This window comes from Styela clava, chromosome 5, assembly GCF_964204865.1.
Source record: "Styela clava chromosome 5, kaStyClav1.hap1.2, whole genome shotgun sequence".
Classification (NCBI taxonomy): Eukaryota; Metazoa; Chordata; class Ascidiacea; order Stolidobranchia; family Styelidae; genus Styela; species Styela clava.
The window spans coordinates 7087245-7217298 of NC_135254.1; the positions used below are offsets into that span (position 1 = coordinate 7087245).

The following is a 130054-nucleotide window of genomic DNA, read 5'->3' on the forward strand; positions in this document are numbered from 1 at the left end:
AGATGCGCGGATGATAACCCAATATCGAGCAATTCCTGAATTCTCTTGTTTTCTCGTCGCAACGATCCCGATATGAAAAGATCGCTGACGTTAGTGAAGTTTTAATCTTCTGCACCGATGCCATTTCGGGTGATTGTAGGTATACTTTGGCAAGCTCTATGACGTGATGTTGTAGTGACGTCATTTTTGGATGGCGTAGTAAGGTGGGGTTAAGATTGATATGTGCAAAAATTGTTATGCTACGCCCACTACTGCACTAGGCTAGAAGTAGGTACTTATTAAGGTACAGAGGTAAGAAATTAGAGAGGCGGACAACTCAACTACACAGACAACTCACCAGAGACAACTCGACTACAGAGAAATTACACGAGACGCTATTCGTCAATCCTAACCCCAATCTGACTGCGTCATCGAAAAAATTACATCGGTCCAGGCTTGTCTCAATAATACTCTAAATCAGAGGTCTCAAACTCAATTTATCTGGGGGCCGCCGAGACGGAGCCTTGGTGAGTCCGGGCCGCATCCGGTTTTTTATAATTAAAGCATTAAACTTATAAAGTTAAATTTTTTTCACTGTTTTTCTATATGCAAAACATGTCAAAAACATAAATGTAATTCCGCGATGGACCTTTCCCCGAGCATCTACTTCCTTGTTTATTCCGTAACATGGGCTAATCAGCAAGATGCAAAAAGTGACGTAACAGTAGACTTTTTTGCAAACGCTCAGACACTTGTCACTCAGAAAGATTTTCAGGCATGTTTGTAAACATTACCTCGTTTTTGCATGCTATTTGTTAGTTTTGGGTTGTGTTTCAGAAATTAGAGTATGGAGCAAAGAACTCAATGATCATTCTGACTGATTGGGCGTCGTAGCTCAATTGCTGTAATCAAAAGTTAGTCTAGAAATAGCTGTGATAGACTAGGCTAAACTTCTCCACCTGTACTGTTGAAAAACAGTTTGTTGAAACAAAATGATGATGTGAAACATATACCCCAGTTTATAGGCTTCAACTCGCGAAGCCAACTCTAAAATAAGCACCAAGAATTTGCAACGGTGGAGTATAAGAAAATTTTCTTCGAGGTCAAAGGTCCATCGAATACCGTATCATGCCTACAGGTACAGTACTAGTAGGTTACAGTACCATACCGCACATTCCTTTCGGGGATAGATTCTAGAATATTTTGTTTTGCTCTACGTGTCCTGATCATATATCAAATACATCAATCATTCTAACTGAGTTGAGTGACTTATGGGCCGCACTAACATCAAACTTTCATACCAAGGTGGGGGCCGCAAACCATTGTCCTGCGGGCTGCAATTGGCCAGCGGGCCGCGAGTTTGAGACCCCTGCTTTAAATTAAATACTACGGTACCGGTAATTAATCAAACATGACCATGTCCATAATTGCCGTTTTTATGCTAAAAAATATTCCCAAAATGAATGAGTTGTAAATTTTGTTTCTTCTTGCATAACACACATACCAGTAGTTCATCTTTTGCAATGTTTCTGATTTCTTTTTCTATATTTTTAAATATTTCTGCTTGCTATACGGTAACAGAGCCTTTCAGTATCACGTTACACCTTTTATTATTTTTTGCCAAATAAATTCGAATGCCAAACGGAATTTTTGTATTAATATTTTGGAATCGAATCATTTTATTTTGAATACGGTACATAGTTTTTTGTTTCCATGTTTTTGTTTTCTCAATTTAAATCCCATTCCCCCAATATATATCAATAGTAGAGTAAAAATCCCAATAAATACAAATTCATACCATTACCAAGATGTCAATAATTTAAGGTAATATAATCCATATATGTCCAAAAAAGTTGAGTTAATCCACATGTAATCCACTCAGCAGTTATATATAATTTTAATTTACTTGAAAATTTAATAATTTTTAGGTAATCAGTATATTTTAGTTAGCATGAAAAATGGAATAAAAATACAAAAATTAGACAGGAAATATGGAAAAAACTAAACTTTTGTATTGGGTTTTACCTATTCGCCACCTATGTTCCATAGCCCATACACCACCTTCTTATAAAAATGATGTACCAATAATACACTTTCAATAATTTTCTCAGTATGGTGTTGCATATAAACTTACATCATGATTTGATGAACTTTTTTATTATTATTGTTGTCACTAGTTTCCTGCTATTGCATGTTCCATCTGTTTATTGCTCCACATTGCCTCCAGTGCTCAATAAACACGTTACACGTATACATACATACAGGATTTCCCCGAAAATAAGACCTGCCATGAATTTAAAAATGATTTTATTAAAAGTCCTCTTCTTAAAACAAGACCTAATCGATAGCGCATTTTTTACTTAGTCGATAGCAAGAAATCTATCCCACACATATGGGAAGTGTTTTAGAAAAAAAATTTAAATAAGACACTGTCTTATTTTCGCGGAAACACAGTAGCACCAAAGCGGGCAAAATCAAATTCTAATTAAAATGTTGTGTTAAAAAGTGTTTATGCTTTTAACTTTCATAAAATATGAATAGAAAAATAAAAATACATGAAAAAATATGAAAATTAGGAAGAAGTAATACTGAACTCGTTTCTAAATGCTTAATCTTTCACCCTGAGAGAGAGAGAGATAGAGATAATGATTTATTTTCCGAATACAGTATATCAAAAAAAGTAAAAATTACAATAAATGAAAAAACCAATCAAAAAATATAATCGGAAGGGGACGGGCAAGACTACAAGGTCAACTATGTCGACCGACCCTGATACACTTTCAATCTAAATTTTATTTTAATTATTCCTACATACATGTTTTATTTAGACTCTTTGAGCCTAAATTTTCATTGTCATCGGAATAAAGGTGCGCACTGCAAAGACTATTGCATTTACCTTGTCTCCTTTGCCCTAATCACATTTACTGTGCGAATATGATGCTTCTCTATTATATACCATATAGTATACCATACGTCCCGCTTTAGGCGGGACAGTCCCGCTTTTCAGCGTTTTGTCCCGCCGTCCCGATAAGTCAGCCAAAAGTCCCGCTTTTCCAGCATAATACACAAACATGTTCTCGTTACTGTTGTTTCTGTGTAGCTCAGCGCTAGCCTACTTACTGAAGGTGAATGCGTTCGTTTCCCGCTGAATCCCATTGATAGCAGACGTATCGCATGTAAAACCAATACTAATTAGTCTAAATTCGAATTATTTGTACCGGTATCGTTAACGTCAATTCCTTCCTATTTTTCGAACTGAACCCGATATTTGGACAGAGAATATGCGCATGAAATTTTGATAACAATATGGTCAATAAAGACAGCCGGGACAGCTTAAAATGTAGGAATGTAGGGCAAAATTGAAAAATGTGAAGTTACAAAATCACAGCTAAGGGGTCGTTGTCTTTTGAGGCGTCCCGATTCGAAGTCACAAAAATATGGTAACCCTAAATATACCATACTGTACAATTTTATTTAGGTGAGGGAACGTACCACTTCTTTTTGGCAATACCTTCCATCTTATATTCTGTATGTTTTAAACCTTATCCAAGGTTTCGTTTACTCTCCTGATTTTATAATCAGTTTTTATTTATTTGTTTTTATTAACCGTTTTATCGCCTTTTTGCTGATTATGGAGTCGAAATAAACTTAAATTATCTTATCTAATGTTTCGTCTTTAAATATATACATTTTTGAAATAAATATGTACATACAGATGGGGGAATGGATGATTGTTTTGCTAAGTACTACCATATTAAAAAAAAATCAGAAATATAATAATCTTTTTTACCAAGAAAAGCGTACAAGGTATGGCAACCTAGAAAGCATGATTATGCAGCACCAATTCAGTTAGTTGGAAAGCGTAAACAAACGATTAAATATACTTCGAGGACACACTCCATCCATTGTCAATAATTAGTCAAACTTAATATCGTTATTAGTTTATAATTCCGCAGTTTTTTTTCAATAGGGACTATGTAACTCACATTTGGGATATGAATTTGAATGTAATATAATAAAACTGAACTTTCAGGTAATACTTAATTAAGGATTGAGGCGATCAGCCCCCACTAGTAAATTTTTGCAAATGTTACATGCCCACAAATGTTACTTTTAGTAAAAGTTTTAACATCAACAGTTCTTCAAATTGGGTCGTTGCTGTGTTGATCCTGGTGGTCGGTATTAAATGATTATTTGCAACTGCTCAATCAGAAGTGTCTCCGCTTTGTTTCGAACAAACTTAGTCGAAGAAATCATTAGTGTGAAACTTTTCAAAAATTTATTCGTGCATGTCTCAAATATTTTATTCGTATATTTTATTTCGTCGTGCATGAAATATTGTAACGACACAAGTAAACAAGAGAGCTGTGCTCAAATATATGGACACGCAGCACCACATAATTTTGATGACGTCATAGCAAAAAATAAAAGTAATGGCTCTCTAGCAAAAAATATAATCTTTACTCACTGAAAATTTCAAAGCAATTGGTCAAGTAATCAAAGAGAAAAGCGATTTCTTCAAAACGTGTCAATGAACAACAACAACATAACATTGAAACGATCGTTATGTCCACTACGTGTCCAACAAATATATTAATAAATTATTAATTTAAATAAACAATATTTTTGTAATTGATGAGGGGCCGTTAAAGACTTCCAAAGTCATCGTATCAGGCTATCAGCGTATATGTTTGCCGAGATCATATGCGTAAACTTACCTGAATGGGGGTACAAATAACGGTTCAGGTACTTTCATAGCTTTTTTAAGTCCTGTGGTAATGAACTATTCTTCTCTATTCACTTTCAGCATGAATTGAAATACCAAGTCATCCGAGTCACTTCTCCATCACCAGGGCAAAATAAAAAAAATATCATATGCGGTACGGTACCTCACCAGTACCTGTGAGGCCAGACGCTCCTCGTTTGTGAGACCGATAGACACAGTACACCGTCTTTACAGGTGCTGTGACGATTTCGTTTCCACGTGAATTGAAATACCAACTGATTCGATTTACTACGGTATCATAGTAGCAGATACCACAGTCTACAAATATACTGACACCAAGCGAAGCAGTACTGCAGTAGTTTATCTTACTTACCTTTAACAATGTTAACAACCTTATTTGAATACCTGTCTGGTTGACAGAAGTGTCTAAGCGACCGCAGAAACTGCAACCTTTCTATCCTCGATCCGTTGCTATATCTGTCTTAATTTTCCTGCCGTCGATCCACTGCCGTATGATCCGCGACCACTCTATCCTCGACCCACTGATCTATCCTTCCTAATCGTCCTCTCTTCGACCCACTGCCCTATCTTCCTCAACATTTCTGTCTCCGACCTTCCCCCGATCCACTGTTCTACCCCTCTCATCCTCACTCCCCCCTGGACCCACTGTCCCATCCCTGACCTACCGTCCTACGCCTCCCACCATTACCCTTCTGTACCCGCTGTTCTATCCCTGACCCACTCTCCTACGCCTCCCATCATTGCTCCCCTGTACCCGCTGTTCTATCCCCGACTCACTGTCTTCTACCTATCCTCGACCCACTGCCCTACTCCTCTAACTCCTTTCGACTCACTGCTCTACCTTTACCATTCTTCCTTTCATGTACTCACTGTTCCCCGCAGCTTTTTTATACTCCACCCATCGCCCTATACTACCTCCTAGCTAAACCGACCGTGCTTCCTTCAATCCAACCGATCGTCCCAACTAACCTTGTTTTATGCAAACTCCCAGGTTTTATACGGCTCGAGTATGCCAATGAGATGATTAAGGCGTACGTCGGCGAAACAAGTTGTTGACGGCATTCGTGAAATATTATATAATATGAAACAAACTTATAGCTTCAGTAAGTGTAAATGATGACAAAAAAGTTTGAAATCGTCGAAAGGCACTCATTTGCCAGGCCATTTAAATGTAGGCAGCGATCCCAAATGATAATCAATCACCATAATTGGTAGCTTAAAAAGCTTAAACACAAGGTAATAAAGAGCTTTATTCGCCGCGGAGACGCGATAGTTTTCTTTTGTCAACAGGTGGGGAGATACAAACGGCTAAAAGTACGATTGTTGGCTCAAAGTGTTCCATGTCATTGAATCGCGGTGTTTTGTTGCATTATCATGTGTGTTATCTCAGTTTTCAGAGAAATATAGAAAGTTCTTTAGTAAATATCATAATCAGGTCCTTGACTGTTATATTCAGAGTCAAATTTGCTTTACATAATGTTATATAGACGGCAAACAAAATATCAATGAAAAAGTTACGTTACCTAACACAACAATAATCACTGGTATTTCTGAATCAACTGTGAGTAATTAATATAAATAATATTTTAACCTGTTCAACTTTTTTTAAAACTTTTTTGACGTGTATGATTTCAGGAAATGAGCGTTTGAAGTTTTTGCCGTTTTAAACTAGCATAACCCTGGCATCAGACACTGCACATTCTAACCATTGCCAACAAATTCAACTAAATATTACTCTCCATTTATTACCGCTCAATCGAAAGGCTTGACCACTGCTTTTGACATCTAAGACATTGACTGAATTGTATTGTTAACTTTCTACCAGTTGAACATGTTTCATTATGATAGGAAATAAAATTCGTTTGAAACGTTGGTTAAAGCTAACAGCAATTGTGCATGTATTACTGGAGACAGTAATTTCCCAACACCGTATCGATAAGTGGTGAATAATCCTCCCCCTGAAATTTATTTCAACAGTAAAGTTTATGTCAAATATTGCAACGCAAAAGGAGCAGCGCTGTGAAGGTTCGCATGACAATATATCAATGACCTGACTTGAATTGAATTACCTGAATGAAATAACTTGGACAAAACTAACCACCGATGTGACTCAACACAGTGATTGACTCGACTTGGACTCGAGGTTTGAGGATTTCCGCCAAGACTGGAAAGTCATTGCTCGGAATATCATTCCTGCCTGAATTCTTCTCATCTGGCAACTATTTCTGGCGACCAAAACGAATCAAATATCCAAATCACTTTGAAACCTTAAATCTCACATCGCATCACATAAAAGGATCTAATTCAATTTACAAAAACTCACTCCCGGACGAAATAAGGTTGCTATCTGTTTGGGCAAAATCTGATTTAGCGCGCTATGTTTTATTAATCGTAAGTATAACAATTTCGACGCTAAAATCGTGATTGCCAATTTCTTACGTATAAAACGTGTCCTTAATCAAAAGTTCAATCACAATGAAAAGCAATTTTTTAAAATTTTCGATGATATGACATATACTCATTGGCTACATGTACAAGGCCGTGCCCAAAGAGAAGTCTGCCATTCCCACTTGAAGTCCCGACTTCGGAGTTGAAATCACTTGGTCAAGTGAACACCGTTTTGAAAAAGGAAAGTTCAGCATGTTTTTGTCTCTGAATCACGGTAATTAGTGTTGTCTCAGTTTTCAGCGAAATGGAGGGAGAAAATTTCGATTGAAATTTCAAGCAGAGCTAAGTTACAGCTTGCTGTTTGTTCGTGTATCACGATATTTAAATGAATTTGTATGTGTAATATATCAGTTTCAAGATAACTGTAGGAAGTACTTTGATCAAAATTGTGATAAGAGTCAGGGCTCAAAGTGTTACATGTCATTGAATCGCGGTATTTTGTTGCATTATCGTGTGTGTTTTCCCAGTTTTGAAAGAAGTCCGGCAATTGCTTCGGTTAATTTCATTATCAGGTCTTTGACTGAAATATTCAGTGTTAAATTTGCTTCACATAATGTTAAATAGACGGAAAACAAAATAGCTATAAGAAAAACAGTCCCAGACATTGAACATTAGCGTGGTAAGGCCACGTTACATTACACAACAATAATCATTGTTCTTCCTGTTTCAACTGTGAGTAATTGATATAAATAATATTTTAACCTGTTCAACTTGTTTTTAAACTTTTTTGACGTGTATGATTTCAGGAAATGAGCGTTTAAAGCTTTTGTCGTTTTAAACTAGTATAACCCTGGCATCAGATTTTCACATTCTATACATTGCCAACGAATTCAACCAAGTATTACTCTCACGGGCGTGGTAGTGACGTCATCGTTTCTTAAAGATAGAACGAGCAGCATTTACCAAACTCTTTTTTTTTGTGACGCAACACAATCCTAAAATTTAAAAAGAGAGAAAACAACTTTTCTTTCTGCTCTAGATTAGTGAGTGAGCTTGCATTGGACATATTCCGATGCAAATAGATTTAAGCTTCATTCTAAACTTTGCTGTTCAAAAATCGAATTACATCGAAGCAAAGTTGACGAAATTTTTGGATTTGAAATGAAGATTCCGATTCATTACATTTTTCTACTGTTTATAGAGGCATTTCCACTGATCAAAGGTCAGTATAACCGTGCATGCTTTGTTGCGTTTCGTGCTAGTCTGTTTTTTTTTTTGCGTGAAAATAATTTTTTCACTCCTCGGATTACATATTTGTATAGGCGGAGTTCGTGGAATATTTGTGTTAATTCCGGCGTAGAAAAGGCCAGTATGACGGAGTAATAATGTAGCAAACCTCGTTTTCTCTTTAAAAGTCGGATTTGGGACGGAGAAAATCTAACTAGACCTTCGTTGCACTTCAAAAGCGAACACCGTCATTAATATAAAAATAAATGATGATTGCTCGTATTCAATGCGTTGAATCAGCCGTACCGTCGTATATCGTGCTAAATGGTTGTTCCTTCATCATAATATAGATATACGTATATATATATATATATATATATATATATGATTGTTATATCTACATTATATAAACTTGTGATAAAATAGAATATGACAGAGATTACATCTTGATATAAAAATATGACATCTTTTACAAATAGGCTTTGTTATATTGAGACTATAATAGATGAGCTTTAGCACGTTCAGAAGCATGATGTTTTTTTTTTAAATATTTTTACTTTTATACTTCCAACAGAAGCGGAATCATTGTCATTAGTTGGACAAATGTACCGGCGATAAAATACAAAAATCCGTTTTTAAACTCGATAGGTCATATCGTTAAAACACTGTTAAACATTAAGTTATTTTCAATCAAGAATTATTTGAATCATTTATAACGACAGTAATTTTAAGCGAAGCTCTTGCAAAATCTGCAATGCTTATTTACGCCAACATATATGATGTTAGTACCCGGAAAGCAGGAGAAAAGTTTGTTGTAAATCTTTATGAATCTGGAGAATTTACCGAAAAAATGGGACAGAGAAGAACTGACGGAAATGTTCGAAGAATATTTGGATGGTCAGAACAAGAATTTCAATGAAGTTTTGTATCATATGAATCGATATCATCCAGTCCTACTGTATGTGAGACGCCACACAGTGGTGGAATTTGTACGTGGGGAAACTGACAAACTGTACGATAGGTATCTGAAGAAAGATAATCAAGATAATTCATTATTTGATAATACGGATGAAAATCAGGATTCTGGGAAGATAATACCAGGACGGAAGCCGATCTATTCGGGCGGTGATATTACTGCATCTCCATTGGCTTTGCACGCGTTTCAAATTTCCATAAGGTAAATATTTTCAAAATATGATGTGGTTAGCCACAGTGTTGAACAAAAAATGAAAGATTTACTGACGGCTCCGTTAGTATTTTCAAAATATCCAGATAAATTTCATTCATTACTTTACATTGAAGAGTTGCAACACGAAGCAGATATGAGGAGGTATGACATGAAATCCACTACTCTGATTCGAGGAAGCAATAACAATAAACTATTTCTGCACGTTCCTGGATTAGCTGAGAAGCGGCCTTCAGTATTGAAGGGAGATCGTCTCTTGGCAAAGACATTGGACATGTATGGCGAACCTGGCAAAGATTGGTACGAAGGTTATGTTCATGGAGTAAGGCAAAATGATGTTGAGATTCAATTTGACAAAAATTTTCACAATGAGTATATCAGTGGAATGAGGATATATATCCAATTTAAACTGAATCGTCACCCATTGAAAATGATGCATAGGACACTCACATTGGTGGAAAAATTGGGAAACATTCTGTTTCCTGTCGATGACAGTTATCTACTGAGAGATGCTGTAAAGCCAAAACTACTTTTAAAGACGGGGTTTATAGAAAATAACCCACATCAAGTAGCAGCAATTCAAAACATCGTGAAAGAAAATTCCTCGAAAATCTATATTATATATGGACCTCCAGGAACTGGAAAAACTGTTACAATGGTGGAATCAGTCTTTCAAACAATGGAAAAATATTCTGATTCCCATATCCTTGTTGCTGCACCATCTAACAGTGCATGTGATTTGTTAGCAAAACGATTATTGAAACTCGTCGACAAGAAAGACATTTGGCGTTTAACAGCGCCCTCGCGTATGAATATTCCAGAATCCATGGTGGAAATATCAAGGATTGGCACTTCGGCTTCAAGAGAAAACCTTAGTAAATACAAGATTATTGTCAGCACTTTGATAACGGCAGGAAGAATAGCATCTGCAAATTTCGAACAGAGGATTTTCGATAGAATTTCTATTGATGAATGTGGTCAATCCATGGAACCAGAATTATTGGTAGCAGTATCAGGAATAATAGGAGATGAAGGAAAAGTTGTTTTAGCAGGTGACCCAAAACAGTTGGGCCCGATAATTCGCTCTCGAATAGCCAAAAAACACGGATTACAAACTTCATTTCTGGAAAGATTGATGGGAAATCCATTGTACGTAAAGCAAAATGGCAAATTCAACGAACATAGAGTGACCAAGCTATTGAAAAATTACCGTTCCCACGAAGCCATTATTGAAATTTCAAACGAAGAATTCTATGATAACGAATTAGAAGTTTGTGCTGACGAATTAATGCGAAATTCTCTGTGTTTGTGGGGAGAGCTTCCACAAAAAAATTTCCCGGTCATTTTTCATGACGTTCGAGGAAAAGATGAACAGGAAGAAAAGAGCCCATCATTTTTCAACAACAAGGAGGTGAAAATAGTACAGCAGTACGTTGAGAACCTTTTGTCAGATCGCAGACATCGTGTTAAACCAGAAGAAATAGGAATAATAGCACCATATCACAGCCAAGTACAGAAAATCAGAAAAGAAATTGGGCAACCTGGAATTAAAATTGGAAGCGTGGAAGAATTCCAGGGTCAAGAACGACGTGTCATTATTATAAGAACCGTCAGAAACAACGAGGAAAATCTTAAAACCGATGCACGTTTTTGGCTTGGCTTCCTCGCCGATCCAAAACGATTCAACGTCGCTGTGACTCGAGCTAAAAGTCTTTTAGTAGTAGTCGGAAATTCCAAAATTTTATGCATGGATAAATACTGGAGAAAACTCTACGATTTCTGTAAAATCAATAACTCTTTCATCGGAACGATGGCTGAAAGTAAAATTCTGGATCTCACTACGTTCATGCCTACGCAAAACGATGACGTTTATGACCTCACAGAGGATGACGTCGAAGATTCCGGAGTTCCGGAATGGAAAATGGACTCATAGTTCTCAATATATATATATATACTGTATGTAAAAAGTAATAAAGTAATTTAGTTTTAATTTATATAAATTATATGTAGCAATTGATATTCTTAAAATTAATAGAAGATTGGACCAAATGCTATTTTTATATTCTCAACGAGGTTGGAACAATGACGCCAACAATTATGTGTCACACCAATCAATCTAAAAACTGCGTGGGCATTTGGTATAAAAATGCAACATATTAGTCATCGGAATAAGTTCAGCTTATTTTCCGATATCCTATAAATTTAATAAATTATTAAGGAATTGATTTTCATACTCAATTAAATTAAAGTAAATATGTGAACCAAAATACCAAAAATTATATAACTTTCAAACTTTTATTATGGCAGAACTTGTTCCGCTTAAGATCTTTTATACTGGCGTCAAACTAATTTATATGACTAATACTTCAATGTGATATATATTCTAATGAGGTCCAAATGGCGCATGGAGCCATATTACCACATCTACTTCATTTTTTAGAAATAGATTGTAATAATTTATCATTTCGTGATTATTTGTTTACTTTAATTATTTAGATGACATAATAGTTTGCATTGTATTGCTATTGTATATAGTAAAAGTAATAACAAATCTACTTTTACTGTTGTTTCAAGAGAAGCCTAATTGTGCGAAGCGCGGATAATCATTGTATTTTTAAAACGTTTTGAGTTGAAGAGAAATTTATTTACTATTTTGGTCTTCATTATTGGTTCGCAATTTACTCTTGTGCTTGCTTAAAGCAATTTATATGTACATCAGTGATTAAAATGTGATTGAATGTAAAATGCAGAAAAATGGCTTTTTTACATTTTAAAAGAGTTTTTCATCAAATTGATTTTTCTGCTTTTGAATTGCATACTTCATTCGTAATCCTATTCTTTTATTTATGTTTTTGACATTTTGGGTTGGTTTTGCTAGTTCGCCGGTCCGTAAAATCACTTTCGAAATTTTAGTGACATGTGATAAAGTTAGTGATTTTAACGAAAAAGCCCTCCTATTTGATGTACACTATATATTGTGCAGCTCCCCCAACGCCAATCCCTCAGCCTGCGTTACATGTGTTATAACGAAACTCCTGACCTATATTCATAACTCAGTCTTGATAGAATATGTATAATCCAATAATCGTACTTTGTTCTTTCTTATTTTAAACTTTTAGTGAGATTTTACAATTTATTCGCGAGTACTAGCAATGTGGAAATACGTCAATAGCATTTTTTTCAGTTCCAATGCGCATAGATCTTCATTGATACACTGTATAATATATTATAAAGCATTGGATGTGATTAAATTCGTAATAAAATTTTGATTTGAATGGTATCTCTAAAATGAAACAACCCGTAGCACAATTTCGAAGTGCCTATACGAACGAGCCACACTATTGGATGCATGTATCGTATGACTATTTTTTCTAAACCGAACTGATTTCTCCAAGCAGTGCAAATTTGATATATACACAAGTGACGCTGGTGTCATTGACCTAAAACGTCCATACAAAGAATTCTTGAAAGTTGTATCCCTATTTGCTATGAATAGAGTACCTTCATACAGACCAAATGACACGAGTCCAAAACAAGTGCAAGATCAATTTAAACTTCACCTGACAAAGGTATCTGTACCGGGGAATTCCGCTGTGTCTAATCATGCGATAAATATCTGAGATTCAACCAGATAAATCTTATAGTATCGTAATATAACATATATGCAGTTATGTCCGCAGGTACTGGGTACTGGCGGTAGTTTGAATTTGACATATTTAGCTCTTGGATTTCACGAATTATCTCTTTATCGTATTCTAAACAGAAATATGAAATATATTGTTTAAAGTAAAGTGATATGCAGCAGGTCTTCAGGCGAATAGAATATTTCGTTGAATGTTGAAGTTAAGGTTTAAACCAGGGGGCGGCAAACCTTTTGTCGCTCGCGGGCCAAAATTAAGGATATCAAGTCATTGGCGGGCCGCACATATTTTTAGAAAGTTGAAAACCGAACGGATGGTACTTTGTATAATAAAAATCAAGCAGTGATACATCTCTCGAATAGAATATAGATTTATTTCCTCATTGCATCTCAAAAAATTTCATTTTTATATTTTCTGGGCCATTATATCCTTCGGATTAAGCATAAACTTTTCTACGTTTGGTTGTCATTTGTCTAATTATAATTAAATTATTGGCTCATTAAACGAGTAATTGTGAACTTTATGCATGTTAGATTATAATGTGATTTAGTCTTACAATAAATTCTGTTACTTAAAGAATATAATCGTCGAAACAACTGTTTTGTTACTATAATTCAGTAAAGCGTCGCGGGCCGGATTATATTGCTCCGCGGGCCGTAGGTTGCCGACCCCTGGTTTAAATGTTATGCAGGAGAAGGGCCACCGCATTAGATGATAAAATTGGTAATTAGTCAGTTCGGTGTAGGGTTAGAAATAGAGATTGCGCTGGAAATTCAAAATGTTAAATCATTCCTAACTCGAACCCTAACTGGAAAATTACTGATTATTTATTTTAAAACATGGCGGGTGATTTCTACATAAGATCCAAAAGGAGTTTTATGAAGGATAAATGAATTTTGTACAAAATTTACATTAAAGTAAGCTGCTAGCGATATCAATTGGCTTTATGGAAAAGAACAACCACAGACTAAGCATATACACATTAAATATAAGATTTTTGTACGTGGAAACAGTCTTTTTACAACATGACGGCAACAAAATACAAATTTCCGTTTTCAAACGTGCTAATTGATATGGTCAAAACATTATATTACTTGTTTTTTTTAGGAATTATTTGAACAACATATAACAACAGTAATTTTAAGAAGGGCTTTTGCAAATTCTTCCATGCCTATTTACGCCAACATATATGATGTTAGTACACGGAAAGCAGGAGAAAAGTTTCTTGTAAATCTATATGAATCTGGGGAATTTACAGAAAAATGGGACAGAGAAGAACTGACGGAAATGTTCGAAGAATATTTGGATGGTCAGAACAAGAATTTCAATGAAGTTTTATATCACATGAATCAATATCACCCAACCCTACTGTATGTAAAACGTAACACAGTTGTGGAATTTGTACGTGAAGAAACTGACAAATTGTACGATAGGTATCTGAGAAGAGATAATCAAGATAATTCATTATTTGATAATACGGATGAAAATCAGGATTATGGGAGAATAATACCAGGACGGAAGCCGAAATATCCGGGCGGTGCTATTCCTGCATCTCCATTGGCTTTGCACGCGTTTCAAATTTCGGATTCCATAAGGAAAATATTTTCAAATTATGATGTAGTTGGCCACAGTGTTGAACAAAAAATGAAAGATTTACTGAAGGCTCCGTTAGTATTTTCAAAATATCCAGATAAATTTCATTCATTACTTTACATTGAAGAGTTGCAACACGAAGCAGATATGAGGAGGTATGACATGAAATCCACTACTCTGATTCGAGGAAGCAATAACAATAAACTATTTCTGCACGTTCCTGGATTAGCTGAGAAGCGGCCTTCAGTATTGAAGGGAGATCGTCTCTTGGCAAAGACATTGGACATGTATGGCGAACCTGGCAAAGATTGGTACGAAGGTTATGTTCATGGAGTAAGGCAAAATGATGTTGAGATTCAATTTGACAAAAATTTTCACAATGAGTATATCAGTGGAATGAGGATATATATCCAATTTAAACTGAATCGTCACCCATTGAAAATGATGCATAGGACACTCACATTGGTGGAAAAATTGGGAAACATTCTGTTTCCTGTCGATGACAGTTATCTACTGAGAGATGCTGAAAAGCCAAAACTGCCTTTAAAGACGGGGTTTATAGAAAATAACCCACATCAAGTAGCAGCAATTCAAAACATCGTGAAAGAAAATTCCTCGAAAATCTATATTATATATGGACCTCCAGGAACTGGAAAAACTGTTACAATGGTGGAATCAGTCTTTCAAACAATGGAAAAATATTCTGATTCCCATATCCTTGTTGCTGCACCATCTAACAGTGCATGTGATTTGTTAGCAAAACGATTATTGAAACACGTCGACAAGAAAGACATTTGGCGTTTAACAGCGCCCTCGCGTATGAATATTCCAGAATCCATGGTGCAAATATCAAGGATTGGCACTTCGGCTTCAAGAGAAAACCTTAGTGAATACAAGATTATTGTCAGTACTTTGATAACGGCAGGAAGAATAGCATCTGCAAATTTCGAACCGAGGATTTTCGATAGAATTTTTATTGATGAATGTGGTCAATCTATGGAACCAGAATTATTGGTAGCAGTATCAGGAATAATAAGAGATGAAGGAAAAGTTGTTTTAGCAGGTGACCCAAAACAGTTGGGCCCGATAATTCGCTCTCGAATAGCCAAAAAACACGGATTACAAACTTCATTTCTGGAAAGATTGATGGGAAATCCATTGTACGAAAAGCAAAATGGCAAATTCAACGAACATAGAGTGACCAAGCTATTGAAAAATTACCGTTCCCACGAAGCCATTATAAAAATTTCAAACGAAGAATTCTATGATAACGAATTAGAAGTTTGTGCTGACGAATTAATGCGAAATTCTCTGTGTTTGTGGGGAGAGCTTCCACAAAAAAATTTCCCGGTCATTTTTCATGACGTTCGAGGAAAAGATGAACAGAAAGTAGGGAGCCCATCATTTTTCAACAACAAGGAGGTGAAAATAGTACAGCAGTACGTTGAGAACCTTTTGTCAGATCGCAGGCATCGTGTTACGCCAGAAGAAATAGGTATAATAGCACCAAATCGCAGCCAGGTACAGGGAATCAGAAAAAAAATTAAGCAACCTGGAATTAAAATTGGAAGCGTGGAAGAATTCCAGGGTCAAGAACGACGTGTCATTATTATCAGTACCGTAAGAAGCAACGAAGAAAATCTCAAAACCGATGCACGTTTTTGGCTTCGACTTGGCCTCCTCGCCGATCCAAAACGATTCAACGTCGCTGTGACTCGAGCTAAAAGTCTTTTAGTAGTAATCGGAAATTCCAAAATTTTATGCATGGATAAATACTGGAGAAAACTCTACGATTTCTGTAAAAACAATAACTCTTTCATCGGAACGACTGTGGCTGGAAGTAAAATTCTGGACCTCACTACATTCATGTAAAGGCAAAACGATGACGTTTATGACATCACAGAGGATGATGTCGAAGATTCCGGAGTTCCAGAATGGAAAATGGACTCATAGTTTTCAATATATATATATATATATTTCTTTATATATATCTAATACGGTAGTTAAGTAGACATACCGCGCTAAAAAAGAGACAGTTATGTAGACGGAAAAATTGGGTAGACATTTTCCTGTCCGCTTAATTATTCCACGTTCCATAATTAAAACGTTTTGCGATATTTTGCTGAAATCTCTTTTTCTCTGATAAAACAGTATCAAAAATAATAGGTTCTTTCAATATTTTTCAAATATCTGCACATTTTCGCCAACTTTAAGGGGACGGTAGTTCTGCTGGTTTATAATCAACGGGTTTAATTTTCGTACATAAAGTGGACATTTTGTTTATGCAAAAGTCTTTTAATTTTTCGGTATATGTTTTTACGATTTTTGGAGAATAGGTTTGAGAATTTTGATACAATAACCAGGCAGAACATGAAGCTCGTCCGTTCTGTTTTTTGCAATATAAGCTCAATAAACTGAAAAGGTCCTCAATTCACAACTTCGTACTAAAGAGGCTTTGTGTCGCAATAGTAAAACTGTCGGGTTCGCCGAGAACTTTACCACGTTTGCCGTTTTGTTCGCCAGTAACCTGGACGCCGTGAGGGGATTGGGATCTTCATGAGTGCGTGATTGCAGAAATTTAGATAAAATAGAACAGTTGTGTTTGGGGAAGAGATCCAAGTCTTTTGTGTCAGGTGTTATTAGTTACCCAGTGAGTTGGAGTCGAGTCATAATAATTGAAACAAGGTTTTCATCGTCACCGAGGAATGCTGCTGGAAATCATCACTCATCGGATAAGGTGATTAGTCATAGCGATTTTTAATATTAGGGTTATCTTTCACGTAATCCAAATTATCAAAATATAGACTACTGATACTGTTATGCTTTTACTGGTCGTAGTTCTGATCTGACCATCAAAATAATGCCACGACTGAGTTTGCGTTTGTAAGAGTGTGTAATTCAGAAGGATTTCTAAATCCAGATGAAAATGCAAACGAAGATTGTGAAAATTCAAGGAATTCAATTTTTTCTCGAAACAGAAGGAGATACGAGAAGCGAGTGGTTGACGCCACTCAGTATAGGTTTGTATAGCTTGGTGTAAATAAAAATATCCAATACACCGCTTCATATTAGATTAGAATATTTTATCTTCGGAAAACAGTTTTGAAGAATTGCATTGCTAGCAATTTTGTTTTGTGATTTGGCACATATCCCTGTGTTATTTTACCATCTTCATCTAGTTATTCACCGGGCTGTATTTTTTGTTCACATGTAGGTGACTCCCCAACGAGATGGCCTACGTTTCAGAACTTGGCAGACGGAAATGCGGGTAGTGATTCTGAGAAAGCTGTGCCAAGAGGTGACTAAATGAGTTTGCTATGCTTGTTTTTTATTAAATACGGTATCTTAAATTGATACCAATGAATGGTAATAAACCAAATCATAATATCGCTTGTAGCCCATCACAAATAGCGCAGCTATCTACGAAAAATTGTAGTGCACCGTTTAGAAACTCTGGTTTATTTGAGTAATAATGCAATTCCCCATTTCAAACATTTCGTTTGTTCGATCAATCAAGAGTAGCGTAATTCTGAATTGGACTAAAACACTGTGATGATGTTTTGCGACTTATGCATGTATTTTTGACCAAAGTTTCAGATAAGTCAACAGACTATACCGCACCATCTTCAGAATCACTTTCAATAAGCAATGTAAGTGATTTCGAAGAAAACCATATATATGGAAAAGAAAAAGGCTGTAAATCAATTAAAAAAAAAGCTTCTAAACAAACGCGAACCAGAAAAGAAACGACGAAAAGAAAAATAATTGCACGGCTTTGTATATCTTGCGAGAAGTTTATTGTAAAGCTTCAAGACATCTCTGTATAATTCATAAAGATGAACCGGCAGTGAGCATAATTTTGTCTCTCCTCAACAACTTAATCTAGTGGGCATATCTACATTCGTATACATACTTAGCATACATTTTTACTATTTAATTATAAATTCAAAATAACAATCATGTTTTTGTATTCCGAGTTGGTGCAAAAATAAATTCTGCAAAGATTCTAAATTGATATTGAGGTTCAATAATTTCATTTTGATCGCCTGTATAGTTGACTGTATAATCACTGCTATACTTAGGCGCCCTGATAGATAGACATTTGAGTTATAATTGGTGTAATATTTCTCATTTTAGTTGACATGGCAAAATTTCGTTTCGCATTTATAGGCCCCACTGAAAACGTCACTTTATTGAACATTTGAGATATGTTGTGTGTAATGTTTCCCGGTATTTTTTTCAGAATTTCGTGTTTTAATTACATACCTTCTGAAATGGTCGGATGGTTGAAATATTTTTTGAATGCTTCTCAATATTATTGCCATTCCAAAATATCATTTTGCATTTACATGACACACTTACGTAGATGATTAGATGACGATTTGCGATTTATTTTCTGTTTTGTTTTTCAATATGGTTTCAAAATTTTGTTTTATAATATTTGTCACTCTCAAGTTATCGGATAGGTGAACATTAGAGATAAATTTTGAGCAATTTCCCACAACATCAAAATAGGATTAGTATTCGAAATTTGTATTTCAGTTAAATTTCACACACTTAAGTGTGTGAGATATATTTTGTGTAAGATTTCTCAATACGATTCCAGAATTTTGTTTCAATAGTTGTATGCCACACTTAGGTGGTCGGATATGCGGACATTTGAGATATATATTTTGTATTATTTCAGAATTTTCATTTCAATTTTTGTATGCCCCACTTAAGTGGTCGGATAGGTGGACATTTGAGATATACTTTGTGTAATGTTTCTCAATATGATTTCAGAGATTTCATTATGATTGTTTTATGCCCCACTTAGGTGGCCGGATAGGTGGACATTTGAGATATACTTTGTGTAATGTTTCTCAATATGATTTCAGAGATTTCATTATGATTGTTTTATGCCCCACTTAGGTGGTCGGATAGGTGGACATTTGAGATATACTTTGTGTAATGTTTCTCAATATGATTTCAGAGATTTCATTATGATTGTTTTATGCCCCACTTAGGTGGCCGGATAGGTGGACATTTGAGATATACTTTGTGTAATGTTTCTCAATATGATTTCAGAGATTTCATTATGATTTTTTTATGCCCCACTTGGGTGGTCGGATAGGTGGACATTTGAGATATACTTTGTGTAATGTTTCTCAATATGATTTCAGTGATTTCATTATGATTGTTTTATGCCCCACTTAGGTGGCCGGATAGGTAGACATTTGAGATATACTTTGTGTAATATTTCTCAATATGATTTCAGAATTTTCATTTCAATTCTTGTATGCCACACTTAGGTGGCCGGATAGGTGGACATTTGAGATATATTCGAAAAACCGGCACTCCCGAAGTATGTACACCAAGATGGCGCACAACCTGAACCCTAACCTTGTGCACATACTATGTTCAGGTTGTGTGCCATCTTGGTGTACATACTTCTAGGGGTCCGAAAAACGAGTGCTTGAGACGCAGTGAATCGGCGACGGTTCGGACTCATTCCCGATTTTATTGAAGCCTTATCTGTCAGCAAGATTTGTACGTTCGTTGATCTGCTCGTCTTAAGCATCATAATTAAGCATCAAATGCTGTGCGTGTAAAAGATATAATTAATAATGATTATTACGTTTACGTCGTTGCCAATATATTTGTCTATGACGAAGTCGAATATTTAATATCTGTGTTATTTGAATATTTATCGAGATGAACCTGATAGCGATAATTACGGATGGGCATTTTGAATCGGTTCAGAGCAAAATTTCGAATCGCCGCCATTTTGTTTTTTGTCTTCCCGCCGATGGTCGAGGTGAATTTCTCATTTTTTTTATGAAGCCATATTTTTTCAACGCAATCCAGACACATGACTATTTTCCTTAGTGAGTTATTGAAAAACGTATTTGTGTGTGTACGCTCAGCAATCTGTCTGAGTGCTATGCCATGTTTTCAGTAATTCATTTGTTGACAGGACCAATTACAATAAAAAAGTCCCATACAATTATATATCTTCCAAGTATTCGAGATTCGATTCGAAAAAAACATTCGATTCTGAAAGCATCAGGTATTCGAAAATTCCCAGCCCTAGTGATAATGAAATAAACGAGACAAGAAATAATATTAAAATAAAGGATAAGCGTGCAACACATTTCCATAACGAGAAAATTAAATACAGGGTGTCTCAAAAGTAAATATACACTTTTAATTTGGATTTACTTTTCAGGTACTCATAGAGCGTTCATTTATTCAGAAAATAAAGTAGGGATTAGTAGTAAATTTAGGTATTATTGGCATTTTTCAACAACCCACAAAATGACGATGAGGTTAACCTAAGTTTACCAGAGAAACAAAACTTTCATGGCGTAATTTATATCAATAACAGGAACGCGAATGTAATAAAATATATAATAACAGGACAGCGCTCCAGTGTGTTCCGGTTACATATCAACTGTTGATATGCCTCGAGGACACACTACATCCATTATCAAAAATTGTTTAAACTTAATATCGTATTTAGTTTATGATTCGTTGTTTTTATGCAATATAGGCTATGTAACTCGCTTTTGGGGTATGAATTCAAAATGTAATGAATAAAACTGAAATTTGAGGTAATATCTAATTAAGGATTGAGGCATTCAGCCACACTAGTAAATTTGTGCAGATGGCTATATGATCACAAACGTTAATTTTAGAAAACAAGAGAGCTATGCTCAAATATATGGACACGTAGCGCCACCTAATGGCAATAATTTTGATGACGTCATAGCAAAAAAAAGTAATAGCCTTTTGAAGAAAATTTTTATCTTTAACCACTGAAAAGCAAAGCAATGGGTCCAGTAATTAAGGAGAAAAGCGACTTTTTGAAAACGTGTCAAAGAACAACAACAACATAATATTGAAACAATCGTTATGGCCACTACGTGTCCAAAAAATGATAACAACAACAGTTCTTTAAATTGGTTCGTCGCTATGTTGATCTTAGTGGTCGACATTAAAAGATTATTTGAAACTGTACATGGTTCAATCAATGACATATAACAACTCCACTTAAGCGTTCGTCACTCTGCTTTGAACAAATGTATTCAAACAAAGTACTAGTGTGAAATATTGAAAAAATTGAATTATGTCTAATATATAGTTTCATATGGGTGCTCCCGAAGCATGCGAACCAAGATGGCGGACATCGGAACGTAACATGGGTAACAGGTTAGGGTTAGGCGATAATTTTTTTCCAGTTTTCCTTTTTTTAGTCCTATTATCAGTTCGAAGACTGGCCAAGAGCCTCCCGTAGTATTTATACCTGAAATTATGGCCTAACCCTAACCTAGTACACATATTACATTCCAATGTCCGCCATCTTGGTTCGCATACTTCGGGAGCCCCTTCATATGTTTTAAAAAACATTATCTTTCCGGATCATTTGAAACTAATTTTTATAGACTCCAAGTATCGGACGCTTGAACAAAACTCCTCCAACGATCCGCGTGACTGCACTCGGTTCGTCGACTTGCAGTTGATCAAAGTCCAGCCCACTGTTTTGTTTATTTTGGTACCAGTTGAACTGTAGCCCAGATTCGTTGAGCTGATTTGGGAGAAAACGAACAAAATGTCAAGTGATGAAAGTTCTGGTGAAAAAACACCATTAATAAGGGCAGGATCAAATGCAAGTGTTAATAATGGAATATTTCCGATTGCACGGTAAGAATTTTTATTATTATTTGTAATGACTAACACCTGCATAATAGAACTACACTGTACACAAGCAAAGTGGTTTTAGTTTCATTTAGTATTGCAGGGTTATTTGGTCAGTTACGGCCTATATATTACGGCTGTAAGGTGTACTGGTGTACATGAGACCCGGAAATTCTGAAAATTGGATTTTCCTTCTATAGTACAATCATTTGGGTATAATGAAGTTAGGGTTGCCAACCGTCTTTTATTTCAAAGGACAATCCTTTTTTTGAGATTTTTGTCCTTGTCCTTTTTAAGATGCTAATTGTCCTTTAATTTTTCCAACATCGTTTTGCCCGATAGTTATAGTACTGTGTTTGATATTGTTTCGTTCTTAAATCGCCTCCGTTTATGTATTTGCAAGCTTTTACTTATTTTTTTTCATTTCGCTTTGATATGGCTCAAATAGCAAAATAAATGCCAATTTTATAAACAATTTCAAATATTTTACACTAATTTTCCGAAGATGGCAAGTGGCAACACTCCAAGATTTGAGTGAATTCTAGTTCAATAACTGAAAATTCTTTGTATAATTGGTCTCTAAGATTTTAGATTATTTCTCAACTCTGCGATAACGTATTTCAGTATTTGGAAAAAAGATTAGACTTTGATGAAAATTCAACATTTGGAAAATTATCTTTTTTGGATAATCTTTCTCCAAAATACCAGACACTTGTAAAAATTGTAGAGCATTTGAAGCTAAAAGACAAACTTAATTTGAATATGTTTGACCTATTTGATGAAGTTGCACTCATTCAAAAAAAATGGGGCACGATTCAAAGCACTAAACTGTTCACAGAATGCAGCTTGATTGGGTCGATGTTAAATAAACATTAAATGAAAAACACATGAAGATTTTTTAATATATCTTTTCTGCTTGTATTAATTTGTATTTCCTTGTTTTATTGTTCTTTCCTGCAAGTTACAAAATAAATGATGACGGTAATCTATGTCCTTTATTGAAACTTTTCATAGTTGGCAACCCTAAGTGAAGTAAACGCTGTAACTGCTTAAATATCACCTAACAATATTGTGATGTGAAATTTTAATATAAAAATATTGAAACTACACCTGTATTGTCTCAAAACGCTTTCGAAAATGCGAAAAAGTGGATGATTCATCTGTCTTCTCGTGAGTCGAGTTGTCCGTCCCGTGAGTAGAGTTGTCTGCTCCCGTTTGTCTCATGCGTTTAGTGTATTGTGTTTCCGCAAGACGGACTTTTTTTTAAAAAAAAAAAATTTGGTTTGTATTTTCACCCCACATTTTAGTTTAGCATTATGTAAGCACTAACAGCATTCATTTTCACACCACATTTGTGTTTAAGGGTATTTGAGCAGTTACGGCGTTTGCTTCACGAGACCCCATCATTTTGTTATGTTTCAGTGTCAAAGCAAACAGCAACAAGAATCTCTATCTATCATGTGCAGCCATGTTGCTTGGTTCGTTATGTCTTGGAATTACGCTCGGTATGTCATCACCCATGATACCTGACATGCAGGATGATGAGTCAGCAAATGCTATTCCTATGACTGATTCTGATTACTCATGGTTTGGAGTGAGTTAGTTTTTAATTTACATTGTTGGAAGAAGTGGATTTGACATAACAAAAAAATAAAATCTAATTATGCACCAGACTGGATTCCATGCTAGCGCTCTGTAAAAATTCATGCGAGCGGAGTTAATTTTGCACGCCGAAAATTTGTTACCCACCAGTAAAAACCGGCTGAAATGGCGTTTAAATCAATAAACCGATTACCACCCAGTCTACTGATGTACAATAAAAAATTCATGTGACTGAATGGGCTTACATCAGGATAGGTTTCCTGAAGGGTCGATTTGCTCTAGTCTACTAAGCTAGTCACTTGGGAGCCAAAAGACACTTATAAGTTGTTGGCATTTATTTGAGCTTTTATTATCACACAAGTCATAATGTAGGATGGAATAACGTTGTTTGTTGGATAGCCCGAATGTTATTTTCATATTATCGTACAAAGCAGATTGCGTAATAGTCCAATTATGTGGCAAACCACATTAATTTGTCAATCAATAATGATTTTGAATATCTGAAATAGATTTATATGGCAGTACAATAATTCAATAAGTACAATATATTTTCCAAGTTTTTGTTTTGTAAAAGCCATTAAGGTGAGAGGAGCAACTATGTTGTTGAAAAGCCTATTATTGTTGCCACGCCTCCGCCACACCCACATCTTTGGAATCATTGTATTGATGTAGGCTTACCATACGTCCCGCTTTAGGCGGGACAGTCCCGCTTTTTAGCGTCTTGTCCCGCCGTCCCGACAAGTCAGCCAAGAGTCCCACTTTTGCGTTCAGCCATCTAGCATAATAAACGAACATGTTCTCGTTACTGTTGTTGCTGTGTAGCGCAACGCTAGCGTACTTACAAGAGATGAATGATGTATTTTGTTTGTTTCATTGTTTCCCGCTAACATTGTTAGCAAGCGTATCACATGTAAAATCAATTCTAATTGGTCCTGTTCGGACGTTCACGTGAATGTAACATTGAACAACGTTTTTTTAAAGGTGTTATCAACAAAAAAGCATGCTTGGGCAAATAAGTAAATTCTCAATGCTTGAAAACGGCAGACTATCTCATTATTCTTTATTCCTTTTGCTGTACATAAAAAAATCTAAATTCGGATATTTGTATCGTTAGCGTCTATTCCTTTCTATTTTTCGAACTGAACCCGATATTTAAACAGAGAATATGCGCATGAACTCTCGATGACAATATGATCAATGAAGACAGCCGGGATGGCTTAAATGTAGCCTATGTAGTAAAATCAGAAACTGTAAAGTTACAGGAGGCGTCCGCTTTGAAGTCAAAAAAATATTGTAACTCTATATTGATGTATTTTTTATTTCTTAGTCTCTGATGACACTTGGAGCAATGGCAGGAGGTATATTAGGTGGAGGTTTTATTGGATTCTTTGGGAGGAAGCTAACTGCAATGTTATGTGGGATTCCGTTTGTTGGTGGCATGTTGGTAAGTTATTTGTTTTATTCAATCACTTAGAAAATTCACTGAGTTGTCATCCACAATAAGAAACATGTATTAGCAATGTATCATCATTGGGAGGAAATAAAATAATATCTCAGAATTGCATTTTAAAAATATGGCTTCAATAATAAAAAATTGAATCACCTCAACCTCTGATGGACAAAGAGAAAACTAGATAGCGATAAAGAGACTGCCGACTTATCGATCTTCCGCATGTTCAATATTTTACTTGACAATTTTGACGAAGTACGATTTCACATGAGTTATTGTCGCAAATTGTGTTTTTTTAGTTGGCCACATTCTGAATAAATTCTCCTGCTGAAACACACAGCAGTATTTCGCCAAAAACAAAATTCATCCAAAATCAATAGGCTTCTGGTCCGAGATATGATGAACGCGCATGCAAAATTTGGAGCAGATTCAACCTCGCTTTCATGAGATTTTGCCTGAACCGATTCAAATAATTTAATATCTGTTTCTAAAAACCCAGCCCTTCTGATTTGTGAATAGTATCTGGTGAAGGCCATTGCTCATGACCCCCAGAAAATCACTCTGTGGCCCTCTCGGACCCCAAGGGCCCAGTTTGAAAAAACAGGATGCACTGCTTTTTATGATAACGTTCAAATTTTTTTTTTCTAGTTGATGGCATATGCAGTGAATGTTCCAATGTTGCTTATCGGCAGAACACTGACTGGATTCTCTGGGGGCGTTGCTTCATTAGTTGTGCCCGTAAGTTTTTTTAGTGATTTATTCTTATCAATGATAGGACTAAGAGGTAAACGAGCATATCGGTCGGAGACCGAAGACTTATCGATCGGAGGTTAGGGGATCCCCCCAAACAGCGCTCTTACTCCATAGTGACATCGTGTGTCCCATCACTAAATAATTAATAACTCGCTAATTATACGGCATAATTGATCGAAAATCAATAGGCTTCTGTTCTGAACTATGATGAATGCACATGCATTTGGAGCAGATTCAACCTCACTTTCGTGAGATATCGCGTGTATCTAACAGACAAACAAACAAAAAAACAGACAAATACCTATCAACATACTTACCGATCTTAAGATCGATAAGTAATGAGGTGTAATTAACAAAACGTAGTTAAAGTGCAGTAAGTTTTTGAGGTCAGTTAAGTAAGTGAAGTTTGAGGTCAGAGATATCCAAAATGGATTTAATATTCAAATTCATTCGAAATTTATTACAGTATATTAGTAGTGAGTTATTTGGTTTATCCAAAAAATTCTGGTGTTATCATAAAGATTGTAGATACCTGCTTTGCTTATCCAGAAACCTTATCTTTCAATCCTCATTTTATATGGAGTTCTGCGACACCCAAGGGTTTCACCAGCCCAGTCGAGGGTTCCATGAGTTTCCATTTAAATCTAACGGTCCATATAAATATATGTGTATTATTCAAATGAAATCAAGTACCTATAGGTTTGCCAATATTTTTCACTTGCTACACATTAAAGACACTTTCGTTCTGCCAGTATCAGCCTCTGGAATTTTTTATTGGAGTTCTGCCCCGCCAAAATAGTTGAAAACCGCAGGATAAATAAAAATGATATATAGATCCATGCAAAGGCTAATATTGACATTTTAAACATCACGCAGCTTCAGCAAATTCTTGGTGTTATTTTAGGTCATTGAACACTGATAGTCAATAGGGTTGCACTTTTAGTTATACAGGGTGTCCATAAAGTCTCTTTACAACTTCAATTTTGTTATGAAGTCAGTTCTCAATGTATCTTAACCAGGTTTGTTGTTTTTTGATCACTAATTGTTTAAGTATTTTTATTTCATTTAATACATCTGTGAGGCCCAAAACAATATAACAATATATGGTATAGAATAAATTCCCTCTGCAATTTCAAAAAATGAAGACTTGCACTAACTTGCAAATAGATGTTTATAAATTTATCCAAGCAGTATATCAGTAAATAAAGTTCCATTTTGTTATTTTAGACTTATATCAGTGAGACATCCACTCCACATCTTAGAGGGTTGCTTGGCTCGGCAAATCAACTCAGTATTACATTTGGAATATTGATAGCATATGCACTTGGTGAGTTGAAAATTTGTTATTTTTTAGAATCAGTAATTTATTTTCCCACCATACTAATCGAGATGTTATGTTCTTTTAAATCACTTATGATGCATATTTGGTAATTTTTTGTCTTCTGAAAGTGTTCTCTTTTCAATAAAATATTCATTGAAGTGGTTTTGGTGTTTTATTAACTTTTTAAACTACTAACCTGAATCAAGCGTTGTAGGTGTCACTGCCTGAAGACCATTCGATGTCCATGTCCCCTCGCCACTCCTGTCACACAATTAATGTTAGTTTTCCTTATTATTTATAATATTTTTCTTATAATACGTTTAAATTGTGTTGGCAAATAATTGAGGATTGTTTGATTGATACTAAAATACACTTTATGAATAAACAATACAAAAAGTAGTAAAATGGTCCTTCAGGATGAAGGGAGGCGAGACACCATTACTGGTTATCAAGCAGCGTCACCTGTGATTTAAGTCTAACAGTAATAGATAAATCAAACAATAATTATTAAAGAAGATTACGTCGAAGTAAGTTTATGCGACCTGCTAGAATACTCCCGATCCAAAGAAAAAGCGGTTAACGAACGGATAATAGCCCTTTTCTAACTTATATAAGAAATATTTGTAGTGCTAGTAAGAATATTAATATTTAATACAGTGGCGTGTGAGTTGTGTCGATTACAATACCATATGGTAGTGTTCTCAACATTTTTGCTTGAGCGGAACCACAATGAAACATTATAAAGGCTATGCAATAGTCTAAACCAGGGATTCCAGTGTTGCAAAGCGAAGCCCCGCAATAATTTATAAAATTAAAAACAATAAAGCACATTGTTATTTACTGAATAATGTCCCTGACCTGAGTAAACTAAAATTACTTTATTTAATGACTCAGATGTATTTGCTGTTTCGTATTTAAAAATATTTAGTATTTTAATAAGTAAAGGAATAGCTTGTGAAACTTCCGAAGTTTCTCTCACAAAGCCCGGGGGCAATGGTTTATGCTGACCTACGGTGTAAATGTCTTTTATAGTCTTTTATTGTATCAACTCTAAATATTTATAAGAGCAAACTTAAATACGGAGAAAATAAACTGATATCTAAAGTGTAGTAAATACAATAATGTGACAAACCTAGTATGTTTTTGATTATATTCAACAATATACATATTAATAACAATTTGAATGGAAATTTGTGGAAAACTTGGTTGTACTGGTGGCCAAATTGGCTTAGTTTAGACCAGTGGTTCACAACCTTTTATGGCTCATGGCTCCCTTCCGGATGATTTTAGTTTTCATGGCTCCCAGATTATCATTCCAGTCATATTAATAGTGTTATTTCGATTGGTAGATTCCTAATTCCATTATATTCAAACAATTCATGCTAATAAAAAAAAACTCCTAAAATAACCTTATCTAGCAATGAAACTAAAGAACTGTCAGTTTGTCTGTCCAAGGAAAGGTAAAATCAGTTTCCAAGTAGCATTGTGGCCTCCTGGTTACTGCTATGTTGCCCCCTTGTGAACCGCTGGTTCAGACACATATTTCAGTACAGTTATTTAATGTATATGTAACGTGGACGGATATTCCATATTGAACCTGTCAAATTAGAGCAGCTCCGCAAGGAGTGATTTCTGGTTTAAAGGCTTGTTCATTTGATACAATTCTCGTTTTAACAACAGGTATATTCCTGACATGGCGATGGCTTGCTATAGCATCTGCAGTACCTTGTGCGATGTTGACACTATTCACTGCATTTGTTCCCGAGACGCCAAGGTTTCTACTCATGCAAGAAATTGAAGAACAACAAGCAGTTCCCCCTCAGCATCAACATAGAAGACAATCTAGGCATTCTCTTGTGTTTTTGAGAGGTCAAAGTGTAAGTTTGCCCATTGAATTTGTAGGCGCTCCGTAGTATGTGTGCCAAGATGACGCACAACCTGATAACCCTAACCCGGTACACATGCTATGTTCAGGTTGTGCGCCATCTTGGTACACATACTACATGAGCACCGATTTGTAATTGTAACTCACTTAGTCAAGCGTTCAGATCATTATAGAATTTTGCGTACCCTACACTGGACTCGTAGTTGACTGGCTGACTACCAGGGCAGTCCAAAACGACTTGATATCTAAATGTTATATTTGATATTTTGCAAATTTTTGATTTGGGAGAATAGTTTAGGATAGTTTAATTTGAAAACATATAAATTTGAGAAATTGAAGTCTAACTAAAAAGACCAAATAGGCTTTCATTTGATCTGTGAATACAGTGGAATATCATTAAATCCGGAACTATCAGTAACTGTATCTGGAGCTGACATGTGGAAGCTATGGCCCGCGGGACAAATTCGGCATGTTGGGTAATTTATTCTGGCCCGTCTGATGCTGTCACAACCAAACTAAAACCAAATTTTGATGTTTTAACTGAAAAATAGCTCGAGGAATTTTTTGAGATTGAGGTTAAATTGAGGTTTAGCACGATCCGCTCATTGTTTTCAACTTTTGCTTTTGTAACACTGTATAACATTCGAATGTAACTTTTTACGTCACACTTACACGGCCCGCCACTTTAGGTGGGCAAAATTTTTGGCCCCTGGTCTGAAAACCTTGTCCTCCTCTGATCTAGAGACTTGTTCATAGTGTAAATGCCTTTCAAAGATCTCAGTTGTATGCTTGAAGGGATTGTATTTAACTGGGTGCTTGTTCTTTAAAATTGTGTATTTGGTCAACCTACCCCACAATATTCGAAAAGAAAACTAGCTGTTCTGTTTGTCAATTCTCTTAGCTTAGCTGTTTCTAAAGTTGAATGACTGGGGCTCTAATTAGAAGCGGAAGGATATTTGCAGGTAGGTAGAGAGTAGCAACGCAAGAGGCCTATACGGATATGTATATTCAAAATACCGGTATAATTAAATTGGGGTGCTCCCGGAGTATGCGAACCAAGATGGCGGACATCGGAACGTAACATGGGTAACAGGTTAGGGTTAGGCGATAATTTTTTTCCAATTTTCCTTCTTTTAGTCCTATTATCAGTTCGAAGACTAGCCAAGAGCCTCCCGTAGTATTTATACCTAAAATTATGGCCTAACCCTAACCTAGTACACATATTACATTCCGATGTCCGCCATCCCTAAATTGGTAATAATATATACGTCCTTAAACTACGATAATATTGTAGCACTTGGTGATATCTAGAACACAAATAGGTGAAAACATAAAATGTTGAACTATTTCACCCGGGTGAGTTCGGCGGGCCATATTAAATCGTCATGTGGGCCATGGTTTGGGAACCACTGTTTTTGCTTGTATTATCCAGCTTATATTTTATTCGTCCTATAATCTCAATTTTTAGGCGGATATTGAATCTGAACTTAAAGCATTAGAAGACAATTTAGGAAAAGCAACAGAGACTGTATCATGGCTTGATTTGCTGAGAAAGAAATCAATTAGAACACCTTTGCTGCTAAGTCTTGGTGTAATGTTTTTTCAGCAAGGAAGTGGGGTTAATTGTGTTATGTTTTATTCAAAGAATATTTTCAGGGTGAGTGTACTTTTTGTAGCCTACCGGTGGGTACTCCTGTAGTGTGTGTACCAGGTTGGGGCATAATTTTATTCCGATTTTTTTTTTTCAGTTCTATTACGAGTTCGGAGACTGTCTGTTTTAGCAAAGTAAATATACCCCCTGCCCATGGCCATAGGCTTTCGTCCCTTTACACAACTTGATATAAAGTAGGGGAATAGAATTAGTTACCCCCACATTGATACACACACACTTCTGTAGCACCTACCGGTGTCTGCCTTAAGGGGCTGATTTGGGGCCATTACTGTTTATTTATATAGAATGTTTTATTAAGCACAAGTTTTTAATATAGCACTAACTCCACCCGAAGAGATAATGCCACCCAAACTTACCTGAAGGGCGTAACTTGGCTGCATCTCAATCAGGTCTCTTTCAATCAAGTATACATGGTTTTATATAATAATTTGTTTTGGCCTACTCCATGTTGCAAAAAAAATTACTCAAAATATGTTGAATTATTATATTTTATGGAGAAATCTCTGGTAAAGCATTTTTGTTCAAAACAATCAGCTTGATTATCTTAAAATATCATTATTAAACTTTATCAATTTCGAATTTAAATTTTAACTGAATCTCACAGGAATAACAAGGAATAGCAATCCCACAATTTTTAAACATCACTTAATATTTTTGTTACAGAACGCAGGATTCACCTCAGAGACTATGCAAAATGTTGCCTTGATCCTCGTTGCTTTTATTCAAGTTCTTTTCACATTTATTGCATGTGTTATCATGGATAAAGCAGGTACCGAACATATTCCAATTCCGTGTATAGGCTGTTCATAACGTCTTAAAATTTTCAAATTACAAAGGGAATTTATCGATACCAAATATGTTTTCGGCCATCACAAATGTATTAAATGAAGTAAAAATACTTGAACAATTACTGATCAAAAACAACAAACCTGATTAAGATATATTAAGAACTGACTCCATATCAAAAATCAACTCGTAAGATCATGCAAGCCGGCCATGTAAAACCAAAAGATTACCAGGGTTTGAAGTGCACCGATCTAGAATATCAAAACAGCGAATTACTCTCAATGAAAACCTGTGCTATCAAGCCAATCACTTGGGCTTTCTTCACATCTTGGATTCAAATACCGCCACCACACTCATGGTGTACTTAATTAGGCAGACTATAGCGGGGCAGAAAAATTTTGTATCTTTCAAATATGGTTACCCCTTACTAATGGTCTGATATCAGTGGCTACCTGTACAGGGACTTGGGTACTTTTGTAGTATGTGTACCAAGTTATGCTTAGGCCATAATTTCAGGTACAAATACTACGGGAGTCACTTGGCCAGTCCCCCAACTTGTATAATTGAACTAAAATAAGGAAAATTGTAATGAAATTATGACCTAACCCTAACCTGGTACACATACTACGTTCCGGTGTCCGCCATCTTTGTTCACATACTACAGGAGCGCCGGAACTTGTTGAGGACAAATAAGCATCACGCAATGAAGTTTTAACAAAATCTTCTTATTTTTAGGTCGAAAAGCATTACTGATTGTATCAGGCAGTTTCATGGCTCTTAGTTCTGGTACTTTTGGACTCTACTTTCAACTTTCTCTATCAGGTGGAAATAACAGTACAGGATTCGATCTTGGAATTGTTTTGGAAGAGTTAGACGCATGTGAGTTATACATTTTGGAAGGGATTTTTCATATTTATTCTGGAAAGAGAAAAGTCGATAAGATGGCGTAATGATGTGGTTAACCATAACCTCTCGTCTGGTTAGATTTTCGTATGCGAATTGTTAACCAATTATTTGCTTCAGATGCATGGTGGTGGACGAAGCCACATCTGACCAGCGGATTTAGGAAAGAATATATATATTTATTTGGGGTAAAAGGAAAGCTAATAAGACGGCCTAATCATATCATGAACCACGGCTTCTTGTCCGATTACCAGTCCATGTGCAGTATAGGAATAGTTAGCCAGTTATTTTCTGAGATGCATGGACTTGGGGGTGGAGAAAACCACATCTTCCCCGCGGTTACGTGAACTAACTTGCGACAGCAAGGAGGTCTAGCAATCAGCTTGGGTATAAAATTATCCCCGTCCCCATGCGATCAGAACCTGCAGAACAAGAGCATTCCTAATGCTTGGCAGTTGGCACGATGCACCAGTTTCTGAGCCAGTTATTAGTGACAGATAATTATATTACAGCAAATTTTGAATATAGCAATATTTCAAATCAAACAAGCATCATTCAACAAGAGTGCCATTTTTGTTTAAATTTTGCGTTATGCGTGTGCGTATAAGCTGATCCCTTAGTTTGGCAACTTTTTTTGAGTTTCAAAGTCGTCTTATATGCGAGGATATACAGTTAACCTCTCTCTGTACTGTGTTTCAGCATCTGGGAACCTGAATTGGTTGGCACTTGCTAGCCTACTAATCTACATGGCCGCTTTTGCAATCGGTCTCGGTCCTGTACCTTGGCTTATTTTATCAGAAATCATTCCAGTCCGGGCGCGAGGTAAAGCAAGTGGATTGTCAACAGGCTTTAATTGGGTTTTAGCTTTTATTTTTACAAAGGAGTTTCACGATATGCAGGTCAGTACTTGAACTTAATTGTATGCCAGTAGCAAGGCCTTAAACCCCCTAGAACAGAAGCTTAATCATAATAGGATTTACATATTTATCCCGGGGGAGAGGAAAACCGATAAGACGGCTTATCCATATGGCGAACCACGGCCTCTCGTCCGGTTACCATTCCAAGTCGGGTATGGGATTAGTTCTATTGTTTGTTTTCGGAAGCATGCACTTGGTGGTGGAGGAAGCCGTAACCGACCAGCGGTTACGTGAACCACCCAACGACGGCGAGGAGTCCAGCAATCCTCTCGCACATAACCATCTCTGCCTGGGATTATAATAATATAAAATGATGAACCACGGCCTCCCGTCTGTTTACCAGTCTATGTCAGGTATGTTATCAGTTAGCCAGCTGTTTGTTTTTGGAAGCATGGAGTTGATGATGGAGGAAACCGTAACCTACCAGTGGTTATGTGAACCACCCTACGGCGTAGAGAAGTCCAGCAATCTTCTCGTCTTCAACTATCTCCGCATGGGATTCGAACATGCGAACGCGAGCGTATTTCTAACGATTAGTGTGATGCACCACATCGCAGAGCCGAGTTTAATATTATAAACCTGTTACATATCTAATGAATAATCTTCTATTTCAGGTCGCATTCACAACACAAGGTACGTTCTGGATATTCGCTGGTATTTGTTTGATAGGCATCTTCTATCATGGCATCTTGCTTCCGGAGACCAAAGGAAAAACACTAGAAGAAATTACAGCTTATTTTGATCCCCGCCCGAATATTCACACCATAGAAGAAGAACCAGAAGCTTAGTGGGCTGTAAATGTTTTGAAAATCTTTTAATGAAGTAATCTTTTAATCTGTTATCTAATGTGCTCCAGGCCAAAAGTTGTTGATGAAGCAGAGAAAAATGAAAAAGTTTTATTGCAACAAGGCCCTTTTAAAATTTACTCTGGGCTTCTTTGTATTACATCAAATTTTGGGAAAATCTTCAGTTTCTCAACGATGGCATGTCGGTAGAATTGTGTCAATATATTTGATATTGGTCGATATCCTACCTCATGCCAGCCTTCAAAGGTTTAGCCAGGGGTGTTTGAGGGTCAGATCGCCCATGCACCCCCCCCCCCCCCTCCCCTGAAATATAAAATATCTTTTTTTACTACTTTTTGCTTTTTAAACCCTAAAGCAGCGGTTCTCAACCGGGGGCCTCCTAGTGGGGCCACAGAGGAGTTGGAGGGGTGCCACAAGGATGGGCTGAAATCTGAATTTACTTTTCACTTTAAAAGAAATTTCACAGTTTTTCCTAGTTTGCTGCTCAACAAAGTTATTTCGCAGGGTGTTTTCGCTTTCTTTTGTCCAAGAATCTATCAATGAAAATAACCCAATAAATACCTCTGGAATATTAATTAAAGTGGGGGCCATGAGTGCTAAAAGCCTCCGAAAGGGGGCCACGAGTCATAAAAGGTTGAGAACCACTGCCCTAAAGACTCTTGGAAACTCAACATTTTCAGGTCTGGCGATCCCGCTGGTCGTTACAGTCTAACTTGGCAATCAGAAATTTCAGAATCCTCCCTTTCAAAATTCCTACCTACACCCTGCCTACCTTGATGACACTCAAAATATATTTTATGATTATCATTTATACTATTATCAATATATTTATATATAATATGATCACCAGTATATATAACATCTCGTAGTGAAAAAAAATCGAAGAACTCAATATAAACCGAGATCTACTTCTGTACTACTATGCCCTGATTGCAATCTAAACTAAACAATATCTTTGTACATAACAGCGGCTGCTTCCTTGAAGCCTACTTCAGAGCGAATTATACCTTGTATATTCATTTCAAGAAGTGTTCCATTACTTCTGTAATACCTCCAATTCATGACTATAAAAAACAACTTTTTACTTGTTAGTCTCGTTAAGAGTTAAAACATGAAAACGTACTAAAACAAAGTGCAATACCACATCTTATTTTGTTATATTTCATTTTCGTTTTACCTACCTCAAAACTTTTTTTGATTGAAAGAGAATTTGGGGCTCCAGAAGTATGCGAACCAAGATGGCGGACATCGGAATGTAATATGTGTACTAGGTTAGGGTTAGGCCATAATTTTTAGGTATAAATACTACGGGAGGCTCTTGGCTAGTCTTCGAACTGATAATAGGACTAAAATAAGGAAAATTGGAAAGAAATTATGGCCTAACCCTAACCTGTTACCCATGTTACGTTCCGATGTCCGCCATCTTGGTTCGCATACTTCGGGAGCACCGAGAATTTTTGGGCTCTTATATTGTGTATGAGTGGGGTGTAAAAACTTATTGTTCGCTATTTGATGTTTGAATTTACAAAACCTGAACACAACTATCATTAATTCAATCTAGTATGCCCATTTAGGGCAATCATATCGAAATCTTGCTCATGAAAGAGGTTAATTTAACAGCATAGAACAGTGCTAGCGCAAGTCAAAAATGAAAATCTTTCATCCCTATTAAATTTATTGTTGTCTAATCGTACCGACACCCTTATCAAATCACAATAAATTTTGAAAACTAAGATCAAAGCTTATTAATAGTGCTGTAATTGCGACCCTAACTTTAATGTGAATGCAATTTATTTCCCTCTTTTTTTCCAATCACATGCAATAATTTTCATACAGTTGCCATAAAAATGGATTTTTCCGGCTAAAATCCCTGGAAGTTGCACTTTGGTGGTGGTTCTTCGGCAAAGTTTAATCCCAATAGTATTATTGGTTAAGTTCTAATCAAAACACTCAATTTTATGATAATCACAATTCATTCGATTGTAAACCACATTAAAATGATTGTGATGATGGCAAACTGTCGGTAAACTTTGCAATTTTAATATCTGTGTATTCTCTATTTTATTGAATATTGCCTGTTATTGTATTTACCATATGCATTTATTAATAATAAGTATAATATATATTTCATATCTGCTTCTTGATTTTACGGTACTCCCGAAGTATGTGAACCAAGATGGCGGACACCGGAACGTAGTATGTGTACCAGGTTAGGGTTAGGCCATAATTTTATTTCAATTTTCCTTGTTTTGGTTCTATTACGAGTTCGGGGATTAGCCAAGTGACTCCCGTAGTATTTGTACCTGAAATTATGGCCTAACCTGGTACACGTTCCGGTGTCCGCCATCTTGGTTCACATACTTCAATCAGTATAGTGTAAAATGTTCTTATCAGTGTTATGAATTAATGATTTTATCTTTTAGGTACCGGAAAAATCTTTGTATATATTTGGGCTGATAAGATCGGATTTTTATTTTTATTGCGGGGAGATGGGAGAGAGAGATTTATTGGTTCGTCAACCGGAAAACAAGTATTGTAACAATAGAAAATATACTTGACTGAGGGAGCGATACGACCATACGGACGGTCATCAGTGTCAGCTCCCCCCATATTTATTTGCATGTGGCCGTGCGGTGTGGCACATTAAGCTAAGCGTTGGGAATACGTTTGCCACCGCAACCTTGATTACCCTGCATGGGTTCGTAGGTTAGAATTCAATGTGGGGATAATTATGTGCGACAGGATTGCTAGACTCCCCTCCGACACAGGGCTGTTCACGTAACCGCTGGTCGGTCACGGCTTTCTCCACCAGCAAGTTCATGCTTCCGAAAACTGGCTAACTAATCCCATAACCAACATGGACTGGTAACTAGGGCTGGGCATTTTTATAACGGAATTTTGCCTTCGAAACCAAACGCACGTTTGTCACAAGCAGTAAAACATGGCGGCATTATTGGTGCTCCCGAAGTATTCGTACCAAGATGGCGCACAACCTGAACTTAGTATGTGTACCAGGTTAGGGTTGTTCAGGTGGTGCGTCATCTTGGTACGAATACTTCCGGAGCGCCCCATTATTACCCATCGAATTTAATGTATAATAGAACATAATTACCATGATTAAATCCACAAAATGGAAGTACCGGAGGCTAATTCGAGAGCATGAAACGATAATGATAATTTCACGAAGGTTTCTGCTTAATGACAAAACATTGACCAAATGGCACCAGAATAATACGAATACAGATTGTACAATTGAAATTTCACAAGCTTGTATATGAACCTCAACATTAAATTTTGAAATATTACTCATTTTTAGATTTTAAAAGCTTGTTCCAAATATTTGAATTTATCATTAAAGTGTTGATAAATTCAACTTACTGTCTGGATCTACTTGGATAATTATAGTGTTTATCGTATTTTACGCAATTTAATAAAAAAATATATGTTTGTGGCGTCAGGACACTTTTTTTACACAGCCCGTTATGGCGTCATAATTGCTTCTATAAGCCGAATTACGTCATTGTTGAAGATGGGGCTCACAAGCAGCATAGCATGGGCCCTCTCAGCGTCTAAATCCGACCCTACTCTCATCTCATATAATAATTGGGCTCATTTGTTACTTTATCCGATGCCGCAGAGTCCTGTGATCCAGTGGGGTAATGATACCAGGGAGAGCCATAACCGAATAGTCGACTATTTCGAATACATTCTAAAAAAAAAAAATTTTAAATCTGAATTCCGAATACATTATGAAATACTGGAACATACGAATTGGGGTTTCATGATGTTATTATTGATTAAAATTAGTTATTTTTTGTTCTAAGAAAATAGACTTAATAATGAACATTGCAGTATTTATATCTAGGAATTGTGTCCCATCTTGGCAAGCACAGAAAAAAGAACGACTAGGCGCTCAGTGAAATGTTTTAAATTATACAGTAAAATCAACATTAACTATTTTTTTTGACACGGCTAATTTTCGTTATGAATTCTGACTGTATATCGTCAGCGTGACATCGTTGAGCTAAATTCTGCCACAATTATCCCTCCACACAGGTATTGACTGTTGTTCTACTACAGACGTTTTTACTTTGCTATACGTTAGTTTAGAAAAAGGCAACTGTTATAACGCGATCGTCGTCATAATCAAATGAGTGGACCCAATTTACAAATTTCCATCCGCCAATGACGGAGAATTAAGACTGAAAATCGTGTTTTATTTTTCAAGCCAGATCTGATTTAAATATTTCATGTCGGCAGTTATGCTTTTATTATTGGTTATAAATTAACACCGCCAACTTAATTAAAGTGAACGATATTGTCATCAACGGCGCCAGTCTAACAATAAAATCCGCGATTGATACTAAATAATATTTAAGAGCTATTTCTTACGCGGTAACTTGCAAGAAATTCTCGTTATGTTCGGTCATTATCGAAACCAAGGATGAAATCGTTTAATTACGACAAAATTTCCTTTTAGATTTATTGCCGCGGTAACCCCAGACTATGTTGAAATATACGATAATAATTGTAAAATATTTTCAATCAAAAACATCCTCGCCGTGTTATAAGCACTTAAAGTTGTGGCTGACCTAAATCATCGGTGCTCCCGAAGTATGCGAACCAAGATGGCGGACATCGGAACGTAACATGGGTAACAGGTTAGGGTTAGGCCATAATTTTTTTCCCAATTTTCCTTATTTTAGTCCTATTATCAGTTGAAGACTAGCCAAGAGCCTCCCGTAGTATTTATACCTAAAATTATGGCCTAAGCCTAACCTAGTACACATATTACATTCCGATGTCCGCCATCTTGGTTCGCATACTTCGGGAGCCCCAAATCATTTCATCGCCACTTCGCAAAGGGTGTCTTCGATAAGATCTCCCTAATACCATATTTCTCTTTCCGCGGACCCGCATCTGAGTTAGCAATGTTTGTAAACAATTTTCCCCAGACCACGATGTGAAATACGTCTTTTGTGCATACGTCTCTTTTGTGCAGTTTTAATCACCCGGATGAGATCAATAAAAAATATATATAGTAATATGATACCATTGATATTACCACTGATCTGGCTAAAAATAGGATGTTTTATTTGCAAACAAGAACCATGATGATTTTACCATTGATCTGGCTAAAAATAGGATGTTTTGTTTGCAAACAATAACGTAGGGAACGTCATATTCAAAGGGTCTTGCTGTCATACACAGTCCTATATGATTACATTTTTTATATTGACGACACACAAACAGTTTAGCAACAATTGCCAGTTTGTTTTTATGATCTGACTAAAAGTAAAATGTTTTGTTTGCGATCAAGAACGTAGAAAGCGTCCTATTGAAAAAGTTTCACTGCAAGGCCCAGATCTAGGATTACAATTTCTTTACACCACACATAGCAATAAATATTGTTGATTTGTTTTTACGAACTGCATAAAAGTGAGATGTTTTGTTTGTGTTATTACAGTATTCGCTGCATACAATTTCTTCCGAATTTACTATTCACGCGTTGGTACATGTCTTATTTTTTGTTGGGGCTGTCAGCTTTGGTGATTTTCTCCACCATTTGTCTGTTTCTACTTTTCTTTCTGATCGTGTATTTTCGGCGAGATAATACGAAAACCCTTATCTTCAACTATCTATATTTAGAAGAGTAACACCCTCCACATTGGCCTTGGTCTTGAAAAAATCAATTTATCATTCTGACGTAACCGTTGACTTTTGCTAATTAGCCATTGTTATTAAAGTGGATGAGAAAACGGCATAAACAGAGATAAAATAACGATACGCAGATAAAATGGTATTTGGCGTATCGCGCTAAGAGTTGAGAATACGCTCGCCACCGCGCACCTCTGATCACCCTGCGAGGAGTGCAAACTGCGTCCCGCAGGCCAAATGCGGCCCACAAAAAATGTGCGGCCCGCGGTGAAGTGATAATTTTGAACGGTATGCCCACAAAACGAGTTTTGGGTTGAGTTAGTCTGGTAGGTGAGAACATTTCCAATCTATTTGTGTCGCAAAGCTTATACCAGTACCTGAGTCAAAACTAGATAGCAAAAACCTGTTGCAAAATACACAATGTTATAAAAACGGTTTTCTCATTGAATTCATAAAGTCGGTGTGACAGTAAATTTAAATAGCAGTTTTTAACTCAACAATTCTGCAAGAACTAGGGTTACCATATTTTTGTGACCCCAAAACGGGATTGTCATTAAGAGTTCATGCGCTGTCTGTCTAAATATCGGTTTCAGTTCGAAAAATAGAAAGGTATTTACGTTATCGTTGAGCACCCTTTGGGCGTACAGGGTTTACACGCATAGGCGTAGCCAGAGGGGCCATGGCCCCCCCCAAAATTTTCAAGAATTCCATTCCTAATTCACCAGTTTTGTGGCATCTTGTCTCGTCACGCTTGTTGATTGTCATTGTTACGTCACAAAGACTTGACCGTTCGCTCTTATGAGCAGTATGGTTTCGCAAGCTTTCGGTCAGTTGCTCGGTCTTCATTTGTTCTCGCCGGATTTTTATTCGAAACGCTTGGATTTTGATGACCAAATTACTTCGATGGCTAAATTTAAACAGGCGAAATTAGATAGTTTTTTCCAGCTAAATAAAGACTCGCTTTCCTCAAATACATCAATAAGCGCTTCTCAGGCTGTGGATGCACCGGTTACGTCTATCACTTCTATTCCCGAAGATGAACTAATAATCAACGAAGGGAAAACAAACGATCTTGGATTTATTCTTAAGAAACATACACAGCTTACCGATGCGGAGAGATACAGGCTTCTAACTTCGGATGGTCCGAAAAACGTGACGATTCTGGATACTGTTAGACAAAGTCGTCGTTAATTTCTCAAAAAATGGATTGACGATAACAGATTTTGCAGTTGGTTAGTTTACACCCAACTCTCTGATGGGGGTGGTTTGTGTAAGATATGCATAGTCACGCAAGCACGTTTGAAGCATGGAACTCTCAGGGACACTGCCTTTGTTACAAGACCATGCATTGACTACAAAAAATTTATTGAAAAGGCTGTAGCACATCGAGACACAAATTACCACCGAGAATCAAATATAGCTGCGAAAAATTTTGTCAAAAGCATGGAAACTGGTCAAAATGTGCGTGCAAACATGGAGGCCCAATATGCTACGCAAACAAAAGAAAACAGACGAATAATGACTTCCATTGTCAAGACTGTCATGTTCTGTGCTTCGGGTAACATATCCTTGCGCGGACATTCCGGGGATAGTGGAAATTTTGTGAACCTTCTTCTATTTCGTATCGACGCAGGGGATGAAGATTTGAAAAGGCATTTCGCTCGAATGGCCGGAAACGCTAAGTATACAAGTCCGATGATACAAAATGAAATTCTCAAGGTAGCAAGCAACATGATAGTGCAAGATATCGTTATGGAGGCTAATAAATCGTTTGTGTCCGTAATAGCCGACGAATCATGTGATATTTCTGGGAAAGAACAACTAAGCATCGTTTTGAGGTATGTGAAAGGTGGTGAAGTGTGCGAGCGCTTCACAGGATTAGTGGAAATGGATTCTGTTTCTGCCGAATCAATTTCCTCAAATATTTTGACCCACCTCTCTGGTATAGGAGTGGATTTGCAAAAACTTGTGGGGCAAGGCTATGATGGTGCAACGACAATGACAGGTCACGTCAGCGGTGTGCAAAAACGCATTCGTGATAAATACCCGCGCGCAATATTTGTGCACTGCGCTTCTCATTGTTTGAATTTGGTCATAAATGACCAAAGTAAAGTTGCAATCATCAGAAGCACCTGTGATATCATTCGTGAGACTATTCGTTTTTTCAGGGAGAGCCCTAAAAGGCGCGCGGGTTTAGGAATTAACATCCCTTTGTTCTGCCCCACCAGATGGTCTGAGAAGTACAAGAGCATCCGAATCTTCAAATGCAACTTCAAACGAGTACTTGAGGCTCTTGATTCTTTGGCGAGAGATGCTAACAGTGAGACGCGGGCGAAGGCTTTTTTTCTGAAATCTGCTCTAGAAAAGTCGTCGGTTATCTACGCCGTATGTTTGATTGGTCGATATTCGGCACTAATGGAGCCACTAGCGCGCACTTCAGGCGGTCGGAGTCAGTGTGCCGTCAGTAAAGAACCTCACATCCTCTCTTCAGAGCGTTATCGCTGAAGAACGCAATGACTCTGAAATCGCATTGAATATTTACAAAGAAGCTTGTGAAATAGCTGGCTTGAAAGAGTTGACAATACCCAGAGTAGTCGAAGTACAAGTGTATCGCGACAATGTCTGTGCTGATTCAGCATCCCAGTATCTTAAACGTTCTGTATATCTCCCATACGTCGAAGGCTTGAGCTGCTCTATTCGGGAATGCTTCATTGACAACCCATCATTTTTTTCATTGCTATCAATTCTTCCACCGAACAAACCAGTTCACGTGGATGAGATAGAGCGTCTGTATTTATTGGATAACCTCCAGAATGAAGTGAGAATGTGGAGAACTTCTTTAAGTTCCGACGTTAACGACGAATGTTTGGAGGGGCTTCTTCTGAGCGCTCGAGATTATCCAAGCGTGTACACCGCAATACAGATCGTTATGACGCTACCAGCAACCACCGTTGAGGCTGAGCGGTCTTTCTCCTGCATGAAACGGGTAAAGACGTGGCTGCGCTCATCAATGACGTCCAATCGCCTTTCTGATTTGTGTGTGCTTCACTGTCACCGTGAAATGGTCACCGAGGAGAAAATTAATCGAGCATAGTTAGCGGGAAGCGAAGGATGGACTTTTAATCGGGGCGATGTATTTTACTTATTTAAATTGCGTTGTTAATATTTGTTGTTTCATATAAAAAATTGGTTATTAATGGATTTTGTATTCACAAAAATCCAGCTGAGTAATTGAATCAGTTTGCTTGTTGACCAACTGTTGTTGTTTTGCGCTTGAAGAACGGGTGTTTTAAACCCAATATAAATTCTAAAATTTTCAAATTTGGCCCCCCCCAAAATTTTGGGCTGGCTACGCCACTGTTTACACGTAACAATTGTAGCGATTATCCGCTAACAAAACAACGAAACAAACAAAACCACGCACCCACGAGACATGCTAATTGGTAATATTCGTGTATTATGCTGACTGGCTGAACGCTAAAGCGGGACTTTTGGCTGACCGGTCGGGACGCCGGGACATGCCGTTGAAAAGTGGGACTGCCCCGCCTAAAACGGGACGTACGGTAAGCCCAGTGGCGTAGCATCCACCCCCGCAACCCCCGTGGTCACGGGAGGGCCCACAGCGCAAAGGGGCCCAAGCGATTAGAATTTAGAAATTTAAGCCGCAAAACCAAAAGCTGCATCGCAAATCCAGTAATGCACATCTTATAACGTTGATGTTAGTTCTGCTCAAATCGTTTTGTTACGTAACAATGCCAGGCAGTCGTCGATTTTCGGCGTCTTGTGGTTTGATCGCATCTGCAAAATTACGAAGGCTGTCAGAATGATGTCGAAAGCAAAACCTCTCAGTGGCGCACAGAAACGCAGAAAACGGGCAGAAGAGGAAGTACGTATGAAAAAAATAAAGTAACCAAGATAAACGGCAAATTTTAGATCACCATCGCCTTTTAATAGCGACATGTTATGCTTTTTAACGAAATGGAAAAAGCGTTGTTTTAGCTTATGTCCGAGAGTTTTTAGGGTCATTTCCACGAAATATTTTTGTGGGGGGGCCCACGAGAGTCTTGCTACGCCACTGGGTAAGCCTACCCCTAACAATTCCTTAAAAACAATAACTAAAAGAAACATTTTTTGTTGTGCTTGCAACTACAGTAGAAACTCTACCTACGAAATTAATTCGTCCCGGAAGCCCTTTCGTAGGTAGCAAATTCCGTAAGTAGGGACGTATTGTTGTCAATAACCTAATCCGTTCTAAGCCACCACAAAACTCGGACATTATATCCGTATAAATTATAATATTGGTTAAAACCCGTAACAAATTCATGTTAAAATTAGATTTCGGAGTAATAAATAGAAAGGGTACAAATGGAAAGAAGACAAAACAGAAAAATACCGAATAAAAACTACGAACGAAAACAAATAACTCGCTAACTAATCCTATAACTAGGCTTACCATACGTCCCGCTTTTCAGCGTTTTGTCCCGCGGTCCTGATAAGTCAGCCAAAAGTCCCGCTTTTCCAGCTTGATACACAAACATGTTCTCGTTACTGTTGTTTCTGTGTAGCGCAGCGCTAGCCTGCTTACTGAAGGTTAATGCGTTCGTTTCCCGCTGATTCCCATTGATGGCAGACGTATCGCATGTAAAACCAATACTAATTAGTCTAAATTCGAATTATTTGTACCGATATCGTTAACGTCAAATCCTTCCTATTTTTCGAACTGAACCCGATATTAGGACAGAGAATATGCGCATGGCGCGGCGGTGTGGCTCAACGGGCTAAGCGTTAGGAATACGCTCGCCACCGCACCTCTAATTACTCTGCATGGGTTCGCAGGTTCGAATCCCATGCAGGGATGGTTATGTGCGAGAGAATTGCTGGACTCCTCGCCGTCGATGGGTGGTTCACGTAACCGCTGGTCAGTTACGGCTTCCTCCCCCACCAAGTCCATGCTTCCGAAAATAAACAATATAACTAATCCCATACCCGACTTTGGAATGGTAACCGGACGAGAGGCCGTGGCTCGTTTATCCCCCGGGATAAATATGTAAATCCTATCCTATCCTAAATTTCGATAACAATATGGTCAATAAAGACAGCCGGGACAGCTTTAAATGTAGGAATGCAGGCCTATGTAGTAAAATCGGAAAATGTGAAGTACAAAATCGTTGTCTTTTGGGCCGTCCCGATTTGAAGTCACAAAAATATGGTAACCCTACCTATAACCAACATTGATTAGTAATCGGATGGGAGGCATGGTACACCATATGATTAAACCGTTTTATCGGATTTGCTCTGCTCCGGGATCAATATGTAAATCTTATCCTGAAAAAATTGCGCGACAACGCCGATCTCAACTCTGGTCACCTGATGGTCACGCGGGCATGTTTCACGAGCGGGGATTCCCCATAAATTCCTTGCATTTCGGCTGGACCATGAGTACTATAAGGATTTTCATATTGGGGATTATATTAAATCCTTGTTTAGGTGTCGATCCTATATCAGCTGCGGTAGCGGTTGGAGCGGCTGCGTTTTCAAAAGCTGGGAAACTGTTTTGCTCAACTGGCTTATTAGAATGTTGCAATGAAAGATATATCAAATTGGATGTGCAAGGTAAGAAATGCTGAAATCCAGGTGGTTAACTTATATTTTCCCGGGAAGAGGGAAGACGGCTTATTCATATAGTGAACTATGGCCTCTCCAGTTACCAGTCAATGTCGGGTATGGAGTTAGTCAGTTATCTATTTCTGTATTCAGCATGGACTTTTGAACTTAGAACAGTTCTGAACAGGCCAGTCTGGATTTCATGGCCTTTTTGAACGAGAAATCGGGCGTGCAATCAGAAATTCCCGCGTGCAAATAAGAATTCCTGGCGTGCAATTATAGCTCACGACGTGCAAAACAACTGCGCTCGCGTGCAACTGACTTTGACATCAGATACCTCTCAATACATCCGCGTAAAATTACCGGTATCGGATAAAAAATACGTTGAATCAGAGAAAAAATGGACGTTTGACCTTTGACCCCAAACATTATTTCTACAGTTTGTCGCTAATTTTGAGAGTGTTTGTGCGACTTTGGATACCGGTACTGTTCAGTACATCCGCGTAAAATTATTGGATAAAAAATACGTTGAACCAGAGCAAAATGGACATACTTTGTCATTAATTTTGGTAGTGTTTTTACGTAGAATTAATGGATAAAAAATACGTCAAATTAGAGCAAAATGGACGTTTGACCTTTGACCCCAAACAGCATTTTCATACTTTGTCACTAATTTTGGGAGTGTTTGAGCAACTTTAGATACCGGTACTGTTCAGTACATTCGTGTAAAATTATTGTATGAAAAATACGCTGAATCAGAGCCGTACTTGGCCATTGGTGCGGAGGCGATCTTTTCGTCCATAACTATTCTCACGGGATTCCTATTTCCTATCATTCAACACGATATGGACCTTTCCCCGAGCATCGACTTCCTTGTTTACTTCGTGACATTGGCCAATCAGCAAGATGCAAAAAAGGACGTAACAATGAGAGGAATTTTTCGCGGGTCAAAGGTTGGGGAAAGGTCCATGGTCTTTTTGCTTCGCAATATTTCGATCAGACCAAATCTTGCAAGCTGGTATTTGTCGACAATTGTGGAGGTATAATATTTTGGCATCTTTATATTACTGGATTATTGATTTTAAAACCATTTAAACCGATTTACATTGGTGAGAAATTGCAAATTTTCGACGTGCAAAATTGATTTCGCTCGCGTGCATTTTTGCGGAGCGCTAGCGCCCTCGGGCGTGCACCTACCATGGAATCCAGTCTGGTGAACAGGGATAGCATTCAAAACCGGGCTTAATCTTACAGCATAGAACATGACAAAATTTCGATTTTTATTGTTTATCTCCTGACTCCTTGGATTCTAAGATCTATCTGGTTGAAAACATAAAGTACCATGTGAAGAAGTTACGATATAACTTACATTTGTTGCTTTGTGTGAGGTGCTATGATATACAATCTCGAAAAGTTTTATTCTAGTGAATCACTCATGTATAGACAGCTGCTGTGTTTAGAAATGCCATATTCTTTTTAGCGCAAGTTTACAAGGTACTGTTCCATTTTAAAATAATATGACAGGAACTAGAGAATCCAAATCAAAAGTGCTGTTATGCGAAGTACCACTGCCAAGGGCAGAAGGGAGATGATTTTAATCGAGAAACACTACCACAATTCTTCTTACCTGTTGCTAAGTATGGAACTATCGGTAATAATGATTGACACGAAATGCAGCAGCGGATTACAGGGTTATGATCATGGCCATCCTTTTCTCTCCATGGTGCGATAAATTGTCTTTCCTCTTCACTGGATAAATATAAGAATCCAATACTATTCTTTTGCCTGAATTTTTCTTTTTTTTAAGGTCTTGAAAGAGATTTAAAAGAAAACCTTCATGGTCAACACCTTGTGATCCCGATTATAATAAATGCTGTCAAAGGTCATGTTGCTGATAGAGATCCAAAGAAACCATTGGTTCTTTCATTCCATGGTAAGTTCAGTAGTACCATAAGTCAGCATTTTTTTGGTATTCCCGGAGTATGTGAACCAAGATGGCGCACACTGGAACGTAGTATGTGTACCTGGTTAGGCCATAATTTTAATCCAATTTTTTTTATATTAGTTCTATTACGAGTTCAGGGACTGGCCAAGTGACTCCCGTAGTATATATACCTGAAATTATGGTCTAACTCTAACGTGATACGCATACTACGTTCCGGTGTCTGCCGTCTTGGTTCACATACTTCAGGAATACCGTTTTTTTTTTGCCATGCTGAAAATACCTACAGAATATAACAATATTCGAACAAGGGCTATTTCGGGTGAAGGGTAACACGAAAAAGGAATACTGACTACTGGGGCAGCTGCATAGTGCATGAAGATTCTTATATCTCACGTCAAGAAAGCTGAGAAGACTGCTTAGCCATAGTTCAAACTTCAATCTGTTGTCTGCGTGCTAGTCCAGATTGGGCATAAAAATGTCTATCCTGATAATCTGTCTAGGTGTTTCAGCAAGATGTTATGTGAAACACTGTGTTGCTGTGAATTCCAACAATCGTCCACAAGTGTAATTCAATGATTTATACATTTTCAATTGTAGTGTTGTAATTTTCAATTGTAATGCCTTTTGTCAAACTTCACGCTGATGTATTCTGATTAAAGGAGAACACTTTTTTTATTCACCACACTTCAACGCTAATCTTTTCAGCACACCCAGCACTCTAGGGCCTCACTGAACTCCCCATGAGCTTTGTCTGTCTATATATTTTAACATTGCCGTTTACTTAAGGTTGGACTGGAGGAGGAAAAAGTTTTGTGTCTCAGATGATTGTTAAACATTTGTATGAAAGAGGAGAACAAAGTGATTTTGCACATTTCTTATATTCTGATTTACATTTCAAACATCCTAGCAGAGTGGAAGAATATAAGGTAGGTGGATTTGTTTTGGGTGTCAGAAGAGTTAATAATGGGGTTCAATTTAAGAGTTTTCAAGTCTTTATATTTTAATAGATTTTTTGGTATTCCTGAAGTATGTGAACCAATATAGCGGGCACCGGAACGTAGTATGTGTACCAGGTTAGGGTTAGGCCATAATTTCAGGTTCAAATACTACGGGAGTCACTTGGCTAGTGCCTGAACTCGTGATAGAACTGAAATAAGAAAAATTGGAATAAAATTATGGCCTAACCTAGTACATATACTATGTTCTGGTGTCCACCATCTTGGTCTTATTTGTTTTCATCTATTGTACTATACTATTCCACGATTATTCTATATACAGCATATACACAAGGTTCGCAATACTAGATGACCTTTGTTGGTCTTGCACACCGACACGCACGAAGCAATTGACTTTGTTTTTGTGGCAATAAATCTCTCTCTGACGAAAGATACACTGCAAAAAGCTGTTCCCAGGTCCAAACTCCCAACCATCATCTCACTGAGTTTTAGATTGGTTAGTTAATGCCGATGCAGAATGATTCCACTCTTTCTAAAATAGTAGTACTTGTTAGCACTTGTATTGTTTCAGTCTTTTTAGGAGTGAAGAGAAAGACATGATTAATTGTTTTTACAGGACCAGTTACATTCATGGATATATCACAATGTATCCAACTGTGAGCGTTCAGTATTCATATTTGATGAAATGGATCACATGCCCCAAGGAATGATTGATGTGCTGGTGCCTTTCCTGGGACATAACCTCCGAATTGATGGTGTTAATTTCAGAAAAAGTATATTTATATTTATCAGGTAATTGTGGCCTGAAGGTTAAAATTGTGTACTGTTTATTATTTATCGATCTTTAGATCGGTAAGTATGTTGATAGGTATTTGTCTGTCTGTTTGTCTATTAGATGCACGCGGTATCTCACGAAGGCGTGGTTGAATCTGCTCCGAATTTTGCATGTGCATTCATAATATCTCCGACCAGAAGCCTATTGATTTTGGATGAATTATGTCGTATAATTAGCGAGTTAATGATTAACTAGTGATGGGACACAAGGTGTCACTATGCAGTAAGAGCCCTGTTTTGGGGGATCCCCTAACTTTCGATCGATAAGTTTTCAGTCTCTGACTGATATTCTCGTTATATTGTTTTTGAAATTTATTTTCACATGTGCCAAAATTTGATGTAGGTATGGGAATAATGGTCCCATATAAGTTCACTTAACCGAAGATAAAAGTAATTTTTTGTGTTCTACAACGCATTTTCTTTTGTCAATCTCTCAGCAGTTATACTATATAATTTCATTGACAGCGCTAATTACACATACATTCACTCGTGTTAAATTCCCATAATAAGCGGGATAAGTGTTTTTATTGATAGCTGATTACACATTACACTTCCTAGCTTAAACACTTCAATGTCAAAACAGATAGACCAAATAACGAGTGTTTCTTACATCAGATATTAGAGGCTGCTTGTACAGCGCCTTTTTTGTGTGAAAGTCGTTGATAAGTGTCGTATAAAAAAGACTGTAAATCAGTTTGAATGTAATCAATGTGATTTTTTTATTTCCAGCAATATAGGAGGTGACGTGCTAACACAAAAAGCAAAGGGACAGTGGGATAGTGGTAAATTGAGAGAAGACCTGAAACTTCGAGACTTACAGAAACCTCTTGAAATGTCTGCTTATAATTTATTAAGTGGATTAAAAGGGAGTGACATTATTCAAAAGTAAGTTGCTAGCTTTAAAATTATATATTTCAGTCTTGAATTCTTCATGAAAAGTTCCAGGCTATCTGCTGTCAAACTTTCTTCACAGACTCTCATTATAGGATTTACATATTTATCCTGGGGGAGAGGAATGATAAGACGGCTTAGCCATATGGATAACCACGGCCTCTCGTCCGGTTACCATTCCATGTCGGGTATGGGATTGTTAGTTATTTATTTTCGGTAGCATAGACTTGGTGGAAGAAGACGTAACCTACCAGCGGTTGAACCACCCTACGGCGGCGAGGAGTCCAACAGTCCTCTCACACATAACTATCCCCGCATGGGATTCGAACCTGCGAACCCACGCAGAGTAATCATAGATGCGGTGGCGAGCGTATTCCTAATGCCAAGCACGATGAGCCACACCACTAAACTTAATAAGTGGGAGCACTGCTTTTGTGTGCTGACTAATTTGAAGCATAACATGCTCGTGATAAATATGCTTAATTCTAACAACAAAGAAAAGCCAAAATAGGATAGGATTTACATATTTATCCCGGGGGAGAGGAAAGCCGATAAGACGGCTTATCCATATGGAGAACCACGGCCTCTCGTCCGGTTACCATTCCAAGTCGGGTATGGGATTAGTTATATTGTCTGTTTTCGGAAGCATGGACTTGATGGTCGAGGAAGTCTTAACCGACCAGCGGTTACGTGAACCACCCAACGACAGCGAGGAGTCCAGCAATCCTCTCGCACATAACCATCCCTGCATGGGATTCGAACCTGCGAACCCATGCAGAGTAATTAGAGGTGCGGTGGCGAGCGTATTCCTAACGTTTAGCCCGTTGAGCCACACCGCCGCGCCTAGGACTTAATTGTACAGATTCTCATTTGGTCGGGCTTTGGAAAGTTAATTTCCCCGGATTCATGAAGTTGCAACAACTAGCTGTTATGTCATGTAAACCACCATAAAATGATGAAAAGCCCATCAACACTCTATTGTCATGGTATTGTTGTCAAAGCTTAGCATGATGTAATAAGTCGCAATTGCTTAATGATAGGTCTGCTTGTGCTTGAGTCACTTAACTTTAAATTGTCGACTCATTCACTCATTTCTTTATCTTGTTTATATTTTATTCAATCCCATTTGCATTCACCCATGGTACTATATTATGCCATGATAAGCTTATATACAGCATATACACAAGGGTCGGGAGCCCAAATGACCTTAATCGGTCTTGCACACCGATCCGCACGAAACAATAATTAATCACTGTTTATTACTGATGAAATATTTTCTTTCTTATCTATTATTTTTTATATTAGTGTTGTTTTTGTGGCAATAAATCTCTCTCTCTCTCTTACGCAAAATTTTACGCTGCAATCTTTCTAGTCGCAATAGCTCTTGGTACAGTAGTAGGGGCCTGTTGCTTCGCTTGGAAATCAGTCTGCTTTGTTTCTGTACAAGTGCTAGAGACATGCTTCGAGCAAATTTTTCTAAAAATCTATCTGCCTTATTTTGCAAATTTATTTTACAGGCAGTTGATTGATCATTTTGTTCCATTTCTACCTCTGGAAAAAATACATGTTCGGCGGTGCGTGGAAGATGAATTCAAGCGTGCTGGTGTTTTTAATGTTTCAAATGAAGCATTGGACAGTGTGTTAGATGAATTAGACTGGTGGCCAGAAAAAGATAAACTATATTCTAAATCTGGTTGCACGAAAGTGACTCATAAAACCAGACTTATACATGGGTTATGATAGTAAAAATGAGAAATTAATTAGCCCAAATGTTTGGAAAATGTCAACTTCTTAGTTTTTAATTTTTTTTTCCCTATAAAGCATACTCCAAGAGGCTGCAATAACTTGTACAGTGATTAAAAAGGGACTTCATTGTTACGGCTGCAATTTGCTTCGGTGTTTGGCCAAATCTTTTGAAAGTTTCAGGTTCGTGTGCATTTCGAAAGAGTTGCAATAACTTATGCAGTGGTTACTTACAATAATACTTTATTACTTTGTTACAAGCTGTCAAGAACTGAGCGTAACAATAATTAAATAATGTTCGAGTCAAATTATGACTGGTGTCAACTTCTCGCTGTATTTAATTTCACAGCATATATTGCAAAAATATTCAGTCTGGCTTTTCAGTCAGTCGGTCAGTAGTTTATTTTATCACATACCAACACAATTGACCAAAATAACTACGAAGCACATATAAAACAATACTTTCAGTGTGAAGGAAGGCGCGATAAACCAGTGAAGGTTATCGAGCAGCGTCACCCTGGGGGAGTGAGTCTGAAAATTAAATCGTAATGAGAAAAAGTCAAACAGGATACTAGCAAAAGTCGTGAATAATAAATAAAATAATAAAGTCGAAGACGGCCTTTTAACACATTTAAGTATGCACATTTTGGTATGCCCTACTGCTGTTACTGGACTGTTTTTCCTTCCTAAGCTTGTATATGTTTCGTGAAGGTAATTTGGGAGTAACTTTCGCTATATTAGTGCCTTGCTGTTGTGCGACTATTTTTGTGTTTTTTTGCTATGTCAGTCCTTGTTCTGGATTGAAACCTTCAACTTATGGGCTGAATGTGTTATATTCTTACTATTTTTGTGCATTCTTTTCAGTGTTTTTATTTGTATTTCTTTTGTGCTTGTTATATGAAAAATAGCAAGTGCAAGTTTCTTCTATCTGTATTCTATGCATGATGATAAAAGTTTTACATGCGAAACGTGTTCAATCTGTTTTATACAAGATTTACATATTTATCCCGAGATTTATACCGACTTGACGGCTTAACCATATGGCGAACCACGGCCTCTCGGCCGGTTACCATTCCATGTCGGGTATGGGATTAGTTACGTATTTGTTTTTCCGAAGCATGGACTTGATAGTGGAGGAAGACGTAACCGACCAGCGGTTACGTGAACCACCCAACGGCGGCGAGGAGTCCAGCAATCCCCCCGCACATAACCATCCCGCATAGGATTCGAATCTGCGAACCCACGCAGAGTAAATAGAGGTGCGGTGGCGAGCGTATTCCTAACGCTTAGCACGATGAGCCACACCGCCGCCCCAATGAATTAATCTTCGGATTTTGTAAATAGGGGGTTGGTGGTTTGAATCGACTTCCAAGCTGTCGATTGGGGCATTATTTACATCCAAACATCTAGGACTCACCAGCTATCTCAATGCTTCAACTGAATAAATGTGTACCGGTTTTGGCGGCAATTTAAAGTCTGGTATATCGATTTTCTTCCGGGAGCATAAATATGACTGACAAAATAAACATTTTGGTTGCAATCACAAAATTTACAAATATTGGATCGGCGGTGTGGCGTTAAAAATGCGCTTGACATAGCAACTTTGGTTGCCCTGTGTGGGTTTGCCATCTGAAACAAATAACTGGCTAAATAATCTCATAACCGGACACAGGAGTGTGTATAGAGAGGGGATATGGAGACAGCCGCCCCGGGCAGCACGTTATAAGGATAACTTTGTTGCATTTTTATTGAATTTCACTCCTAATTTAATTATTCTGATGTATAATGACATCTATAATTTGTTTATCCCCCAAATTAGTTTTAAAGTTAGGTATAAGGAGCATCAAATTATCCAAAACTCGCCCTGGGAACCAGAAACTCGCCCCGAGCAGCAAGAAAGTTTGACACGCCCTTAACCGGACAAGGGGCATTGGTTTGCCATGTGATTAGGTCGTTTTATCCGCTCCCCCGCGATATTTTTAGGATAGGATTAACATATTTATATGTTTATAAAGTCAAAAGAGACCTTCAAAAGGAGTTACCGGTAGTTCTTTTGGGGCCTGAATCAACAAAATATTGTTTTGCTAATATAAAAACTTTGAGTAAACTTGAACTAAAATAAAACTAACAAAATCTAATCGATTCCGTTACAATTATTCATTTCGGCGGCCCTTGTTCCCGAAAAAGTGAAACTCATTTTGTGCGGTCCGGTGCGGCCGTAATCATGCGGTGCGACCTCTGACCCTCTTGTTTACAATTACAACGGTGAGTGGCATTAGAGGCAAAGTGTTATAGCCACTTTGATTAGGAGGCGCAGTTCTTACCACTTCATGGCAGCTCCTGCCACGAACGAACCGCGGCAGCTCTTGCCATGGTTTTATAGCGCTATTCTGTAATCAGTATTAACGGTATATTCACAAACTAATGTACCAAATTCTAATTGATCATGCGGAATTATATCTACTTAAACCCTAACCCCAAATCCATCAAGACTGTATCCATAAGAAAAACGTTCCAACTTACCCAATATTTGTCACCATAAGGGACTGCCCTGTCCTTACGACCCACCTGCCGCGGTTACGGCAGCAAAATTTTACCTGCCATTGGTTTTCAATTTGCTGCGCGGTAACGGCAGCTCGACATTGGTTTGTGGCAGCTAAAAAGTCAGTCGCCATAGGTTTGGCCGTAGCGGCCATGGTATGGAAATACCGCCATGGTTTTGCGGCAGCTGCAGACGCCATAGAATACTTAAAACTGCACTTGTTGATTAGAGGGAGGACGAAAGTTCGGAGAAATAGTCAGACGGGTGTTAGTTTTTTATTCAGCAAAATGCGCTTTCCTCGTTTATTATGCATTTTGTTGGGGGTGATTGAGCTTCTTCAAATTACGCACTGCCTTGAACCGTTATCGATGACTATGTTAATAATAGGAGGAGTCACCGCCGGAATCGGTCTCGTTCGTAGAAGTTGCCTGTTTTCAGAATGTTGCAGCGATGGATATATCAAATTAAACAGCACAGGTGGGCTTCACATGGAATTTTTGGATTTTGAGTCTCGAACTAATAAGCAATGCAAATTCCATTTTTTTTTTGCTGTTTCGCCCAACTGCAGAACTGGGGTATGGGTTGATTAAACATGAGTGTCATACCATAATCCAACTATAATCAACTTGGCAATTATTTTTTATAAAAGTTTATCTCTACTGTTCACTCCCATTTATAAAATCAATCAATTCGGCAGTGGCAAACATTATAAATTTTTTAATTATTGATACGGTGTGGCAAGTAATTTTTATTTATTATGTAATTTATCATGTTCTTCTCAACTTCTGTATGGTTGTGGGTGAGTGTGAGCGTGTGTGAAATATTTCACTTATTTTAGGTGAGTGAACACGTACCACTTCTTCTTGGCAAAACCTTCCATCTTGTATACATTCTGTACGTTTTGAACCTTATCTAAAGTTTTGTTTGCTCTCCTGATTTCATAATCAGTTTTTATTTATTTATTGGACACGTTTAGTGGCCATAACGATCGTTTCAAAATTTTGTTGTTATTGTTATTTTCTTTCGTCATTATCATTAAAAAATCGCTTTCTCTTCGAATACTGGACCAATTGCTTTGAAATTTTCAGTGGTTAAAGATAAAATTTTTCTCTGGAAGGCTATTACTTTTTTTTCCGCTATGACGCCATCAAAATTATTGCCATTGGGTGGCGCTACGTGTCCATATATTTGAGCATAGCTCTCTTGTTTTTACCAATCATTTTATTGTTAGGCTGATTATGTAGTCGAAATAAACTTATACTTATTATACTTAATTTTTCAATTTCATAGTTACGATCGCTCGTGTCCGCCGATAACAAACTCGCTAACGTCGAGGATCTTTCGCATATCATGATCGTTGCGACGAAAAAACGAGAGAAAAGGGTTGCTCGATTTCGGGTGATCATCTGCACGTTATGGACGACCACCCGCATACTTCGGGGGGGGGGGTCTTATTACATTACGCCATTGAGACGTCGATATGTCATAACTTTTCGGTGACGTGGTCAGCTGGGGTTTAGAAATGACGTATGCAAAAATTGTTGAGCCAGGCCAACTAGAAGTGCATGTGGTACTAAACCATACCAGACCCCAGAATTCTTTATTTTTAATTTGTGTGTATGAGTGAGCTTTAAAAATAAACTATCGATCTATCTTGATAGAAAAAATATGAATATACTAAACTGGAGCCATTTTGATCATTTCAAATCATTTCCTCAGCCCTGACACAAATTAGATTAGGGTTAAGCCCGGTGTATTTATCCTTTTCACTCTCTACAATAATTACCACTCTAATTCCTGAATGCATTACAAAACCTTCAATTATAAACCTTCATTTTTAGGTTTGAAAAGAGATTTGAACAGTAGATTGCACGGTCAACATCTGGTTATTCCTACTGTATTGAACTCAATATCTGGACATGTAAATAATCAAAACCCTTCAAAGCCACTTGTTCTTTCGTTTCATGGTAAGTTTATATGTTGATTTTATCATTGGTTTAGCCAGAGTCTAAAACGGGGGTGGGCAGGGTTTATGGACCAGGGGAAAAAAATTTTGTCCACCTAGACTGGCGTGATATATAAGTGTGATGTGGAAAGTTACATTTTATGAACAATATTTACAATGTTACAAAAGGAACCGTGGAAAACAATAAGCCACGTGCCAAAACTAAATTTGATCGCAATCTCAACAAATTCTATGAGCTTTTCTCAGCTAAAACATCATAATTTGGCTTCAGCTTGGTTGTGGCAGCATTACCCTGGCCAGATTGAATCGCCCAACGGGCCGGCCGGATTTGGCCTGCGGGCCTGTACTTTGCCTATGTCTGGTCTAGAACATCGGTTCTCTGCGCCCCATTAGTGAAGCTGATTAAAAATAGAAATATTTGTTAGAATTGATCTTGCCCGCCTTATTTTGGATATTTACCTCGTTTTACTATTTAGAGTTTGCAGAAAGCTGTTGTGTTTTTGTCATTTGTATTTTCTGTTATATTACTTTTGATTTACTATCTGTAATTTATAGCTTATTGTTATCTACCGGTAGTTATTTTCGAGGTAGGGCGCGAGACTTGCAAAAAATTTAAAAAGGGAGCGTGGCACGGCTTAAACAGTTTGACAACCACGGGTGTATAATGTATTTATTGATACTGAACACAGAAGCATTGTTTCGCAGAAATTTCAATAGTTATAATGACAGGCTAAAAAGCATTGAGTTTCAATCATAGCTGAAGTCGTTTTTCAGAAGGCTTGGGGGAGGGGGGTTGTAGTCGAGTGCAAAATTTTGCTGCGAAGTTTTCTCGTCTCCTCAGTCCTGGTTTTTATTTGTAATTTGTAATAAAAAGTGTTTTGAGATGAGCAATCATACACTCATTTTGATCCTAGGTTTTGTTTATTTTCTAGTGTTTGTAATTAATTTGTATTCAGGTTTTCTGGTCAGGTTTTCATCACCCATGTGTTGCTCTGCTATTTAATGTGTTAGGGGTTTAGACCTTTTTTACTCACAACTTATGTAGGAACCCCTTTGGCCAGAGTCAATTGTTGAAGATAAAAGTTAAACTCATACCGATCCACTTATTTCAGGTTGGACAGGGGGAGGAAAGAACTATGTATCTAAATTTATAGTGGAAAATCTTTTTTTCAAGAAAGAAAAAAGTCATTTTGTTCATCTTTTCAATTCTGAAATTCATTTCAAAAATAAAGATAGAGTTGAAGAATACAAGGTAAATAATCTTCATAGAGCAGCAGTTTCCAACCAGGGGCCATGTCTCCCAAGGGGGCCACAGCGCGGTTTGAGATGGGCCAATGGGCTAATATAACGATAGAGGTTGCGTTTTTGATTCGTAATCTGTTTCTGAATATCAATAATTATTTTTTCATTGTTTGGTCACAATTAATTTCAAACAAATTTATTTATCGCCATATTTAAACTGCATGATTGCTCTTTTCTTGTCATAGTTGTAAACTGCTTGTCTGAGGAAGTCTGATTTTGGTCAGACGAAACGTTACAAAAATATATTTGTGTTGGTGTGCAGCAGGACTCTTGAATTGCAATATTGTTATGTTTTACTTTTACTAATAACGGTAAGAAGTGTCTTAAAATCCTTGAAATTCATTCTCACTACCACTGTCAAACCCTTTAGTGCGGTCAGAGTTATACATGTATAATCCGATTTTTCAATGCGATCAGAGTTATGCACGTATAAGCCGACCCCTCAGTTTGGCAACTTTTTTAGAGATTCTAACTCGGCTTACAGGCTACACTGCAATATACGGGAGTTAGTTACAATTACAATAGTTCATCATGTGCATAACAAAAACACTAAATGATTGCAGAATATGCATAATACTACACAAAAATACAAATTAAAATTCCTTCATATGGGGTGTACTAGGGTATTGTGTATTGAACTGCAGGTCCTTTCTCCTTGTTTACTTTCTATTCCGGATCCGTATGTGGCTGTTGCCACAAGGATGTGTGACTGAGATAGTATTATGAAGATAAATAAAAATAACATAATCTCTTTCCACGAAATATTAAGTATATATATTTATGAGCTTTCGTTCGATCATAGTCTAACTTCTTCATAGTCTATCTTCTTTATCTGAAGAAGTTAGACTATGATCTAACGAAAGCTCATAAATATACTTGATATTTCGTGGAAAGAGATTATGTTATTTTTATTCAAAATTCCCTCCTCTGAAATAAAAAAAATTCTCCTGGCAGGGAATTCCCCCAAACACTGGAATAATTAAAAGCATCTGACAGTTTTGTTAAATTGTAACTTGCCTTTGAACTTCCAGGATAAACTCCATGGATGGATATATCACAATGTATCAAACTGTGCCCGTTCGATATTTATATTTGATGAAATGGATCATATGCCAGAAGGAATGATTGATGTGTTGGTGCCTTTCCTTGGACATAGCACCCATATAGACGGGGTGGATTTTAGGAAAACAATTTTCATATTTTTGAGGTAATTTATCAAGTTATTCTAGTAAAAACAAACAGAACATAACCAAGTGTTTACTGTTCTGAATAAAGTTAAAATGCTTGTTGACAGGTACAAGATTATAGCACTAGGCCTTCGATATATGGAGACATTTATTCAATTATTTACACGAAAGCATTTTTTGGGGCTCCCGAAGTATGCGAACCAAGATGGCGGACATAGGAATTTAATATGTGTACTAGGTTAGGGTTAGGCCATAATTTTAGGTATAAATACTACGGGAGGCTCTTGGCTAGTCTTCGAACTGATAATAGGACTAAAATAAGGAAAATTCGAAATAAATTATGGCCTAACCCTAATCTGTTACCCATGTTACGTTCCGATGTCCGCCATCTTGGTTCGCATACTTCGGGAGCCCCCATTTTTTTTTAATTCAAGGGACTGATGATGATAGGAATAGATTTCTATGTAACCCACGGAAGGGCAAACACATTTATATGTAGTAGGATTGCTGAACTCCTCACGGCATAGGGTGGTTCACGTAACTGCTGGTCGGTTACGACTTTCTCCACCATGTCCATGCATATGAAACAAACAACTGTCTGACTGCGAACAGATTCCATGATTAACATAGACTGGTAACTGGACGAGACACCGTGTGTCATAGGATTAAGTAGTCTCATCCTCTCTCCGGGGATAAATATCTGAATCCTACCCTATAAGCTACTGCTATGCTGCGATTAATCAGCAACAACTGTCTAACTAATCCCATACCCGACATGGACTGATATTGTCTGGTAACCAGACGAGAGTGTACGGTTCACCACATGATTAAGCCGTCTTATCGATTTTTCTCTCCCCGTGATGATAATGAAAACCTAAAAGCTTCTGCTATTATTTATTTTATCTCAACATCCATAAAGTTCAGCATCGCTCTCTTTTTTCTATGCAGTAACACAGGGGGAGACAAAATAACAGAAGCAGTTTACAAACATTGGCAAAATGGGAAGAAAAGAGAAGATATAAGGTTGCGCGACATGCAGGAACCATTAGAACTTGTTGCTTATAACGCACAGAGTGGCTTGAAGCGAAGCAAGTTGGTTCACAAGTGAGATTCCTTTACTTTTCACTATCTGGCTGGGTTGATATTTTGTATTATTTCCTTTTGTTAATTTCTGGCAACACTGTCTATTTCTTCAGTTTCCGTTCTTCTTATCGACCTTTAATTCACAACATTTTGTTTCTAAGATATTGATCTGGAGAAAAAACGATCACTCTTGTTATCAAGCATAAAAAATCCAATCTGACTGAAATAGAAATAGACACCGTACCCCCCCCCCCCCCGTTTAGAATTTGTCAAGTCTCGCTCCCCACCTCAAAAATAACCGGCAAACAATAAGCTACAAATAACAGATAGAAAGACAAAAGTATGTTTTAATCAAAAAACACGTTCCACATGGGTGGAATCACAATCTCTAAACAATAAAGAAATGTAAATATCCAAAATAAGGCAGGCAAGAATAATTAGCGCCACGCCCTCTCAAAAAAATGTACACGCCCCCTTTGTGTGGATTCAGTTTTAAATCTGCTTGAGTATTTAACTACTCTCACCGTCTCTGGGTGGTCATATAATATCAAGATTTTCTGGTTCAAACCAGTGGTTCACAAGGGAGGGAGGTGGCGTAGAAAATTTTGTTGAAAGGGCGTGAAGCTTATTAAAAATAAAAATATATGTATTTTCTTTGTAGCTTATTGTTACCTAGTTTTTTTGAGGGGGGCGTGAGACTTGAGACAAATTCTGAAATGGGGGCACGGGTTAAAAGAGTTTGAGAACCATTCATTTGAACTAGCATTCAAGTTTATTTGTCTTGAATTATTGGATAATTGTTCACATACATGATCTGGACTATTAACGAAGGGAACTAACCACACTTTTCCCGGATTCTCAGCAACACGAGAAGTCATATTCCACCCAATTAAGCTTTCCTTTCCCATTATGAATATGAAAATTCCATTTTTTCAGAAACTTAGTTGATCATTTCGTACCTTTTCTGCCATTGGAAAGATCGCATGTACGAAATTGCGTAATCGACGAAATCAAGCGACAAAATTTGAGGATGGACGAAAAATTTATAAATGAAGTATTAAAAGAGTTGTCATGGTTTCCGAAGGGCGTTAATTTATACTCGAAATCTGGTTGCAAAAAAGTTGCTCAAAAAGTCTCTATCATAAAAGAAGGGTGATATCTTTGAAGATTCTAATATATGTGAGTGGGTAATGGTTATTTTTCAACTCACGATTTTTAATGAAATAGTACTGAAGTGGGAGTTACGAGCAACTATACAACATTCATGTCATAACATATTGTGGAACAATAAACTTGAAACGCTGAAGTCAATACTGTTGGGGAAAACTAACTTTCCATAGATTTTTAGACATGTAAATGGATAATATCTTGGTATTTATGAAGTGTCACAAATCCCAACCATGTCTTATCCTGGCGTTGGAAATTTTACTTCAGAGTATGGGTAACCATAGAGGGCTTCTACTGACACACAGCAAAACAGGCCGAATTAACTACTGATTACCCAGCGTGGATATTTTCATTCAAATTCCGGAGAGAATAATTATGTGTGAGAGGATTGCTGGTTCGTTACAGCCACTGGTCCTTCATGACTGCCTTCATGAAACAAGTCCAGGCGCTCCAGAAGTGTGTGCACCAAGATGGCGCACAACCTGACAACCCTAACCTGGTACACATACAATGTTCAGGTTGTGCATCATTTTGGTGCACATACTTCGGGAGCACCCAAGTCCATGCATTTAAAAAGCTAGTCCGGTGAACAATTTTTATACACTCGTATCCAGACGAGAGACTGTGGTTCGCCACCTTCTTATGCCCTTTATTCATCTTTTTTATGCTGGTTGGCTGTAAGATTCTTGACTCATAAATAACTTTAAAAAGCTGGTCCATAACCGATAACCAGTTATTACTTCATCCATCATCCAAGTCCGTGTGTCTGTGAACATTTACTGGTCAAATAGTGGTTTCAATAACCATGGCTTGCCATATTGTTTAGCTTTCCTACAAAGCTCTTTTTGTGCCTGTGTGCTTTAAGACTCTTAATTAAAAAAAACGCTTGATAACATCATAAAATATTTGAATTTTTTGTGCAATACGTGACATGAACAGACGAATCTAATTTTTATTCATATTTCAGGATCAAGTAAAGTTCTCCAATCAAGTTCCTTCAACTTTACCCTGATGGTATTGAACAATCCTATGCAATAGTATAATTTCAAATGAAGAGAAAACTTTTTCATACTTTATTGTGGGTTGGACTCTTCAGCAATGCTTTCCATATAGTTAGCTTCAACCTGGTTCCAGCCTTAGTTATGAGATAATTGAAATTCTCGTTCAATTTAGCATAATTTTGGTGCCTTTTAGTGGATTTGCAATATTTCAAGTGAAGTGCAACATAGAATGTTGGAACAATATTTTATGTAAAAAGAGTTCGAAGTTGTTTGAAACTTCGATGAGACTGGCTATTTATGATAATGATGGCTGAGATATTTTATCTCGTGCAATTAATGACTTTGAAATTTATGATATTTGTATTCTATCTAATCTATTTTTCTTGTTGACATCAACTTTTTTGTAGTGCTTGAATTGTAAAGAGGCATATTTCGTTTATCTACTTCGCATGGTATCTCTGAAGCGGTGGAAAAGCACAATGTTCAAATTGATAGCCTAGCCTAGGCTTATATAAGCATGCTTCATATTTACCCACTGTAGTTGCATTGCTATATTGAGAATGATTGAACTGAGAACATTACTTACTGCGCTTTGTATTAAATATTTGTTTACTGGTCTATCATGTATGACAGGGGCGCCAAATATGACGAGGATGATACGAGGATAATTAAAATAATCGGCCCTCGACGTTTCGTTTTAAAATGTTTAAAATTCAATTGAAAAAACTAATCAATTTTATTTACCGTATGTAAGATTTCTTATCCCATAAGCCAATTCCACTGATTGTTTTATGTTTAGTATTGAAGCGTTGCTCAACAGTAAATTTATATGTGAAAAGTATCACTGCGGTAGCACTAGCAAAGTAAAAATTCGGAAACATTCATTTGGTGCTTTCGAAGAATTCGTACCAAGATGGCGCACAACCTGAACATAGTATGCGTACCAGCTTAGGTTGTGCGTCATCTTGGTACGAATTCTTCCCGAGCGCCATTTGTTTTTCTCAAAGCCACGATGGTAAACATGCGCAGTTTTCCCGCTGTGCAGTAATTTCTGGAAAAATAATTTGTCAAAATGATTGTTTTATATCAGTCATTTAGTTTTGCGGTCATGAATGGGCGATACAGAAGTATGTGTATAGTGAGTAGTATGGAGGTAACTAATATTGTTCGCCTACTTTACATCAAGTCGTGTGGAAGGAGGGAAACCTACCGTCGGGGGGTATATTCATTTGGCTAACACAGACGGTCCCCGAACTCGTAATGGAAGTAAAATATTTAAGATCGGAATGAAATTATGGATTAATTAAATTGGCCGCCCTAATTGTGGACATTGAAATGCTTGAATGTATATGATAGTACAATTGGGCTGATCACCTGTCCACGGGAATGCATGTTTTGATGAACGTAGTTTCCTGGCGCCCCCGTAGTATGTGAACCAAGAGGTGACCATACATTTGAACCCATGTGTATATCCGCGGATTCTTGTAGTGCTTGAGGTTCCCGACCCTTGTAGATACACATACTACGTTCCGGTATCCGCCATCTTGGTTCACATACTTCAGGAGTACCGATTTCGATTTCCTGTAAAATTGATCAATCGGACTAATCTAATTCTACTAGACGTAACAATGGCAATTTATGTAGCCGCTCACTAACGTCTTTCGTCAAGACGAGTATGTAAAATTGCCTAGTTTTCGTGGTTTGTGGGGTATTTGTCGTTATGCGTTGTGTTTCTAAAAGTTGCAATTTATTGTCATAATGTCGTTCGAGAAGCTTTAGTTTAATTACAATATTCAAAAATCGTAAACCATTTTGCCATAAGCTAGTATTGGAAGGTTTTTTTCTTGGGTCAGTGATAGGTCCATTATGACGCAACATAGACGTCACATGCCCACGTTTTTCTTGGACCTCAGACTCAGGTTGGTTCGTTTTTAAGGTTGCGCTTCGCATTTAGCGTTGCCTTAGTTCAAGTAGTAGTAGTATTCTATTCCGTCAACAATGTAAGGTAGTGTATATAACATTCAAAATTAATATTAGGCATTGTGAAGAGGCTGTAACGAAGCGACCGCTAGGTCATCGAGTCAGTCACTGTCTTTTGAAAAAAATTATTAAAATCAAGATAAAAGTCGGAGTAGGGAGGGGTTTTCTGTATTTGCTTTACAATAGATGGATGTCTGATTGAGGCTTATCTTCTTAATCAAACTTATTCATTATTCTTAATCAAACATGTTGGTCGTACAGCCATAGACTTATAGTTGGTACCGGTAACTCTTCAAATATGCGGCAAGCAATAGCCTAGCCGAAACCAATCGTGATATTCTATACCGCAGCATACATTAGTATTCTGTAGCTTATTCATCCGTTTGCATTGCCGCATTATCTTCCGTCAATCAAGTATCACATACCCATTTACACTTTGTATCCGACCTTTCGATTCATTACACGGGACTATCGAGAAGGTCAGGGAGTAGCTTGCTGTTGACCGAAAGATCACCGATGTTCACTTATTGAATGGTAGGTAAAGATTTTATTTTTTGGTTAAATTTCAAAATATATTATAGTAAGTTCAAATTAAATCATCTTTCCCGCTTATCTGTGTCACACTGAGCACATTTCCCAAAAAAGCTCACTACTGGTAGGCTGCCGAAGTAGGACTTCGCAAAGTTGGACCACCCTGATCTAATTAGTGTTAAATTTGCCGGAGAGAGCTGTACCTATGCAGCGTTCTTTATTGGACACGTAAGTGGACATAACGATCGTTTCAATATTATGTTGTTCTTCTTGCTGTTCTTTGACACGTTTTTAAAAAGTCGCTTTTCTCTTCAATTACTGGACCAATTGCTTGAAATTTTCAGTGGTTGAAGATGGAATTTTTTCAGAAGGCTATTACTTTTATTTATTTCTAAAATTTCTGTGAACTTTCAAAGATCCGTTTTTTGAGTGAGAAGATGTGATCAGGATAAAAAATAGCACCTTGTGGCGACTCCACGAAGCCATATCAGCTGAGGAGCGAACGTAATTCTCGCTTCGCTAAGATTTGTTTGTGAAGTGAACGGCGCCGTACCGGTACCTAGTGTTATATCATAGTGGTGACTCGGATCGCTTGTGTTACTACATTTGTGAGTCAGACGTGTCCATGTATTTGGGCGTAGCTCTGTTGTTGTTATTGCGGTGTTTCTTGTTATTTGTGTAGGTGTCGCTTGACCTAATGTTGCCAGCTCAGCTTGAATCTTATTATAGAATTATGTGAGCATTGATTGATTGCATATATTTCTGAGTTATGAGCAAAATAAGCAAAGAAAATGACAAGCAATAAGTGAAACACAAATACAACAAAAGCTAAAAAATTCCTTAGGGATCGGAAGAGTTTATTCGAGTTTATTCGCACATCGCAAAATTTAAATATGTATCGGCTCATATTCGATGGGAACCCAGTGGTATGGGTTCTTAGTAATTTGTAGCGATTAGTATATATATACGATGGGTGTACTGGCATATCGGGTATGGGAAAGGCGGTTATTTTTCGGTATTCGTATCGCCATCGGCTAAAAATAGCTGTTTGATCTGATCCAAAATGATTAAGAATAATCTAGTATGCGAATGTTGATAGGTGAAATTATTTTTCGCTGGGGGTGGGGTAATAGACGATACGTTTATTTAGTCGTGCTAGAAATCACAACACAACGTCAAAACAGATAAAAAAAAATTATTCATTACAGTAACGAATTTCATTGCAATTGACAGGAAGGGTCACTAGAAACTGGTATTATGGCGTTATTACGATAACTGGTATAATGAAGTTTTATCACAATTCAGAACTTCGTAATATTCCCCAAGTAAAGGTATTATCAAATATAATGAATAAATTATATTTTATTTTCGCTCGCAAAGTTAATTCTTACATTTTGAATACTATATGGTAAGCTAAATATCATTTCAAAATGCCCAGCAATGATCATTGGTACGGCAAATCCATTTTTCTTTGGTCATTTTTCTTTGGTTACTTGTATCAGAGGCTAGCAACGTCGCAAGTTATCAATACAATACACCTTATATGTATGGTATTGAAAAATAAAGCTAATTACAGGTATCATAACCTCGTATTATCACTTCGACACATCAGCTACCTCCACAAATCATCTTTAAAATATTTTTCAATCGAAATTCAAAACAGCAGAGACAAAAATAAGTAATTGATATTAAGAATGCTCAGTGCTCACATTGTGATGGCAATTGACAACAAAATGATTGAGAAAACTCAATTTGATTTTGCCAGTTTTAGTTTGCGTTTAAATTAACGTCATTTTTATATTCATGATCAAAGCATTTATTCCATAACATTCAGAATATGTCCTGTTGGATTATTTGGCAATTTATGTCACAGCCAAGATTGTATTCAAACGTCCAGCTACTATTACAATTCATCCCTGACAAGTGCAAATTTTTGTTCAACCTTTTTGCAACCAGATGTTGAGTACAACTTTATGTCTTCAGGATACCATAGTAATTCTTCCAAAACTTCTTCTATAAAAGTTCCGCCTCCGTGAAGAAGATTTCGACGTTTCATTTCATCAATGATACAATTCCGGACGTGTGATCCTTCCAGTGGTAGAAAAGGTATAAAGTGGGAAATTGAATTCCTATAAAAAATTTAAATTTTATTAATTAAATACAATGATAAATATCTATATTATTACCTATCGATTTTAATCGGTAAGTATGTTGATAGGTATTTGTCTGTCTGTCAGATGCACGCGATATCTCACGGAAACGAGATTGAATCTGCTCCAGATATTTTTCATGTGCATTCATCATATGTCGGACCAGAAGCCTATTGATTTTGGTCGAATTATGTCGTATAATTAGCGAGTTATTAATTAATTAGTGATGGGACACAAGGTGTCAATATGGAGTAAGAGCGCTGTTTTGGGGGATCCCTTAACTTTTGATCGATAAGTCCTCGGTCTCTGACCGATATTCTCGTAATTATGATTATTTGGTTTTGATTCTTGCTGTATAGTATTTTACTAACAAATCCCAGAATTATATATTTTGTTATAGAATACATTCTCATAACGGGTCGAAGCATTTGGACACCCAACGCATAATATCATTTTTCTGGTGCACAAAACTAATCCAGTTATAAGAACCATTAAAATAAAAACGAGAATATCGTTCGGAGACCAAAAACTTATCTTTCGAAACTGCGGTTTCGATTCATGGCTCTATAGTGACACCGCATGTCCAATCACTAATTAATTAATAACTCGCTAATTTCACGACATAATTTCAATCAATAGGCTTCTGGTCTGAGCTATGATGAATGCACATCCAAAATTTGGAGCAGATTCAACCTCGCTTTCGTGAGATATCGCGTGCATCTAACAGACAAATACCTATCAACATACTTACCGATCTTAAGATCGATAAGTGATAATACAAAACTTTCAGAAGATCGCCTTATGCAGCAAAGACACTCGCACTAAATAAATTAGTAGATTTGTCATACAAACAAGAGTTTCTACATTTCGATAACTCTACAAAACTTTTAAACTTCAATGGGAAATTCAAACAGATAGAATAAAAGCAACAAAAAGAGTATGAGCTAACAATTTTTAATAAAATTACAACCCAAAGAACATTTTCCAAAACTCGTGCTAATTGGAATCCACTACGATATCACTACTTTCGAGATTAATTTTTTTTTCTCATTTATCGCAGACTCCCCATTTATTAATATATGATAGTCGCGTCTTGGCTCGTCAGCAGTCACTTTTTATTCCGTTTGCAATGTGTGTTGTTTCTCTTTTGCATTGTAACTTTGCTCTGAGTGTTTTTTGTAAAGTTCAATTACTAGAGCCGGATGTCCTATGCTAATTAAATACATTATAATAGCTTTGATTTAGTATGCTATTGCGCTGAATAGAAAGTGGTCAACACTTACTTTTTGATCTCGAGACAGACTTTCTATAAGAACCTCGATGAGTAAATGAAGCATGACCAAAAAAGCTTCCTCGACAAATGCGATAATTGATGTCGAGTCAGAGGTCTCAGCTACCTGATTTATTTCAACTCCCGAAAATAAAATTAAAAAAAAACACTCACTTGCTAACCAAGATGCTGTTCTTCAGTCCACTCTGCTCGTTAAAAACGACAAGTTCTAGCATTCTTTGGGTTTCTTTCAGTTTGATTTCTTCTCTCTTTCCACCATGTCTCCGACGTTGAAGAACCATTTCTGTAATTCTGTCACCGCCGGTGTTACTGTTGTTAAAGTGTATCATTATCTTCGCGATAGTTTAGTGCAGGGGTGACGAAGCCATTTTATCAGTCACCGCTGAGTAAGCGGGCCGCACAACTTTTTCGTCATGACATATTGATATGATACCTATTAATTTTTATCAACAAAAACGAACAACTGCATCCATACAAGTTACTTGATGATATATTGCAGCAGAAAATAGAACATTCAATGTATGTTTTGCTTAGTGAGATTTTTGGAAATTTTGTTGCTTTACTAAGCGCTTCTTATCAGGACGAATTGGCGATTTGTAAACTCTCAACTGCATAAGCTCGTCATTTCACTCGGCCGTGACCTCCGCTTGGTTCGGCAGTTGGAGATCCGAATTTTCGCTCGAATACAGTATCATTTTTGACTCGTATGTTTTGATCGACTACCCAGGTATAACTATACAGTCAATTTATATTGTACAGTGGGAACTCTACCCAAGAAAGGTTCTCGATACGGAAAATCCAACTTACGAAATTTTTTTCGTAAAAATATTACATCGACTAACGAATTTAATATTTAAATGTATTAGAATATCGCGACCTCCGAATGTCCTTTTATTGGATATAAGAATATCGAATATCGCGCACACATCCCAGCGCCGCTGTCCACGTATTGGTTGAAGATATTTATTGTTTATTTTATGTTTTATCGTGATCGAAGTCAAACATATGCGGCGCAAGTTTTGCATTTCTTGCAATCTACAACGTATAAAATATAATTTAGTATTTTTAGCTCGGCGTCGTTGATGATAATACTGTCTAGTTCGAATTAGCGGTATTAATTTATAAATAGAAGCCGACAAATAATATTTAAACGAGAATATCGGTCAGAGACCGAAGACTTATCGATCGAAAGTTAGGGGATCCCCCAAAACAGCGCTCTTACTCCATAGTGACACCTTGTGTCCCATCACTAATTAATTAATAACTCGCTAATTATACGACATAATTCGCCCAAAATCAATAGGCTTCTGGTCCGAGATAAGATGAATGCACATGCAAAATCTGGAGCAGATTCAATCTGACCCTCGTAAGATATCGCGTGCATCTAACAGACAGACATACACACAGACAGACAAATACCTATCAACATACCTACCGATTAAAATCGATAAGTAATAATTTAGTATGGGAATTTTATTTTTAGCTCGGCGTCGTTGATGATAATACTGTCTAGTTCGAATTATCGGTATTAATTTATAAATAGAAGCCGACAAATAATATTTAAATCAGCTCCATCTTGAAAAATAAAACATGATTTACGGTCTTGATGCTCCGTTTTTAGCGGATGGAAATTTAGGTATCGGGTCCACTCATTCGATTATGATCGCGTTATAACATTTGCATTTTTCTGAACTAACGTATAGTATAAAATGAATACACATCGTAACACGACACTCATTACCTGTGTTGAGAGATATTTGTGGCGGAATTTAGCTTAACGATGTCGATGGACTAAATGACAATCACGCTGACGATAAACAGTGACGATTTATAACAAAAATTAGTCGTGTTATATATCATGTCCAAGGTTTGCGGGGGCCATTGATTGCCGTGATATTTCATAATTATGTTTTTTTGTCGATGCAACCGCAGGTTACATTGAGCACACAAATAAATTAATAAAGCAAGACATTAGAAATAGACTCGGATCAGTCGTCAATTGAATGCATTGCGCAACTGCAAAATCATTACCCGACAACATAACGTAACAGAAAAAACATTATCCGCCATAAAAAACGCCTATGGATACAGAAAATATAAACAAATCCATATTGTGAGAACTAACCGATTTTTGAAAAGTAAGCATTTTTTTGAAGATCTTCCCTTGTTTTAATCATTGAACTAAAGTTATAAACTTTTTATTACTCTCAGATGTCCCTTGTATCGTGCGCCGAAACAAAGTAAGATTACCCCTCCTAATTAATCCCTATGCATTTGCCGTTAAGACGGCGTAACTAGGCTGAAACAACGGTTATTTTGATCCGTTGTTAAAAGTATTGATGATCCAACAAAACAAGCTGTACTGGAAATAGCGTTGACAGTAATAAGATTATTGGAAATGGCGTTGCCAGTGAAATAGGTATTACTGGCTCTCCTGTTTTCTCTGCACAGTCCTGACTTCAAGCCAAACATACACTCAATCGCCTGAATACTTCGCGAGCCGCAGGTTCACCACCTCTGGTTTAGTGTATTGTGCCTCGTATGATGCTGTGGAAACTCTGGTTGAATACCCATGTCAAACTCATTACTAGAAGCGGTGCATGAACTAGGGGAAGGTGGGGCACGTTGGGACATGGGGCACAGTGAAAAATCAGCTCTCACTCTGATACTATATCCGCAATCCTTTCCACGGTTCGATGTTTCAATCCGCTTTTTGGGGAGTTACAACGTCCCCGCGAACGGACAACGTATGGGTAGAGCGGCGCAAGCTATGAGGTGAAATTGGTTTTTGGAGGTTAAAACTAAAATTTCACCGTTCCAGTTTTTTTCTTTTTTCTACTTTAGCCTTTCCAACATGACAAACCACCGTCTAATATTTCTCAGCTTTAGTCCACTGTAAAATATTCATAACGTTGGCGAGTGGATGTGCCTTCCGAATTTCGCCGTGGGATGGTCTGAAAATATTTGTTTCCTATGGGGAACAATGGATCGGGGTTCAGTGGTACATGCCCTACAGGGCACATTTCGACAGTGTTTGATACAATAAGTGCTTAGAGACCTCGAGATGCGTCATATTTTGTGTAATATTATGGTTTCTTTCGACCCATGGCCCAATATAGAATATATTCGAGAATCGATAATATTTCCAGATTTAGATTCGAGGAAGGAAATAATCAAATTTGTTTGCGAAATTTTTTGTCAAAATATCTGAACTATTTCAGTTGAACATTGATTTTAAAAATATTAAATCCTCAAATTTGAAGTCTTCCTGTTCCTTATACGATTATGCTGATTAATTGCTTATTTTTTAGGGCATTCTTCGTTGAATTTTGACAGGCTGAACCATTGTGCCCCAGGGTCTGTCCGAATGTGCCCCACAAGTGGGGTATAGAGGGACACTCGACAGACGTTTTTCAAAGCATTTTGGTAGTATGATGTGTGTCGCAAGGGAATTTCTTAGTCGCTGAATAAAAACTACATTTACCCATCTATGCATTAGTCCCGCAAACTTAAAGGAATATGCAGAATTGACGGCTCAAAATATGCAAAAGAAAAAAAGTGTCCCAACCTTCCCCTACATCCGAAGCGAAGTCGTAACCAGCTCGACAACCGTATCGAGTATATTTAGAGAGGGAGAATCAGAGTTATCGATTGATGTTACACATAATATTACGCCTTTTCACAATACCGTTTAAAATCATAAAATTTGGGAGCAACGAATATCGAAAACTGCCTTCGAATCAGCAATAACTACAAATCAAAGTTTTGTCATTTTCCAGTGGAAATTTTTGCGAGGTAAATTACTGTTTGCGGCCTGACGGTACAAACGCGCCGCCACGTGCCCTCTTAGTTGTAAATGATTATGTAAGAGTGCACTCAAATACCTTATAAATATGAAAATTGTTTTCCTATAATCTACTCCGTCCACTTGGGCATTGGGTTCCAGTAAGGGCGTCAGCACATCAATTATTCCTTCTGGCATGTGATCCATTTCTTCAAATACGAATATTGAACGTTCACAGTCCGATGCACTGCGATGTATCTTTGAATGTAACTGGTCCTGTAAAAAATAGAATTTTTTTTCTAGTAAGTCTGTTACAAGCAAAACCAACCCCACATGCCCTTCACGTGACCGCCTGATTTGGGGTTAGGGCAAATACAGGGTCTTGATTACAGCACGACGTTTAGAGTCGGTTAGTATTGTGTAATATCATAAAAGACCGATGCTCAAATATATGGACACGAAAGTCAAAGCGGAGTAGTACGGGTGAAAACACAATCTGTAACCACTAAACTTTAGAGCACTTGGTTCAGTGATTAAAGAGAAAAGCGATTTTTCATAACAACACGAAGAATACTACAACATATTAATAACAAAACGATCCATATGTCTTCTTCGTGTCCAATAAACGGTACTCCCGAAGTATGTGGACCAAGATGGCGGACACCGAAACGCAGTATGTGTACAAGGTTAGGGTTAGGCTATAATGTCGGGTCCAAATACTAAGGGACTCACTTGGCTAGTCCCCGAACTTGTAATAGAACTAAAATAAGGTAAGTTGGAATAAAAATTATGACCTAACCTGGTACACATACTACGTTCCAGTGTCCGCCATCTTGGTTCACATATTTCGGGGGTACCCATTAAGCATGTGGAAGTTTGATGTTAATAAACATTTTGAAAACGGAAGAATAAACCAAATTTTCTGTCGAATGATCCACCAGGTCCAAGCTGTTGGGGGCAATTTGAATTAGTCAGTTACTAGTGAATCCGATTTCGACTAGCAACTGACTTTAAATGTGGTATTTCGTTCTACGACTCAGCGCTTCCGTTGGGTCTTCGTCGATTTGAATAGGAGAAAATTCTATTTTTTTCTGGTTATCAATTTTCACCTTATGACAAAAGCTCTGACAATACCTTATACACGCTCGCCATATGTTCATGTTTGAAATGAATGTTTGCATTGAATTGATGAAAATGTGGACTGCGTTCCCCCCTCATAAATAAATTATTTGCGATAATTTTAGAAACAAAACTTTTTCCTCCTCCGGTCCAGCCTGGAACAAAATAACGACATAATGATAAAAAAATTTTTATGCCAAACATCTGATGGCGTCTCTCGTGTAAGAATTAGATGTTTGATGAGATTTTACCCTAACCCTGGAGCAGGGGTGGACAACCTCTGGCACGCGAGCCCATTTATTCGGCACGCAAGCGAGGCCTCGGAAACGAGATCATTCTCCTTCAGATAAAAAGTTTCCAGACTCTGAATTATCTGATGAAACTCGGTGTTTCTTTATTCATTATTGTTTGTTAATAATCCGTTTTACATTTAACAACTCTTTTTGTCCTTTCATGACCTATGTCGACAAAAAATAAATTATGACATAACAACTGAGTGAGCTCTTTAAGAAATTCAGTCATTTCCGCCTGATTTATGAAGTTGTACAGCAAATGTTGGAGTTACTTGTTAACTTACCATTATGAATTGATTTTGAAAGTGGCATCAGATGGGTAAACGGTTTATTAAATTTGAATACAGCAGTATTTTAGTACTAGGTTTTTTAGTAAATAGTTTGGGTTCGTTTCTTGTTTGCCTTTAATATACAGATTCTATGATGTCAGGACCGTCAGCAAAGAAGGGTCGTTTATTTGGTGTTGTCAGACTATTCCAAAAATACGGGACGGAAAGATTTGGTAGAATTGAGAAAGATAATAGAGCTTCATGTATTTTTTGTTTCGAAACGATTGTTTGTGGAACATCATCTGTAAAAAGGCACATATACTTTTAAGAATGACAGTAGTATGTTCTCAAAAATTTTGGTCGACACGCGGCCGCGCCTTTATTTAACATAGGCTTTCTAGCCGTTGTAGTTGCAGGCACAAAATGTGGTTATTGACCATATAACATGCATTGCTCGCTTCGCACAAGCCTATTGTTACAGCGCTGTAAAGTCATAGGTATGGATAATAAATTAAATTCATGTATAGGCTTTCCAACGCACATCGGAATTCTTGCACGTACCAGATTAAACTGAATTGAAAATTTTCTTCGCGGCCGCACACCATTCAAAATTGGCGTTTCTCCACGGGCCTTGATTTTCCCTCGTGGACCACAGGTAGCACACTCCTGCTTTATAACATTGAATATTTCAATTATATTTGCTCACCATGAAATGAAAGAACCAGTGGTTTCGATGGATTAGGGTTGCTGACGTGATCTGTTACTGCTTTATATACGGTAGGAATAACGAGGTGTTGGCCGTGTAACTTGTTTTCCAGATCCCGTTTGAAACCTAACAGCAAAAGTAAACGACATATTTGACTGCCAATCCTGTGCATAATTGAGGGGGGTAAACAGCTCAGCCTATTTACCGTCTCGAACATAGGGGCGTAGCCGCGTGGCAATATAATAATATCTTAACGTTCTAATCAAAACAAAACCTGACATCATAATTCAAATGTGACGACGGTTTACCGCGTCTACCTTTTACAGTTTTCTTTTATTTTACCTAATTCTGTTTGTACTTTTCGTATTTTCGGTATGTGAAAATAAACTACTGACTGTCTAATACTACTGTTATTGATAGCTACAGATTGTCACCGTGGCCACTACTTTCTTACCTTATGAAACGTTATTTTACTATTATGGGGTGTACTTGCCGTATCTGCTGAATACGATTTCTCCGGCGTCGCATTCTCCTGTCCATTTCCAAAAGCGGCAGCCGAGACCACCATTCGTGCCCACAATAATGAGTAATAAAATATGTAATCTATTATAACACATCCTAATGCAAATACAGATAGATTGATTTAGTGAGCTGAAATTGGGATATTTCGCGTACTTAATGCAATTTTCCTCAAACATGCTACAATGATATCAGTGTTATTGACATACATTTGGAATAGCGGGTCGGGAAGTCCTAAAACTTTCTTTACTTGGGTTAGATCGCCCCTGGGCTTCAGTGAAGTTGTTCCAGGGGTTTAATGAAGATCCCCAAAAACAGTTGTAGGCCTTTTATTGTATTTTTCGCGAGAAGGCTATTATTTCAACCCGTACTACTTCGTTTTGGCTTCCGTGTCCATATATTTGAGCATCGTTTCCTTGAATCTTATATGATAATACCCAATACTAATCGACTCTAAATATCGTGCTGTAATCAGACTGTAATTGTTATATATATACAACAATACAGTTTTACAAATTATTCATAAACTTTCAAGTTCTTTATGATAACGCTCATCGGCTACTCAATGTTTGGCGCTCCAGAAGTAATAGTACCAAGATGACGCACAACCTGAAACTAACCTGGTACAATATTATGTTCAGGTTGTGCGCCATCTTGGTAAAAATACTTCGGAAGCACTCAATGTTTGGGGCTCCCGAAGTATGCGAACCAAGATGGCGGACATCGGAACGTAACATGGGTAACAGGTTAGGGTTAGGCGATAATTTTTTTCCAATTTTCCTTATTTTAGGCCTATTATCAGTTCGAAGACTAGCCAAGAGCCTCCCGTATTATTTATACCTAAAATTATGGCCTAACCCTAACCTAGTACACATATTACATTGCGATGTCCGCCATCTTGGTTCGCATACTTCGGGAGCACCCAATGTTTTCTGCTTCTAGTCACGCAGTATCTGTGGTTATTATGACAAACCCTAGGGCAGCGTTTCCCAAAGAGCACGGCGCTCTATAGCGATTTGCTAAGTGCGCCCCGAAAATGAACAGAATTTTGTTGAACATGACTAATATATGATTGACTATTTTACATATATACTGTAGATGGATAATTGTTTTTTTTAATTGAAATACTAAATAATATTTTCATTTTACCTTTCAATGTGGTTTACTCTATGTTGCGTAGTGCCTGCCTCTATTGTAAGATGATATTTATGAAGTCATTATTAATGCTATACTTGTCACCGTTGACCTTGCTTGCTAACACTCTCTGCTTGCTGCATAGTGTTAAGTGCTGTGATCTATAGTGTCTATGTTATATCTATAATATACTCAAGCATCCTGAACACGTTAAACAATCAAACATCGGGGCTCCCGAAGTATGCGAACCAAGATGGCGGATATCGGAATGTAATATGTGTACTAGGTTAGGGTTAGGCCATAATTTTGGGTATAAATACTACGGGAGGCTCTTGGCTAGTCTTCGAGCTGATAATAGGACTAAACTAAGGAAAAATGGAAAAAAATTATCGCTTAACCCTAACCTGTTACCAATGTTACGTTCCGATGTCCGCCATCTTGGTTCGCATACTTCGGGAGCCCCCAAGCATCTATTGTCACGCAACAAGGTGTTTGAGCATGTTTCCAGTTTATATGAATAAAAATTCTTTTGGCCTGAACTGTAACAGCCTTATTTTTTTTTCAAACGATTGGTACTATTTTAAAGTCTGCTTATATCCTGACAGAATACCGAGTTTGGCGCTGCCAAAGTATGTATCAATATGGAGGTAACTAATTTTGTTCGCTTATTTTACATCAAGTTGTGTGGAGGGACTGAAACCTATGGACAGGGGAGCTAACACAGACAGCCCCAAACTCGTAATAGAACTAGAATAGGGAAAATCTCAATAAAATTATGGCCTAAACATAACCTGGTACACACACTACGGGAGTTTCGCCATATAGTATACATAGGATGTATCAACAAGTTTCTATCTCAAAATTTTCACTCTAACGCCTTGTTATTCCTAATATACAGCTCGATGCACGATGGTTATCACTTCAATAACTCTTTCAATAACTTCTAGCAAATACGACCTAAACACAAACCTTAAGTTGTCTGTGTCGCTCTGTTTGATTCAGTAAAATATTAACAAAAAATTAGATAACAAGTATGGCCGTTTAAGAATTAACGATGACCTATTACTGGAGACGTCTCTATCGACAACAACACAAATATTGCTTAATTCGTCTACTGCAGACGTGGCCAAGCAGTCAGAGACCAAGAGCTGCATTTCGTACTTTGATACCGCGAAGAGCCACATTATAAACCAGAACACACATGATTGATACGAACATCAAATATACCTTTATTCAGCTGTGCCAGAATGCTAGTTTATTGTAAATGTTACTAACCAACATGAAATGACAGAAATTTACAAGCCATTTATTATTATCTACTTAGTGGGACTCATGGTATGTCGTTGTAGCCAATCGAAGCAGTTCTTTTACATTGGTGTCAGTCAGAACAGATCAATGCTTTGATTTCACGTATTTTAGGGTAGAAAACACACATTCGCAGACGTATGTTGACGCAAATATTGGCAATACTCTATGCGCATCTAGTCTGAAATTCGCGTATTTTTCCATTGGCGTGCTTTTCCATAACTCAATGGTCATTTCCCTTATTTGAAGCGAATTCCAGTTGGTTTTCCTCATAAAGATCGACCATCTTCAATTCAGTTGCTCAGCCTCAGTTGCCCACTCCCGGTCTACTGCAATAGCATAAGCAAATGGCATGACACACATTGAGTTGACTATTTGGCGGCAAAACCGTCTTGTCGGCCTTCTGTTCCCCGAAACATGAGCAGGCAGTAAATATGGAAATCATATTCAAATAATTGTTTTATATTTCTTGAAACGAACTCTTGGACTTGTGCGCAAATTACGTAATCAGACGTTGATTGCATGAAAACCTATTGACGTGAAATTGTATGAGGATATTTTTAGCGCAGCGTTTTCTGAACCGGGCCCTTCAGGGGGCAATGGATCGGATCTCTCAGGGCCACGAGCAAATTACTTCACTGGGCCCAATTCGATACCTTGCTCACATTAATTGTCAAGTCAAATTTATTTTTTCCAAGCAGTAAAAAGGTCAGTTTTACACAAAATATGAAGAAACAAGAAAATCACACATTTTAAGTGGGTAGAGGAAGCCGCGAGGAACCAATGCTGGTTATCGAGCAGCGACACCCAAATTACGCCGACTTATTTATTTTTTTGACTGCAATGAATCTATAGCGTAGCGAGGAGCTTAAACAGCAAATTATAGTATTTTTAAGAGAAAAAAACGGGCCACAAGTGTTGAGAGACTTTGCAAAGGGGGTATGAGATCGAGAAAGTTTTCTAAACACTGGATTAGTACATCAACCTCACTTGAACCCATCAATCACATGCACGGTTGGCATTCAGTGGTTGCACTGTCTTCTAAACTCGAGTCCGCGGACCCCTGTGAGTCTGCGATGAGTGAACAACGATATGCAAATAGTCTGATCGATTATTAATCATTGATTTCAATCAAAAATCCATTGCATCTTTTTGGTTGATCGTTGCGGCGAATATCCATTGTTGTCAGAAAGGGCAATTAAAATTTGACTCTATTTCATCTCTACCAATACGATGACAAAATACAGGTCGAGACTTGTCGTAGAGTCGGACAAACGAGTTTGCTCGTCACAATTTTTGGTGCTCCCGAAGTATTCGTACCAAGATAACGCACAACCTGAACTTGGTATGTATACCAGCCTAGGGTTTTTCAGGTTGTGCGTCATATTGGTACGGATACTTCCGGAGCGTCCAATTTTTTCCTAGAATTGATAAATTGTGCAGTGAAAGCCATCTCGTCCAAAACATTAATGTCGTTTGTGTTGCAAATGAAACATAATTCTTTATCGTAGTTTGGGTACACAACGTGATACAGAATATGATGGGGGCCCATCGAAGCTAAGATTCCCAAACAGAGATTCGCGGCGCAAAAAGTTTGAGAAAATCTGGGGTAAAGGGATAAAAATATACAGTAACCGTCTATCTTCAATGATGCCCTTTTTGCTTGCCACATTAAAATTCTGAATCCATTTGAACAATATTAATAAGACAATATCGCTGTAACAATATAGATTTAATCTTCTGTTCTCTGATTCATTGATATACATGTCATACGATGGTTATTTCTCTGTGCATCGACTTCCTTGTTTAACGATGAGCAATAAGTTAATGGAGGTGTAGTTATTAGAAATTGTGACGTCGCTCAGACACTGTTTCCTCACAGGCATATTTTAAGCGTGGCTGTGAACACTGGATTTTGGATCGTCTTTTAGTATGGCTGTTAACCTTAGCTTGTCTTAGTGGCTTTATGTCAGATGTTAGTTGATTCAAAAATTTAGGAGTGTATCAAGTAACGCAATGACAATTTTGTTTTTTCGAAAATTTCTAAAATGTATTTCAGTCTGTAGGCTAAGTGGCAACTCGTGAAAACATTCTTAAAATATGTATCAAAAATGTTGCGATGGAAAAGTATAAGAGAAATGTTTGTGGGGTCAAGGGTCGGAGAAACATCTGTTAATATTCAGCGTAGGACATCGTGAAAGCTATTTGCACTTTCCGAAAAGTATAGAAAAACAAATTGGATAATATTTCAATGATTATTTATCCCCAGATAAAAGAAAAACGGCTTAATCAACAAATGTTAAAACCTCAGTATCTTATGTCATTACAGTAGTTGTGTTGAGCACTATCTGAGTGGGCGCCAATAAAAATTTACGCAGAAATGGATTATTGTTAATTTTCAAACGGCCATAATAGTAATACCAGTTCATATTCATATACAACCGATGCATATTTATACCCGCACACAAGTACAGTCATTCAGATATACACGTCCAGCCAACGAAGAACGTAGTTTATCATTGAGGTAGGTTAGCTTATCTGAGAACATTATAACGAGAATATCGGTCGGAATCGAAGACTTATCGATCGGAGGTTAGGGGATCCCCCAAAACAGCGCTCTTACTCCATAGTGACACCGTGTGTCCCACCACTAATTAATTTATAACTCGTTAATTATACGACATAATCCATCGATTATGTTCCGAACTATGATGAATGCACATGCGAAATTTGGAGCAGATTCAACCTCGCTTTCGTGAGATATCGCGTGTATCTAACAGACAAACAAACAAACACCTATCAACATACTTACCGATCTTAAGATCGATAAGTAACTACAGCTAGCCTGGAAATATTGAACAATCTATTCCAATGCCGTAGGTCAGATATCTAGATTTTTAGCTCACTACGTCACACAGTGGTGTCCGGTATCTATAAATGTATATCAGTCACACTTTCGGAGGAAATTGCATAACACGCAAAACATCTCATTTTCGGCTTACTGAATCAATCAAGCTGTACTTGTTTTTGCACTAAGATGAGCTGTAATAGATTACTGCATATTTTATTACTCATTAGTGCGGGGGCGCATAGTGGTATCTGTTGTCGTAATTCGAAACGGATAGGACAATGCGACGACGAAGAGATCATATTCAACAGCTCAGGCAAGTAATATTGAACCTTACATGAGGGAAAGAAAGTAGCCTAATGTGCATGGTGACAATCTATCGCTATAAACAACAGTACTATGTCGTCACATTGCCACTTATGACATTGCTGATACAGCACTTCTTGAACCTCTTCGCTGTGGTTTGAGCGGGTATTTCTGCCCATGTATCCACTATCCACGAACTCATTGTGGTCAAATCGACCCTTTTCATTGCGCCGCCTGTGGTATATGAATGATTGCTGTTGATCATCCAATTCCCCCACTTCTTCCGAAGTAGCGACTTGAAAGGCTCAATCGCAACGACGTCGAGAGGCTGCGGCATAAGAGTAAGCCCACCATGTATTATTACAATGTCCGACTTCAATTCACGTAATTCACACCCTAAAATATAACAGTAATCTTGTACTTCAATGTGAAACACTAATTAAACGCGGAACACCAGAAAGTCTTTTACGGGACACTAGTAAAACACAATTATTGTATTTTACCAGTGCATTCGATTATATTTGGACAATATATATATATATAATAGCGGCTCTCGAATTTGAATGTAACTTTGCAGAACCTCTGGTTGACAATCACTGATTGCGGATAATGAGATAGATTTACTGATTCGTCATACGAAAACAGTCATTAACGAAACGAAAATACAATAACGTGCGCAATGTTTTAGTTTAGTATAAACTAGAAGTGGGCGATACTGCCTTAAGGGGGGTTCATCTTGGTGCACATACTTCGGAAGCTCCCTTTAAAGTCAACGCCCTCGTATTCATTGTTATGCGTTCACAAATAATACGTCGTGTACTTTTGCTTTCAGCTTTCAAATGGGATCTGGAAAACAAGTTACACGGCCAACACCTCGTTGTTCCTACCGTATATAAAGCAGTAACAGATCACGTCAGCAACCCTAATCCATCGAAGCCACTGGTTCTTTCGTTTCATGGTGAGCAAATATAATTGTAATAGTCAATTTTTATATACCGTGTTTCCCCGAAAATAAGACCTACCTTGAAAATAAGACTTGATCTGATTTTTGAAAATGATTTTAAGATGGGGCCTCCCCTTAAAATAAGACCTAGTCACTAACGCGAATTTTTTTTGACCTAGGTCATAGCAAGAAATCTTTCCTACGCGTTTTAAATACGACCCGCGGGCCAAATCCGGTCCGTTAGGTAATTCAATCTGGCCCGCTTGATGCTGGCACAACCAACCTAAACCTTGATGTTTAAGCTCAAGAATTTTTTGAGATTGAGATTAAATTTAGTATTTGCATGAGGCTTATTGTTTTCCACTTTTGTTTTTGCAACACTGTAAATATTGTTCATAAAATGTAACTGTTTACGTCACACTCATATGGCCAGTCTATGTGGACGAAATTTGTGGCCACCACTGTTATAACGTGTTGTCTGCCCGTTGGTACCGACTGCCGGGATAGGAATGAATCGTGATGTTTGAAGTTTTGTAAGTAAACATTGCAAGGATGAATGCTCCGATGATTTACATTCTCACGGTGATGTGTCACGATGATAAAAAAATTGTAACAACCGGAACACCCCTAACTAGTAAATAAGTATTATCTTTACACCATGTCAGTGGACGTTCACATAAATATTTGTCTGTTTTGAAACAGATTCGAAGGGCTACAAAAAATATCAACTCTAAACTCTTTGCAAATAAGCATGAGAAATATTGTCATGGTATATGGAGTCTTTTTCTGCAGTCAAAAGTCGGGGAAATATACATTACAGTACACATTACTTCATCATATTGTTAAAATAGAAAAATTTACACGCGAGAAAAGTCATCAGATGTTTGGAATAAAAATATTTGGTGCTCCCGTAGTATGTGCACCAAGATGGCGCACAACCTGAAAATAGTATGTGTGCCAGGTTAGGATATCAGGTTGTGCGCCATCTTGGTGCACATACTACGGGAGAGCAAAATATTGTTATCATTATGTTGTTATTTTGTTTCAGGTTGGACCGGAGGAGGAAAAAGTTTTGTTTCTAGAATGATCGCAAATAATTTATTCAAGAAGGGGGAACACAGTCCGTATTTTCACCAATTCAATCCGAACATTCATTTCAGACATAAAGATAAGACGGGTGTATATAAGGTTATTGTCAGAAATTTTTGCATAGAGTTAAAATTTATTGCCAGAAAAAATAAAAGTTTATAATAGAACTTTTTCATATTTATATCAAGAGTAACCAACCTACCGTGTTTTCCCGAAAATAATAGAGGTACCTATTTCAATTTACTTTTGAAATATAACACTAGGGCTTTTTTGGAGGGATGCCTTTTTTTCATTTATTAAAGACAAAGTTACAAAGTAGACAATTACGAGATTTTTAAATATACAAAATATGAAAACCGATAACCATTTACTTATAAATAACACGTTTTTATTTAAAACAACTGCTGAACATTATAATCATTTAAAACGTGTAGGAGAAATTTCTTGCTATCGACTAATTCAAAAAAATTTCGCGATATCGACTAGGTTTTATTTTACGGGGAGAGGTTACATTAAAATCATTTTTTAAATTCAGGCTAGGTCTTATTTTCGAGGAAACACGGTATTTTAATTACCCCAGGAACCTGAACTTTGCAAGGCATTTGCTAAAAAATTTAGAAATCAAAACATAAAATCAAATGATTCAGGGAGTTCGCTCGGAAACATTCTTATAATGACGTGACAATCAGCAGAACCGTTTAATTTTTGTTTAGGCGATTATAGCGTTATGTTTGGCTTTCGAAAGTTAAAGCGTGCCCTGTTAAGATAGCGTAAGTATTAAAAAACAATCTTATTACGAGATTTTATGTTACTTTTACGTATGTCCTTATCGTTTCGTTTACCAGAGAACCTAATTTTAAAATTAAATTTTGAATTCAATCTCTAGTTATAAAATAAAACTCTCCCTTTACAGGACCAGTTACATTCATGGATATATCATAATGTGTCGGACTGTGGGCGTTCAGTATTTATATTTGATGAAATCGATCATATCTCAGAAGGGATAATGGATGTGTTGGCGCCTTTCCTTGGACATAGTGCCCGCGTGGACAGGGTGGATTTTAGAAAAACAATCTTTATATTTTCAAGGTAATTAAGTGCGTTTCTTTCCTAATCCTTTATATACAGCCTCGTCCATGGGACATATTTTTCTATCCATTCCCATTCCGCATCCCATTCCACTGGAATACAATTTAACGAAAATTGTTAAATTTAGGTTCAGCATCTATTAAATAGGACTACGTGTACTAAAAGACATGCGAAACAACAAAATTCACTGACTTTATCAACTTCATATTCATAACTTTTATAAATGTCTCCATCAGCCCCTTCACAAAGTATATTGTGAATATATTTTGCTCTTTATAACTAACAAGAGCGCTATGCTCAAATATAAGACCATAACGAAATTTTTTACCATCAATTTCACCAAAATCATACGCTATTTCGTGTCTCATAAGAAATACAAATGTGTGCTGTTTACTGCTGTCCCATTCCCACGGACAAACCTGGCTATTGATTTGCCAGTAGAAGCCACATGGTGGCGTTTGTACCGCCAGGTGCGAAGTACTCCACTAAAACCATGACCATATTTATACCCATATTATTGAGACTCTAAATATATCTCCTATTTACATTTTTACCTGTTACTGTTCCCAAAAAAATTGTTAAATCACTGAATTCTTTAATATTTCGTTTTTTATGGAATTCAAATTGGGAAAAAATCAAACGTAAAACATTGATTGGCCCAAAAATGAAAGGTGGAATTGTTATGGTAGACGTTGAAAGTACCATTATTTCCAAAAAACTGAAATGGTTGTATCACCTCATAGATGAGTCGAAAGAGAGTAATTGGAAAACCATTGACTTTATTATTTACGTGTTATTGAAATACATTGTTTACTGAAAGGAAATTTATGGTATAACTCTCGTTTCATAAAAAATCTTCTTTTTATAACAATTAAGGGTACACTTTGTACCTGGTACATATATAAGGAATTAACATCTAATACCAATATCCATCTTTATAATGAACCATTATGGTATAACAAGAAATTACAAATGCAAGAATGCCATTTTTTAAAACAAATTGGAAAGAACACGGAGTCTGTGAATTACACCATTTGATGAACAGAAATTCTCTATTCACTTATTTTCAACTGATAGAACATTATGGAATAGAATATAACGCAAATGATTATAGGAACTATTATAAATTAATTTGTTGCATACCAGAATATTGGATGGATTGTATTGAGAATTCTAGTGATTTTATTCGTTTACATAATATAAATATGTTTGATTTTGATGAATTTTTATCAAGTACATTTTGTGAAAATACGTGCCGCTCATCGTATAAACGCATTATGGAAAATAAATTTATTCCACCGGAGAAACAACAGAGGTTTTGGAAAGAAAATCTAAATTTACCTAATGACTTTGATTGGCTGTCATACTTTTCAAATAATTACTATTCAACGATTGAAACTAAATTGAGATCTTTTCAAACCAAATTTTTTCGGAGAGCTATTGTGCTAAATAATATTTTATATGGATTTAACTTGGTGAATTCAAATCTATGTGGATTTTGTGAAAATGCAATTAAAGACCTTTTTCATTTATTTTTTGACTGTCCAATCACTCAAGATTTTTGAGCACAAGTTAATCAATACTTATATTTGATTACTGACAGTCCGGCAATTACTTTGGGCAAAAAAGAATGTTTTTTAGGTTATTTTAACCCTCCGAATAACATGTTAATCAATTGTATATTAATTTGTGCTCGTTTTATTATATATCGATGTAAACTGCAACGTATTCTTCCAATATTTGGCATTTTTGTTGACTTTATCCAAAGTGTAAAAGAAAGCGAGAAATGGTATGCAATTAACCGGGGCAAATTACCGTTACATAATAAAAAGTGGAATAATATGTCATAGTTGAAATTGTGAAATCATGTTAAATAAATATGTTATGCATTTGTAATATCAATTTATACGCTTGTCTATAATTTTACCTATATGAGAACAATAAAAAAAAAACATGGTTTTCATCTACCTAGAGCCAAAAATAATATAAATGATAAATAAACATCGTCCCTCGTTTCTACGGAACTTTGTACGCAAAATACACACAAGTCATCCACTTTCTGAGACAAAATAAGCACACAACTCAAAAATAAGCACTCTTCTTAGAAATAAGCACATCGTTATTTATAAGACGCAAGCTTAAAACAAGGCACAAAACTTAGATATAAGCACGATACGGTAATACTGACTAAAATTAACAGGGTTTCGATCTGTAGGAGTTGCTGATACGCTGTTTTTTGAACTTCGTGCATTTCACATTTTATAACCTTAAACGTCGTTGTGCAACGGCGTGAATGTTCAGGCAATATTCCGTAGTCATTGTGGCATCCGCATTTTATTCTTTTTGTTGTCCTTTTATTTTAGTAGGTTGTTTAATATTGAGTTGTTCGGTAGCTATATTTGCTGTTTCAATGCAGCTACAAGGTGTCGTTGACTGGATGACTCTTTGAGTCTTTCGCGACCCATCCTCTACTGCAGGCCTGCACAACATACGGCCCGCGGGAGTATGAGTAAAATATTTTCCTGCATTCAGTTTATACTGCAACACGCAATACCTAATTCTAATAAAAAAGAAATATTGAAAATAAAGGGTGGGTTTTCAAGGTAGATGAACCACTGAATACGTATTTGCCATCTCATATGCAAAATACTGTACCTAGTTTTTACTCAATAAAATAAGATTTTCATATTTTTCAGCTCACCAGTAATGAAATTGTTTCATTAAATTTAACTGTTTCACAATATTGTTTTGATTTGTAGTTTATCTTGTGAAATATGTATGTGGCAAAGTTTGCGGCCCATCGGCCCTTCAGATTTATGCTTGCGGCCCTCGTGGTAATTTGAGTTGTGCAGGCCTGCTCTATTGCAACAAGCCGATATCCGTTTTAATAATTTGGTATATTCCCTTTATTTTGCTCATATCGTATTTTGGCTGTGCACGACGAAAATAAATATCTGAATGAGGAGGCGTGACATTCCACGTGGGCTCAAACAAAAAACTCTGCCTCCTTATCTTTATATACCCGATACGAGCGAGAGATAATTTATTAACCAGAAAAACAAGCATTGCAACAATAATAAAAATATACAACAATATACGCAAAGTTAATCGGTATAGACTGGAGGGAGCGATACGGCAATAAGTCATCAGCGTCAACTTCCACCATCGATTATGATTGTCGAGCGGATTACGGCTTCATTAAGTTAGAATCATGCGTCACATTTTGTTCACCAAGGTTAACTCACTGGCAGAGCAGTATGTTTCCAGATTTTCATTTTAGGGCGGTGTTTTCAAATTCAGGGATTGGCAGATATTTAGCAATGGGCAATAAAACTATTTCTGAACCATAAAAATATGTTATGTATTCGATTGATCAGCTGCACTAGTGTGTCGCACCACTTTCTGTATATTTAAATACAATTATATATACGTTAGGAATAAAAATGTGGTGTCACACCTCAAAATTAGGTGAGGGGGTTTGAAATTTCACAGATATCACTGCCGAAATGTGGCTGACTTGGGTCTTGAACCCGAGTCTTCCTTCCTAGGTACAAGAGCATACAAGGAACCAAACAATACTAAACCATTGCTTATAAAATTAACAGTGCCACAGTTGCACAGAGAATTACAGAAGTGGCTTTTCAACATTGGAGAAGTGAGGGAAAGAGAGAGGAAATCAAATTACGTGATACCCAAGAAATGCTAGAATATGTTGCTTATAACGAAGTGAGTGTACTGAAGAACAGCAAGTTGGCTAGCAAGTGAGTTTTTTTACCGAATCAAGTAACTGGGGCCTTTGTCTTGACATTTAGTGCATTTGTTGAGACAGCTTTGTTTATGTTTCATACCTTATTTATTTCCGAGGTTCTTCAAGTAAGTATTTGGCGTGCACAACCATTTTTGCATATGTTATTCCTAACCCCCACCTGGCCCCGTCCAGAGTTGGAGCAATTACATTAATTCAGTTCAATTACAATTACTCTCTTAAATGTTTCAATTACATTACAATTACTCAAAAATATCAAATTACAATGATAACATTTTGGTTCGTATTTACATTTTCACTTACTCAAAAACTGTTGGATTGCATTTGATGAAGATTAGGCTGCCAAAAATTTCTGACCCCAATAATGATGCGGAGAACATCTCTTCAAGTGCGTGATCAAGTTTGGCGAAGCCTTGGTTGAGAACTTAAGTTTCTTTTTGCAGTTGTTACAGCATGCCTCAGTGCTGCTCATAGATTAAAAAAACTCTGACAATGGTGCAGGAAGTGGTTCAACACAGGTTTCGGAAGAGTTCGTTTGATGTTAATTCATTTTCAAAATACTAAAATTTAGTCTAATTGAAAAGGTAATTGAGCCAAAATTTTAGCAAATTACAGTTACAATTACACAGAATGATAATGCCTCCATTACATTTACATGAAAAACTGTTGATCTAATCGTAATCAATTACAATTGATCTAACTCTGGCCCCGTCATCCAAAGATTACGTCACCACTACCTCTCTCACAAACACGTCAAAGAGCTTGCCAAGGAATAGCTACGATCGCCCGAAATGGCATCTTCGCCAACTCTCTAACGCCAGCGATCTCTCTCATATCGGGATCGTTACGACGTGAAAACACGAGAAATAGCTTGCTCGGTTTCAGGTGATCGTCTGCGCGCCTTGGATGACAGTTATTATAGTTTGAAGGGCCTTATTACGTTACAGTGAAGAAATTTGAAAATGACGAAGTCAGGTGGGAGTTAGGAATAATATATGCGAAAATGGTTATGCCATGCCAATTAGACGTGCTTACGACGTGTTGTGAACACGGCCGTTTTTTCTTGCTTCAGCATCCTTACGGTCGGTGAATACGGATCCTCTAACGCAGAGGTAGAGAGTAAAGAAAAGTAGTTAGACAGGGCAACTACATTTCAATTTGAGGGGTGCGTGTATTTTTAAGCTTTGACGTCGTATTACTCATATTTTCATTCGCTGCTGTCGATCCACGGTTATCGATGAATAGAGTCCCAAAATAGGCAGAGAGGAGACATTCAACGAAAGAGGTTGGGACCACTGTCATACTGCTTTTGTTCTTTTATTCGAGGGGTCGCCAATCTGCTTTCGGCCGACTAAAATCTTCAAAGTAGATCGCAATCGGCTGATCAATAAATACACAAAAACGCAAATAGTACTGAATATGCAAATAACTGCACACACGCATACATGAAATTTCACCGCTGCCATTAAGCTCGGCTCCGGTGGCGTATTTTTTATGTTTCATTTAATTTGATTACGTAATTGTACCCGGAGTAAATTTTCATCATTTATTTGAGATTTATTCGAATCATACAATTCAGATCTACAGCCTGCTTTTTATGCATGCACTGTAATGTATTCGTTCTGTTTTATAACACAACAGGTGCTGCATGAAACTGGTTCAAAAAAAAATTTGGGTTATTCTATTAAATTCACTCAACATCAGGCGCGATCGACAACTCGAGATGTGGCGATCGACTGGTTGGTTGCGATCGACGTGTTGGCCACCCCTGTTATATTCTATCTTTATGAATTTCGTATTGACGTTTATGAGTGTTGAAGAGCGTAATGTTGAGTGTCTTGTTTGTATAATACCACGAATCTACTAATCTATTTTTGTTGCATATGGGGATCTTCTTTGGGTACTCCCGTAGACCGTAGTGTTTGTACCACTATTGTATTTCATTCCGATTTTCCTTATTTTAGTTCGATTACGAGTTCGGGGACTGTCTGTGTTCGCCAAGTGAATATAACCCCCTGCCCATAGATTTCCGTCCCTTTACACAACTTGATGTAAAGTAGGTTTGATGTATAGTTACCTCCATATTTTGGTACACATACTTCTTGAGCGCCCTCCTTTGTTATTGGATATCTGCTAAAGGCTACTTATACTGTACAGCAAGAGTCGAACCCAAATAATTTATTAATTTATCATTGTATTTAAAGATATTTAAATTTATCATAGCAATTACATCGACCATTTTGTACCTTTTCTACCACTGGAAAGATCTCACGTCCGGAAGTGTATCATTGATGAGATGAAACGTCGAAATATGCACAGAGATGAAAATGTTATAGGAAAAGTTTTGGAAGATTTATTGTGGTTTCCTGAAGTAGAGCAGCTGTACTCAACATCTGGTTGCAAAGGGATTGCACATAGACTTGCACTTGTCAAGGATGAATTATAATAATGGCCGGACGTTTGTATACGGTCGTTGGTAGTCACTTGAAAAAGCGAAATGCTTTGATCATGAGTATAAAAAAATGAAGTTAATTTAAACGAAAACTAAAACTGGTAAAAACAAATTAAGCTTTTCCAATGATTTTTTTGCCAATTGCCATCACAATGTGATTATTTCTCAATACCAATTACTTATTTTTGTCTCTGCTGTTTTGGATTTCGATTGAAAAATATTTTAATGACGATTTGTGGAAGGATGTGTCGAAGTAATAATACGAGACTATAATTGCTGTAATTCTCGTTACTGTCAAATATAATAGGCCTACATATATATAAAATTTCTTGTATTTATAACAAGCGACGTTGCCAGCCTCTTATAAATATGACCAGAGAAAAATGGATATGCCGTACTAATTATCATATGGGCATTTTGAAATGGTATTTGTTTGATATTTAGATTCCTGATTACCATATAGTCTTCAAAATGCAAAAATTGATTTTGGTAGCGAAAAATATAATATAAAGGATTGATCATATTTGATAATATCTGAACTTGAAACATTACGAAGTTCAATATTGTGATAAAACGTCATGGTACCAGTTAACGTAGTAACGTCATAATACCCGTTTTTAGTGCCGCGAACATTTCAGTGATCAACATTTGCATAATAATTTATCACTAAACATTTTGGATCAAATCAAACAGCTGAATAAATTGTACATATCGGTCTATTTTAAGCCGATGGCGATACCTATAATGAAAAAATAACCGCTATTGCCGATATGTCAGTACACCTCTTGTATCTGCCATTATCTACAAATTACTAAGAACACACCCCTGGGTCCCCATCGAATATGAGCCGATACATATTTAGCTTTTGTTGTATCTTACTTATTGCTTGTCATTTTCTTTGTTTATTTTGCTCATACCTCCGAAATATATGCAATCAATCATCAATGCCTACAAAATTCTATGAAAAGATTCAAGCTGAGCTGGCAACATATGGCCAAGCGGCACTTTTATGCGAATCTACACAAATAACAAGAAACATCGCAATAACAATGAGGAACGCTGCATAGGTAAAGCTCTCTCCGGCAAATTGTAAAACATTAACTAGATCGGGGTGGTCCAACATTGCAAGGCCCTACTTCGGCAGCCTACAGTAGTGAGCTTTTTACCGTATTGTGCTTGGTGTGGCACAAATGTTGAAGCGGGTAGGAAGATTTAATTTGAATTTGCTGTGGTATATTCAAAAATTAGCTCCACTTACCATCCAGCAAGTGAACTTCCGTTCTCTTTCGGCCAACAGCGAACCACTTCCTGACCTTCTCGATATCATGGCCAGTGTAATGGATCGAAAGGTTGGATACAAAGTGGAAATGGGTTACTCCGCAATTATACAGTAGGCTTACCAATGGATTTTTAATTTCCAGTACTCAAACATGGAAACAGATGTAATTGACGTCATTCAACCTCGAGCTGGAGCTCGACAAATACGTTCCGACCACGATGGCCAGCTTGTATACTACGCAGCTGACTTTATTACAAAATTCCTTGGCATGTCAAATGTGATTGCCACTGAATTTCAATGTAATAAATGTGATACTTGATCGACAAATGATAATACGGCTATTCAAATGGATGAATGAGCTACGCAGCGTTCCTCAAACTGTGTTCCGCGAGCGGGAAGGGGGTGGGAATTGAAATTAAATTGCTCGGCATAGCGATCTCGGCCTTACAGTACTTCGGAGCCTCTCGGTCGTAAATTTGTCTTAACTGGCGACAACCAGGCCTTGCTATTTAAACAGGCGGACAGGCCTCGCGCAGGCTTGAAGAGCATGGCATTTACATTCAATATCCTCATCTTTTGGCTATAATTTTTAAATGTTAAGTTTACATTGTGACCATGGGCCTCTCAATGAACTGTTGGTTTAAAACTGGAACTCTCAGATGTCGTGGCCGTGATAAGCCTGTTGCACAAAGTAAATCCGTTACATAATTTTTTATCATCAATTTTTCTTGGTGTTCAGCGAGAAGAAATAAAAGCGTAGGTTTTTCGGGGCACAAAAGTTTGAGAAACGCCGTGGTACAGAATACTAATGTATGCTGCGGTACGGGATATTATTGCTTTCGGCTAGCTATTGGTGGCTGCAAATTTCAAGAATATTCTGGTCTACTGGTACCAACTATAAGTCTATGCTGTACGACGAATATGTTTGATTAACGTAATAGCCTACGTGTCAATAATCAATAACATCATACATCCAACTATGGCAGAGCAGATACAGAAAACTTAATCCTATTCCGACTTGAATTCTTAACTAGAAAGGCGATGCCAGATGCGAAGAGCAACCTAAAACACGAACTTACGGGGTCAAGGGCCGGCAAAACGCAGGCACGTGACGTCTATGTTGCGTCTTATTGGACCTATCCCTGGCCCAAGAAAAACCCTTTTTTAACAATTTTTGAATATTGTATTTAAACTAAAGTTTCTCGAACGACAATTAAATTACAACTTTTGGAAACACAATGCAAAATGACAAATAACTCGCAAAACCACGAAAACGAGGCAATGTTTACAAGCATACTGGTCTTAGCGAAAGACGTTTCTGAGCGGCTACAGAAATTGCCATTGTTACGTCTAGTAGAATTAGTTCCGATTGATCAATTTTACGGGAAGTCGAAATCAGTACTCCTGAAGTATGTGAACCAAGATGGCGGACATCGGAACGTAGTATGTGTACCAGATTAGGCCATAATTTCAGGTACAAATACTAAGGGAGTCACTTGGCTAGTCCCCGAACTCGAAATAGAACTAAAATAAGTAAACCTGGAATAAAACTATGGCCTAACCCGGTAAACATACTATGTTCAGGTGTCCGTCATCTTGGTTCACATACTACGGGAGCGCCAGGAAATCTATGTTCGTCCAAACATCCATTCTTGTGGACAGGTGATCAGGCCAATTATACATAAAAATGTGCCAACCGGTATATTCAATCACTTCAATTTCCGCAATTATGGCGGCCAATTTCATTTTGATGCGAAGCATACTGTCCAATTATATTCAGGTACAGATGGCCACGTATGTCTTATAGTAGCGGTTCCCAACTTTTTTTTCAAAAGATTCAAATTTTTCAAAAATAACTTTATAAATTCTCGCGAACTATAGATATGCTCAAATATGAAACAAAATACAGTACTTTTATGGGTACTCCCGTAATGTGTGTATCAGGTTAGGCCATAATTTTATTCATATTTTAGATATATTACGAGTTCGCGGACCTCCTGTGTAGAATAAATGAATACACCCTCTGCACACAGGTTTCAGTTCATTTACACAACTCAATTTAAAAATAAACGAACAAAATTAGTTACCTCTATATTGGTAAACACACTTCTGGATGCCCTTTTATGACCACAAAATTAAATGACAAATATAAAACAATCATTTTAAATTATATATATATATGTATACAGAAATTTCCAAGAAATTACTGCAAAGCGGGAAAACTAGGCATGTTTGCCATCGTGGCATGTCTTTAATTGAGCAAAATTAATGTTGCCGAGTTTTTACTTCGTCAGTGCTGCCAAGTTTTTCCGCAATGATACTCCCAATTATACAATTACTGGTGAGCAACGTTTCAACACTAAATATAAAATAATCAGTAAAATTTACTAGAAAATAGAATTAGTAACTTTTAGGTTTTTGTTGAAAAAAAAAGGCGACCAAAGTAGCATTCAGGCAACCCAGTGTTGAGCGACATATAGGTTGAAGAACACTGTCTTACAGAATATCTACAGTCTACGTAGAATCGTAGACTATCAGTTTGGTTGCAATACTCAAAAATTGATTCCCCAAACCTTGCGAAAAGACTTGCCTGAAATTAGTTATCAGTACCTGTGAGCCGCACATGAATTAACTCTTTTAATAAAAAATTATAGTTCTGAACATGTAAGTCAGTTTGTAAGAGCCAAAACACTCCCAAAATAAAGCGTCGCAAATTTTGCAATGGTGAAGGGTAAGGAGAATATTTTAGGGGTCAAAGAAACGTGCATAAAGAGAGCGGGAGTTCAGAAACGAAAGCGTTAAAGATTCATGCGTCATAAATCGTGAACGTCGAAGATAAAAATGCTCACGAGATGAAGAATCTTACACAAATGAAGTTAATTAAATGAGATTTCCCCTTAAATTAAATTTCAAACATTTTAAAACGAGGTGCGGCGGGACGTGGCTCATCGTCGCCACCGCACCCCTGATTACTCTGCGTGAGTTGACAGGTCAGAATCCCATGCGGGGATAGTGATGTGCGAGAGGATTGCTGGACTCCTCGCCGACGTAGGGTGGTTTACGTAACGTGGTTCGTCACATGGTTGAGCCGTCTTATTGGTTTTCCTCTCCCCCGGAATAAATATGTATATCCTATCCGTATGAATTATCCTCGGCATTTGCAGATTTGGCGCGCCTCTGTCATACCATTGTGTCCCAGTAAACACATATTTAATAGAAAGCGCAAAATATTTATCGCATTAAGTAATTTTATCAGTTCGATCATTTTCAATATAGCAATGCAATTACAGTGGGTAAATTACGAAGCATGCTTATATAAACCTAGGCTATGAATTTGAACATTGTGCTTTTTCACCGCCTCGGAGATTCCTTACGAATTGATAAACGGAATATGACTTCTTACAATTGAAGCACAGATTGAATACAAGTATCATAAATTTCAAAGTCATTAATTGTAGGAGATGAAGTATTTCAGCCCTCATTATGAACTTTGGGAACCTTTCTTCGGACACAATGATCTGACCGAAACTCGTTTATTTCGTCATAATAAAAATGGGGAGTGAAATTATTGAATTTACAATTTGATTATTACAATAGAATAGGAACGTGATAAAGTGGAATAACAGGGGGAATTTTTGTTTCGCGTTTTACAGTTTTTCGGACTCCTAGTTGACATCGTACTATTTTATTTTTTTGTGGAAAAATCTCAACCAAGACGCGGGCCGATAAAAATTGCCTCGCGGGCCGCGTGTTGGAGTCCCCTGCTTTATGGCTACACATAGCCCGAAGTAAATAGTCCAATGCCGAGTTAAAAAAAATGAGCGTGAGTGTGACCTATTCGAATATAAAGATTTTACTCATTTAGAAGTTTCAAACAACTTTGAACTCGAAAACATTTGACATAAAAAATCTTTTTAAAATTCAATGTTGCGGTAAACTTCACGTCAACATTGTGAATCCGCTAAAAAGCACTAAAATTATGCTAAAATGTACAAGATAATAATTTGAATTATCTCTATTTTTAACTAATGCTGTAATCAGGTTGAATCTAACTATACGGAAAATGGCGGGAACCGTTGCTGAAGATTTCAATCCACAAAAAGTATGAAAACGTTTTCTCTTCACTTGCAATGATACTATTGCATAGGATTGTTCAATACCATCAGGGTAAGGTTGAGGCAACTTGATTGACTAACTTGAATGGATCCTTAAACATGAATAAAAATTATATTCATGTCACGCATTGCACATGAAACCAAATATATTTTTATTTTGATGTTATCAAGTGTTTTTTAATTGAGAGACTTGCAGCACGCCGGCACAAAAGAAGCTCTGAAAGACAGCTAAACGATATGGCAACTCAAGGAGACGCATGGATTTGATGGGGGAAGCAATAAATGGCCAAGGGCTGCTGTGGACCACCTTTTTTAAGGTTACTAATGATTAAAGAGTCTTACTGCACACCAACATAAGAGGAGAGTGGATAAGAGAACATAAGAAGGTGGCGAACCACAGCCTCTCGTATGGTTACCAGTGTATAAAAATTGTTGATCGGATTAGCTTTTCTGATGCATGAACTTGTTTTATGTAGGAAGTCATGGGAGACAAGTTGTTGTAACGAACCAGCAATCCTCTCACACATAAGTATTCTCTCAAGAATTTGAATGTAAAACTTCCACGCTTGGTAATCAGTGGATACTTTTAATTAGCACAGCAACTAACTGCTGATCCTTAAATCTGCTTTGTCTGTTAGTGGAGACCCTGTATGGCAGGGATCTCCAACTCAAAATGGGAGACTTTTCGAACTTTATTAAAGACGTGGGCCATAAACCAACAAATTAGGTACAAAAATGATAACAAAAGAAATCTGAATGTATTTGTTGAAATTACACTTACACCAAACGAGACATGATACTTATTCAGTCACTTGTGCTGGACATTTGGCACCGTTTTGTAGCGTTGAGAGACTCGATGTTTGGCCTTATTTTGGGTACTCCCGAAGTATGCGTACCAAGATGGCGCACAACCTGAACATAGTATGTGTACAAGGTTAGGGTTCAGGTTGTGCGCCATTTTGGTACGAATACTTCGGGAGCGCCTTGCGTTGGTTTGCTAGTCTGACAGCATGCAAATGCTCGTCCGTTGGTCGTGTGCGGAGGGCTGATTTGTTAACTTTCATTGTTGAAAAAAACTACACACAAACATAAGTACTGCCAAACATCGCAAGTATGCAACGTGAGTGTGCGATTAACTTTGGGAACTTTACTTCGGACACAATGATCTGACCGAAACTCGTTTATTTCGTCATAATAAAAATGGGGAGTGAAATCATTGAATTTACAATTTAATTATTACAATGGAATATGAACGTGATAAAGTGGAATAACAGGGGGAATTTTTGTTTCGCGTTTTACAGTTTTTCGGACTCATAGTAGACATCGTACTATTTTATTTTTTGGTGGAAAAATCTCAACCAAGACGCGGGCCGATAAAAATTGCCTCGCGGGCCGCGTGTTGGAGTCCCCTGCTTTATGGCTACACATAGCCCGAAGTGAATAGTCCAATGCCAAGATAAAAAAAAATAATAAATGAGCGTGAGTGTGAACTATTCGAATATAAAGATTTTACTCATTTATATGTCTAGGAATCTATGAAAAGTTATTTTTTCCTAACAGTATTGGCTTGGGCGTTTCAAGTTTCTTTTTTCACGATACCTTATGAAACAAATGTTGCATAGCGAGACAACATTTTACGAGTTTGCTCGTCACATCATCCATAACATTAATGTCGTTTGTGTTGCAAAGGAAACATAATCCTTCATCGTAGTTTGGGTACAGAATGTGATACAGAATAGGATGGGGGTCCATCGAAGCTAAGATTCCCAAACAGAGATTCGCGGCGCAAAAAGTTTGAGAAAATCTGGGATAAAGGGATTAAAATCTACAGTAACCGTCTATCTTCAATGATGCCCTATTTACTTGCTACAATAAAATTATTAATTCATTTTAACAATTTTCAAAAGGCATTATCGCTTTAACAATATTGATTTAATCTTCTGTTCTCTGATTCATTGATATACATGCCATACGATGGTTATTTCTCTGTGCATCGTCTTCCTCGTTAACGATGAGCAATAAGTTAATGGAGGTGTAGTTATTAGAAATTGTGACGTCGCTCAGACACTGTTTCCTCACAGGCATATTTTAAGCGTGGCTGTGAACACTGGATTTTGGATCGTCTTTTAGTATGGCTGTTAACATTAGCTTGTCTTAGTGGCTTTATGTCAGATGTTAGTTGATTCAAAAATTTAGGAGTGTATCAAGTAACGCAATGACAATTTTGTTCTTTCGAAAATTTCTAAAATGTATTTCAGTCTGTAGGCTAAGTGGCAACTCGTAAAAACATTCTTAAAGTATGCATCAAAAATGTTGCGATGGAAAAGTATAAGGGGAATGTTTGTGGGGTCAAGCGTCGGAGAAACATCTGTTAATATTCAGCGTAAGACATCGTGAAAGCTATTTGCACTTTCCGAAAAGTATAGAAAAACAAATTTGATAATATTTCAATGATTATTTATCTCCAGATGAAAGAAAAACGGCTTAATCAACAAATGTTAAAACCTCAGTATCTCATGTTATTACAGTAGTTGTGTTGAGCACTATCTGAGTGGGCGCCAATAAAAATTTCCGCAGAAATGGATTGTTGTTAATTTTCAAACGGCTATAATAGTAATAACATGTCATATTCATATACAACCGATGCATATTTATACCCGCACACAAGTACAGTCATTCAGATATCCCCACGCAGCCAACGAAGAACGTAGTCTATCATTGAGGCAGGTTAGCTTATTTGAGAACATTATAAAGAGATCGGTCGGAATCGAAGACTTATCGATCGGAGGTTAGGGGATCCCCCAAAACAGCGCTCTTACTCCATAGTGACACCGTGTGTCCCACCACTAATTAATTTATAACTCGTTAATTATACGACATAATCCATCGATTATGTTCCGAACTATGATGAATGCACATGCGAAATTTGGAGCAGATTCAACCTCGCTTTCGTGATATATCGCGTGTATCTAACAGACAAACAAACAAACAGACAAATACCTATCAACATACTTACCGATCTTAAGATCGATAAGTAACTACAGCTAGCCTGGAAATATTGATCAATCTATTCCAATGTCGTAGGTCAGATATCTAGATTTTTAGCTCACTACGTCGCACAGTGGTGTCCGGTATCTATAAATGTATATTAGTGACACTTTCGGAAGAAATTGCATAACACGCAAAACATCTCAATTTCGGCTTACTGAATCAATCAAGCTGTACTTGTTTTTTATATTAAGATGAGCTGTAATGGATTACTGCATATTTCATTACTCATTAGTGCGGGGGCGCATAGTGGTATCTGTTGTCGTAATTCGAAACAGATAGGACAATGCGACGACGAAGAAATCATATTCAACAGCTCAGGCAAGTATTATTGAACCTTACATGAGGGAAAGAAAGTAGCCTAATGTACATGGTGACAATCTATCGCTATAAACAACAGTAATATGTCGTCACATTGCCACTTATGACATTGCTGATACAGCACTTCTTGAACCTCTTCGCTGTGGTTTGAGCGGGTATTTCTGCCCATGTATCCACTATCCATGAACTCATTGTGATCAAATCGACCCTTTTCATTGCGCCGCCTGTGGTATATGAATGATCGCTGTTGATCATCCAATTTCCCCACTTCTTCCGAAGTAGCGCCTTGAAAGGCTTAATCGCAACGACGTCGAGGGGCTGCAGCATAAGAGTAAGCCCACCATGTATTATTACAATGTCCGACTTCAATTCACGTAATTCACACGCTAGAATACAACAGTGAAATACGGTACTTTAATGTGAAACAACAATCAAACGCGGAACACCAGAAAGTCTTTTACGGGACACTAGTGAAACACACTTATTGTATTTTACCAGTGCATTCGATTATATTTGGACAATATATATATATAATAGCGACTCTCGAATTTGAATGTAACCGTGCAGAACCTCTGGTTGACAATCTGACTGATTGCGGATAATGAGATAGATTTACTGATTCGTCATACGAAAACAGTTGTTAACGAAACAAAACTATAATAACAGGCGCAATGTTTTAATTTAGTATAAACCAGAAGTGGGCGATACTGCCTTAATTAAGGGAAGTCCATCTTGGTGGAAGTTAACGCCCTCGTATTCATTGTTATGCGTTCACAAATAATACGTCGTGTACTTTTGCTTTCAGCTTTCAAACGGGATCTGGAAAACAAGTTACACGGCCAACACCTCGTTGTTCCTACCGTATATAAAGCAGTAACAGATCACGTCAGCAACCCTAATCCATCGAAGCCACTGGTTCTTTCGTTTCATGGTGAGCAAATACAATTGTAATAGTCAATTTTTATATACCGTGTTTCCCCGAAAATAAGACCTAGTCTGATTTTTGAAAATGATTTTAATATGGGGCCTCCCCTTAAAAAAAGGCCGCGAATTTTTTTTTTGACCTAGGTCATAGCAAGAAATCTCTCCTACACGTTTTAAATACGACCCGCGGACTAAATCCGGTCCGTTAGGTAATTCAATCTGGCCCGTCTGATGCTGGCACAATCAAACTAAACCTTGATGTTTAAGCTCAAGAATTTTTTTGAGATTGAAATTAAATTTAGTATTTGCCTGGGGCTTATTGTTTTCCACTTTTGTTTTTGCAACACTGTAAATATTGTTCATAAAATGTAACTGTTTACGTCACACTCATATGGCCAGTCTATGTGGACGAAATTTGTGGCCACCACTGTTATATAGTGTTGTCTGCCCGTTGGTACCGACTACAGAGATAGGAATGAATCGTGATGTTTGAAGTTTTGTAAGTAAACATTGCAAGGATGAATGCTCCGATGATTTACATTCTCACGGTGATGTGTCACGGTGATAGAAAAATTGTAACAACCGGAACACCCCTAACTAGTGAATAAGTATTATCTTTACACCATGTCAGTGGACGTTCACATAAATATTTGTCTGTTTTGAAACAGATTCGAAGAGCTATAAAAAATATCAACTCTAAACTTTTTGCAAATAAGCATGAGAAATATTGTCATGGTATATGGAGAATTTTTTTGGAGTCAAAAGTCGGAGAAATATACATTACAGTACACATTACTTTATCATATTGTTAAAATAGAAAAATTTACACGCGAGAGAAGTCATCAGATGTTTGGAATAAAAATATATATGGTGCTCCCGTAGTGGTGACCGTACATTTGAACCCATGCGTATATCCACGGGTTCAATCTATATGCGGGTGCTAAAACCCATGGGTTAGGGTTAGTATGGGTTTAACTATCCGTGAAACAAAAAAAATTCCATAGGTGCAATAGCATACAGGTGCAATTGTCATGGGTTCAAATGTACGTGGGTTCAAATGTAATGGAACCTCCCGTAGTATGTGCACCAAGATGGCGCACAACCTGAAAATAGTATGTGTGCCAGGTTAGGATATCAGGTTGTGCGCCATCTTGGTGCACATACTACGGGAGCGCCAATATTGTTATCATTATGTTGTTATTTTGTTTCAGGTTGGACCGGAGGAGGAAAAAGTTTTGTTTCTAGAATGATCGCAAATAATTTATTCAAGAAGGGGGAACACAGTCCATATTTTCACCATTTCAATTCGATTATTCATTTCAGACATAAAGATATGACGGGTGTATGTAAGGTTATTGTCAGAAATTTTTGCATAGAGTCAAAATTTATTGCCAGAAAAAATAAAAGTTTATAATAGAATTTTTTCATATTTATATCAAGAGTAACTAACCTACCGTGTTTTCCCGAAAATAATAGAGGTACCTATTTCAATTTACTTTTGAAATATAACACTAGGGCTTTTTTGGAGGGATGCCTTTTTTTCATTTATTAAAGACAAAATTACAAAGTAGACAATTACGAGATTTTCAAATACACAAAATATGAAAACCGATAACCATTTACTTATAAATAACACGTTTTTATTTAAAACAACTGCTGAACATTATAATCATTTAAAACGTGTAGGAGAAATTTCTTGCTATCGACTAATTCAAAAAAATTTCGCGATATCGACTAAGTTTTATTTTACGGGGAGGGCTTACATTAAAATCATTTTTAAAATTCAGGCTAGGTCTTATTTTCGAGGAAACACTGTATTTTTAATTACCCCAGGAACCTGAACTTTGCAAGGCATTTGCTAAAAAATTTTAGGAATCAAAACATCAAATGAAATGATTCAGAGACTTAGAACGTTCTTAGAATGACGTGACAATCAGCGGAACTGTTCTATTTTTGTTTAAGCGATTACAGCGTTATGTTTGGCTTTCGAAAGTTGAAGCGTGCCCTGGATAGCGTACGTAGAGACCTATGTTGGCGACATATGACGATCTTATTACGTGATTTTATGTTATTTTTAGTTTCGTTTAACAGAGAACCTAATTTTAAAATCAAATTTTGAATTCGATCACTGGTTATAAAATAAAGCTCTCCTTTTTCAGGACCAGTTACATTCGTGGATATATCACAATGTATCGAACTGCGCTCGTTCAGTATTTATATTTGATGAAATGGATCATATCCCAGAAGGCATAATGGATGTGTTGGCGCCTTTCCTTGGACATAGTGTACACGTGGACAGGGTGGATTTTAGAAAAACAATCTTTATATTTTTAAGGTAATTAAGTGCGTTTCTTTCTTAATCCTTCATAGCTATTTACAGCCTTGTTCATGGGACATATTTAGGCTTCCCGCTGCTTGTCAGCAGGGAACCTATTGTATTCCTGTGTTTTATTATTATTATTTATTATTATTTATTATTATTATTATTTTTTTTTTCAAATTGGTCCTACAAACTTGAAATTCACCTCAAATGTGCAGAAGTTCTCAGATAGCAATAAAATGCAAATTTTATGCATGACTGACCACGCTTTCACGCTCCAGTGAGCAAAACGCGTATTCAGTTTTTTTGCGATTTCTCAAAATTGATACATGGTATTGGGTTGAAATTCATAACAATGATTAATGGACATGTTCCGGATACAATATGTCAAGGATACGCATGAGTGACCTCGGCGATACGCTCCAGTGAGCAATATAGGATTTTACATTTTCATCTTCTTCTCGAGAACGACACTACTTAGAGACTTGAAATTTACATCACATGCAGACAATAAGTCCCCCATCATAATTTGCAAATTTTATGCATGACTGACCACGCTTTCACGCTCCAGTGAGCAAAACGCGTCTTCAGTTTTTTTGCGATTTCTCAAAATTGATACATGCTATTGGGTTGAAATTTATAACAATGATTAATGGACATGTTCCGGATACGATATGTCAAGGATACGCATGAGTGACCTCGGCGATACGCTCCAGTGAGCAATATAGGATTTTACATTTTCATCTTCTTCTCGAGAACGACACTACTTAGAGACTTGAAATTTACATCACATGCAGTTGCAAATTTTATGCATGACTGACCACGCTTTCACGCTCCAGTGAGCAAAACGCATCTTCAGTTTTTTTTACGCGGGAAGCCTGTTAAAGCTGCACGCAGCTCTAGTTTTCTATGCATTCCCATTCCGCATCCCATTCCACTGGAATACAATTTAACGAAAATTGTTAAATTTAGGCTCGGCGTTTATTAAATAGGACTACGTGTACTAAAAACATGCGAAACAAAAAAATTTACCGACTTTGTCAACTTTAAATTCACAACTAGTATACATGTGTCCTGCAGTCCCTTCACTAAGTTTATTGTTGATGTTGGATATATTTTGCTTTTCATACCTAACAAGAGAGCTATGCTCAAATATATGGACACGAAAGACCTATTTTAGGGTCAGGGTCAGTAATGTAACTGACATGGGTCTTGAACCCGAATTCTCCTAGGTACAACATCATAAAAAGATCCAAACACTACTAAACCCGTGCGTATGAAATTAACAGTGACCCGGGAGCAGTGTTCCCTCTAAGGTGTGCGCGTGTGCGCGCGCACACAGCTTTCAGAGGGTGCGCACACGCATAGATTTACTGCGCACAGACGTATTTCGATGTAATGTAACAATGTGCTCCGTTGGCAGATTGAGAAAGTCTGTTGTTGGCCCACTTATTACCCGGTTAGAACGCCTAAATTTCTTCATTGGTTTTTGCACAAATATTAGTTATTTCCAAAAAAGTGCGCACATACCAAAATTTCTGCGCACACATACTACAAAAAATTAGAGGGAACATTGCCCGGGAGGGAACCGAATCACAGAAATGGTGCTCAAACATTGGAGAAGTGGGAGAAAGCGAGAAGAAATCAAATGACGTGATACCCAAGAAATGCTAGAGCATGTTGCCTTTAATGAAGTGAGTGGACTAAGGACAGCAAGTTGGTTAGCATGTGAGTTTTTTTCCAAATTCCCTCCGAGGAAGTTGACACGAATCAAGTAACTGGGGCCTCTGTCTCGGCATTTATTGCATTTGTTGGGAAAGCTTATTTGGTGCTACAGAGGTTTGTGTACCAACATGGGGGTAACTAATCTTGTTCACCTATTTTACATCAAGTTGTGTAAAGGGACAGAAGCCCATGGGCAGGGGGTGTATTAACTTGGCTAGGACAGACAGAACTCGTAATGGATCTAAAATAGGGAGTATCGGAATAACATTACGCCCTAACCCTGAACTAGTAGGCTACATACACACTACGGGAGTAGGCTACCGCCTTTTTGGTCATACTCGATTTACTTATCGAGGTTCTTCAGATTTGGAAAGTCTGCGGATCTAACAGTAAGATCAGGTCACTTTTTATTCAGCGCAAAAGCAGGCTAAATCAAAGCTACAATATTGCATTTTGTGGGCATTGGGAGTCCAAATCTAGTAATTGAACTTTACAAAAAACATTTGCTTGAAGAAAAGTCACAAGACGTCCCATAAGTTAAACAAACACATACCAATTAGAATTGAATAGAGCTACTAACATTGCATCAATAAATGTGAGCAGCTCAAGTCGAAAGCTGAGATCTTGTAGTAAGTTCCAGGTAGCAAGAGATTTTGGAAAGTTTTGATGAGATAATTATGTTGAAACTGGGACAGAATAAAACTAGTTAAGGAGCAGAGCTGCAATACTACAGCAAGAATCAAATCTAGGTAATCCAAAATGTAATATATATATATGATTTTATCATTGCAGTTATTAATGGGTCATTTTTAAAAACACCAATGTACGATAGTGCATTTACTGTTCATACCAAAACAATTTTATTGCTTAAATTTGAGTTGTGTTGCGCGAGTCTAATTCCCTAAATTTACTCTATAGTCTATGCCAGTGCCCAACCCGAGTCCGCGGACTCAAATGAGTCCGCGGAGCGTTTGAATGAGTCTGCAACGAGCCAGAAATTCACTGCGGGCCGCAAACGTTTTTGCGAAACTTGATCATCAGCCACGATTTACGTTAGAATTTACATAAAACATAAAAAGCTACATAAAACATAAAAAGCAAGTTTATTCATATAACATTAATCGAGTCAATATTTTTTGTTTAATGAATGAGTGGGGCTTGGCATATATTCGAATATTCAATTATTAGAATAGCAATTTATTATTCGAAAATTTGGTAACAAGTGACGCGACAGGTCACTTGCGTGTCGTTTAATCAAACGATTGGATTTAGTCGTTGTTGTTCGAGGAATAATTTTTCTGGTAGGTGTCAATGGTGGCAACCTAAATTGTCTAAATTGAAAAGCGGCAATACGAAATACTGAAAATAAAACTGAAAACACTATTATAAGTTTTTTTAGAACGCTTTGTTAGACATGTTGCAAATTGCAAAATTTCATAGTATTCGTATCAGGGCATTTCCCTCAGAATTCTTTGCTTTACTGCAGGATCCGCAACCTACGGCCCGCGGAGCAATATAATCAGGCCCGCGACGCTTCTCTGAATTATAGTAACAAAACAGCTGTTTTTACGATTATATTCTTTACGTGACAGAATTTATTTTGCGGCACGTTTAGACTAAATTATATCATAACCTAACAAGTATATAATTCACAATTACTCGTTGAATGAGCCTATAATTTAATTATAATTAGGCATTAAATGGCAACAAAACACAGAAAAGTTGAACGCTAAGTGCAATTGGCACTGCTTAAAATTTAACTTGTGATCTGTATGAAAAAATGTGATTCATTGGCCATACGTCCGGCTTTTAACTTTCTAAAAATATGCGCGGCCCAACAATGACTTGCAACTTTTATTTTTGGCCTGCGAGCGACAAAAGTTTGCCGACTCCTGGCTTTACTGTTGTACGAACAGCTCATATTTGTCGAATTCACAAAAATACGAATCGCAGAGTAAAATTATCACAATTAAATTAATGGTAAAGCAAGGCGATGAACATTTTTTATTTCTATTTACTTATATACTAATTATATTTTTAATAAGTACTAAATCAAGTTGTACTTTCTAAAAATTTATAGCAAATAGTAGGATTTTTCTAACGGCGATAACAAATTCGAAAGATCGCAAATAATTTATATCAAAACTTAATATATAACCGGGCAATATATTCTCACATTATTATGTTCGCAGATTGCCGTGGCATTCAAAAGAAGTAATGCTTTCATCTTGTCATAAGTCAACGCAACCGCGAGTGACCATGAACACAATTAAATCAAAATAGGAACACATTTTAAATTCTTGTCGTTGTCAGAATTGAATATTGTGCGACAGAAAAGGCCATTTATACACTAAAGAAGTCGGCCCTTTTAACAAAGGCGTAATTGCGTAGCATTTCCGATTTTGAAATTCGGAAAAATTCTGTTGTGTTTGGTTTTATTACTTCTTCACACAGAGTACGGTTGCAATAAACTCGCGTTGAGTCCGCAAAGGTTTTCGCCAGTGAGAAAATAGTTCGCGACTAAAAATGGTTGGGAAACGCTGGTCTATGCCTTTATGCTAGTGGATCCGTATGCGTATACTGCAAGGATACTGTAGCTGGAATAAACATGACTATTCTATCCAATTAAAGAATCCATCTGCACACTAACACAAATGTATTTCTGTAACGTTTCGTCTGACCAAAGTCAATGTACACCAACAAAGCTGTCGTAAAATGCTCGTCCGAGGAAGTCTGGCTTTAGTCGCACGAAACGTTACAGAAATGCATTCGTGTTAGTGTGTAACTGGACTTATTAGTTGGATAGGATTTTATTGCTATTTTATTAATAAATGTATTTTGTTTGGTTGTTGATGAAATAATAAAATCTTATTCTCTCTCTAATGAAATTTAAATTTATAATAGGAATCTCATCGACCATTTTGTACCTTTTCTACCACTGGAAAGATCCCACGTTCGGAATTGTATCATTGATGAGATGAAACGTCGAAATCTGAACGAAGGCGAAAATTTCATACAAGAAGTTTTGAAAGAATTACTATGGTTTCCTGAAGTAGAGCAGCTGTACTCAACATCTGGTTGCAAAAAGATTGCACACAAACTTGCACTTGCCAAAGATGAATTATAATGATGGCTGGACGCTTTGTCCTGAAAATAGATTTAGACTCATTTTCTTTTAATTTTTCTGTTTTTATTTTCAAACTAAATACAATCTTGGTAGTCACTTGAAAAAGCGAAATAAACTAACAAGACATATTCTGAATGTTAAAAAATGAATGCTTTGATTAAAAGCATAGAAAGTCAAGCTAACGCAAAATTTAAACTAGCGAAAACAAATCGAGATTTTCGTTAAATATATTTGTGTCTATTGCCTTCACCATGTCGGCATTCCTTGTACTAATTACTTTTTTTTGTCTCTGTAATTTTCGAATTCGTCAGAAATCTTTTATCAAAGATTTGCCGCGGCAACGATTTTGAAGTAAGAAGTGATATTAAGACGATAGAGCTAGAATATTATTATTTTTGTGAAAATTATTATTGCTATATTTCGCGTTGTTTTGGCATAATACGGGGCGTGGCAAAAAACTTCCCTCATTCCATTTTTCGAAAAATAGACAAAAAAATCTACATTAAGTATTTTTTGGACAGAGTTCCCGCCAATAATGCAAAAATGTGAGATTTGAGATAAACATCCTCCCACGTTTTGAAATAAAAAACCTAGTAATTAACCTGTTAAGAATGATTCGAATTTCCTGCGCAATATGCATTCCTAACCCTGATACTAACAAGATAATGATTATTTTTCTTATTTTGAGCGGGGGATTTGTACAAAAGATCTATCAATTTTCAATAACAGCCAATAAAATTTCTAGAAAACAAAATGGCAGTTCATTGCCAACACAAATTTATTTATTTAAACTAGGAGTATAACTGCCATAGTGAGAATTTTAAATGTTGGGAGATTTTTGCCCGATCCCCTCGATATAATATATGCATACGTGAGTAACAAGCCAGGTTTTTAGCCAATTATAAATAGGACGAGAGAAAAAATGGATTATGCCGTTTCAATTATCATTTTTGCAATGGAAAGAGTTAAAAATGCGCTTTATACGTTGATACGTTTTTTTTTGTTTGTATTTTTTTGAAAAACACATCAAACAGAATGGAGAAATCTAAAAATGAAAGTATCGACTACGAGCGGATACATATTTAAAACGTGATGAATTAGATCATTTCAATGCCTAGTTTTTGCTTGTTATTTTCTTTGTTTATTTTGTTTAAAATATATGTAATCAATCAATGCCTACATAATTATCTGGCGATGTTCACTTTGGGTGGCAACATCAGAGCAACCGATACTTTTACGCAAATTTACACGGACAACAGCAGAAAATTCTCAACGACAAAAAATTACGCTCGATTGGTACCGTGCAACTAGAATCTGTTAACGATATTAAAAGATGACTTATCTATTGCAATTTAAAAACCCGTGACGCACCGTGCTAAGCGTTAGGAATACGCTCGCCACAGCATCTCTGATTACCCTGCGTGGGTTCAGTATTTATTTTATTTGTCACTTCAAAAAACAAACAACAAAATGAAAAATCTTCAACAAAAAAATATCTGTAATAAATAGATCCCATGTGGAATGGTTATGTGCGAGAGGGTTGCTGGACTCGCCGCCGCCGTAGGGTGGTTCACGTAACCCCTCGGTCGGTTACGGCTTCCTCCTCCATCAAGTACATGCATCCTATAACAAATAACTGGCTAACTAATCCCATGCCCCACCTGGACTGGTAACCGAGAAGCCGTGGTTCGCCATACGATTGAGCCGTCTTACCGTTTTCTTCTCCCCGGTATAATTATGTAAATCATATCATTTTCACTCAGATTTCAATGCATAGCGGTGAGCGTTTGCTCGTTTTGGAGGTCTTGTCCTAAATAAACTCGTCGTATTCACCCTCAAAATAAAATTTTCAGGGGTCAAGGGTCAGGTAACATTCACAAATTTATATCGATTCTGAGTTTGAAATCCGCTGCCCGACTGCTGAATTTGAAATCTGGTAACGCTACAGAAGTTATTGACTTCACACGCCAAGATTTTCTGTTGTTTGATGGCCACCACCAATAATTATTCAAACAACTTGTTTTGATGAAAATTTTGAAATAATCACCATCACCACAGGTTGGTTCACGTAACCGCTAGTCGGTCACGGTTTCCTTCACCCTCCATGCTTCGAAAACAAATAACTAAGACCATACCCGACATGGACTGGTAACCGTACGAAAGGCCATGGTTCGGCATATGCTTGAGCTATATTATAGGCGGGCTCCCCCCACTGGTGCGGCGGTGTGGCTCAACGGGCTAAGCGTTAGGAATACGCTCGCCACCGCACCTCTAATTACTCTGCGTGGGTTCGAATCCCATGCAGAGATGGTTATGTGCGAGAGGATTGCTGGACTCCTCGTCGTCGTTGGGTGGTTCACGTAATTACGGCTTCCTCCACCACCAAGTCCATGCTTCGAAAACAAACAATATAACTAATCCCATACCCAACTTGGAATGGTAACCGGACGATTTGATGATAAACTCAAGTGTGTACTTGGAACTATTATGTCACCGCCTTTTGAGCTGACGAATTCATGCCCAAACTAGAGGAGGAACTGGGCAAAACATTGTGGTCTGCCTTATTATCAAAGATAGGACATTTATTTCAAGAGGAACGAACGACTCACAGCAGTAAGAAGCCTAACAATCCTGTCTCACATGCTTATCTCCCATGGGATTTCAACCCACAGAGGGTACAGTAATTAATTATGCTATCTTATAGTCTTGTGGAAATCTTACGCCAATGCACAATCTTATAACCAAACAATGCCCTTGCAAAATGCAGTGATCACTATTTATTAAGAACACCAGGAAGATTCACACAATATTCAAGTCCATGCTTCCGAAAACAAATAACTAATCCCATACCCGACATAGAATTGTAACCAGACGAGAGGCCCTGGTTCACCATATGGTTAAGTCGTCTTATCGACTTTCCTCTCCGGGATAAATATGTAAATCCTATACCACACTCCCAGAGTCAAGGTACTACAGACTTTATGGTTCTGTTACACATCAACTCCAGTCGGAGGTCATTTTGTTTAGATCTTGGGGAAAGAAGCTCGATCCGATAACTATAGCTACCCCAAACAACATTGAAAGCATAAAATGCTAAATATCGAAGAATTTTTCGTTTTCAATGTTATTATCAAAGTAGGAATGTTGAAAATGCACCGCATATCATTTCAGCTTAAAGTCGGGGTATTCAATGTTGTGAATTCTTCAAGAATTATTCTTGATAACAAAAATTAATTTGTATTGAACAAGCAGATCAAAGCATTTTTTACCTAGATAAGTCAGCAACCAGACAATAATACCTCGCATGATATTTATTATTTGGGCAACTTCAAAACAAGCATAAGATTTTCATATTTATTGAAATAGGTAGTTAATACGAGCGCTCAATCATTTGACCTCAATCTCAAACAACTCCCCAGTTAATTGCTCCAAATGTATGAAGTAAAAAAGGCCTACATGGTATGAATGAGTAATATTTAATCTTAAACCAATGTAAAAATTAAATTCCGATACCCAATGCCTATATTATAAAAATTCAGATGCTAGCCATAAATTTTTTTTGCGGAGTTTGTCTGTCATGGAACAGAGGAAATGGATAGCAGTAAAGGGATATTATGTTTACTATTCAAGTAACATTTCCCGCCATTCAATTCCATTTCTTGTAAGAATTCTACAATGAGTTGGCGATAGTCTTTTGACAATTGGGATCTTTCAATTTTGGTTATCCCAGCTGGCACGAACGTCCAGAACAAATTGAATTACATTCTTTTAACTTCGATTCAAGAATTATTTTGATAAGCTCCATTTTTAAAACCATCACTTCAGTAATAGGATGTATTCCAATGGCAGTATAAAAAGTTTTGTTCATATCGACATCGTGAGGCTTTCCTAATCAATGGTCAGCTTCTCAAACCTGGTACTTACAGGACGATGCCCCAAGTAACATAACTTCTTTGGAACATGATGAAAGAGAACACAGCTTTTGGGCATACAAACAAATAAAGGTGAAGAGTGAAAGTTAATGTGTTTTTTCGGAGGGGAAGGGTGCAAGCGGTCATTCATCTAACACTTCAAAATCCTATCTCCCCCCACCCCCCCTTTATAAATACAAAGCCCCACTATCATTTCTCACGGAATTGCAATGGGGAGGGAAGTCATTGTTCATCTCAACACTCCCAAATCCAGGTCCCCCCTGTATAAATGCAAATCCTCACGGTGAACGACAAATCAAAGAGTGCGCATCATACAGCCCACAAACTTCCACAGCTCTCAGGTTTAATTCACTGAATATACACAAACAAAAAATAAATAGAAGGAACTTAAGTTTGATTCAATATAATATTATTTCGTTCAAAAACAACTGAATGAAATTGTCAAGTGTTCAATTTCGAGATGAGCAATGCTGATGAAGGGTGAACATCACACCAAAATGAATAGTTATACAGCCTTCACAGGGGTCTTATTAGAAGAGGATTTTTTCCCCTTTTCCTGCAATTTTTCTTTCGCATCTTGCACAAGGGGGAGAAGTTTTCTCTCAGATGCAAGAATTTTTATCATTTCTACGATAAAGGGTAGATAGTTATGTTTTCGACGGACATTTTCTACTTTGTAATTTCTTCGTTTTTCATCCTCTAAATCGATAAGATTTTGCAATCTATTAATCTCTGTGGAAATAAATTGGTCTTGATTTTCAGTTTCCATCTCTTCGCCTGATTTTACAGCAGCTTGAAGATCTTTTATTTGCTTTTCTAAAACCATTTTTCGATCTGATGTAATTGCCATAAGATTGAAATGAATCTCCCCTTCTTTATATCTATTAATTCGTTTTTGAATAGCTGTTCGTGCTAAATTTAACCAATCTGTATCAACGAACGATCCATGATCTATAGGCCCAGCTTTTATTCCGTCCAGCTCGTACAGTCGCCCATCAATCGGAACATAACCAATGAAATGATAACTGTCTTCCTCTTTTCTTGGCATTGAATTATCATATTCAAAAATTTGTTGACGCGAAAAACTATTATGGACAGTTCTTATTAGGATAGAGTTACTGAGTGCTAGTCCTTTATTAACGCTATCAAACGCCTGAGTGAAGTCTCTAAAGTCCGAAAGCATGCTTCCTAGTCGTATATCGCCATGTTTTACATTTAGGAGAATATTGACGATAGCTTGCGTTGCACACGCATTTGTTATCACTTGCTTGGCAAAAAATATGTCATCTAGTCTGCTGTCTTGCACAATCGATTCTTTGGGATCGGAGTCTTTAATACATTTGAACAAAAATACTAATCCATGGACGGGTTTTAACGATTCAAAACTGTCCTCGTCGAGAGAAAATATTTCTTCTACCTGTACCCCTTCCACTCCAAAATCTCTGATAAGAGCAGAGAAAACACCTGGATCGCTCTCGATTAAACACCACTCCCCTGCCATTATAATAAATAATTAAATTAATCTGAAAGAAACAACAAAATTACACTGAATTATTTTTATTACCAATAAACCAAATTGAACTTGGAATTTTCACTAACATACAAAAACATTCAAATACAGTTCAAATTAGCCAACGACAAAAATTCACTAACGAAAAAAATAGTGTGGAAATGTCGGAAAAATTTAAAATATCAATGCATCAATCAACCTGTGAAAATGATCAAGTCTCACAAAGATAGTATTGGTATATGTAGTTTGGTGAATCGAATTATATGCAACTTTACACAACATTCCCATACCAGTAAATAAACAACATAACGTTTAGTTCGGCACAAAGCAACAGTTAAATTCCTATTTGAAACCAATACGCAAAGCAGGTCGAATAAGATTAGAATAAAACTGTTCCAACAAACTTTCGACACAATGAGAATGTTATTTTTAATCCAAGACGTTAAATTTCACAAGATTGTCGTTAAAAAAAATCCAACCATAAGCCCAATCTCTAATATTTTTCTATTTTGGACTAAGAGAAATCAAAAAAGCTCATTGAAAGTTAGCATTGACAACTTGCAAAATTGCTATTTTTTCTAATTAGTTCCCGTTCCTGTGGACTTGAAAAAAATTATCACATGATTGGTGAATCGGTTGCAGTTATAATAATCAAAGAAAATTACAATCCTGGATTAATAAGGCAGAAATCAAATAAGTGGGATTAAATCTTGCCACAATCTTGGATCTTGACTGGTTTGCTGGGCTTTCCGGATTGGCATCCAACTGCCTCCATTTTTTGGACAACATCCATTCCGTCTACAACTTTTCCGAAAACAACATGCTTTCCATCAAGCCATTTTGTTTGTGCTGTGCACAAGAAAAATTGGGATCCGTTGGTATTCGGTCCGGCATTGGCCATTGACAATATTCCTGGCCCAGTGTGCTTGAGATCGAAATTTTCATCTTCAAATTTGTCTCCGTAGATTGATTCACCCCCGGTCCCATTTCCTCTAGTAAAATCTCCTCCCTGACACATAAAACCAGGGATAATTCGATGAAAACTGCTTCCCTTGAAACCTTTTCCCACTTCTTTGCGGCAGCAAAGTTCTTCGAAATTTCTCGCAGTTTTTGGTACAACGTCACCTCTGAGTTCCAATACAATTCTTCCAGGAGGAGCTCCTCCGATGGAAATGTCCATAAATACTTTCGATTTGCCACCACCAGCCATTTTTGATATTTTTGTGTAGACTAAAAATTTGTGAAACTATGATATAAAAACATAGGATCAGTTAAGACAACAGATCTTTCAAAAATTCAAATTTTCGAGCCACTTCCGAATCATAATAGCAAAGATATTACAGCACTCAACAGTGAAACACTGAAAAATAAAGCAAAATACCAAGCTACAGAAAAGGGGTCCGGAGAAGTTTAGCACCACATGTACTTCTGGTTGACCTGGCTCAACAATTTTTGCATATGTCAATCCTTACCACCACCTGACTACGTCACCGAAAATTGCGTCGTTTCGACCTCACAGTGGCGTAATAAGGCCCACCGAAGTATGCGGATGGTCGTCCAAAACGCGCAGACAATCACCCGAAATCGAGCATGCAATTTCTCTCGTCACAACAATCACGATAGGAGAGAGATCGCCGGCTTTAGCAAGTGTTCGTTATCGGCGGCGCAGATGTCATTTCGGGCGATCGTAATTATACTTTAGCAATCTCTATGACGTGATGGCGACGTCGTAGTGACGTAAATTTTGGATGGCATAGTCAGGTGGACGTTAGGAATAACATATGCAAAATTCGTTATGCTTCGGCCACTGGAAGTACTTGTGGTACTAAACTATACTAGACCCCAGAAAAGGATACTCTCGTAGTGCAGTAATGGGTGTACCAGGTTAAGGTCAGGCCATAATTTCAATCAGATTTTCCGTATTTCTAGTACGAGTTCAGGACTGTCTGTGTTAGCCGAATGGATATACTCCCTGTTCACAGGTTTGAGTCCCTTTGTACAACTTGATATAAAGTTGGCGAACAAAATTAGTTACCTCCATTATCATATTATGGTACATGCACTTCTGGAGTGCCCAAAAAAGCATAGTCTCTCGTTTTACATGTAGTTAGGCAAGGGAATTTGCTTGAAGCAAAGGCGCAAGCATTTCTGGTCGAGGATTAATCCTACAGGGGTGGTGACTCCACTACGACCCATGGGCCGGGGCCACGGCCCATCTAATTGGGCCACATGGGCCGTGGCCCATCAAGCTATGGGCCGCGGCCCCGTCAGGAAAAATTCAATTATCTTACCAAAATTTTCAATTTTTACAAAATTGTCAATATTCGAACCAAAAAATAAGCTCCTGTAGTATGTGTACCAGGTTAGGGTTAGGGCAAAATTTTGTTCAGATTTTTTATATTATGAGTTTGGGGACTGTCTGTGTTAGCCAAGTGAATAGTTCCTTTACACAACTTGATGGGCCGCGGCCCATAGCCTGATGGGCCTAGGCCCAATTTGATGGGCCGTGGCCCCGGCCCATGGGCCGAAGAGGAGTCACCACTTCCACTCGATTAATCTTTGAAGGAAATTGCGGGTACCCACTGAAATCCATAAGGTGCTCTAACCTGAGCTGTGAAGTCATGGCGTCTTTTTTCACTAGTATCAAGTGTGGGAGTCGAAATTCTGAATTACACATAGTCTAAGAAAAACAAAATCTCAAATTCCAAGGATAACCCGTTATTCAAGAGGACATTGATTATAAGAGTGAGTGTGCGAACTCCTCCTTCACGAAATAGTCCGAGCCTCCATATCGCAGTACAGCACCCTATACAAATCGGGTGACATTGTCCCGTTTCAGAGAAACCCATTTTACAGATGACCAGACACCCCTTCTTTGGGAGACGTCTGGACATTGTTGTCCCTCAAGATCGGTAATAATGCAGTATAATGAAGTTGCGCAAAATACTACAAAGAAGCGCACTCTAGTAACGGCATCATTGAATTCCTTGGGAAAAAATAATCCGATTTACCAAAGGAAAAAAAATTCTACCGTAGCATTCGAGAGTTTTTAGCAAAAAACGGCAATTTTGGTCATGTGACGGCCTCAATTAATTTAGATTTTCATTGAAACAAGCATGGCACGATATGAAGCATCTGACGTGGTCCCAGACGCCCCTCGTTTGTGAGACACATAGAGTGTTTGTTTCATTGAGCCAAATGGAGGGAAATTCTTAGAATTTGGATAGTGTGCTGTACTGTATCGGCAAACCGGTAACAAGCAAAATGAACTAGAAAAAGCACAATCTAAAAACATCATCATTTCATCCCCATAAAAAAGTGATTTACAGAAATAAAAACTTTTTTACAGTGGCAGGAGTTTTTAGCATAAAACGGCAATTTCGGTCATGTGACGGCCCAATTACAGAATTAATTCAAATTATTATAGAGACAAGCATGACGCGATATGACCCATCTTTCGTCATGCCAGACTCCCCCCCGCTATTTGTGAGACACATGCTGACATAAGAGTGTTTTATTGAACCAAATTACCGGGGGGTCTTACTACTTACTGAATACAGCGCGAAACACCGCAAAGAGCGCAAAACAGCGCAAAAGAGCGCGAAACAGCGCAAAAGAGAGGAAAACAGCGCGAAACAGAAGGAAACCAGCGCAAAACAGAGGGAAACAGCGCAAAACAGGAGACGCAGTCATTACCACCTCCTGCCACGAAAGAACCACGGCGCCTCTCGCCATGGTTTTATGGCGCTATTTCCGGCATATTTACAAGGTTATGTACCGGATTATAGGTCATCATGCGAAATTTTATCTACCTTTTTGGTGCTCCAGAAGTATGTGCAGCAATATGTCGCACAACCTGAATCCGCTACACACACACACACACACACACTATTTTCAGGTTGTGCGCCATCTTGGTGCACATACTTCTGGAGGTCCCTTTTTACCTAACCCTAACCCTAAAGCCAACCATATCCATATGAAAAATGTTCTAAATTATGGTACCCTAAATGTGTCACCAGCAGGGGCAGACCTGCCATTACAGCATTACTGGCTACATACGTTGGTTTGTGTTTTTAATTTGCTGCCGTGGTACTCCAACTCAAAACAAGGTGTCCCGAACTCATTGCAAAATTTTTTTCTGCTTCACACTGTTTCCCTCTGTTTTGCGCTCTTTCGCGCTGTTTTGCGCTGTTTCCACACTGTTTTGCGCTGTTTCCCTCTGTTTTGCGCTGTTTTACGCTGTTTCGCGCTGTTTCGCGCTGTTTTGCGCTCTTTGCGGTGTTTCGCGCTGTATTCAGTAAGTAGTAAGACCGATTACCGGGCATTCTTAGAAGCTGTTTAGTTTAATTTGCTCCCATTGCACTGAATCAAAATGTACCAACATCAAAATGTAGTGGACAAAACTATTTTACATTGTTAACAAATGCTTCTATGACAGTAATATGCAAATACAGAAATTCAGTAACTGAAAAAGGGTTCAAAGAAATTCTTCCAATTCAGCAGTTCAAGTTGATGATTACTAGATAGAATAAAAATGCCCCAATGTGGTCGTCTGGACCGCAAATGTCAGAATGTTTAAAACAAATAAAATTTAAACTAAATAAATAAATAGGGTACTTCATTTTTAAGTTTCATTCTAAAAATTAGTATTTTGTAGAATAAAATCCCACAGTGTTACTAAAAATGCAGAAAAACCTCCATTCATCCATTAAGAAAGTCAGTTTTAAAAAATTGAACAAAATAGGCAGCCAATAAAACCATTACTCATAGCTTTCTATCATTTAACATATAAAACGACCGAAAATTTTGGCAAATATCCACGTTCAACTAAGTCAAAATTAGTACTACATATTATACTCTATATTCAGACACAGAAAATTTATTTTCACAATAATAAATTACCGAATTCAAGCCGCCAATGGCAAAATTCAATTCAGCGTTGAAGTATAGTACGCAAATCAGTAATATTACCTGTGCACTTTCTGCCAACATTAACGTCTTAATTTATGAAAGGTAAAACCGTCTCACCCAAGTCTCGACACAAACCGAAATTCTCGAGGACAAAAAAAATTAAGAAAAGTGCAGACACGTAGAGAACCCACCGCCAATCAGGCGAGCGACAAAAAGACCACGTGCGAGACATTCCTCTCGCGGATGGGCGGGAAGAGATGACGTAATTATTAAAAGAAACAAAAAACGCGACATCGAGAAATTTCTTCGTCTTTTTTGCACAGTTTTCGGTCTAACTGAGACAAAAACGTCAAAGGCTAACGCTCTAACTATACGTATACGCCATATCCGCGCTCGACTCTAAATAATAACCGTCTTGTCGTAAAAATACTGGTAAAATTACTGGCTACAACACGTGATCATCACGCGTCAATGATTTTCTCACTGAAACGTCAGCGAGAACTCAGGAGAAATAAATAATTCAACTTGTAAAAGCGCACTTAATACTGTACTCGTTATCACATGCAATTCGCTTCCTTGAAGCCGCTTTCTCGTTGGCGTTTTAGCTATGATGATTCTATTCAATATTATAACCGCTTGACGGTTATGGCCTTCTCTACCATAACTCCATGCATCTGAATCAAATAACTAATCCCATACCCGACATGGACTGGAAACCAAACGGACGACAGGCCGTGACCAGCTTTACATTTTAGGGGAGATGTTTTAAAATTTAGGGGGTGGTAATTAATTTGCTATAAAACTATTTGTAGGCTATCGTTAAAAAATTGGTATGTATTTAATAAACGATAACACGAGGGTTCCCCCAAGTTGATTCACCGCGAGCCAAAATAGACAGCAGAATAAAATTGGAGGGCCAGAAAAGGGAGCGATAAAAATTGCGCGAATATACGGCTGGGGTTCAGGGCGTGCCCAAGCGCTCTGAGAAAATTTTGAGAAATAGGCTCTAAGCTCGACTTTAGATACATCTAGCATTGTTTGTTATGTAATAAAATTATTAATTATAATAGTTAGCTGATAGAATTCCCGAAAAATGAATAACAAGCACGGCTTTCAACAAGTAATTTGCAACTGATAGTGACTAATGGAGTTACTTGCTCATCTGGCATTGTATGAATAGCTACTTATGGCTTGTTTTGTTACACAAACAAAAAACATCCCAATGTATATATATATATGAACGAAATGCCATAATTTAGTTTAATTCAAAACGTGGCTCCAATTAATTACATTGCATTCCAAATAACACAGTCAAGTAATTGTATGTCAGTCTCGACCAAAGTTTTGATTTGTTAAGGTTGATAATTGTGTTGTTAGAAAGACTGATGCTGGAAAATTAACTTTTATATCAGGAGAAATGACTTTCAAAACTTGCAGCATATATTCGCGCGAAAATTACTCTCAACAAACGGGAGATTCTTTTTAGCAATGTTGCGGGCTACACTATAACTGGCAATAACTTTCCACTTTCATTTCACATTTTTTTTAACATGTTTGTTAGACTTTTGTATGAATTAAGCAATGAATTAAATTTTGAAATACGCGCGTCAACTGATCATAATGGAGCATAATGTTGTATTCCTTCAGAACTGAAATATTTTGTTGGCAATGAAGACAATCGCTGAAGTTTGATTCTTTTCAATAAAGAAATAAAAACGCTGCCATTCATCTGAAAAACGTCTGTTTTCAGTGCCTATTTTTCGTTTTGTGACATCTTTAAGCCTTCTCAATATACAGCTGATATCTAAATACTGCAGTGTGTAATCCCAATACGAATACGTATACATAAGATACCGGTATAATTCAATTGTTACGAAATAAACGTGCTTTAACTGTGATAATGATGTAACGATAGACGGTATCTAAAACTCAAAATGTAAACACATAAAGTGTTAAACTATTTCTCAAGTTCGGCGGGCCATTTTAAATCGTTACGCGGACCGTAATTGGCTCGTAGACGGCGATTTGGAAACCCCTGAGTCACGGCCTGTCGTCCGTGTGGTTTTCAGTCCATGTCGGGTATGGGATTAGTTATTTGATTCAGATGCATGGACTTATGGTAGAGAATGCCATAATCGTCAAGCGGTTACAATCTACACTGATAAATATGCCATAGTTTATATATTTCAAATACAATTATACTTGAATTAGGAATTACAGTGTGAAATCGCACCTCAAAACAAGAGAGCTATGCTCAAATATATGGACACGTAGCGCCACCTAATGGCAATAATTTTGATGACGTCAGAGCAACAAAAAAAGTGATAGCCTTCTGAAGAAAATTTTTATCTTCAACCACTGAAAATTTCAAAGCAATTGGTCCAGTAATCAAAGAGAAAAGCGACTTTTTAAAAACGTGTCAAAGAACAAGAACAACAACAACAACATAATATTGAAACGATCGTTATGTCCACTTCGTGTCCAATTTGGGGGGAGGGGTGTTCATCCCTTATAGGGGGGTGTAGGGAAGTCACTGGGCCCCGTGTTTCGGTATATGATTAAGCTTCCTAATCGGCTTTCCTCTTCTCCGGGATAAATATGTGAATTCCCTCCCTGAATTAATTTCCGATGCGATTTTTTATGATCATTCTTGTAGATCATTGATTTTCAACCTGTTTTCTTTTTTGGCCCACTTTCGTTACACAAAAAATTTCTGTGGCCCGTTAAAACCTGTTTCGCTCTATAGTAAGCGCATTTGCGCAATTTCAGACGTTTTGCAATGCTGTGTGTAAACCATGAGGTCTGGAATGTTTGTTATGGTCTTGTTTGAAAGAATAGCCCATTTTCTACCCAGCAATATAAGAATGAACGTTATATGACATTCGGAAGTTATGAAATATCGCTTACATTTCACGCGTGTACTTCCCACTGCGATAGAAAAACGTCGCACAACAAGAAAATAATTCAATAAACCTTGGCGTTGCGCGCTAACCAATAACAAAAGCTAGTATGATAAGGTCTTATTTTGAAGTTCATTTTATATGCTACATAACATAAGAGAGTGGCCATCTCACAACGTCAGGAAGTTAACATTCATATGTAAAAGAAAAACTACGAGAAAATCCAAAAATTCTTTCGCAAAGATAGGCACTTGCACTTTGATAATTAAATTGAAAATTACCATTAAGTGGCGAAAAAAAAAGCATTATCATAATGTCTAATACAATTAAATTAAACTAATTTATCAAGGAGTCTAACAATTCTGATAGATTTGTGGCCCACTGGTTGTGAACCGATGTTGTTGATGGAAAGGTCTCTCCTACAAGGCGAATCACGGATTGTCCGTTTTTAACAAGTCGTTTAACACAAAATACGTCCTTGGCGATTGGCGCGTCGTTTTTCGGACTAATGGTTAATCAGAATGGTTATTATTCATTGATTAGGCATTCAAATTATCGACTTTCTTTTTCCCAGAGATGAATATATATGACAATACTACTACCCACCAGCTCAGAAGGTAAGGGCACACGGACCCCTTTTCGTTGCTACTTGATCACGCGCTGCTTTCTCTTCCTTGGCGTGAATTGCCTCCGTTTTGTACAAGGTTCTATAATCCGAGCAGTGATTACCCTACACCCTCTCTATGGGGTGAACACCCCCGCTCCCTTAAAACCAGCGGTTACGTGAACCACCCTATGGCGGCGACGAGTCCAGCAATCCTCTCACGCATAACCATCTATGGGATTGGAACCTACGCAAGGTAGTCAGAGGTGCGGTGGCGAGCGTATTCCTAACGCTTAGCACGATGAGCCACACGGCTGCGAAAAATGTTTCTTGTTGTGCGTGAACGCACATCAAACTGTCGGAGTAATAGATTATATGTTTTCGGTAAGTTATGTGCTTGGAAGATCATTCACAATGAAAAAGTCACATACATTTGAATACATTCGAGATTCGATTTTGAAATCATCAGTTATTCGAAAATGACTAGCTCTAGTTATCAGTGAATTGTTCACAAGTAGAGAAAAGTATTGTCGAAAAACTGAAAACGTTAAAAACGATGGGCAATGAGATGCATACTCGCTTTTCGCTTATGACAAGGCCAGGTAGTCCGCAGGCAGCCACTGATAGCTTATCTGACGATATCTTGAAATACCTCTCCGCTGTCGTTTGTGAAGGGATTATCATTCTGGTTATCACTTATCAGTGAATTGTTCACAAACAGAATAAAATATTGTCGAAAAAACGCTTCAGTTCGCCTCACTAGAAACGTCAACAAAATTGCCTTTCAAATAAAAAGAATACGTTCAAACTTCATTTTCAGCCACCACCGAATGGCTACAACCAGTGTTCCCCCTAAGGTATGCGCGTGTGCGCGCGCACACAGCTTTCAGAGGCTGCGCACACGCATAGATTTACTGCGCACAGACATATTTCGATGTAATGTAACAATGTGCTCGGTTGGCAGGTGGAGAAAGTTTGTTGTTGGCCCACTTATTACCCAGTTAGGACGCCAAAATTTCTTCATTGGTTTTTGCACAAATATTAGTCATTTCCAAAAAAGTGCGCACACACCAAATTTTCTGCGCACACATACTACAAAAAATTAGAGGGAACATTGGCTACAACCATGCACCCACGTGGGTGCGGGGCTCCCGTAGTATATGGACCAAGATGGTGTACACCGAAACGTAGTATGTGTACCAAGTTAGGGTTACACCATAATTTTATTCCAATTTTTCTTATTTTAGTTCTATTACGAGTTCGAGGACTAGCTAATTAACTTTCGTATTTGTACCTGAAGTTAAGGCCTTACCCTATAACCGGGTATACATATTACGTTCCGGTGTCGGCCATCTTGGTTAACATACTACGGGAGTACTCCCACGTGCGCTTGCACTCAGTGAAATTGGCACAAAAACTTTAATACAGCCACTCAATCAATTATTTATTACGACACGCTTATAATTGCCCTTAGAAATAAATTTACTGAATCACATTTCGATAGAATTGAAAATATATTGGGTAAGATTGTGATCAGCTCGCAACATTTTTTCAGCTAAGGAAATCGTCATTATTTTTACCAATCTGTCAAGAAAACTTGTTGCCAACGGACAAAACTATAGACTATATTGAGTCATTGTGTCAGCGACACCTCTTGCTGAGTTACAGCAGCAGATAGGGAAAAGATTAGGCATATAGTACCTCATAAATGCTTCGTTAGATTTTCTGCATAATGAGGGTAACATGAATTTTGGAATGTTACCCACTCCAATTGTCCCAACTAATGATCTCAACTAATATCCACAGTTAATCCCAGACCAGAAGCCTGCTTCAACGTCATCTAACGGCGACTCGTCTTACCCGTACCGAGTCTCTCTGCAGCATGTCTTGACGAAAGCAAAGTCCTGCGCCCATAACTATAGTGAAAATACGCCAAAACGTACTGATAGACAAGTTATAAACGCCCAATGACGCGCTGAGAACTGGAGCCCACATAAGTTTGTTCCTGTAACAGAGATGGCAATATTTAGGGGTGCTGTTCGTGAAGTCTGAAATTTTTTTTAAATTGCAAAGGGAATTTATCAATATACCATATATTGTTTTGGCCCTCACAGATGTATTAAATGAGATAAAAAATAAAAAAAAAATTACTGATTAAAAAAGCAACAAACCTGGTTAATATATATTGAGAACTGACTACATAACAAAATGGAAATTGTAAAGAGACTTTATGGACACCCTATAAATAATATAGCTGTTGACTCAAAAGCGTGTGAAGCCTCATTTCGTCGATGGGAAGGATTTTGTGGGGTGATTTTGGACTAAAAGTTTTCCGCCCTCAAACTGTAGCATCAGTAGGATATAACATTTAAATCAGGGGTCGGCAACCTACGGCCCGTGGGCCGGATCCGGCCCCCGGCTTCACTGAATTATAGTAACAAAACATTTGTTTTGACGATTCTATTCTTTACGTAACAGAATTTATTGTGAGACACATGTAAACTATAACTTTACCTAAGTATATAATTCACAATTACTCATTTAATGAGCCTATAATCTAATTAAAATTAGATTAATGGCAACAAAACGCAGAAAAGTTGGTGCCAAGTGCTAAGGGTTCAATGACAACTATTCCAACTGGGGTTGGGATTCCGAGATTCAAACCCTTTTGCTAACGTTTAATGCCTTTATTTTAGTAAAAACACTCCTCCGTTTTCGAGCGTGGGTCATGTGACAGTAGTGACGAAACGCAGAGCCGACTTAACGTCGCGCAATCCAGTTTTTTTTCTGCTAGGTTCCGAAATACCAACTTAGAAGGGCTTGGTTGTTATTTGACGAAGGCACTAAGCCTGCTCACACTGCAAGTTTTTAAATCACTCAAATATAACAATTCGTAATAAAATGGGTGTCAAAAGAAAATTGATAAATAGAAAACGAGAATATCGGTCGGAGACCGATGACTTATCGATCGGAGGTTAGGGGATCTCCCAAAACAGCGCTCTTACTCCATAGTGACACCGTGTGTCCCATCACTAATTATTTGATAACTCGCTAATTATACGACATAATTCATCGAAAATCAATAGGCTTCTGTTCCGAACTATGATGAATGCACATGCAAAATTTGGAGCCGATTCAACCTCGCTTTCGTGAGATATCGCGTGTATCTAACAGACATACAAACAAACACGCAAATACTTATCAACATACTTACCGATCTTAAGATCGATACGTAACAAGGATGAAACGTATTTCCTTGCCCATCACAACGGTAAACCACAGTGTCTGGTTTGCTTTCAAGTAATATCTGTCACGAAAGAATATAATTTTAGGCGACATTACAAAAACAAATTCGAGATGCGGAAATACAACGGTAATTCCCGGGAATTAATTTTAAAGGAGCTGGAGGCTTTATATATCTTCTTTAAAAGAACGCCGTTTATGCAAAATAATAATCTCGTTTTTTTATTATTATATTTAAAGTAAGTAAACTTGCGATAACCCCCCCCCCCCTTTTTTTTTATTTATTTATTGATAATTGAATGTTGAAAATACCTTTCAGTGGATATCATAAACAAACTCACTATTTCGTGGAAAGAGATTATGTTATTCATATTTATCAACGCTTAATCAAGAAAGTTGAAAAAAATGTGAAAGTAATCAAAATTTCAATGTATTCTAAAATTTATTCGTTAATGCTTTTTTAATGCTTACGCCAGTACTTCACGAAGCGGCATGTGAAAAGGGTTTTTCAGTTGCAATTTGTTATATTGACGATTCATTAAAATCTTAGCATAGTCAATGGTCGTACTTATTGCACCGTTCTGTACCAGCGTTGTCGCTGCTTGCGGCGATTCTCGGGCCCCCTCGCCACCCTGGTCACACAAATAATATTATTAGTATATTCAGTATAGGATTTACAAATTGATTCCAGCAGAAGGAAAGCCGATAAGACGGCTTAGTCATACGGCGAACCACAGCCTCTCGTCCGATTACCAGTTCATGTCGGGTATGGGATTAGTTAGCCAGTTAGCCAATGGCGGCGAGGAGTCCAGCAGTCTTTCGCTCATAGTTACTCATAGTGGATTTCTGTACAGTTATTTTTTAGTGATGAAAAATAAACGAGAATATCGGTCAGAGACCGAAGACTTATCGATCGAAAGTTAGGGGGTCCCCCAAAACAGCGCTCTTACTCCATAGTGGCACCGTGTGTCACATCACTAATTAATCAATAACTCGCTAATTGTACGACATAATTCATCGAAAATCAATAGGCTTCTGATCCGAGCTATGATGAATGTACGTGCAAAATTTGGAGCAGATTCAACCTCGCTTTCGTGAGATATCGCGTGTATCTAACAGACAAACAAACAAATACCTAACAACATACTTACCGATCAAGATCGATAAGTAAAGATTGAATGACTAGCTGACTTTCTAATTGTAAGTTTATTTTTTTTGTATAGTATATTTTGAGGAGTGACGTCCTAAGGAATCAATGCCCATGCCACATAGAAGAAGCAATGGAAAAAATATTTGAGAGGACCATTGGAATGTCGAAGATTTCTGGACTCCTGGCATCAGAATGTGCGCTCACGATACAGCCGGTCGGCACCTATGGCAAAGTTTGAGCAGCTTCATGCGCTCCTTGATGTTGACTGACGTTTTTTGATGACTGCTGTTTAATTGAGATACTTGTACGTCAATAGTTGAGTAGAATACGAGTTTCAATTATTTCCAATTTGAAAAAACATTTTTACAATTAAAACTATTTGTCCCCTTTTCCGCCCTAACCGAACGGTAGCGTGCGCCATGGTTACCATACCCTAGATACGCACCGCTGCTGGTTGACTTCGGATTCCACCACTTTGTTGCGGAGAGTCGAGCCAGACCATCATTTAAGAAAAGGGGGATTTATTGTTCAATCAACCAGAAAACAATGCAACAATGAAAATAATACAGCTCACACAAATCATAAAAATAAATTTGATGTGATTTCAAACCTAACATGGGGGTGATTACACCCCAGAGGGGTAATTTGACAATATTTTTTTTGATTCTCTGCAATGACTTCCATTGGAACAAAATGTCCGAACAAGCTGGTGATTTACTACGATCTGCCATTCACCTGGTTTGATTGTTTGATATTGCAGAAACAGTGCCAAATTTCCAACTTAAATCCAACCAATACTAAATCAGGTTATGAATTCTTATGTAATTGTTGCTATCAAATTTGAAAAATTGCGCGCTGGAATTTTTTCTTTTTTTGAATAGGGAAATTGAGGTTTTGGTAATTCGATTTCGGGGTAACCACACTAAAAAGTTCGGGAACCGCTGACTGATAAATGACTTTGCTCAGTGATTCGATTTTGGATGACAAGTGACTCGCGATTTGTGGCCTTTTAGCTAATTCAACTTGTATTGGTAATACAAGCGTCTTCCGAGACTAATGACAGGGTGGTGCATGATTGCCACCAGGTAAACTCATGTTGATAATAAATGAAGCACAACCGGTGTTAGCAAAACGATGTAATTTGCCGACGTTTCGAATTTCTATACAGTAAAACTTCATCAGGGCATGATATGGAATAGACACACGTGGATATATAAAGGACAAGAAAAAGAAAAAATATGAAAAAAAAAATTATCATGGCGTCAACTCTAATCTAAAAGGATGATGATAAGATAATATATATAAACAAGAAAGCTACGCACAAATATATGGACACGTTAGACCAGAGCGAATCAGTCTTTACCGGTACCTTTGATGCTACCGGTACCCTCAAAAAAGTTCTGAATTTCCAGTAGCAAGAATTTTGCAGAATCAAAACGTACAGCCAGTCATGACACTGACTAAAATCCGTGTTCCCATGGATAAAAAATAATACAGCAAAATTTTAGACGAAATATCAAATTTCATAGAATTCACGCAAAATTTTGAAATAAATAAAAGTAATAGCCTTCTAGCGAAGAAATTAATCTTTAACCACCGAAAATTTCAAAGCAATTGGTCCAGTATTCGAAGAGAAAAGCGATTTTTTAAAAACGTGTCAAAGAACAAGAACAACAACAACAATAATATTGAAACGATCGTTATGGCCACTAAACGTGTCCAATAAACAAATTAGCGCAAGTTCAAACAAAAAGGGGACTACTCGAACAAATCAGGAACAAGGATGCAAAATCACACTACTATGGGCTCCAGGACATGTTGGTATTCCGAGTAACGAAGTCGCCGACAAAATAGCAAAGATATCAGCCGCGAAAGTCGATGTGGACAAAAGATTATCCCAATCACAAAACAAAGTCAAATCACAAATTCGACAATTCTGCGCTAATAAATGGGATCAACATTTTATACACAGTGACCAAGCGTTTCATTACAAGACAATTATTTTCCTCAGTTGAAGACAGCATCAAAAATTCCACTTGGTCACCACGAATAATAGACAAAATTTTATTTCGACTTCAGACGGGACATTGCCGTTTAAATAGGCACCTTCATAAAATAGGATGCCATAATAATGGACTTCGCGATTTCTGTAATGTTCCAGAGACAGTAGTACATTTTCTAACTAACTGTCGTGCATATAAAAATGAAAGACGCATACTACAGATGAAATGCCGCGATTATGGCATTGATTTTCAACTCAAAGCTATCTTACGCGACCCTAGCATTTTCCAGCTCTTGTTGATTTTGTGAAATCTACCAAGAGAGTACTATAGGCATATACAAAGTTTGATTCAAATTGTTTGACGCAAAAGACTTAAATTGTTTAAAACGCCATATACTTTCATACCACACACAAGTCCAACTACAAATTAGGCTTCGGTAACCTATTTTTGTGCTGATATACCGAGTCTTATCATAAATATATACCAGCAGCAGTGTTTTATCGAATTCTGATCGCATTAAATTCACATCATTTCATCGTCTGTTATGCTGTTATGCTGAGTCTAAATCAGGGGTGAAGAACCCATTTGCGGTCGCGGGCCACTTTATCAGTCACCGTGAGTGAGCGGGCCGCACAGTTTTTAGTTGTACTACCGTATGATACCTGTTGATTTTCATCTACAAAACGAACAACGGCATCCATACAGCTGATGTTATTCAATTATATAGGGCAATATAAACGCTTGGCTCGGATGTTCGAGATCCGAATTTCCATTCGAATACCACAGCATTTTTAACACGAAAGTTTGAGTCTACTACGTGCGTGTTAATGCAAAATCAATTTTTAATGTACTGATTGAAATAAATTGTAGTCTTTGATATTTTATAGCAGATCTAGGGATTTCTCGGACGTTGATATAAATATCTAGTGATAGAGACAGTCAGTGATGCAAGAACATCATATTTGTATAACTAATTCGTAACATCGCAAAAATATGAATCAAAACTAAATATAATCTGGCAGTTGGAAACACTTTTTATAGCCGTGGATTGATGTGATATTTCATTATAGTAATGTTCTTAATTTGTAGACGCAGCCGCATGTTACATTAAACACAGAATTAAAGTTAGAAAGCAATAAATCAAAAATAGACTCCTATTTGTCGCCAATGAAATATTTTGCACAACTGCAAAATCGCTAAACGACAACATAACATAACAGTAAAAAACATTATCCGTCGAAAAAGTGGGTTTTTTTCACGAGTAACCTGCCTAATTGCGTCGACAGTTGCATAAAAATTTAAGGATTGGTTACGATTTACCCTTTTCCCCCAATGATAATATCAACCTACGCATTATCGAATCTTAATTCATGACATTTTGTGTCGCGTTAATAAGCAAAATTCTAGTTGATAATGCCTCAGAAAAGTATTTCGGGATCCTTTGTACAAAGATTCCTTATAAAAAACTACCGCCTCCGCTCAAAATTGAATGTAAATTATAAATAATTCAATTACATTTTTAGGGTGAGTGGGGGCTAAGAATCCAGATTGCGTCGGAAATTCAAAACCTCAAATCACTCCTAACCCGAACCGCAACTGGATAGTTGCTAACTTATTATTTCAGAACGTAGTGGTTTTTTTTTAATTTCACATTTTTGCATTAGCGATGGAGGCTTTGTACAAAAGATCCATATTTCGCAGGCCTTCGGATACAAAAATTGTAAACGAATCCCTCTAATTACGATTAACTGATTTTTAAAACATAGGCATTTTTTTGAGATCTACCATTGTTTTGATCATTGAGCAGAAGTTATAAACTTTTTATTACTTTCAAATATCACGTGTATAGTGCACAAAAATATCACATTTGATAAAGTGAGATTACTCCTTCTCCATTAAACCGTAACCGTTTGCCGATAAGAGAGCGTAACTATGCTACGACAATGGTCATTTTGATCCATTGTTAGAGGTATCGATAATCCAAAAAATAGATGTGTTGGAAATAGTGTTGTAGCCAGTAATATGAATACGGTAACACTTGCGCTTCCGTTCTCTCTGTACAGTTCTTGGAGGTTTGTGACTTTACGCTTAACATACATTGAATTGTCTGAATGCTTCGTGGGCCGCACGAAAGTCCTTGGCGGGCCGCAGGTTCGTCACCTCTGGTCTAAATAAACTGAGGGTGTTAATTGTGCTAATTCACTTGCTCGTACGAGAGAGATAAGGATTTATTATTAGTAAACGAGAAAAAAAAACACTAATGATATAACAAATAGGATGATAATAATAAAAAAATAGGTAATAATGTTTTTCCAGGTTGGAGTGGGATACTCCATGCGGTCATCAGAGTCAGATCGCACCAGAGAGAGAGATTTCATTATCACAAACAATGTCAACACTATGTATGATACAGAAGCAGAAAAAAAATCTAATTTACCAATAAAAAATTAATCATTCTTTGTGAGGGTCAGTATTAAACCCCGGTCGATTATCCGAGGCTCCTGGCCCATGTTGTTTATAGGAAATCAATCAGATATAGTATCGCCGATGAAATATGGATAAAATATAAATAAAATGTATATGTGTGAGTCAACAGGACAAATTTAACAGCTTAGATTAGTTTTTACAATAATTTGTAACATAGTTTTTGTAATTAAATATTTATTAGACAAGTATTGGGGCTCAAATACACGGAGTTATTCACCTATGGCACTATACTACGCCATGATGAGCTTATATACAGCATAAGCATCGGAATCCTAGATGATCTGTATCGGTCCTGCACACCGACCCGCACATAACAATAATCATTCACTGTTATTACTGCTGAAATATTTTATTGTAATATGTTTATAGTAGTGTTGATTTTGTCTTTATGGCAACAAATCTCTCTTGTGATAACCAACTTTGATAACTTCACATTATGCAACTGTAGAAGCATGGCGCCCTGACACGT

General features: G+C 37.3%; 9 protein-coding genes, 1 long non-coding RNA gene and 1 pseudogene across 14 annotated transcripts; 8 read left to right on the forward strand and 3 right to left on the reverse strand.

Moving 5' to 3' along the window:
* Positions 1-9567: 9567 nt before the first annotated feature.
* LOC144422834 (putative helicase mov-10-B.1 pseudogene) lies at positions 9568-11460 on the forward strand (annotated as a pseudogene).
* A 2840-nt stretch (positions 11461-14300) lies between these two features.
* LOC144422943 (putative helicase mov-10-B.1) lies at positions 14301-17117 on the forward strand. The gene has a single exon (XM_078112995.1). It carries the CDS (start codon positions 14336-14338, stop codon positions 16631-16633), a length of 2298 nt encoding a protein of 765 aa, XP_077969121.1. The 5' UTR covers positions 14301-14335; the 3' UTR covers positions 16634-17117.
* Positions 17118-17436: 319 nt separating this feature from the next.
* LOC144422695 (uncharacterized) lies at positions 17437-18730 on the forward strand. The gene is made up of 3 exons (XR_013475327.1): positions 17437-17498; positions 17976-18059; positions 18353-18730. It is a non-coding gene; the product is annotated as an uncharacterized LOC144422695 (long non-coding RNA).
* A 3451-nt stretch (positions 18731-22181) lies between these two features.
* Positions 22182-35742, forward strand: LOC120344695 (solute carrier family 2, facilitated glucose transporter member 8-like). The gene is made up of 11 exons (XM_039414000.2): positions 22182-22444; positions 23861-24032; positions 25368-25484; positions 26139-26228; positions 27471-27570; positions 29245-29441; positions 30918-31106; positions 31785-31890; positions 32643-32786; positions 33510-33709; positions 34342-35742. The coding sequence occupies exons 1-11, from the start codon at positions 22353-22355 to the stop codon at positions 34513-34515; spliced, it is 1581 nt and encodes a 526-aa protein (XP_039269934.2). The 5' UTR covers positions 22182-22352; the 3' UTR covers positions 34516-35742.
* A 5922-nt stretch (positions 35743-41664) lies between these two features.
* LOC144422835 (uncharacterized) lies at positions 41665-43285 on the forward strand. Its single transcript, XM_078112698.1, has 3 exons — positions 41665-42029; positions 42420-42576; positions 42683-43285. Exons 1-3 carry the CDS (start codon positions 41665-41667, stop codon positions 43283-43285), a joined length of 1125 nt encoding a protein of 374 aa, XP_077968824.1.
* Positions 43286-45512: 2227 nt separating this feature from the next.
* LOC120345057 (torsin-1A-like) lies at positions 45513-53132 on the forward strand. The gene is made up of 6 exons (XM_039414444.2): positions 45513-45804; positions 47603-47728; positions 48527-48666; positions 49313-49488; positions 50260-50415; positions 51939-53132. The coding sequence occupies exons 1-6, from the start codon at positions 45576-45578 to the stop codon at positions 52159-52161; spliced, it is 1050 nt and encodes a 349-aa protein (XP_039270378.2). The 5' UTR covers positions 45513-45575; the 3' UTR covers positions 52162-53132.
* Positions 53133-54784: 1652 nt separating this feature from the next.
* On the forward strand, positions 54785-63030 carry LOC120345022 (torsin-1A-like). The gene is made up of 7 exons (XM_039414391.2): positions 54785-55183; positions 56548-56673; positions 57785-57924; positions 59006-59181; positions 60110-60265; positions 61181-61423; positions 62379-63030. The coding sequence occupies exons 1-6, from the start codon at positions 54859-54861 to the stop codon at positions 61398-61400; spliced, it is 1143 nt and encodes a 380-aa protein (XP_039270325.2). The 5' UTR covers positions 54785-54858; the 3' UTR covers positions 61401-61423; positions 62379-63030.
* Positions 63031-64687: 1657 nt separating this feature from the next.
* Positions 64688-108023, forward strand: LOC120343859 (torsin-1A-like). 4 transcript variants are annotated; one of them, XM_078113232.1, is made up of 6 exons: positions 64688-64926; positions 81480-81605; positions 82639-82778; positions 83593-83768; positions 87374-87529; positions 89758-90888. In XM_078113232.1, exons 3-6 carry the CDS (start codon positions 82674-82676, stop codon positions 89978-89980), a joined length of 660 nt encoding a protein of 219 aa, XP_077969358.1. In that variant the 5' UTR covers positions 64688-64926; positions 81480-81605; positions 82639-82673; the 3' UTR covers positions 89981-90888. The 4 variants fall into 4 exon arrangements, with proteins under 4 accessions (XP_077969358.1, XP_077969355.1, XP_077969356.1 ...); XM_078113229.1 differs by lacking the exon at positions 64688-64926 and adding an exon at positions 78435-80657; XM_078113230.1 differs by lacking the exons at positions 64688-64926; positions 83593-83768; positions 87374-87529; positions 89758-90888 and adding exons at positions 80199-80657; positions 101833-102008; positions 106623-108023.
* On the reverse strand, positions 65836-75188 carry LOC120344493 (torsin-1B-like). Of its 2 annotated transcripts, XM_078112893.1 has the most exons (6): positions 74990-75188; positions 74536-74661; positions 73283-73422; positions 72249-72424; positions 68518-68673; positions 65836-67052 (listed from the first exon to the last, which is right to left on the reverse strand). In XM_078112893.1, the coding sequence occupies exons 3-6, from the start codon at positions 73364-73366 to the stop codon at positions 66827-66829; spliced, it is 642 nt and encodes a 213-aa protein (XP_077969019.1). In that variant the 5' UTR covers positions 73367-73422; positions 74536-74661; positions 74990-75188; the 3' UTR covers positions 65836-66826. The 2 variants fall into 2 exon arrangements, with proteins under 2 accessions (XP_077969019.1, XP_077969020.1); XM_078112894.1 differs by lacking the exon at positions 73283-73422 and having other exon boundaries at positions 74990-75185.
* A 3080-nt stretch (positions 108024-111103) lies between the features above and the next one.
* LOC120343941 (ubiquitin carboxyl-terminal hydrolase isozyme L5-like) lies at positions 111104-112279 on the reverse strand. The gene has a single exon (XM_039412994.2). The coding sequence runs from the start codon at positions 112276-112278 to the stop codon at positions 111283-111285; it is 996 nt and encodes a 331-aa protein (XP_039268928.2). The 5' UTR covers position 112279; the 3' UTR covers positions 111104-111282.
* Positions 112280-112299: 20 nt separating this feature from the next.
* LOC120343942 (peptidyl-prolyl cis-trans isomerase-like) lies at positions 112300-117294 on the reverse strand. The gene is made up of 2 exons (XM_039412995.2): positions 117259-117294; positions 112300-113533 (listed from the first exon to the last, which is right to left on the reverse strand). Exons 1-2 carry the CDS (start codon positions 117277-117279, stop codon positions 112991-112993), a joined length of 564 nt encoding a protein of 187 aa, XP_039268929.2. The 5' UTR covers positions 117280-117294; the 3' UTR covers positions 112300-112990.
* Positions 117295-130054: the final 12760 nt, after the last annotated feature.

What these genes read in the sequence shown, in the direction of transcription:
- LOC144422943 (XM_078112995.1), top strand. Translation starts at nt 14,336, where the DNA reads ATGCCTATTTACGCCAACATATATGATGTTAGTACACGGAAAGCAGGA.
- LOC120344695 (XM_039414000.2), top strand. Translation starts at nt 22,353, where the DNA reads ATGTCAAGTGATGAAAGTTCTGGTGAAAAAACACCATTAATAAGGGCA. An exon ending in ATTGATAGCATATGCACTTG is followed by an intron (nt 27,571 to 29,244) that starts GTGAGTTGAAAA and finishes TTTTAACAACAG; the next exon opens with GTATATTCCTGACATGGCGA. An exon ending in TGTTATCATGGATAAAGCAG is followed by an intron (nt 31,891 to 32,642) that starts GTACCGAACATA and finishes TCTTATTTTTAG; the next exon opens with GTCGAAAAGCATTACTGATT.
- LOC144422835 (XM_078112698.1), top strand. Translation starts at nt 41,665, where the DNA reads ATGGAGGCCCAATATGCTACGCAAACAAAAGAAAACAGACGAATAATG. An exon ending in CAACTAAGCATCGTTTTGAG is followed by an intron (nt 42,030 to 42,419) that starts GTATGTGAAAGG and finishes CTGCCCCACCAG; the next exon opens with ATGGTCTGAGAAGTACAAGA. An exon ending in AGTCGTCGGTTATCTACGCC is followed by an intron (nt 42,577 to 42,682) that starts GTATGTTTGATT and finishes TCCTCTCTTCAG; the next exon opens with AGCGTTATCGCTGAAGAACG.
- LOC120345057 (XM_039414444.2), top strand. Translation starts at nt 45,576, where the DNA reads ATGTTTCACGAGCGGGGATTCCCCATAAATTCCTTGCATTTCGGCTGG. An exon ending in GCAGAGTGGAAGAATATAAG is followed by an intron (nt 48,667 to 49,312) that starts GTAGGTGGATTT and finishes TTGTTTTTACAG; the next exon opens with GACCAGTTACATTCATGGAT. An exon ending in AGTATATTTATATTTATCAG is followed by an intron (nt 49,489 to 50,259) that starts GTAATTGTGGCC and finishes TTTTATTTCCAG; the next exon opens with CAATATAGGAGGTGACGTGC.
- LOC120345022 (XM_039414391.2), top strand. Translation starts at nt 54,859, where the DNA reads ATGGTATGGAAATACCGCCATGGTTTTGCGGCAGCTGCAGACGCCATA. An exon ending in ATAGAGTTGAAGAATACAAG is followed by an intron (nt 57,925 to 59,005) that starts GTAAATAATCTT and finishes TTGAACTTCCAG; the next exon opens with GATAAACTCCATGGATGGAT. An exon ending in CGAAGCAAGTTGGTTCACAA is followed by an intron (nt 60,266 to 61,180) that starts GTGAGATTCCTT and finishes CCATTTTTTCAG; the next exon opens with AAACTTAGTTGATCATTTCG.
- LOC120344493 (XM_078112893.1), bottom strand. Translation starts at nt 73,366, where the DNA reads ATGAGGGGGGAACGCAGTCCACATTTTCATCAATTCAATGCAAACATT. An exon ending in ATATGGCGAGCGTGTATAAG is followed by an intron (nt 72,425 to 73,282) that starts GTATTGTCAGAG and finishes TATTTTTTACAG; the next exon opens with GACCAGTTACATTCAAAGAT. An exon ending in ACAATTTTCATATTTATAAG is followed by an intron (nt 68,674 to 72,248) that starts GTATTTGAGTGC and finishes CTTTAACAACAG; the next exon opens with TAACACCGGCGGTGACAGAA.
- LOC120343859 (XM_078113229.1), top strand. Translation starts at nt 80,531, where the DNA reads ATGAGCTGTAATAGATTACTGCATATTTTATTACTCATTAGTGCGGGG. An exon ending in GATCATATTCAACAGCTCAG is followed by an intron (nt 80,658 to 81,479) that starts GCAAGTAATATT and finishes TTTTGCTTTCAG; the next exon opens with CTTTCAAATGGGATCTGGAA. An exon ending in ACTGGTTCTTTCGTTTCATG is followed by an intron (nt 81,606 to 82,638) that starts GTGAGCAAATAT and finishes ATTTTGTTTCAG; the next exon opens with GTTGGACCGGAGGAGGAAAA.
- LOC120343941 (XM_039412994.2), bottom strand. Translation starts at nt 112,278, where the DNA reads ATGGCAGGGGAGTGGTGTTTAATCGAGAGCGATCCAGGTGTTTTCTCT.
- LOC120343942 (XM_039412995.2), bottom strand. Translation starts at nt 117,279, where the DNA reads ATGTTGGCAGAAAGTGCACAG. An exon ending in TGTTGGCAGAAAGTGCACAG is followed by an intron (nt 113,534 to 117,258) that starts GTAATATTACTG and finishes TTTATATCATAG; the next exon opens with TTTCACAAATTTTTAGTCTA.